Raw genomic sequence first — 141,358 nt, forward strand, 5'->3', positions numbered from 1 at the left:
GCAAGCATTACAGAACTTACAAAACAGTGCTGTGTGGAGATCGGCTGTGGTGTGAATTGGGAGACATGGTTTGCTCCTTGGTAAATGATACACAGGAGTCCCAGGGAGATTTTATCATTAGTTTGCTGAGAACAAGATGTGAACCCTTTAAGGAGACCTTTTCTGTAGAGACAATCTTAAAGAACCAGCCCAGTGTATGAAATTACTAAAGTGTATATATCTGACAGCTTAGGAACTTGGGTTTATGCAAACACTCCCCGCACCCCCATTCCCATCAAAGGCAGTTATTTAGCTGAGTGATTCAAGCTGTGGCAATAACTTATAAAGGGTGGGGGATAGGTGTGGTTTGGGGGACTTAAACCACATCTGTCTTCCACCCTTCATGAAATTAAGCAGGTAATTGATTCAATTCATCCGCTTCACTTTCTCTGAAGAACTGATTGCCCCTACTAAGTATAAAGAACAACCTTTGTTGTTCCCCCTGTTCATTAGCTAGCCAAATACTTTGCTCTTTTTCACTTCGCTCCCCAGACTACTTTCTAATATGGTTATATTTATGAACACCTCACTACATGGTTTCTAGCTGAGAGATTATGCATTGCATTTGATAATTTCAGAGAATATTTCTTAGCAGCTTCAATTAGTAACTACACTCCAACTGCTAGCTTCCTGCTCCCAAACAGTGCCCCCACCACAAACACATACATATAAAGCACATGGTTATGTTTTCTGTAAAAAGTAGCTTCTCTGGCTGGTACTGAGGTGATTGCCTTAAATGTGTACTTCTTTCAGTTGATGTAAACATCATCTACATGCCCATCATCCCTGGAGTCACCTATGGCATTTCTTCATCTGCAAATGATGATTTTCATTCTTAAAAGTTCTTTTGTGTCAGGAGCTTGAGCAGTGATGTTCTGTATTGTTTTGTTTTGGAATAAGGCAGGTTAGGTTCCCTTTAACCATTTCTAGAGAGAAAAATCCTAAACAGCCCCTTAAAAGAAAACATGGCATTAAAACAGACAGTCAAACAGTAAAAGTGGTTTTATTAGGACATTTAGAGACAAAGCAACTGGTGCTGTGCCTGGATTTTTCATCTCTTAAAGGTTGTTTTGGCCGGATGTGGCGGCTCATGCCTATAATCCCAGCACTTTGGGAGGCCGAGGCAGGCGGATTGCCTGAGGTCAAGAGTTCAAGACCAGCCTGGCCAACATGGTGAAACCCTGTCTCTACTAAAAATACAAAAATTAGCCGGGCATGGTGGCGGGTGCCTGTAATCCCAGCTACTCGGGAGGCTGAGGCAGGAGAATTGCTTGAACCCAGGAGGCGGAGGTTGCAGTGAGCCGAGATCGAGCCACTGCACTGCAGCCTGGGTGACAGAGTGAGACTCCGTCTCCAAAAAAAAAAAAAATGTAAAAACGTTGTTTAGATATTGTACAGCACAGCCTGGATAACTGCAAAGTTGGGGTTTACCATGTGACAGAGCTAGATATTAAGCCCAAGTGACCTGAATTATCACTCCTTGGAGGTGACATCAACCCTGTCGAAGTGTAAATGATTTGTTGCTTCACCATCTCTCTGATATCAAATTTTGAGGAGTGGGTTTAAGGTTGTGTTTCAGGTGACACCTACACTTACTTATCATGTAAAACAAAATGCACTAGACTACCATGTGATTGCAGGGGGATAAATGGTTTTTTTCTAAAAAAAAAAAATTGACAAAAGCTATATAGACCATCCTGGGTAGATATGAAAACAGGGTGATTCTAATAATCAATAAGACAATTTAATAGGGTCTAGTTGCTCCCAAGATTCCCCAACAGGGAAGAATAAGCAACTGCAGAGCATTTCCCCAGCCCCCCCCCTCTCCTTATGACAGGACACGCCAATAAAACTCCACCTCCTACTCTTCAGTGCCAGATGGGTAAGCATTTAGCCAAGCATGCTGGGAGACACACAGAACTGAAGCAAAGGAGTATCCGGATGTCTTGGATTTTCTTCCCATTCTGTTCTGTTCTGTTCTCATAATACCATCTCGTTACTAGACGTAGGCATTGGACGTGACAATCAACTGCATTTGAACTGAGAAGAAGAAATATTAAAGACACAGTCTTCAGAAGAAATGGCTCAAAGGCAGCCTCACTCACCTAATCAGACTTTAATTTCAATCACAAATGACACAGAATCATCAAGCTCTGTGGTTTCTAACGATAACACAAATAAAGGATGGAGCGGGGACAACTCTCCAGGAATAGAAGCATTGTGTGCCATCTATATTACTTATGCTGTGATCATTTCAGTGGGCATCCTTGGAAATGCTATTCTCATCAAAGTCTTTTTCAAGACCAAATCCATGCAAACAGTTCCAAATATTTTCATCACCAGCCTGGCTTTTGGAGATCTTTTACTTCTGCTAACTTGTGTGCCAGTGGATGCAACCCACTACCTTGCAGAAGGATGGCTGTTCGGAAGAATTGGTTGTAAGGTGCTCTCTTTCATCCGGCTCACTTCTGTTGGTGTGTCAGTGTTCACGTTAACAATTCTCAGCGCTGACAGGTGAGTTTCTTTTCTCTGTTATATTTGCCAGGATGTGAAATTGGGCAAAAAGAAAGGAAAGCTTGTACTTAGCATTTACTGGCCACTATTCTGCTTTTCTCACACTCTGTAATGTGGATGTGAGATTGGAAAATCCGGTGGCATTTAAAATAAAAGTTAGTGTAAGAATGATAAAATTTCTGTTGGCATGGAGGAGAAGGTGAAATTGCATACTTTATGGATAATTTATTCTTATTGTTTGCTCGAAAGTATACTGAATGGGGTTTTTATTTTTCCCCAGTTTATTAAGTAAAGCAAATTGTTCCAGGTGTAAAAGAAAAAAATTCATGCTTTATACATTAGTGCAGCCTAGTGGTGCAATATAGTCAACATGAAAACCAGGATAGGTGTGAAATTGACCACATATGGATTACTGTATATCGGAAGAGTGGTGAAAAGACAGAAGCATCTAATTTACCTGAAATTCATCAAATTAGCTAATGGCAGAAAAACGGTGAGGTTTTCAACTCCCTGGTAACTTAGTGTAATGTCATCACGTAATTCTATTTGTTTTCTCTATAGGCATTCAGTGACATTATCATTTCCAGAGAAATAAATTAATCTTGGTTGACTTTTAGAGCTCTGTGGAGAGAGAGTGTGAGATCCTCTTGCAGTCAGGGTGTTCAGATTCTGTGTTAGGATATTTTCAGTCCAAGTACTCTGTTTTTCTGTGTTCCTACTGTAGAATAACTGTAAAAACACGAAAAAATTTGAGGCTCCAAGTGTTAAAAGTGATGCTTTAAAAAGCCTGCAAGAATCCTGTAAGTAGTCAATGTTTGGCAGTACCAGAAGGAATAGCTTCTTCAGATTCTAGAATCTGAGAGGAGGAAAACCTTTCCCTGTGTCTTTTTACGATTTTTGCTTTGACGGGTCTTATATTCTATTTGAGGGCAGACTGGCTTAATGACTGTAGATTTTAAGGTGGATTTGTTTGAATGAGGAGGTATCTCTGTACCGGCACAGGACTTCTGATTGCAACTTTGCCTCGCCCTAAATCTGTCCACTGATCAGCTTGGGCAACAAATTAACACTTACAAATGGGGAAGAAATTAATCCTCTCTTCTTTACCACATAAACCCTTGGAATTCTTTTCTAGGAAGGTTGATAACTGTTCACTCATGAAGAAAGGAAAATTAATTCAGTTTAACATCAGTCACTTATACAAAAGAAGTCTTTTAGGTACCTTAAGTGTATTACACTTAAGGTAATACACAGGTGGTGAATTACTCTCAATCACACATGAAGTCATGCTGATAAATGTTTATTTGTCCTAAATAGAGAGTCTATACATAAAATTATAAAATTGCAAATCTGGAATATCTCATAGGAGTGAATAATGGAAAAGGTGATTAGCATAAATAAAAATATTGGGATGTATTATGTGCATTTAAAACCATAGCCAATTCTAATTGGTTAACGTTGACTTGGTTATACACATATGCACGGAGGGTAGAACTGGATGACCACTAAGGTCACTTCTCACCCTAAAATTTGGTAACTTTGACATTTATTTGGACCTTTGCCTCTGATTATGTGTTTCTAGATACAAGGCAGTTGTGAAGCCACTTGAGCGACAGCCCTCCAATGCCATCCTGAAGACTTGTGTAAAAGCTGGCTGCATCTGGATCGTGTCTATGATATTTGCTCTACCTGAGGCTATATTTTCAAATGTATATACTTTTCGAGATCCCAACAAAAATATGACATTTGAATCATGTACCTCTTATCCTGTCTCTAAGAAGCTCTTGCAAGAAATACATTCTCTGCTATGCTTCTTAGTGTTCTACATTATTCCACTCTCTATTATCTCCGTCTACTATTCCTTGATTGCTAGGACCCTTTACAAAAGCACCCTGAACATACCTACTGAGGAACAAAGCCATGCCCGTAAGCAGGTATGTATTAATCAGTACTCATGCAAATCTAGTTTGAATTTAGAAGTGAAGTTCCTACTTTTGCACAGTGAGTAACTGTGTATCTTCCTGTGTATAAATGCAATAGCAGTGTAGTATTTTTGTTATGAGCATAGGCTCCGGTTTGAATCCCAGTTCTATCACGTAACTAGCTGAGTAATCTTGAGCAAGTTACCTAACCTTTCTGAGCCTCGGTTTCCTCATCTGTAAAATGAAGATGATTACTAGATGATATAGATGAAATGCTTAGGTGCAGAGTATTTCAATAAATGGTAAGACTACTACTATTAGAGAGGGGACAATTGACGTTTGAGAGCAGTCAAAATTTTTTACCCCATGGAATAGTGGGGAACACTGCATAAGATGATACTATGAAGAAAAGCATCTCTTGTTTTAGAAAGTGTAACAGAATAAAAATACATAGCGTATAGAACTGGCAAGAATCCATAACACTATTCAATGCAAACCACTTACAGATGAGCAAACTGAGGTGGGGAGGAGTGAGGGGAAAGAGTGGAATGCAAGTAGCACGAGAACACAGTGACTCACAGAAGCTTGATTACGACCACTGCAGGAGCCACGTGTGCCCCCCCTCTCATAAATATGGACAGAATAAAAGGAATGTTGCCAAAACATAGTTCCATTTGATTAAAAATATTTTTCTAACCTCTGGGGAAGGGGAAGAGAGGATTCCATTTACCCCTTGATCGGTACACAGAGAACTGTGCCTTTTATAGAGCTAGTCCATTCAGTTAGTTTAACAATGGTGCTCATGAGACTGAAGTTGCATATTTAATGCCCATGTGAACCAGTTACCTTTGCTCTATTTGTGACCACGGGCTATATATTCACCTAACTTGGCTCATTTCTCTTATTAATAGATGTAGGTAGGATTATCTTCGCATAAAAAGGACAGCATATTTTGGGTTTACTTCTTTGACTATATGGTTAGAATTCCTATAGAGTAAAAACAATTTTAGATACCAGCTTGGAAACTTTCATAGACCTCAAAAGAACATTCTGACCTAGTCAGCTTCTGCTGATGCAGTGAAAGCAATTTTGTATAGCATCTCTCTGTTTTTAATTACATTAAATTTTGGAGAATTCCATGGCATTCTTTGAGTTAACTGCAGACATCCTAGAATATCTCGAAATTAGGGGGGAAGGTGTCTCTGAATTAGAGTTAATGAGTCCAAGATCAGAGGTTACCATGCCAATTGACTTGCTGTGTTATATAGTCACAGGCTGACTTCCTGCACATCCCAGCCAGTTAGCATACAAATGCATGTTCAAAGGGAAATCAGCTGTAATTAACTGTAAATTTCTGTGTAAATTTATAGGATAACTTTTTAAAATCTCTCACAGCTAAATGATGTTTTTTTTTGTTTTTTGTTTTTTTTTTTGCTATGTTTCTTCCCCCTATAGATTGAATCCCGAAAGAGAATTGCCAGAACGGTATTGGTGTTGGTGGCTCTGTTTGCCCTCTGCTGGTTGCCAAATCACCTCCTGTACCTCTACCATTCATTCACTTCTCAAACCTATGTAGACCCCTCTGCCATGCATTTCATTTTCACCATTTTCTCTCGGGTTTTGGCTTTCAGCAATTCTTGCGTAAACCCCTTTGCTCTCTACTGGCTGAGCAAAAGCTTCCAGAAGCATTTTAAAGCTCAGTTGTTCTGTTGCAAGGCGGAGCGGCCTGAGCCTCCTGTTGCTGACACCTCTCTTACCACCCTGGCTGTGATGGGTAGGGTCCCGGGCACTGGGAGCATACAGATGTCTGAAATTAGTGTGACCTCGTTCACTGGGTGTGCTGTGAAGCAGGCAGAGGACAGATTCTAGCTTTTCAAGGAAAAATGCTGCTTCTCCTCCCAGCGTGTGTATCCGACTCTAAGCTGTGTGTAGGTGTATGGTGTCCAGATTTTTGTTGTTTGAAAAGTGTGTTGAAATCTTAGGAGTGAAGGATCCCTATAAGTAAGTAAAATACAAACCATTACTTTCTTCAAAGTACAAATAGTAATGTCATCGGGCTTTCTAAATAAAATGAAGCCCCACTAAGTGCAGAAAGACAAGTTTATATATGCCAGTGAATCGTAAGGGAAGTCGAATGGGAAGGAAGGTGTAATAAACAAAATGAAACTTAAAAATCTCATTTGTTGTTTAATCATATCTGCGATGCTTCTAATTCCTCATATACTGTGATTTGCACAAAATTGTGTTTGTGTTTACTGTGTGGTGTAAATCTAGAGATACTTTGTATGTGAAAAGGGGATCACAAAAGAGAGAAAGCATCTCTTAGGCTATTTTCTTAAAAATAAACCTTCACAGAATGGCTGCCCTTTTCCATTAATCTGTATTCCACTGTAGCTGAATCTGTGCAGTTGAAATGAAAATGTTTTGGAGCCAGCGAATATAAAGCACTGAGTAAGGATCTGGGGCACAGTGCTTGCCTTACTGGGTCAACACTTACAACTGCCATAGATTAATAACTGGGCTAAGTTGTCATTCAGAAATATTGTTAGAAACTTGCCTTATTCATAGGCAGAATAAGTGGCCATGTTTATGGTGTCATTTGAGGACCCCTGTTGAAAAATCTGCAAACCTGCCACGGTGACTGGAATTCTTCCTTTACAGAAGTTCGTTTCTTTCTGGTAAGCAGTGCCCTCTTTCTAAAAACATGCAGAAGTACCATATGAAATCCCTAACCCCTGGGTGTGCAATTGTGATCAGATCATCTTCCTACTTGACTTTATTAAACCCGATGGGAGGCTAAGTCCTGTAAGTGTATGGCCTAATTAATCTCTGCCCATGGAAATCAGATGGAAAGTTCTGATTTTCTATCCTGTGCTCCTACCTGCTAACATCATTCACTTGTTAATAATTATTGTTTTTTAAAAAAAAAACTCTTGTCAATAGATGTGTCAGATTTAGATCTGTGGTTTCAGAAAAATTTTTGGAGCAAATTTAAACATGTTTGGCACTATAGGTAAATTTGTATTTAAAAAAAAACTTAATGTTTGAGTGTGCTTTTGGTAATGCTGAGCTTTCTTTAAATGGCGTGTGGAGTCATGAACATTTGCTAATGATGTGGCTCCAAAAGGTAATACATATTAACATTAGACTTTAACTTTCTGTAAAATTGGTTTACTTAAAGTGTGTGGGGGGGTGATACTGTATTAGTATTGTTTTAAAGTGGACACTGTAATAAGTGTGGAAAAACAAATAAATATGAAATAAAGTTTTAAATGACTCTGTGTAACTTTATATTCTAAAAACAGTATTTCTGACAGAATATAATGGAACCCATTTTAATTCCAAAATGTTACTTTCAACTCACAGAGCCCTAAAACAATCTATTTTCCTCACTCTGAGTAAAAATTACATCTTTACTGTCCTAAACTCTAATAACTTTTCAGATATAACTTGATAAAAGTACCAGAATACAAAAGTGAAGACAGCTTTTTGGCAGTTCATAAAACTAGAACTCAAAGAACTTTTTTTCCATTCTCAGCAATCCTTAGGTGAGTTAGGGATATAAAATAATTCCCTAAATGGCTGTGTAGGGCATCAGCCTCCTTCCATCCGTAGTTGTAGTTGGCTTAAAATTCACAGCTTTGCTTTGATTTTTGAGAGGCTGGTCTCTTTTTCAACAGATTATCCTTGTCATGGCTAACCTTACAAGTAGGCCCTAATAGCCACAATGTTTTTCACACTGCCTATTGTGGTTCCAGAAATGTTTCTATGGAAAATTTCATTTCTTTGGAGAGAATTCTAAATGGCAGGGATAGGTGGGATATATACAAAATAAATTCTGTATACATCTCAATTTTGCTCGGGATCTTCCCTGACCCAAGACTTAAAATATGGAACATAATACAGTAATACTCCACAAAGCATGAAAACACAGTCACGAAGTTAGGCATTACCAAAACGTCCAGCAGGTAAGTCTTCATCATTGAAGGTGAAAGCACTACAAAACACTTACCACTCGCATTTCTGCTGAATAGCAAATTTGGGTTTGCAGAATTTCTGCAGTTTGAGTCGTCTTAGGTCAGGAATTCATCGATCTTTTTGTCAGAAAGACAGAAGTCTTTTTATTTCCACTAAGTCTTGAGATTACAGGATGTGGGGATAGGAAAATTCCTGGACAGAGTGGGCTTGAAGGGACCATTTTAAAAAAATCTGATTTGGTATAGTTCAGTAATTTTTCAGAAACAGTTCTTAGGCCAGATAGGTGAGTCCAATCTGGAGTGCAGTCTCTGCTTTTGTAGGTTAATGTATATTTATCCACCAAGAAGGCTGTGGCCTATTAGGGCAGAAGTACAACACAGATCACCCCATATAAAGGTCAGAGGGAAGAATGAAGCACATATTCAGAGAGAAGCCAGCTGTGTAGATTCTTCCTAGGTCTAGCATCCCTTTATGTGGCCCATCTACACTGCAGTCCTGGAGTTTCAGTAGCCACCCCTATCTCTATAACCCACCCCTCCTTTTTTTTGTTACCTCGAGTGTTTCTATAACTTGCAAGAAAAAAAAACAACTTGAAAAAGACAGGTTACAAAGACACAGATGCTTTCAGATTACCTCAGTCATTAGGGAGTTATTCTATGAATATGCAAGGAAATGAGAAAAAGTAGGAACCAGGCCTCATAGAGACCACAGCATTGTGCAATTGTAACTGTCAGATCTCACGACCAAAGAGAATGCCATTCCAGGTACAATGTGTTTACCTCTCAACTCCACTGCCTCACTAGTATGGTGACTCAGTGACCCCCCTTCGCTGCTTCAGCTGCTCCTCTCACCCGTGGGGAACTTCTCCATAGCAGGCCTCTGTTCTGCCTTTTACCTTTCCCTGGGAGTATCTCCTTGCTTCTTTGCCAGTCTGACCACATCCCTGCATGTTCCATATTCAAACTTCCCGGGAGAGGTTCTTACTGGCTCAGTCAAATCCAGTCGAGAACGCAGAGCTATCTGCCAGGTCACCACACAGGCCCTGGGCAGCCTTTGGGCCAGGATGGCTGGGTGACATGGGACATAAGCATAAGGAACCCTTTCAGTCACCTGCTCAAAAGACGGCTGTGGTAGAGCCGGCACTCAATGATATGTGCAGTAGGGTGGTGTCGCATATTATTACCTATGCTGTGAACTCGGGAATGAACTGGGAGCCCAATAACACATTGCCGAAAACAGCTGTATGCTATTTTTGGATCCAGGAAAAAATATTTAGCAAAGTTTAAGCCTAATAAAACTCACATTACCTATATCATAAAAATGCACACAAATTCAGTTCTCCAAGAGTTCCTGCCAGAACGAGAACTTCATGAAAAAGAAATGTAATTAAAAAAAAAAACTAACCCAAACTATTAAAAACTGTTGTTATCGTTGAAACCATAGATTCACACAACTGGTGTGTGGGGAGCCAGGATTTTCTAGAAGTAGTACTCAACTGCTATGTTTAGAAGTGAAGGTCACTGGAATAGTGAAATAATTTCTTCTGGGAAAGTTTTCCCGACCCTCAAGCCTAGGTTATGATATTTATGTTTACACTAATGGGTTATTATTTTAAATGAATTAATATTTTTTAACAGCCGCTTTAATTTTTGTGCAGAAATATTGGTAAGTATAAACCACAAACAAACGTTTTTTGGGGTCTTCAATGTTTTAGTGTAAAGAAGACCTAGAACCAAAAAGTTTGAGACCTGCTGTCCACCAGCATCTCATATCTGTCATTTGCCAACCATCCTAATTCTGTCTCCCCTGAGCTGTGCCTGTCTTGTCGACTCCTGGGTCGCCAGAGCCTCATGCAGTGCCCTGCACTTAGTAGGGGCTCAATAAATACCTGCCCAACTTAAAAATATGGACCTTTTCCTTTTCAGCAATGAGTGTAATTCCTGAAAACAAAAGTTCTGTTGAGAACAAAAGTATGCTGTGTCTTTCTAAAAGAATGACAAAGAAGCGGAGTTTGCCGGCCAATAAAGCTGGTGTTTACACTGGGATGTTTACATTTATGCTTAAGTTTCAAATACTAAGCTCGAGCGCCACTGAATCCTGCAGAGGCAGGCAACTGCTGCCCCTCCCATCCTTCCCATGGAGTCGAACTCCAGCCAGAGGAAGGTATGAGACCGATAAAGGAGAAGGCTGACACCAGAAAAAGAAAGTTGGCCCTCCTACCCCCTCATTCGTTCATTCACTCGCTCATTCCGCATTAGACACCAGAGCCGGTGCCAGGAGTTTAGGCTACCAAGATGAACAAGATCCGGTGTCTATCCCAGCGAGTCGTAAAGAAACAAGTAAAAGACGCGGTTCCTGAGCGGGGGAGGGGCCTTTGGGCGAAGGAGGCGCGTCGTTTTCTCGAAGCCAGAGAAATTTGTCCTGTCCGCCCCACCCACTCCCCTAAGATGGCGCCCTCGCGAAACCCGCCCGGCCACCTCCGCGAGGGAATATTCCCACGCCTTCCTTCCGTCTCCCTCCCGGGCCGGCCGATCCGCCGGGGACCCCGCAGAGGTCAAGGCCCTTGAGGCTCCGCGGGATCCCAGTGGCCCTCGCCCCGCCCCAAGGCTGACCCCGGTGGGCGTCGACGCGCGGCACCCAACCCCGGTGCCCCGCCTCCCCGGGCCTCGCGCCGCGTGCCGGCGTCGGCGCCTTTTGACGCCATAGTGGGCGTGTCGGCGCGACCCGCGACGTCGCGACGCGCCGACAATGGCGGCTGCGTCGGCCTGAGCAGGGCTTAGTTTACAAGTAATTTCCTGACGTTGCCGAGGGAGCCGCAGTCGCCTCAGGTCCGGTCGGCGGCGGCGGCAGCGGCAGCGCGCCCGCGCGCTCCCGCAGCGCCCTGGACCTAGCGGCGGTGCCGAGGCCCGGCGGAGCAAGCCAGGTGGGCGGTGGCGCGGCCGAGCTCACAGCATCAGCGCGCGCGCGCGGTGGGCGGGCAGAGAGGGGGGCGGTGCGGCAGCCGAGCGGCCCCGATTTCCCGGGGACTGCTGGGGCGCAGCGGGGAGGCGGGCCGGGGGGCGGCGGGGCGCGAGCAGAGCGCGGTCGACCTCCCTTTCTCTGTTCAGTTCCAGCGTCATTTCGGCCTCTTAGTTCTTCTGAACCCTGCTCCTGAGCTAGGTAGGAAACATGAGCGGCACCAACTTGGATGGGAACGATGAGTTTGATGAGCAGTTGCGAATGCAAGAATTGTACGGAGACGGCAAGGATGGTGACACCCAGACCGATGCCGGCGGAGAACCCGATTCTCTCGGGCAGCAGCCGACGGACACCCCCTACGAGTGGGACCTGGACAAAAAGGCTTGGTTCCCCAAGGTAGGAGAGTGCCACGGGCGCCGCTGAAGAGCGGGCCGCCTGGCCAGCCTCGCGGGGCACTCCTTTTACGTTTGCTTTGCTGAGATCCTTGGTCCTTGGTCCTAGCCCCCTTGGATAGCGACGCTTCTTTTTGTTGTGTTTGTTGGGGCACCGATGTGTAAAGGAACGTAAATCTTTAGGGTGGTGTCTTAAATGTAATTTTTAAGTCTTTTCTATGCTTTATTAATCTTGTCTGTGAAGGTCACAGTTGATTATTACATGACTGCTTTTTATTGCAAAGAGGAAAAATACCAAGAGCAAATTTAGTAGCTGTCCATTTCTGGTAGCCAACCCCACTTGTCCTAGGAACTCAGATGTTTAGCTTATGTACTGTGTGCAAAATGCAGTTTCTTGATTTCTTTTTTAAAGTAGCTGTTTATATATCTTTACTAATTGAACTTTCTTTGCACCTTGCTTTACTTTCCTAGTAAATTTTGTCCCTAGGCATATATGTTTGAACCATATAACCACAGGAATAAGACTGGAGATGCACCGAATACAGATGGAAAATCTGTGTGTGTTTGTTTGGAATACTTGGAAATTGCTAAGTATTTTTATTTCAGCTTCGAAGTAAAATAACTAATGTTAAACTTGATTCTGTAAACTTTGTGGTAAAAGTGCCCTTTTAATCTGGCTCTCATAAGCAGGAAAGGGCACACTAATAGCACACAAATTGACTTGCAAGCCAATGATACAAAACCCGTCTCCACTGCGCGACTGGACTGCTGTTTTAAAAATTCTTTTGCAACTTTTATTTCCCATTCTGTATTTGTATATATATTCCAATCCCTCCAGATTGTTAAAATTTACGATTTCACTTCTGTATTGGTAGTGCTAGTTTGAGTGCAGATTTGGTTTCTTCAACATTCTGAATACTTTTAACAAAGGTGTGATAATGGATTAATGTGTGACTTTATCCTTTTATGTTATTGAAGCCCATACCTCTTCAAACTTTGAGTTTTACATTTTCCCCATTCCATGCGTGCCTAATATTGATTGGTATGATGATATAACTATATTTCTTTCGTTTTGCAATAACGCTTTTCCCCCAAAGGGGAGGAAGATAGATGAGTTGGATTTGCCTTTAATTTGTTCTGATACTAAAATATAACGTCATTTAATTTGTGATAAAGTTAAAATAAACATTTAGTTTTACAATTATTAACCCCATTCTTTATATACCAAATCAGAGTTCTGTTCTGTGTGCTCTCTGCATACAGATATTTAAGTACTTATTGTACATGTATATTTGTGCATCTGTACAGTAAGAGAAAATTGGATTCTGTGGTTAGATTATTCATTGACTGTTGTTTTTTATTGTTTTATTATCTGGTTCTTCCTTTGTTGTATGTATTTGTAGCCTTAGTCAAGTAGACTGTAGAGAGGTAGTAATTAATAAATGAAACAACTAGAAAAGATGCCAGCATTACTTAAAATGCTTTAAATCGTATCTCAGACTTTTGCATTGATCGTCTAAGTACTTGTGTCTTATTTTTTATCACCGTGTGCACAATTTTCTATAGAAGGTGACTATTCTTGCATTTATACTTTAATAACTACAACTATTATCCATAGCGACACTTCTGTGTTAAGTTGTATAACTATGCTGTAAAAACACAATTTAAACTTCTTATGGGTGGAAATAATTTTGAATTTCACTGTCCGGGTCTGTTGAATTGCTTGTTTAGATTACTGAAGATTTCATTGCTACATATCAGGCCAATTATGGCTTCTCTAACGATGGCGCATCTAGTTCTACCACAAATGTTGAAGATGTCCATGCTAGGACTGAAGCGGAACCTCCACAAGAAAAAGCCCCGGAACCCACTGATCCCAGAAAGAAGGGAGAAAAAAGAAAGGCTGAGTCAGGTAAGTGGTTCTAGCTTACAAATTTTAAGTGTAAAAATTAAAAATATGGGTGTGCATATGTACAGTTGCTTTTTCGAGAATTATAATAGCTTTGAAGGAATAAGGTGAGTTTTTTCTTTAAGGTAGTGTCAGTTATAAAGAATCAAGATAAACTGGCCATCTTTTTTCCAGATAGGGCTCTAAAACTAATTATTTGTCAAAAGATTTAAATCCTTTGAAAGCTGGGTAGTGATTTGAGTTAGTTTATCTTGGTCTTTTAAGAGTAAGAGAAAGGTCGTCCTGGAAGTTTCAAGAAACTACTGCTTTGTCAAGATTCCATAATATGACTCTTATCTTTTTTTGCAAGTGTTTTATTTATTTAATTAATTTTGATTTCTAGGATGGTTTCATGTTGAAGAAGACAGAAATACAAATGTATACGTGTCTGGTATGTATAACTTTTTAAACAGGTTTAAGGTAGGAAATACTTAATTTTGAGATTTTTCACGAAGTGATTTTTAGCTTTCAGTTTCTCCAGAGTCCATTTTTTATCATTGTGTCATTTTTTGTTCAGCCATTTATATTAGTAAGGAATATGTGTGTTCATTACAGAACCAAGAAATTTAGTGTGTAACTTTGCATACCAACCTTTGGGCCTGGTTAATGTAACTTACAGCAGTGTGTCCCTTCCCATTCAGTGAGGCCCTCAAGAAAGCATAATTTTAATGTATATTTGAACACACAAAAATGTGAAATTTCTTCAGTTCTGTAAATGTAAAACTTTTACATACATTTACAAAATCAACATTGCATTCACCTAAGTTATAGATGTCTAATTGGTAGAATACTCAGTAATTCACCTTCATTATCAATTATAAATGTTTTTTAATTTTTCTTAAATGACAGGTTTGCCTCCAGATATTACAGTGGATGAATTTATACAACTTATGTCCAAGTTTGGCATTATTATGAGAGATCCTCAGACAGAGGAATTTAAGGTCAAACTTTACAAAGATAATCAAGGAAATCTTAAAGGAGACGGTCTTTGCTGTTATTTGAAGGTAAGTTGTATGATCAAATAAGTTTCTTGTATCTTCGTTTTTAACTCAGGAACCAGGGCTATAATTTCTATAGATGATAACCAACACCAAGAACTGTTCAAAACAGGATATGAAGAAAACTGAAATTTCAGTTAGTATCTGTGTGTATCACATTGGTAAGATTATTCACTTGTTTTAAGAAAATATGTTATCAGGTTAAAGTATTATATAAGTATGTGACTGGAGTGCTTCTTTTGTTTTGAAAAATTCTCACTGGAAAGATTTCTTTATTGATATGTACAGTCAATTCAGACTACATTTTAAAAATTCAAGAAGAAAAAAGCCAGTAACATTTTAGTTGTCCATTGGAATGAATTACACCAGGGTTCAGCAAACTCGGGCTCCGTTTTGGTAAATACAGCTTTATGGAACACAGCCACACTAATTCATTTATGCATTTGTCTATGGTTGCCTTTGTGTTTCATTGATAGGGTTGAGTGGTTGCAGCACAGACCTTGCGGCCTACAAAGCCTAAAATATTTACGAACTGGCCCTTTAACAAAAGGACTTTTCTGACCCTTGAATTAGACCATGAAGGAGACGATAGCTTATTCTTACTGCTTTAAAATATTTTTTTGAATGTGAGAAAAGAGAGAGTGGTACTAAGAGAAATTTGCAGAACTGCATGTAGTCATAGTACCATAAATTACACAAAGAAACCTCAATGCCAAAGGCAGCCATCATTTCTGGAACTCCTGCCACCTTAGGAGCATGTGTTATACATTATCACAGGGTACAGAACAAATGATGACATGTACATAAGTCAAACCTGAAAATAATTATAGAGTAAAATCAAAATGGTAAAGCAAAAGTACAAACACCACAGGTGTGTTGTGAGTATACAGTATTCCAGTGAGATCAGAAGAGAGTAGGATTAAGCTGACAGCTTTTTGGGAAATAGGTTTTTGACCTGAATCTTAAACGTGATGGTTATGGGACATGAGCATGACCATTTTAGGATGGTAGTTTTGTAATGTTCAAATGTAAGGAGATTTGAGAGTTTTATAAGTTTTTTAAGGATTATTAAAAAATCTGTGAACAGATTCTTCGGGAGTTCTGTTAGATTTTTTAAAATTTTAAAGGAAAAAAATTGAGTTTTGAGACCCATAGAAGTACAAGATTGTCAAAACAGTAAATTGAGTTCCAGGAAAATATAGTGAATTATTCCAGGACCCGTATTTATGTGAGCAGCTGAGTTCAGTTATCCATTTTTGTTTTCTACAGGTCCTCTGATCTTTGACTCTGTTTGTATAGGGCTGATAACTGTACTTTCTGTAAGACCTGGAATCCATACATGTATTTAATATAAAGTAGAAGTCATCAAATAATTGTCTTCTACTTCTCAGTGTGTTACAGACTTACAATTTAATGGATGAACCAAAAAATTAAAGGCTGGCTATGGTGTTCCCAGTTCCTTGAGTCATCTAGTCTTTTAAGTAAGAGTATTATAGGATTTTAAAAGAAATACACCTTAGAAATCATGCAGATTTGCTCCCTTCATTCTGCAGAGGAGAAATTGTGGCCTCAAGAGACAAAATTACCCAATAATAATATAATTTATTGAACACCTACCATATGCTAGTCCTTATCCTTTCCATGCATTATTTCATTTAATTTTGTCAAGAACCTTGTGATGAAGATATTAACTATTTCCATTTTACATATGACGATACTGGGGCTCAGGAAGCTTGAATAATTTACCCAAGTTCACACAGCCATTTAGGGACAGCCGTGTCTCAAATGCGGGTTTCCTGGTTCAGATTCTAGAGTTCTTTATCTCAAAGAGAGAGATCTCATATATTCATAATATATAAATATAAGAATTTAAATTATTTTATGTATAATCATCGTTCATCTAAAAAACTCCTGAAGTTTTATTTCATTGTATAACTGACTATGTTTTATCTTACATTTATAAAGAGAGAATCTGTGGAACTTGCATTAAAACTTTTGGATGAAGATGAAATTAGAGGCTACAAATTACATGTTGAGGTGGCAAAGTTTCAACTGAAGGGAGAATATGATGCCTCAAAGAAGAAGAAGAAGTGCAAAGACTATAAGAAGAAGCTGTCTATGCAACAAAAGTTTGTAATTTTTTTCCCTTTTGAAAGGTTCCATATATTCTAGAGTATATTTTTGGTAATAGCCATCTAGTTTTATTCTGTCAAGTGTGCCTACACATTATTTTAAAATAATTTCATTAGCTCATCAGGTACCTTTAGCAATCTACACAATAGGATGATTTAGTGGTGGGGATTTTAATTTTCCAGGGTGTTTGTATGTAATATAATAAGAGCTTAAATGAGCTAAGAGAAGCCATCTGTTTGGAAAACATTGAACATCAAATTAAATAAGATGGTTTAGGCTTATGTACCAGAACCGTTTACTTTCTGTGTGGATTGAAATCAGTTGTACCAGGAGCTAAATTTTTAGATACAGGTTTGTTATAGGAATTAGAAATGACAGGATTTTATAATTGTATTTACTGTAGTTGTATGTAGTATATACATAATGTCATCAAGTTTCTATTATTATTCTGTTTGTTTAATATACTTTGAAATATACTAGTTTTAAGAAATTAGTCAAAATGATAAATACTTTTATCAGAGTAAATTCTAGTGACACTTCTAACACCATGCTTAAACTAATTAAATATCATAAAAGCATTTAGTTGTGATGTCTCATCGTTTTTACAAGAGCAGGTAAAATTGATAACCACATATTTTTTAAACAATATCAGTAAAATTTATGATTGTAACAGAGTGAGTAGTTTTATGTATTTGAGTGTAGTTTGTTTTTTATAATGATAAAGTACCTAAAAACCAATACGATTTAAAAATATTTTTTAGCCTCAAGGTATATTTTTCTGAACTCATAAATACTAAGAATTAGAGATTTTTCAAGGGTCTCATTGGAATGTTTGTATAATCAGACAACAGTTGCCCTGAAAAACATTTAATCTGGGAATTTCAGATACTGGGGCCATTTTGCCTCTGCCTTTTATTTTATTTTATTTTATTTTATTTATTCGAGGCAAGAGTCTCACTCTGTCACACAGGCTGGAGTGCAGGGGTGCAATGTTGGCTCACTGCAACCTATACCTCCAGGCTTCAAGCTATACTCATGCCTCAGCCTCCCTAGTAGCTGGGATTACAGACATGCACCACCACACCTTGCTCATTTTTGTATTTTTAGTAGAGACGGGGTTTTACCATGTTGGCCAGGCTGGTCTTCAACTCCTGACCTCAAGTGACCTGCCCACCTCGGCCTTCCAAAGTGCTGGGATTATAGGTGTGAGCCACTGCACACGGCCCCCTGCCCATTATTTTTATTTCAGAAAGTTTTCTGACTGGAACTATCTGAAATACAGTTTGTTGTTGTAAAATCCAGTAATTATCTTTATTAAATACTCAATAAAGTATTGTATGAACAACTCATTCTTTTCTCTCTCCAACAAGTCTGAAGCAAAATTTACAGTTTGTTGTTACTGCTTCATTGCCTCAGGCAGTTGGATTGGAGACCTGAGAGGCGAGCCGGACCATCCCGGATGCGCCATGAACGAGTTGTCATCATCAAGAATATGTTTCATCCTATGGATTTTGAGGTAGGAAGTGGTGTGCTTACTGATAGAAATGCTGATAGGCTTTCTTTCTCTCAAGGGAGCCTGGAGCTTGCCTTGCCTCATCTTTGTCATGTCACCTCCTATGTGTTTGTGCAGTGAGTAGTAAAGGAAGATGGAGCCAAGAAGCTACTTAAGTCTTTTGATTTCCCTTCCCTTCGTTTAGCCCAGTATTGTTTTAAAGTGTATCCCAGATAAGACTGTTTAATAACCATACTGTGTCCCTAACAGCAGCTACTTGATATGGGAAACCATTGAAAAATATCATCATTAAAAGATTTATGGGAACTGCTTGTGGATTTTCAGTGCAGGCCAACAAATATGGGCTGATTTTGGTGGGGAGTACCAGCTTCACAGCTGTAAATGCAAACTTCAGTTTGGTACTAAAAGTTATAATGCTTAATGTCCGTGGAAAATTCTAAGAGCAGCAAGTAAAAGTGAATAAGTACATGTGTTATGTATCAACTTTTTTAAGTGATTTTTTAAAAAGTGAATGGAACTGTCCTTCCTCCCCTCAAAAAAGTGAATAAAGGAGGAGCAAAGAACAAGGAGTTCTGAGGAATACTGTCATCAAAGTACCTTGTGTTACATTCTGCCTCTATTCTTATCTCTGTCTACTGGTGTAGACTGACTTTATTGTTAGTGGAGAAACAACTCTTTATTCTCTCCCTGGTTCTGAAGTTAGTGATAGCAAGTTATACAGAAAGCAGGTTATACTGATAGCAAGTTACACAGAGAAAAATGTTTGTAATGTAAAATTCCGTTTTTACCAATGATCTAGTTGTAATCAGTGCCCATTCCTGACCGTTTTGTGCATTTAAACAATCAAAATAGTAATATAATTGTAGCTCCCTTAGAGAGGGCCCCAAAATGGACAGTTCAGCTCTATCTCAATGAATAGTGTTGCGATAAGGTTTACTGTGTACCTATGGAGTTTGGGCATCTTTTGAGGTCATTGGAAATATACGTGTGGTTTATTTATGAGATTGATTGATTGATATCTCTTCTGACCAGAAATCTGGAAGAATTTTGAAATATAGCAGTTTACAGTTTTACAGTTGCAGTGATAATGAAATATGGTTTATAAACACGTGCACACCAGTTACATTTTGAAATACTGTTTTTGCCAGCAATAACTTTAAAATAAATGCATAGAATTACAAAAATATTAGCTGGGCATGGTGGCGCATGCCTGTAATCCCAGCTACTCAGGAGGCTGATTCAGGAGAATCACTTGAACCCAGTAGGCAGAGGTTACAGTAAGATCACGCCACTGCACTCCAGCCTGGGCAACAGAGCGAGACTACATCTCAAAACAAAACAAAACACCAGATCATAGTCATTAAAGCAGCATATAAAATAAATGCATAGATTGATCACAATATTTAGTCTGCTAAATACAACTCCAGGATTTCCTATTATTTATTACATTTTATCCCCCTGCTAAATAAGTGATTTGTTTATTAGGTGACATATTTATTTCTGTGACTTGAGGTCTTTGATTCACACATTTCATACTCCTGCCACTCGAGCGTGAATGTAAATGCAAACCTAATTCAAAGTATCTGGAACCTCTGCAAGTAGAAGTCTGTTGTGTAATTTTGTCTATTCTTGTTTCTACCTCCTGCCTTGCTCATTGAAATACCTTATTTGAGTCTAAGGATCACCCCAGGCAGACTTAGCTTTTCCTAGCTTAACAAATATTCTTTCCCCAAAACCACATTTATTCTACCTTGACCCCTATACATTCCCTCCAGTGAATATTTTTAAAGATAGAAGTTTCATGCTTGCAAATTCCTGATTTTTTTTTAAATCTTCTTGGTTTAGTGTAAACATTACTTTGGAGTTACGGAGCCTTTGTACTACCCTATTTTGTTTCCTTCATAGCATTTATTATTATCTGAAGTAATTTTGACTCGTCTACTAGAATGTGAGCTCCATGACACCCAGTATTTTGTCTACCTTGTTTGCTGCTGTATTCTCAGTACATAGAATTGTGCCTGGCACACAGTTGGCCCTTAATATTTATGTGATGAAGAATTGAACGAATTGCTAAATGAAACCCTTGTTATTTACAAGCCAGAGTCTTTTCATTCACCCAGTGGATAAAACATTTTCTCTTCAGCATCTTTGCAAATGAAAGCAAATTTTCTTTTTAGATGCCTGTGCCACAAAGGATGGTAGGACATTGTCTTGGCAGTGGTGGAATTAGTTCACAAAGAAATGCTTGGTGATGCTATCCTTGTTTGCCCACCTTCCTGGCCTCACATGGTCCAACTAGCTTGCTGAGAGCATGTCAACAAGAAGAGTGACAAATAATCTTGCTTTTGTTCACTGTCTCTGAGCACCTGAACCTCAGTGTAGACGTGTGCTGTCAGATATGGTAGACTATAGCCATGTGTGGTTAAATGTAAGTTAATTAAAATGAAATAAAATTCAGTTCATCACTTGTACTAGGCACATGTAGCTAGTAGCTACCATATTGGATAATGCAGATATACAACATTTTCATCATCACAGAACCTTCTATTGGACAACACTGGTATAGACATTATATAACTTTTGATAGAAGTGTCCAACAGGAAAACCTGCTTTTATTGCATGTTTTGGGGGAGTGTTTGATTTGACTGAAGACTCCGTATGAACCTAAAGAACACACAGCAGCATTGAGCTTTTTAGTGGAAAACAAAAACTGAATTGTCAGGTTATCCTGAGATATCTGAAAGGAGTCAGATTTTGGGTGGAGGGGTGTATTTTGATTCTAAACAGTTAGAAGTAACATACCTAAGAATACTGTCTGATATCAGGGTAAATATTGAAGGCTAACATTTTTAATGTGACTTCAGAGGGTCTTCAGTATTTAATTCAAATCCTTATTTTAAAATGCATTGCCTGGCAAATTTGAATACCAAGACATGAAGAGTCAAAACTCAGATGCATTAGCCGGGCATGGTAGCACGCACCTGTAATCCCAGCAACTTGGAAGGCTGAGGCACGAGGATCACTTGAATCCAGGAGGCAGAGGCTGCAGTGAGCCAAGATCGCACCACTGCACTCCAGCCTGGGCAACAAAGTAAGACTCTGTCTTCAAAAAAAAAAAAAAAAAAAAGAGAGAGAGAGAAAGCAAAGCACTGAGACATTGGTGTAGAAATAAAGGTGATGCCTACCCCCACCATGGAATCACACTTCAATTTAAAAGTTGTTAAACATGTTAACACAGTTTTTTTTTTTTTTATATAATCCTGATTTTCCTTGGTGAATAAAAGAGAGGTATTAGAAACAGTTTATCAGATTCTTAAAAAGATTTTCTTGAATATTGGCTTTGTACAAAAGTCTGTGCTATTTTCTGTGAGGTATCTGAAACTCAATAAAACAAAGTTGCTGCCTTCTGAAAGCACTCACTCTAATAGGAGCTAACCACACACACACACACACACACACACACACACACATATCAAAAGCCGTAACTTTTATTCTCTACTCCTTATTCTTCTCGGGTCTGATCATTTTGTATAAAGCAAATTGGCTGCTTCTCCAAAATTGAGTTTTATAAGTGGGGAAATCCAGAGTTCTGCCAACTGTAGTTTTAGAAGCCTCAGATTTATGCAGATGAGTACGATTTTATATTTTTTATTTTAAATCAGATTTCAGTAACTCCCTGCCAGCTTATTTTTGCTTTTTGAAGAACCTTACGGGAGGAAAGCCACAATTCTCTATAGTTCCTCTTTAGCTGATGAGAAAAATGAAAGCGTGTAAGAAAGATAGATGCACTTAAATGTTTCCTAGAAAGTGTAAGTCACCTTCAATAGAAATTTATAGATAGGATATCTTCATTTATATTTGTATGTAGTTGAAATTCAAGCTGATAATGTAACTTTTCCTGAGCCCTTTTTATGCATTGGTACTTGGAGAGAGATTTGTTAATTCCCAGAGGGAATCTTAAATCTTTTTTTTGTTGTTATAGGGAGATTTCCACCCAAACTCTAGGCTACTAGAAACAGCAGTACTTGAATGTTCTTAATAGGCTCATAGTTGCAAGAAAGCAACAGCTAAGAATGTATTTTATTGCATGCTTAATAACAGCTCCTTATTTGTATGGTTCTGTTACAGTGTGGTAGGAGACAAGACGAACAGTAATCCTTATAATGTTTATTCTGTGAGTTAAAATAGCATCTTGAAAGCACAAAAATCAATCTTAGGACACTTAGTCAATAAAAGGGATATATTGCTCTCTCTCTCTCTCTCCATTACAGCATTTCTGTAAATAGGAATGTATCCAAAACACAAAGCAAAGGACTCTTATCAGTGTGATGTTGATGCCCGTGCAGAACATAGGAATTAGCAGTCTGACTGAATATGCGCCACAGGACTTCCACCTTCTTCTCCTGCTCTGCCACTGTAGGCCCCTTCTGCTGCCTGCCATACTTGTCCATTTCCTTTGTTCCTTTAGCAGGGCAAACCTATAGGAGTAGCAGTGGATGTAGTAGTCTAATTTTATTTGATTTTGAGTTTTTAAAAAATTTTATAGACTGAAAAACACAACTAACCTTAGGCAAAACCTTTTTCTGTTTGTTGATTTATCAGAACAAGAAATTGGATTCTCAGGATTTATAGTTAAAGAAGGGAGCAAACCCGTTTTAATCATGCATATTTTTCAGGATGATCCATTGGTGCTGAATGAGATCAGAGAAGACCTTCGAGTAGAGTGTTCGAAGTTTGGACAAATTAGGAAACTCCTTCTCTTTGATGTAAGTTCATGACTTGGACATATGGATCCTAAAGCAATCATTCCTCCACCTTATAAGTTCTTCCCATATGTTAATATACCCCTGAATTTTAGATTAATGTTTTTATATAGTAGTCTACTATCTTATGATAATCATCTATTAGCAATAATGAGATGAACATGGATTACAAGCCAAGGATTTGATAGATTTAGTATGCCTTGCTTATTTTCCGTCTTCATTACCCTAGAGTACATGATCAGGTGGAAGAAGGTACAAGAAAAATGTATGAGATCTCTGGTTCCCTATTAGTCACATTTTCTCCTCTTTGTGAATTATTCTCATCCTCCATATTTGGAACAATCAGGGACAATATTCTCCTGTATATTTCCTCTTCTCACCCTCTTTTTACTTCCAAAATTGACACCCAATAATTAAGAGTCACCATTTATTGCTTGTGTATTACAAGCTACTTTACATGTTATCTCACTTCTCAAAACCCTTTGAGGCAGGTTAGCACTATTATACCTATTTTATAGATGGAGAAGCTAACACTTTAGAAATTGAACACCTGGCTCAAGGTTGTTCATCTGGTAACTGACAGAGCCAGGATTTAATCCCAGGGCAATATGACTTCAGAGTTTACACTCTTAACAATTATACTGTCCTGCTTCTCATTAGACAGGGATGTCAGCAGAAACATTTCCAAGAACATTGTGCTTGGTTCTTGCTAGGTAAGATTGAGGTAAAGAAGCAGCTGACTGCACGTGACTGGCTGGGATAAAAGGGAAGAAAGACTTCATACATAAAGTCTTTTACTTCAGAGTATCAGACAGAACACTACTACTTACCTACTTTGTGAAATGTATGTGTTTTATTTTTAATCTTATCGTTCATTCCTTTTTTTTTCTTTCTTGTCTTTCTAGAGGCACCCAGATGGTGTGGCCTCTGTGTCCTTTCGGGATCCAGAGGAAGCTGATTATTGTATTCAAACTCTTGATGGAAGATGGTTTGGTGGCCGTCAGATCACTGCCCAGGCATGGGATGGGACTACAGATTATCAGGTAAATTCTGCTGCTTGTCAAGGGCACACACAGTGTATCATTACCAACAAATACTGATCCTTCAGATCTAAATTTTGGGTTCGGTTTAACCTATTTAATGTAACAATGCTTCTTTTATTTTTATTTACTTATATATTTTAATTTTTTACTCTTTATTATTTACAATGCTTCTTTTAAATAATATTTTGCATTCAGAAGATAGAGAAATGTTTGAGTCCTTCAGTTTCTAAGTCTGAAAGTTTGAGGCTTGTTCAGAGTAGTGATAAGAAAAGAACACATTCAACCAAATGTTACTCTTCCTTTGTATGCTGTGAAGTATGGACAGAGCTCAAATATTAACTTTTTAAGAGATGAGACATTTCTGCAGTACTGTGCTATTTGGTCTTTATTTAAGTGATCTTATTTAAGGTCAACTCTAGTAAATCAAGATGTAAAGTTTTGAAAACTGAAGACAGGGAATTGCTTTCATTTCCTAATAAGAGATGCTTTATAAAATTAAGGTTGTTTCATCAATATTAGGTATGTTCAGAGAAGTAACCTTTTGCCTAAAACTTATTTTAATGGCAGTCTCCATTTATCCACAGGTGGAGGAAACCTCAAGAGAAAGGGAGGAAAGGCTGAGAGGATGGGAGGCTTTCCTCAATGCTCCTGAGGCCAACAGAGGCCTTAGGCGTTCAGATTCTGTCTCTGCTTCTGAAAGGGCAGGGCCTTCTAGAGCAAGGCATTTTTCAGAGCACCCCAGCACATCTAAAATGAATGTTCAAGAAACTGCAACTGGAATGGCGTTTGAAGAACCTATAGATGAGAAAAAGTTTGAAAAGACAGAAGATGGGGGAGAATTTGAAGAAGGTGCTTCTGAAAACAATGCTAAAGAAAGTAGCCCCGAAAAAGAGGCTGAAGAAGGCTGCCCTGAAAAAGAATCTGAAGAGGGCTGCCCCAAAAGAGGGTTTGAAGGCGGCTGCCCCCAAAAAGAGTCTGAAGAAGGCAATCCTGTAAGAGGATCTGAAGAGGGTAGTCCTAAAAAAGAGTCTAAAAAGAAGACACTCAAAAATGATTGTGAAGAGAATGGCCTTGCAAAGGAATCTGAAGATGACCCCAACAAGGAGTCTGAAGAGGAGGTTGGCCCCACAAAAGAGTCTGAAGAAGATGACTCAGAGAAAGAGTCTGACGAAGACTGCTCTGAAAAACAGTCTGAAGATGGCTCCGAGAGAGAATTTGAAGAAAATGGTCTCGAGAAAGATTTGGATGAGGAAGGCTCTGAAAAGGAGCTTCATGAAAATGTTCTTGACAAAGAGTTAGAAGAAAATGACTCTGAAAACTCCGAATTTGAAGATGACGGCTCTGAAAAAGTGTTAGATGAGGAAGGCTCTGAGAGAGAGTTTGACGAAGATTCAGATGAAAAGGAAGAAGAGGAGGATACATATGAAAAAGTATTTGATGATGAGTCTGATGAGAAAGAGGATGAAGAATCTGCAGATGAAAAGGGGCTTGAAGCTGCTGATAAAAAAGAGGAAGAAGGTGATGCAGATGAAAAGCTGTTTGAAGAGTCAGACAACAAGGAAGATGAAGATGCAGATGGAAAGGAAGATGCTGACGAAAAGTTGTTCGAAGATGATGATTCCAATGAGAAGTTGTTTGATGAGGAGGAAGATTCCAATGAGAAGTTGTTTGACGACTCTGATGAGAGGGGGACTTTGGGTGGTTTTGGGAGTGTTGAAGAAGGGCCCCTATCCACTGGCAGCAGCTTTATTCTCAGTAGTGATGATGATGATGATGATATTTAATCCCTTAAACTTGCTTTTTAGGGAGAGTCCTCCATCTACATTTGCCTGTGCTTCAGGGTAATTACTAGTAGTGTTACATGAACATGTGCATAGTGGTAGGATGCCATCAGATTAAAGCATTGAAGTTTTTCATTGTTACCTGTACCTAATGGTTTTAAATATATGTTAATTGATTGTTTAGTTAAAATGTCATAGTTACAATGCAAGTAAACTGGATACTTGTTCTTTTGTCAGATTTGTTAAATGCATGCAGAATAATATTTTTAAAAGTATTGATTGAAGTTTGTGATATTCATCAATAAAAATAAGTTGATAATATGCAGAAACTGAAAATTGGACTTGAGTTAAATTGCATTTTAAATTCTTGATATTGCTTTATTTATACTGAAGGTTGGCTTTTCTGAGGACTTGAAGAATCCCTTTGGAGTCTGCTTGCTTCCCGCTGGTATTAGCACATATGTCTCCATTTCCTCTCTATAAACCAGAACATGTTCCTAAACTCAGAAAACAACTCTCTGGATTTTTTTTTCTGCCCAGTCCTTGCAAATTAACTCGTTTGTTTTCTACCCTCTTTCCGTTAAAATTGGCTCTCAGATGTCCAAAAGTGAACTTCCTGCGGTCTACAGCTCCCATTATTATTAAAAATCTAGAGAAACAGATTAGAATTCTACCTTGTACTATTAGCGTCTCTGGGCCCCTTTAGAAGTTAATTCAAATTAGAGGATCTCTACCCAGAAAAAAATGTACACACTACACTACACAACTTGTGTACAGTTTGGGGAGGTTCATGGATTCCCTGAAGTTGAAGAACTTCATGCCTGCTTCAGTTGTTCGTTTTTTTAGAATCATAGTGCCTAGCACTGTGCAAAGTTGTGTAGTCCCAATAAAGTTGTGGGTCTTTCTTGATTATGCTTTCCAAATTCAGTAGTGATGAATTTACTTCTGATACAGCATTAAGAAGCTATTCTCAGAAATTAGGAGCATTAAAATAAACTGCATTGGTGCTCTTTCATTACAGTATATGTAAGTGTAACCCTCTAGATAGAGAAGAGTTCCTATACTTCAAGTCTGTTTTTATTTTGAGAATTTTTTACTTGATGTCTGGGATTTCATAAAATCTTCAGGATTAGGATTTTCACCAGGGATAAGTCAGTAAACGAGGTGAAGAAAGTTAAGTATAGAAAAATTGCAAACCAAAATAGTGTTTCCTTTAAAGATAAGCCAGAAGCATTTAAACTTGAATTTATTGGAAAATTAGTTTTCTAAATGAAAGGAAAAGAATGCTTTACCTTCCATACACAGCGGTTAGGATGCATAACTCTACAACGTAAATTAGCTGTGAGACCATTAGGAGAATTTGTTTCATTCTTTACATTACAATTTATAATTTTGGAAATCCAGAATCTCTCAATATACTATGCATCTAGTCTGTTTTAGATACCAACCGTTGCTTAGTAAAGACTCCTTGCCACAATTTTGGGACAGGAAATACATTAAAAATAGAGTAAATCTCTTACCCTATATGTGTAGTATTTGAGTTGAGAATAAATGTTCCATTTTTGTTTTCTAAAAAAAAAAACAAAAACAAAAAAAATAGAGTAAACTTTCACTATTTGGTGGGTTTTGTCTAAAGTCATTGCCACCCCTGGCGGGTTAACCATCTTCTGTGTGAACTCAAGTGTGTATGTTTGTATGTGTGTGTGTTCGCAAGTGTGTGTTAGTGGATTTCAGTTATGCGATACTGTCCCGAATATTTTGACTTCAATTTGGTTGATATCACATACTCAGGTTCTTTTCATATAAACACACTGGAAGTGAAAATCACAAACAGCTGTAAAATGGAAATAATTTATGAGGTGATATAAACAACAGAAATTAGAGTCATAAAGCACACATAGCTACCTGTTTACTGAGTAATCAGATTTTTATTAGTCCTGAAAACTGAATTTAATGTGAGGCAAGAATACATCCTATTATCAAAAGAAAATGGGGGCAGGGTGGATTTTAAGCCTAGCAATGTTCCACTATCACCTAACAACTACTGAGTTTAATGCTCCTTACAGCTATAATTTACACAAAATATTAGTGCATTCAGTCCTAAATGTATAAACCAGAAGTGGCTTCAGGCATAACCTTGAATGGCTTGAATGCCCTGCTGTCTGAGTCCACAAGTACCTTGTACAAGAACAGACATGAAACTTCATGTTAGGAAAAACTATTTCTGGTCTTTGCAATATTAATGAAATACTGAAATTATTACTGCTTTCTACAAAAGAAATAAGGGCAAAATTGGAGTAACTCAAGTATCTGTTTCCCTTCCTTCTCAAGTAGTAATAGCTCTGGGCTCTTTGTGAAGTCCTGAGGAGCTAAATCCAGTTCATTTGGAAGCCACTACCTCTTCCTTTTCAGAGTATAATCTATTTTCCTGATGTAAATTATTTGGTCATTTCTGAGGCTTGGCAGGAAGGTAGGGATTAGCTAATATTCTAATTATGCCTTTCTCAATCATGTGAGTGATTTTTTGAAAAGTAAACCAAATATTTCTACATAATGCAGAGAAGTGCTCTTAATTAGTTTGAACAAAGCCAGGGCCTGGAGAACAGTAGAAGGCTTACAAATTTGCCCTTTGTGAATATGTGTCAGTTTTCTTATAGATTTTTCCTTATTGAGTCTCTTTCAGATACAAGCTGTATGCCTTTCTTTGGATGGTAACTTCATTTAAAACGAGTTTACTCAAATGGTTTTTACCTCTTATCACACCTCATTTACATGATGGGCTTTGTGTATGTCTTCCTAGTACTTCCCTGATGGAAGAAAACAATGTTAAAATTATTCCCTTCTAAAATCACAAATTGATACTGCAGATAGCCTAAATTCTTGGATGCCAGTTATTACAGGGGACGATTGCTTGAGAAAAAGACTTCATAGTATAAAGTTGACTTTTAGCTATTCAGAGCCCCACAGGTCTGTTTTACTTTCCATTCAAAACCAAGAAGATACTGCGCTTATGGTATGCCAGATGCGTTACACTCAAATATCACAAACAGGTTGGCTTATAAACATAAATTTGAGTTATCTGTGAAACTTCAAGGCTGTGCTATTAAGATGCGCTGGTTGTCCCAGGCTAAAGAAAGCTAGGCCAGCAGTGGAGCACAAAGGTGGCTTTTTTGCTTCCAGTGTTCTACATTTTGCACCACTTCTTAATGTTAAATAGCAGTGACAATATTAGAAGAGTCAAGCTCTAAGAATAAAAGACCTTTTGATTTGCCTTTTTCCAGGTTTATAATAGAAATTAGGCTTAAATAATGTAAACCTGCAACATATTCATGTAAACATTTCTAGACTCAACTATGGTCTGACTTTAAAGTTTGAAAATGTGATTATCTTGACCCCTTCTTTATTTTTTCTTATTTTTATAATACCTTCTAAATAAACAGCATAAAGTTTGTTTTTTTAGGTGATTCTTAAGAAATTAGAGAATAAGTTAATAAAAATGTGTACAGCACTTGGATGCTTTTAATGTCACGTTTCACTGGGAATATATTATCATATTGAAATACTAGTAGTGTTAGGCTATTGATTTAGCATATTTACACTTACTATAGTATCTATTTAATGTGGTTCAATTAGCAAATTATATATTTGGCTAGTATGTACCCAATAATATGCTAGATGAAATGGGACAGTGAAGAAGACGTGGGCCCTCCTCAGATGGCAGTTGTAATGTCTAGACTGAGACAAGACAGCCCCCCCCCAAAAAAAACCCCAAAAAACAAAAGCCATCAATCCAGCAATAGTGCTTCTATAGCCTAGCACAGTGCCTGGCACATAGTAGGGGCTCAATAAATATTTGTTAAATGCATTAATTTATCCCATGGATAGACTTACACACTCATTCATTTGAGGAGGTTCATTTGTCACTACCACCTTGTCATTATTCTTGTTGATTTCAATATCAAGGTAATTGATTCTATTCTTCCACTAGTCTTTCCACCTCAGCAGCCCAACTCTTCAAACCAGAAATCTAGGAATCATCTTAGATTTTTTTCTCTCTTTCACCTCCCCCACCCCACATTCATTTCCTGTTGGCTCAAACTCCAAATATATCCCACATCTGAATACTTCCCATCTCTACTCCCACCACATTAGGACGAACCACCATCATCTCTCACCTGCTTGCCTAAAAAAGCCTCCAAGATGGACTCCCCATTTGTTCTCTTGTCCTCTCCCGAATAATTTATACAACAGCCAGGGAGATTTTAAAAAATCACTGCCCCAAATGCCCTGATGTTTTTCTATTACAATGCTTTAATAGTACTTGAAATCCAAACTCCCTCCTATGGCCAGGCAACAAGGCCTTGAATGATTTTGGCCCTGCTAGCCTCTCCAGACTCATCTCAAAACTTTGCCTAGTCCACCACTCTTCAGTCACACAGGCATTATTTCAGTCTCTCATGCCTACCTCAGGACCTTTGCACATACCTCCACCTGGGATGCTCTTTACCCAGCCAAGCTGGGCCTTTCTCATCTTTCAGACTGCTGAATTATTACTTACTTAGAAATCCTCACTATGGTAACCCATCACTCCTCCCCACCCAAATCTCCCTTGATGCTATTACTGATGAACATTCTCGGAGTAATTATTACACTCTCAGATTATCTTGTTTGTTTACTTGTCTTCCTCTTGCTCTTCCTTCCACCACCCTAGCGGCATGCCAGTTCAAACAGCAGGGCTTTGTCCCAGTCTCTGCTGTAACTCCGGTGCCTGGAATAGTGACTGGCACATAATCGACAACCATTTTTTTTAAAAGGTTGAGAATAATCATCATGAATGTGTTGTATTCTTTTAGGAGCTCCACGTTTTTAGAAGAATGTGAAGGACTTTGAGTAGGTCAAGGAAAAGGGAACAATAATAGTTATTTCTAACATAAAACCAATGAGATAAGATTTTGAAAACACAAGGCTCACAAGTAGAGTTAGTCACTGAGGACAAAAAAACTATATTATTACAGTTTTATTCTTCATAGGGAACTGGATTTGAATAATAGCAAAATTTCTTGGCAAGATGTATTAAGCTTTTGCATAGCTAATTACTAGGGCTTCTCAGTGGGGAGCTTATGGAATTCCTTATTTCTCTTACTAGATGTAAAAATGTCTTTCTTAAATGAACTACGTGAAATTTCTTTTGGAAAACCCCTTGGTTTGATTTCCAAAGTGATTTGATTCTCTGATTTCCCCACACTCTTCTTCCCTGCCGTTTTATTCTCTCTGTCTGCTCTGTAGACGACAAGAAATTTTACCAAAATCATGTTATTTACAAACGTGTTTAGATCCCTTTCACCCTGGCAACATTTATTATCTCTAATTATTAGAAAAGTGTCTACACGTTTGATTAAAATGAAGGAATAGGAGCTCAATTCAAATGCAAATGTTTTATTACTGCAGGAGAGTAGGGAGTTGGGCCAATTGGCAATAAGACTATATTTCACTTATTTATTTACCAGTATTTCTGCTACAAACTTGGTGTTCTCAGACCAAGGTATTGAGCTTCATTCTCCATTCCACTTGATATTGAAATCACCAAGAATGATGACAAGAACAATGGTGAAGTCAACAAGCCACTTCCAACGAATGACTGGGAGTGCGCATGAACATCCGTGGAGTACAAGAACAGACCTGCGGAATCTTAGAACTGTAGCCTGTTTATATCTGAGTTTTTGGGAGTTTGCTTATGAAACTTTCAGAAGTGCTAGTTAGACTGTTCGTTGATACAATGAATACAGGCTGTGAGCCAGGCATTGTTCTAGGTCTGGGCATACAAGAATCAATAAGGGGGAATTGAGAAAAGATAGACAATATGCATATATTTTTAAAAAGATAAATTCAGATGGTAAATGCTGGGAACAAATTCAATCAGAATGATGCACTAGAGACAACTTGTGGGGAGAAAATTCTTAAGCTGGGGAGATAGAGTGAAGGTTGCTGAGGAGGTGACATTTAAGCCAATACCCAAATGATGAGAAAGAACTTACCTGGTGAAGAGCTGGGGGGAAATGATTCTAGGCAGAGAAAGCAAATGAAAAGACACTGAGGCAGGAAGAAGCTTGGTGTATCCAAGATCCAAAACAGGCCAGTGTGGCTAGAGCAGAGTGAGTGATGGATAGAGCAGTGGAAGATGAGGTTTAAGAGGTAATGCAGGCCAGACTGGGAAGAAGAGGGACTTGAAAGTCATAGAAAGAGGATGGTTTTTATTCGGAGTGTAATGGAAAGCCAACAGAGGGTCTATTTTTAAACAAAGCAGTGATGCAATCGGATTTATGTTTTAAAGGGATCTTTTTAACTGCTGTGTGGAGAATGAACTAGAAGAAGGAGATTAGAAAGGAGGCTATTTCAGAAGTCCAGGCAAGCAAAGATGGTGGTTTCAATGAAGGTGGTAGCTATGGAAGTAGAGAGAAGGGATTGGATTCAGGACATATTTTGGAAGTAGATATAACATGAAGGGATGAGGATGTTAAGAAGTTTGGATTTTACAATAAGTACAGACGTTTCCATTATAATGATACCTCTGAAAAACTTTATAGTATGCAAAAGTGTGTGCTAAAAATAATAGGGCTTAGGGGAAATGTAGGGTTAGGGCAAACCCTCAAAACCCATGGAAATTTGTAATAGAGCATTAAGAAGAGCAATAACAATTGCAATAATTGTAAAAATGAAGTTTTCTGTCTGATGACGTTTGCACCCCACATCTCAGCCAGTTAACGCATCATAGACTTAAACTCTGGGTCAGCTTCCTCCTCCAAGATGTGAGTCCTAGAGGACATTCACTTCTAATAGAGACCATTTTCATCAAAGTTAAGAAAGTGATCTAGGACATCGCCTTTTTCATTGTTCATGGTTTAACAAGGAGTTTTAAATGTTAACATCATTTAACATTTATGGCTTTGCAGCATCTTCATCTATACTCGCAGCCTTGTCAGATAGCTTAACATAGAAAAAACTATAGCCAATACTTAAACCATGGAATTAGCCACACTAGTACTAAAGAAAGGTCTCTTTGTAAATTTCCTGCTTTCTGCTCAAGGTCTCCATATATTACTAAGACCTTCTTTTTAATGGTGTGAAAGTTTGCCACAGATCATCTCAAAATGTTAACGTGCTAGAAAAATGATGTGTAAACCAACGCTTTCTATGTTATACCAATATTATTTCCCTAATGCTTATTAAGTAAAAAGAAAGCCTTTGGACCTGTTAAGCAGAGTGATATGATCTAATTCGTGCTTCAGAAAGATCATTCTGACCGCTGAGAGGAGGACAAACAGTGAATGGCTAGTGGGAAAAGGTGGCCGCAAGGGGTTGCTGCAGTAGTCCAGTTGAGAGGTGATGGTTAATAGATGGTTAGGCAAAGCTAATAGTGGAGATGGTGAGAAATGTCTGTATTCATTCTGGATATATTTTGGAGGTAGCGGTGATAGTATGTGCTAATGGAGTTAAAGTAGAAATTAAGGGAGACAGATTAAGGGAAAAGATTAAGGGTAAGAGATCAAGAATGACTTTCCAGGATTTTATCCCAGGTAACTGAGTGACTGACGGGTGGTTTTAGTAACTGTGGTAGGGAAGACTGGGGAAGGAATAGGTTTGAGGAGTGGAGCAGCTGAAGGCTTCTGTCTTGGCTATGTGAAGTTTGGGATATCTATATGACATCTAAGGGAGATGCCAAATAGGCAATCAGACATACAAGTCTAAAGCTCAAGGATGAAGTCAGAGCTGGAGATATAAACTTGGTGACATTAGCATGTTGCTCATATTTAAAGCAAGGGACTGAGGAGCTGTCCTCAGGAGAGAATATAGAGAGAGAAGAGGAGAGGACCAGACCACCCCTCCCACACTTGAGCATTTGGAGGTGAGACACAGGAGAAGGGGCCAGAAAAAGAGATCGAGAAGGAGTGCTCAGTGATGCCGGAGAAAAAGATGAGAGGGTGAGTTTCTGGAAGGCTAGAGAAGAAAATATTTCAAGAAGGAATGGTCAAAAAAAAAAAAAAAAAGGAAGGGTCAGCTGTGCCAAATGCTGCTAGAAGGTGAGACTGAGGACAGAAAGCTGGCCATTGCCTTTGTCAAGTGGGAGGTTGTTGGTGATCTTTGTTAAAAGTCATTTCAGATCAAGCGTGGTGGCTCATGCTTGTAATCCTAGCACTTTGGAGGGCAAGGCGAGCGGATCACTTGAGGTCAGGAGTTCAAGACCAGCCTGGTTAACATGGTGAAACCCAGTCTCCACTAAAAATACAAAAAACTAGCCGAGTGTGGTGGCGTGTGCCTGTAATCCCAGCTACTCGGGAGGCTGAGGCAGGAGAATCACTTGAACCTGGGAGGCAAAGGTTGCAGTGAGCCAAGATTGCACCACTGCACTCCATCCTAGGTGTCGGAATGATTCTGTCTCAAAAAAAAAAGTCATTTCAGCAGAGTGCTGGGGATTCAACCCAAATGGAGGGAGTGGAGAAGAGAATGGGAGGCAAGGATGTAGAGGCAGCAACCATGGGCACCTATTTTGAGGAGTTTTGTTGTGAAAGAGAATAGAGAATAGGGCAGATTCTGGAAGAGAATGTAAGGTTATGGAAAGGGTTTTTTTTAAAATGGGTATTTATTATTGAATCCAGTTGCATAATGATGGGATACTGCAGAATAGAGAAAGGGCTGTGCAAGAGAAGAGAGGACGATCACAGGGTTGGAGCCCTGGAGTAGACTGTTTCCACTGGAGAGATGCAACCAAGTTGCTTTTGGTTGGGCAATTCAACTGATCAATGCAACTAATAGGGTGGCTAACGTCATGTTTAGCCTTGCATTGTGTCCAGCAGTTTCTGCATCTCACTCCATCAAGCCATCACACATTTTGTACTTCTGTTCAGTTGCAGAACTGGACTAAGTTTTAAGGGGACTCGTGCAGAACTATCTGCTTAAGTCACCTGTTGAACAGCAGTGGAGACTAGGCACAGCAGAGGTGAGCAGCAACCCTCATCAATTCAGGAGCATGTGTGAACACACCCTAGGGACTTGTAAAAATACTTTTCAGGAAGAAAATAGACCTTGAAAGGATTTGGAAGTCTTACAAATGTAGGTGATTAAGGGATCTAGTGGAATTTGCACACTGATATAGAGGTGACCTCACTTGTACCCAGAGATTCAGAGGCTCTGGTAAAGTGAAGTACCCTTAGGTCAGTGCTTCCTAAACTTTAGCATGCAAAATCCAAGTGGCTGTTAAAACACTGGGCTCACCCCCAGAAGTTCTGACTTAGTAGGTTTGAGGTGGGGCCCGAGAATCTGTATTTCTCACAGGCTTCCAGGTGGTGCTGCTGCTGCAGGGCCAGAGACCACACTTTAAGAGCCACTGGCACAAAGAAGGGACTGATCCCTTCTTGATGGGGGAAGTGAGGAAAAGCTTCATAAGAAAGGCAAGTGAGCTGCAAAGATGCATATATGTTGGACAAGCCAAGAACAGGAGGAGAGAAGGCTCTTATTTGTTCACTTTGGTGGCAGCTTAAGCTAAGTTGATCATGTGGCGATCAACGTTGATTGTTAGCAAAACTAACGAACACATCTGCTGTGCTACCAACCATCACCTCCCAAAATTTCCTCTTGTCTCTTTTATTATTATTATTTGTTGTAGGAACACTTAACATCTACTCTCTTAGTGGATAGAACATGAGCTAAATTTTCTCAGCACACACTCACAGGTAACTGTGTGGATGTTAATAGATATGTTAATTAGTTTGATTGTGATCATGTCTACCTATATCAAAACACCAAGTTGTTGGCCGGGCGTGGTGGCTCACGCTTGTAATCCCAGCACTTTCTGAGGCTGAGGCAGGCGGATCACTTGAGGTCAGGAGTTCGAGACCAGCCTGGCCCACATGGTGAAATCCCGTCTCTACTTAAAATACAAAAAATTAGCTGGGCGTGGTGGTACGCACCTGTAATCCCAGCTACTCAGGAGGCTGAGGCAGGAGAATTGCTTGAACCTGGGAGGCAGAGATTGCAGTGAGCTGAGATCACGCCATTGCACTCCAGACTGGGGGACAAGAGCGAGACTTCATCTCAAAAAAAAAGCAAAAAAACAAAACAAAACAAAACAAACAACAACAACAACAAAACACCAAGTTGTACACCTTTTAAAAAAAATCTTATTTTAACAGAGATAGCCTATGACTTTCAAGACATCACAAAGAGCCACACCAACCTCTCAATACCAAAAACTAAAGGGAGATGTCCTCCCTAAACAAGGAACTAATAGATTTGATGTTCTAAATTAGAAAATGAAAATGAAACAAAACTTCAGAGGACTCCGTCTTCTTCTCCTAGCCATTACCAACTCAGGATTATAAATATCCTCTTTAAATAAAACTCAAAACTGCAACTTTAAAAAAAGATCTACCCTTTTAGCAGATTTTAAGTATACAATACAGTATCATTAGCTATGGGCACTATGCTGTATAATAGATCTCCAGAACTTATTTATCTTACATAACTGAAATTGTCTACTCTTTAATCATCAATGCTCAGGTGTTCTTAACCTAAGATCTGCCTTAATCTCTCTTGAGTGTGCAGCTTGGTATTTGCCCATTATTGTGAGGAGTGAAGATTATGAAATACTGATTTTAAGTAATGCAGTCTTAATGGAGATGTTAGTTTTACCAATTAACTATGATGTAAAAAGATTTGGATGATGCTCGGCTATTTCTGTGCTGCAAATTTAGATTCTGTGAATCTCAATTGATTTATAAAGGAGGAAAGAAGGGGGGACAGCCGGGCACGGTGGCTCATGCCTGCAATCCCAGCACTTTGGGAGGCCGAGGCAGGTGGATCAGGAGGTCAGGAGATCCAGACCATCCTTGCTAACACAGTGAAACCCCGTCTCTATTAAAAATACAAAAAAATTAGCTGGGCGTGGTGGTGGGCGCCTGTAGTCCCGATGCTACTTGGGAGGCTGAGGCAGGAGAATGGCATGAACCCGGGAGGCTGAGCTTGCAGTGAGCAGAGATCGCGCCACTGCACTTGAGCCTGGGCAACAGGGCGAGACTCCGTCTCAAAAAAAAAAGAAAGAAAGAAAGAAAGAAAGAGGGACACATGTGTTTCATTTCCTACCATAAAATATAATAGATGATTAATAAACATTTCAGAAAAATAACCACTGTTCCCTTCCTCTTATTCCAGAAAACCTTTGCTTATTTAATAGCTTAAGAGTCTACCCATCCTATGAAGACACAGTTTTACTGTCCCTTGCTATAGACTGATATTCTTTTGTTTGGTTTAGTTTAGTTTTTAAATTAAGCAAAGACCAATAACATTATTAGTGTCTTTGGAGGTTTGCACAGATGAACACTGTTCATGCTGAAACATCCTAGTTGACTTGCAGTTATCTTATTACAAATCAGAATTTTCTTATTAAATGCAAGTTTCTCTTAAAATATCTTTTAATATATTTAAAGAAATGGTATCTCTTTAAAATAGATTTCATAAAGTGGGTTTGCCACATCATAAATCAAAATTTATGTATTTATGTAAAATTTATGTAAACAAACTTTAAATTATTTTAAATTTTGATAGATTTTGCCAAATTGCCCTCCAGAAATGTTGAATTAATTTACACTCACAAGTGTATGAGAGCGTTCTATTCCCGTATTTTTGTTAATACTAGGTATTACTGACCTTCCAAGCTTTTGCCAATCTAATAGTTGAAAATGGCATCTTATTTTAATTTATACTTTCCTGATAAGTAGTTAAGTATTGTTTTAAATGTTTGTTGACTCTCTATTTCTTCCTTTTTGATTTGGTTGTTCATATCTTTTGCTCAGTTTCCTGTTGGCTTATTTGCCTTTTTTAATGATTCATAGAAGTTTTTTATATTATGGATAGAAACCATATGGATAGATACTGCAAGTAGATTCTCTCAGTCTGCTCTTTGTCTTGTAACTTTATATTGGTTTTAGGTACACAGAAGCTCACCTTGTGTCAACTGGTAAATCTCTTTATGACTCCTGAGCTTCATGTCAGAGTTGGAAAGACCTTCCCCACTTCAATATTTACATTTATTGTAATATATTTCCCATATATACGTTTCTATATATTATTTTAGCAGTTTAATAGTTTAATTTTTTATGTTTACATCTTTAACCTTGTGGTATTTCCTTTCATGTGAAGTATGAGAAACAAATTTGGGTGTGGAGAATTAAGAGCTCAGTTTTAGATATATTAAATTTGAGATGCCTGGGCTGGGTGCAGTGGCTCACGCCTGTAATCCCAGCACTTTGGGAGGCCAAGGCGGGCGGATCACCTAAGGTCGGGAGTTCGAGACCAGCCTGACCAACATGGAGAAACCCCGTCTCTACTAAAAATACAAAATTAGCCGTGCATGGTGGCACATGCCTGTAATCCCAGCTACTCGGGAGGCTGATGCAGGAGAATTTCTTGAACCTGGGAGGCAGAGGTTGCAATGACCTGAGATCGCGCCATTGCACTCCAGCCTGGGCAAAAAGAGCGAAACTCCGTCTAAAAAAAAAAAAAAATTTGAGATGCCTATTAGAGGCGTCTGGGCTGGAGATGTAAATTTGTGAGCCATAGTTACATAGAACATACTTAAAACTTTGGGCTGGGATTGTCAAAAGAGAGATTACAGAATCAGAGGAGAGATCCCAGAACCAATCAATCCCTGAGGTAATCTGAGATTTAGGGTTTGAACCAAGGAGACTGAGAAGAAAGAGCTAGTGAGGTCAGAGAAAAACAGTATAAGGTGGTGCCATAAAGTGAATAAGAGAATGTTTGAAGAAGAAAGGAAGTGATCAACTCTTGAATGCCTCTAAGAGACTGAGTAGGATAAAGACAAAGAAGTAGGAATGGATTTAGTAACAGTGAGATGATTGGTGACTTTGACAAAAGTAGATACATTGTAAAATGGAAGTTTAATGGAGTGGGTTTAGGAGCGAATGGAAGTGAGAAGTAGAGATAGTGACCAACCATGGACAAGTTCAAGAAGTTTTGCTACAAAGGGGATCAGAAAAATGAAAATAGAGATGTGGGAGGGGTATAAGAAGTGGAAGATACATGGGCATATTTGAATGAAGATGGGAATGATCCAACAGAGATGGAAAAATTGAGGGAAGAGAGAAAGGGGATAATCGAGTTTTAAGATAGGCCTTAAACTTGATGCTTTTCCCCAATGAATAGCCAGTTGTCTCGATATTATGTTGATTAATCCGTCTGTTTATTGGTAATTTGAAACCTCTAAAAATATGAAATTCCCATATATATTTGTACTCTATAGTCTGTTCCACTGATCTTCCATGACTTGGTCTTCCAAACTGCTGACAGTTTTCAAGTTGTTTCCATTGCTATTTATCTATTTTATTGAGTTATTTTATTTCAGCAATTATGTTTTCAATTTGTAAGAACTCTGTCTTATTCTCTGATTACTTCTTTTTCGTAGCACACCAATTTTGCCCTATGAATGCAATATTATCTTTGACATCTCTCAAGATGCTAGTTAGGATTTTTCAAGCATATTTGCTTCTGTGTTCCACATTCACTTTTCCCTCAGAAGTCCACTGTTTTGCCTTGTCATCTTAGTGTTTCTGTATCATGCTGTCGGTTTTTCTTAAATGTCTGGTGACTGGCCATTGATACAGAGGTCTAGATTGCTATATTTTGGTAACTGGTTTGGGGTCCTCAGCAGTTATGGAGGTTACCATTCACCTGACAGGCCTCCTCTCTGAATGTGACAGAGTTGTGCAGGTGAATGGTTGGGGGTGAGCCAACAGGAGGGCTCCTATTTATGAAATGTGGATAGGCATATTTGGGTTGCAGTTTGGGTAGCTAGTAGCTTAGAGATTGGGAAAGCATCTTATTGGATATATACTGCTTTAGAGGACTTAACTGCTAGACCTAGATGGCTTTTGTCTCCATATCCTTATGATGGCCTCTAAATTACCTGGGCAGTTCCACTTCACTCTCCAACCACAAAGTCCATGCTAGGCTCCCTCTCTATGCAAAAGAAGAGCTTTATTTAGAAAGCTATTCTCACTGGCTATAGCCAGGGGTGAATACTACAGCAAGACACTGTGCACAGAGTTGGAACATGGCCCAGGAGCTTTGGCAGACCTTCGACTCACTTCTCTGCTTTCTGCTCCATGACTCACTCTAGCTTCTAGCCCCTGCTAACTCTGAGCTTTTTCTGGTGCTTCATTTGGAAGATACATGATCATTTCTCCAATATGCTTCTCCTATTTCTATGTTAGCAGGGCATGGGTTCCACATTATAATTTTCAGACATTTCCTACTATTTCAGTGAGGTCACATAACATAGCGCAGACCCTAGAGGCCAGACTGCCTGGCTTGGACAAGCTATGTAACTTCTCCGTGGCTCTGTTTACTCAATTTTTAAAAATGAGATAATAATAGTACCTGCCTTATAGAACTATTTAAATGCTTTAATACATGTCAATTGCTTAGTGTAGTACCTAGCCCACTGTATTTTTCTGGTCTGCTGGTGATACCTTTTCTGGCTTTCCAGCACTGCTCTAGATTATTTTCTTTTTATTTTTATATTTATTTTGGCATTTTAGTGAGATTTTGGAACGAACATGAGATTAAATACAATGGCTTCATTTATCTCCTTAAACTGGAAGCAAGCACTTGTATTTGAAAACACAATGAAATGAACATTCTAAGTTAGTTTTCTAACATTTTGGACTTTACCCTCTCTTGATTTACTTACAGTAGCTGTAAGAAACCTTAGAGATCATCTAACAGAGCACCCTCACTTAAAAAAAATGGGCAAAGGAATGAGAAATAACTTCCCCAAGGTTGAAAATCTATTTAGGAAAAGATCCCAGACTAGAGTCAAGATCACTTGCCTCTTGGTGCAATTTCCCTACCACTAAAAATAAGTAAATAATAATGGCTAACACTCGTACCAAGATTAGAAACTCCATTATATCTGTGTGTGTCCTATGTCTTTCCTCCTCTTAGAACAGTGCCTCCTTCTATTGAAAGCCAATCCTTCCACCTGAACTATGATCCCATCCTCTCCACCTGCTTTTTCCAGAATTTTATATTATTAATAACACCTTATTTCTGTGGTATATTCAACCTCTTGCTCTCAGCTGGATCCTTTCCATTGGCCTTTAATGATGTCAATACCTATCCCTTTAAGAAAAAGAAACAAAAAACTCATTTAGCACCCCCTAATCCCATCCCCAGATTCTCTTCTGTCTCTCCACTCTTCCACCTCCAAACTCCTGCAAAGTACTCTCCATATTGTCAGTACCAGCTCTTCCTCTCCACTTCTCTCATCCCACTTGAATCTGCCTTTGGCCTCAACACTCCAGCAAAGACTTCTCACTAAGGTCACTTATGACCTCCATGCTGCTAAATCCAACAGACATTTTTATTAGACTGTTCTACTTCTCAGGAGCATTTGGCACAGGTGATCAGTTCCTCCATCTTCAAATACATTCTTCTTTAGGCTTTAGGATTCTAGCCTCCCTCTGGTTTTCTTCCTACCTCCTTGCCCATTCTTTATCAGTAATGTTTGCTGGCTCATCACTTCCATGTGGCCAGTAAATGTTAGAGTTACACAAAGCTTGGTCTTATCCCTGTTTATGTTTCACTGTCTGCTCTCTCTGGGTAAGTTATAGCCCAAGGCTTTAACAGCCATCTATATACGGCTGGCCCCAAAATGTATATCTCTAACTCAGATCCCTCTCCTGAATAACTGACTTCTGTTATCACTCAAAATCACCATGCTCAAAATGGAAGTCTTTATTCCCTCTCCTAAACATGACACTCTTCCAGTGTTTCATATCTCCGTGAAAAGCACACTCATCAGTCAACTTATGTAAGCCCCAAACCTAGGGATTATCCTGATACCCCTCCTTCCTTATGTCAAATTCAGTACCAAATGTGTCCATTTTCTCTTTTCTTTTATTCTTTTCTTTTCTTTTTCCTTCCTTCCTTTCTTCCTTCCTTCCTTCCTCCCTCCCTCCCTCCCTCCCTCTCTCCCTCTCTCTTTTCTTTCTTTCTTTTCTTTTCTTTTTTTGAGATAGGGTATGACTTTGTCACCCAGGCTAGAGTGCAGTGGCGTGATCATGGCTCACTACAGCCTCAAACTCCTGGGCTCAAGCAATCCTCCCACCTCAGTCTCCCGAGTAGCTGAGATTACAGGCATGAGCCACCACGCTCAGCTAATTTTTTAATTTTATATTTTGTAGAGATTGAGATCTCACTATGCTGCCCAGGCTGGTCTCAAACTCCTTATCTGAAGCCATTCTCCTGCCTTGGCCTCCCAAAGTGCTGGGATTACAGGTGTGAGCCACTGCATCCAGCCAATTTTATTTTCTAAATGTCTCTTGAATCCATCCACTTCTCCCTACTTCCAACTCCTTTTCCCCAACCTCCAGATGCAGCTACCGTCATCTCTTCCCTAAACAATGAGAACAGTTTTCTAACTGGCCTACTCACATTCACTGACTCCTTCAATCTGTTCTCCCCACTGCAGCCAGACTGGTGTTTTTCAAAATGCACATCTGATTATTTCATTCCCACTCCCACCGCTTCCCCACACTCCTCAGCACATATCTCTTTAAATCCCTTTAAAGGCTTCATATTATTATTAGGAATAAGACAAAATTCTTCAACACGGCCTGCAAAGCCCTGCTTGCTCTGGCTCCTGCCTGCCTTCCCAGCTCTTCTCCCACTGGTTCCCTCTCATTGCCTCCACTCCAATCACATAGCTTCCTCTGCTCCTGTCACTCGGGTTTGCCACGCCCCTCCCATTACACTCCTCCCTCCCCTCTTTGCTTGGCTAACTCCTCATCTTATCAGATCTGAGCTCAAGCATTACTTCCACAGAGAGGGTACCCTGTCTTCCCTGATGAAGTCAGGGATCCTTATCACAGGCTCTTCTTTTACCAGGCATTGAGTCCTCACCGTTGCAGTTGTACATTTACTTATGTGAATACTGGAATAAGTTTTCTCCCACTGCCACTTCTCATGTGTCCATTCAACAAATATTTACTGAGTCCTCACTACTTACCAGGCATTATTTTGGAAAGGGTGACAAACTGTAAACAAATAAATGTGTAATATGATACCAAGAGGTGAAAAGTGCTATGAAGAAACACGAAGTGGAGCAACAGGCCAGAGACTTTGAAAGTCTGCTACTTTGGATAGGATAGTTAGAGAAGGAGAGCTAAACACTGAGTACACATGGACACAAAGAAGGGGACAACAGGCCGGGCGTGGTGGCTCACACCTGTAATCTCAGCACTTTGGGAGGCCGAGGCAGGCAGATCACGAGGTCAGGAGTTCGAGACCAGCCTAGCCAATATGGTGGAATCTTGTCTCTACTAAAAATACAAAAATTAGCTGGGCGTGGTGGCACACACCTGTAGTCCCAGCTACTCAGGAGGCTGAGGCAGAGGAATCGCTTGAACCTGGGAGGCGGAGGTTGCAGTGTGCCGAGATCCTGCCACTGCACTCCAGCCTGGGTGACAGAGCAAGATTCTGTCTCAAAAAAAAAAAAAAAAAAAAAGAAGAAGGGGACAACAGACACCAGGACCTACTTGAGGGTGGAAGGAGGGAGAGGATAGAAAAACTACCTATCAGGTACTCTGCTGATTACCTGGGTGGTGAAATAATCTGTACACCAAACCCCCATGACACACAGTTTACCTATACAACAAACCTGCACATGTACCTAAAGTAAAAGTTTTAAAAGAAAGGATAATTAAAGAAGGAAGACGTGACTGAGCACAGATTTGAATGGAGTGAGAGAACTCATCACAGGGATGCCTGGGGGGTGGGCATTCTGGGAAGAGCAAATTGTGAGGGTAAAGACTAGAGGGTGTTTAGCCTGTTCAAGGAGGAGCCAGGAAGTCAGCGAAGGGGAGTGGAGTGAAGGGGAGAGTGGTAAGAGATAAGAACAGAGATGGAGGCAGGGACCGGGTCAGGGAGGGCCTTGTAGGCCATGCTGTGGGAAGAGAAGCAACTAGAAGCTTTTTCTAATTGATACATAATATTTGTATGTATTTATGGCGTATATGTGATATTTTGCTACATGTATAGACTATATAATGATCAAGTCAGGATATTTGGGATGTCAATCACCATGAGTATTTTTGTTTGTTTGCTTTGTTTTGTTTTGTGTGTGTGTGTGTGTGTGTGTGTGTGTTTGAGACAGGATCTTGCTCTGTCACCCAGGCTGGAGTGCAGTGGCATGATCTAGGCTCACTGCAGCCTTGACCACCTGAACTCAAGCGATCCTCACCCTCCCCAATAGCTGGGACCACAGGCGTGTGCCACCATACCCAGCTAATTTTTTTTATCATTTGTAGAAACGAGGTTTTGCCATGTTGCCCAGGCTTGTCTCAAACTCCTGGGCTCATGCGATCCTCCCACCTCAGCCTCCCAAAGTGCTGAAATTATAGACGGGAGCCACTGCACCCAGCCTCCACCTTGAGTATTTAGGTGTTGGGAACATTTCAAGTCTTCTAGCTATTTTGAAGTACATAATACATTGTTGCTAACTATAGACACTCTATTCTGCTATCAAACAGTAGAAGGTTTGTTTGAATATAGAAGAATACCTTCTATTTAACTGTAGTTTAGAGCTTCTGTTCTTCCCCCTGCTCCCACCCACACACCCTTCCCAGCGTTTGGTATCTATTCTCTACCCCCATGAGATAAACTTTTTTCATTATAATATTTTAAACAAGGAGTGACTGCATTCCATGTTCTAAAATGATCACTATGGCTGTCTTGGGATGAATGGTTTAGAAAGGGGTAAAGGTGGAAGTCAGGAGTCCAGTTAGGAGGCTGTGGTGGTGGTGGTCCTGGGAAAAAATGATGAGGGCTTGGACTACAGTGAATGTTGGAGAGGTAGTGAGAAAGCACAGATTGGAAAGCATCTGGAAGGTAGAACTTTCAGGATATGTGGATATGTTCCTCCAACCCCTCTGGTGGGTTTCCTTCTCACTTACAGGAAAAGCCAAAAGCTGTAGTGTGGCCAATGAGGTCCCATGTGACCTGGTCCTCATCTTTTCCCCTCACTCCCTCTCCTCTGGCCACACTGGCCTGCCTTTCTGTGAACAGATTAAGCACTATCTCACCTTTTGAATTTGATGTTCCCTCAGGTATCAGGAAAGCAGGTATCCATGTGGTTTTTCCCCCTCGGGGTTCTGCTGAGGTGTCACCTTATCAGAAAATCCTTTTTTGGCCACCCTGTATAAATTAGCACCTAGCCTACCACTCCTTGTTCTTCTACCCTGCTTAATATCTCTTTATAGTACTTATCACCATCTGGCATTGTAGATATAATGTACATATGTGTATATATACACAAACATATAACATGTGTATGTATTTCTTCCATGAGGACAGGGATTTGGTATGTTTTGTTCACTATAGCACACAACCCCCAGAACAGTGCCTGGCACACAGTTGGCATTCAATAAATATTTGTTGAATTAATATTGATGAAGTAGACAAAGAGAGGAGCAAACAATGGTTCCAGTATTTGGGGCCTGAATAATGGTGCCACTTACTGAGGTAATATTGAGTGGTTTTTTAAATGAGGATTGGGATCCCCTCCTCCAAACCTCCTGCCCTGAATTGCTTTGCGTATTGCAGATTGAGAGAAGTCCTTTCTCCCTCTTTGGCCAATGGAAGCCTGTGACAAGTCCAGACTCCTAGGGGTCTGAGCTCTCCTTTTCTTCCCATGGAGAGAGAGGGAAAAACTAGAGATAAACCAAACTGACTCTCAGTTCCTGAGACTGATGTGACATCAGCTTGATCTAAACCCCAAAACTGATGCTTTATTTCTGTGTATGGTTTTGGACAAACAATTGGCCTCCCAGTTTAAGAGACAATCTCACAAAATGCTTTTTTTAACGCAAAAAGAAAGAAATGGAAAAAAAAAAAAGAGCTACCATTTTCCTCATTCCTGCAGGTGCCCAACCAGGTTGACTTGTTGGAGTACATTTTCTGCATTCTTAATAGATAGCTAGCAGGAAACGCCTTGTACAGTCCCAGCTAGAGGGGCGGAAAGTAACAAGGAGGTGGGGGTACAAATCCTCAGCTCCTGCTTCCGCAAGCACTAAGCTGCTCTGAAGTGAGCCAGGCAGCTCTGGCCATCTTTTCCCAGCCATAGAATCAGGTGATGGTCCAGAATTAAGAGGTAAGAGAATCTGGGGATTTTTTCTGGGGAGAAGGAAAGAAACTTAACTGGGAAGAAATGGGGGTAGTCATCAAATACTTTGCTCAATGAGATACAATCTGGTCCCCTTGGGGATTTCGTTCCAAGTGATTGGTTTGACAAACTAACCCCTCTGACTTCCCTCCCTACCCCAGACTGCTAGGTACCATTTTGGAGAAGTGCGGTAAGTGCGTCCATTCAGGCAGATTGTGGTAGAGTTCTGGCCAAAATATGCTGGTTTGGGATTCTGTGCTCAAATATTTTCTCTTTCTTTCTTTCTTTCTTTCTTTCTTTCTTTCTTTCTTTCTTTCTTTCTTTCTTTCTTTCTTTCTTCTTTCTTTCTTTTCTTTCTTTCTTTCTTTCTTTTTTTCTTCTTCTTTCTTTCTTTCTTTCTTTCATTTTTCGTTCTTTCGTTCTTTCGTTTTCTTTTTTTTTTTAAGAAGTGTGGGCAATATTTGAGGGAGCACTTTCCGTCTTTGTATCTTGTGAGATGGGGAAGTTGCAAACTGCCTGTTGTTTAGTAATTATGCTGTTCTGGCGGTACCACTGGTAAAACTTGGCCTTGGGGTTTTGTCTACTACGAGAGGCTTTTGCTATAAGCCAGGCACTGATATGGAACCATCTTCTCTGGGAGACAGCCACCCTTTCTTTAGCCTCACTGACATCCCCTTCTATCCAGCTTTGCAGCATCTCTTTTTCCTAGGCAAGACACACCCCAGCAATTAATTCATGAATGAAGAGATCTCTTAAGGAGGGCTCATTTGAGGATGAAGCTCCTCATGTTTCTCCAGAGGTAGAGTGAGATGCAGTTCTTCATAGGACTAAGCCAATGACACTTCTCAGAATTTTAATATTCCTCAAATACAGTTTCTCTCCACTGTGGTCCAAGTGCAGCCCAGGGAGTTGCTTATGAGCCGATCCAGAGAAGTAGCCTATGGCTTTCGTTTTGATTGTGTGCGGTGTGGTTGGGGAGGAAAAGAAGGGCATAGGTAGTACTTATTCAGTGAATACTGAATTTATTATTCAGGATGCCCAATTGCCCACGGACTGAGCTCTCCAAGGTGAAGGGGATGAAACACTACCTCTGACTTTCTCCATCTCTAATATTTCCTGACTGTAGCCAGTTGGCCTGGGGCATCTCTGGATTCTACCCAAGGAGACTAGGCACATGCTTCAGGGCCCTAATGTCCTTAGGGTCCTACCAGCTCCTTCTCTTGTGGCTTCAAGGGGAGTTAGCAAAGAGAGATTGCAAGCTATGTCAAGCCTGAACCTTGAGCAGTGGCCACTGGAAATTCTGAGAATGAGAGGGTGAGTCCTCCAAAGTTGCTCACTGGCCCCTCCAGCAGCAGGCAGAGGCTTCAAGGAGAAGCCCTGAGGGAGCAGACAGAGTTGGGAGTTGCTGTCTGCGTTATCTGAAGGAAACCAGATGGCTGGTTTAGGGTTCTGGCTTGAGGCCCCCTAGGAATTAGGAGATAGATGGAGAGACTGAGGCCCATAGAGGAGAAGGGACTATTAGACCCAATGGGTAGTCAATAAGGGATGGTGAAGGTAGGACAGACGTTAATGCCAGAAAGACCTAGGTTGAAATCCCAGCTCTGCCACTCCCTAGTTGTGTAGCCTAGGCAGTCTATTTCACCTTCTTTAAGACCCAAATTGCTCATCTGTAAAATGGGGATAACAATACCTAATTTGAAGATTATGAAGATTGGAGAAGATAGGTGTGTAGTTTCTGGCACAGAGTAGGTGTTCCGTGAACTGCAGCTTTAAAAAAGTACTGCCTCCATGCTTCTCATTGCTTTATGATTCATAACACCTTGGTTTTTATTTCTATCCCTTCAAGTATCAGAATAGACCATGAGCTTTTTCTCTAAATAAAGGAATAATTTCCCTACAGTGAAATGCATAGGTCTTATGTGTAAAATTTGATAAGTTTTAACAAATTTATCCATTCATGTAGTAACCATCTCCCTCATCAAGATGTAGAACCTTTCCAACACCCCTGAGGGCTCCCTCATGCCCTTTCCTAGTCAATCTCTCAATCTCTACCCTACGGGCAACCAGAGTTCTGAATTTCATCACCGCAGATTATTTGTGCTTGTTTCATGTATGTGAAATTGTACAATATGTGGCCTTTAGTGTCTGGATTCTTTCACTAAACATGTTTTTGAGATTCATACATGCTGTTGTGTAGATTGGTTGTTTGTTCTTTTGCTGAGTAACATTCCATTGTGTAAATATGTCACAGCTAGTTTATTTATTCTCCTGGTGATAAACATGTGGGTACTTTCCATTTTTGGTTACTATGAAGAAAGCTGCTGTGAACATTTGTGTACATGTCTTTGTGTGGACATAGTTTTTATTTCTCTTGGCTATGTGTACCTAGAAGTGAGATTGCTGGGTCACAAGATAAGAATATGTTTAACTTTATAAGAAACTACCAGTTTTTCAAAGCGTTTGTTCACGTTTTTGGAAAGTAAGGGTGCAATGGATTCGTTTTTGAGCTAGTACTTGGTTATGCTTATCATGACTGTCAACCAGGGGAAACATTGCTTACTTAACATCTACATTATGCTAGGTGCTAGGAATAAAGAAATGAATATGAAATGCTGTTCTCAAGGATCTCATAAACTAGAGAGAGAGACAGTCTATTAAACTCTAGTCATTTTCCTTAAATTGACAAGAATGAATAGATCAAATCCATCTTTAGCCAGAGCACATGGCAAGTCAGATTCGGTGATCAAAGGTAAAGAAGCATCCTAACAGGCTATTTCCCTAGTAAAGGAAGGCCACAGCATGTCTTGAGGGCCCACTGTGTGCCAGGACCTGGTCTGGATGCAATAGCCAGCCTCTGCCCACAAGGAACTCTCAAGGTAGGATATGATGATACCAATGATGGGACCCAAGTTTAGGGCAGTTCAATACACAGCTATTGAGCATCTACTCTATTCCAGGCACTGTTGTAGATACAAAAGATGTGCTGGGGAACAGAGCTGACAATCTTACAACCTTTCAGGAGGTTTCCACCAATGGTGACAACATTGGTGTAAAAATGTTTTTTTGTACATCTGCATTTTGTTCAGAATATATCTGTTGGAGTCCTTAGAGATGGTGTTGTTTGTAATTGCTAGTTTCTAAGATGGGATGCAGGTAGGCGCAGGACACAGTCTTACATAGATTAAGGCATCAGGGGAGTAGGAGAATTTGATGTGTTTACTCCTCTGTGTGCGAGTGGTCAAGATGGAAAGCAATGCCTACTATTGAAATTGTCAAGCACCCACTGGATTGCCTGGTCAAGCTCTCCATGGGAGCCCATGCCTACAGATAGTTCTGGGCCAACCTTGGCTCATTTGTTTAGGAGAAAGGCACTTCCCTGGGAGGCAAGTTACTCTGCTATTTGGCCTCAATGTCCTCCCACCTCCCCATTTCCTGATGCTCTCTCTAGTCAGGTTGCCTGATCATTCTCATTTGTAAGAGAAGGCCCCTTCTCAGCACTTCATGGAGATTTGTCCTGTTGTCCCTTGAAGACTGATTAGACAAGGCTTCTCAACAGCATCATCATTGACCTTTAGGAGCTATGTGGCTCCCTGGGGCCCCAGTGAGCATGTGTACCTGGTGGGAGCAAATTGCTTGCCCCCAAGGACACTGCTCACGCAAACCACAGCCAAGCCACTTGGTAAAATAGTGCCAGTGACATTTTGCCTTTGGTCCACAGCTATCACCTGTGTCATTCACTCACAATGGAAGAAATGAAGAAGACTGCCATCCGGCTGCCCAAAGGCAAGCAGAAGCCTATAAAGACGGAATGGAATTCCCGGTGTGTCCTTTTCACCTACTTCCAAGGGGACATCAGCAGTGTAGTGGATGAGCACTTCTCCAGAGCTCTGAGCAATATCAAGAGCCCCCAGGAATTGACCCCCTCGAGTCAGAGTGAAGGTGTGATGCTGAAAAATGGTGAGCATGTGGGGAGGGAGGAAGTTGGGATTCCCTATCAAGGCTGCCACGGACACACCAGTTCTTTGATGTACTTGACACACTTGCACGCACACGTATATGTTTGCTAAAGGCAAGTTGCTCTGACTAGTGAGAAGCCACACCCCTTCCTAGAAGTTTGATGTCAAAATGGGGCTGCCATCTACTGCTCCAACCTCACCTCCCCAGCACTGTCCTCCAGAAACTGGCTTCCTTCTATCCTTCATGTTCACTTTGATTTCTTCCTGGCCTTTGCACAAACTGTTCTGTGTCTGCAAAGCTCTTCCCTCCCTTCTCCTAATTAACCCACATTCATCCCAAGATCACTTCTTTAGGGCAGCTTTCCCTGACCACCCACACCCCCAAGCATTCAAATATCCTATTACAGATTCTCCTACCATTCTTTAACTTTCCTTCACAGCCCTTGTCACAGTTGCAGTTTTTACACTTGTATAATTGACTATTGCATACTCCTCCATTAAATGAAAGTTCTGTGAGGGCAAGGACCACTGATGATTTTGCTTAATATTGTGTTTCCAGCATAACAGTGACTGTGACATAGGGGACAACCAACAAGGATTTGTTGAATGAGTAAATGAACATACAAATATGTAAATTTGTGAGCACTATATCTAGGTACAAAGAACCTTGAAATTTCCATAAAAGACTAAAACGTAGATTAGAATCTTGCTGAATAAGCCATTAGAGCAGAAGTATGTTATGATAGTTTTTAAATGTTGATAATATTTGCATTTTATATAATTTATTTCCATAAATGGAGTGTTCCCAGTTGTAGAGAGGTGGTTTTGAAAAGTTTTAAAATCAAAGCTGGCTGGGTGTGATGGTTCACACCTGTAATTCCAGCACTTTGGGAGGCCAAGGCAGGAGGATCACTTGAGGTCAGTAGTTTGAGACCAACCTGGCCAACATAATGAGACCCTGTCTCTACAAAAAAATTTAAAGAAATTATTCAGGTGTGGTGGCTCATACCTGTATCTCCAGCTACTAAGGTGGGTGATGCAGAAGGATCACTTGAGCCTGGGAGGTTGAGGCTGCAGTGGGCCATGATTGCACCACTGTACTCCAGCCTGAGTGATAAAGCAAGACCCTGTCTCAAAAGAAAAAAAAAATTAAAGCTACTGGAAAAAAAAAAAGAAGTTTAATGTAAAAATGGGTGCTGTTTAATCAAATCAGTTCACCTATTTTATTATTTCCTCAATCATGTTAATTGCTGGGTTTACTGCTCAGCACACAATGAAGCTCCACAACTATTTACTGTTATCATTATCAGTATTTTTCTTCTTCTTCTGTTTTTTAGAGACAGAGTCTCACTCTGTTGCCCAAGCTGGAATGTGGTGGCGCGATCATAACTCACTGCAGCCATGAATTCCTGGGCTCATGAAATTTTCCCGCCTTAGCCTCGCAAGTAGCTAGAATTACAGGTATGCGCCACCACACCCAGCTAATTAAAAAATTTTTTTTTCATAGAGACAGGATCTCGCTATGTTGCCCAGGCAGGTCTTAGATTCCTGGCCTCGAGCGATCCTCCCACTTCAGCCTTCCAAAGTGCTAGTATTACAGGTGTGAACCAGCACACCCGGCTAGTATTATTATCACTACTATTATTACTATTGGCCTGATGGGGCAGGAACACCAAAGCATCTATGAAAAGAAAACGCATGTCCCATGTAGGTGCTCCCAGCCTATAGTGGATGGTTTGGTGAGCAAGGGCAGGGGCCAGAGGGAAGTAGATGAATAGTCTTGCCACATCCCTTTCCCACCCTTCACAGGGCCAGGTGTGTCTATTTGGTAATTGTTAAGAAATAAACAGTCGTACATCTCAAAACAGTTACTTCAAGAGAGCTAAGTCAAAATGTGCACATCAAAATATCCAGGTTTGAAGGAAGTCTTAAACATCACACTAGCAGGGGCTGTAGTATGACTTTCATGGACCCTGGACATTTTTTTCTTCATGGACCTCCTTCCTCCGCAAAAATATTAAAAGTTACATTTTATGACTGCATTGGTATAAAGATGAATATAATCCAAGCTGGGTTCATGTTTTAAATATATTCAGTATCATTGTCATATTCATTTTTTAAAACATTTTTGTGGGCCCCTAAAACCATTAATGGGCCCTAGGCACTGTGCCTCCTGTGCCTAATGGAGAAGTCATCCTTGCCAGCCGGATGTCACTCAATATGGCTCCCTTTACCTTTTTGGAAAGTGAGCAAATATATCAGGGTCTGGTGGATTTCAAGAGCTCTTTATTGGTGTTGGTGAGTGCACATGTGGAACGACTTGCTCCCACTGGAAGACATACGTACCTCCAAGTGGGGGCTTTTGTGTAAAGTGGACAAGAGGGGCCTCTGCCTCCAGGCAAAGAGCTCCCCTGTTTCCAGGTGCCATCATTCTGGCTTTGCTTTTTGGGACTGGAGAGAGGGTTGATGTGTATCTGATGTATTCACCTTTGCAGAATTTACTTCTCTCTTAGAATTTATTTTGCAGTCAATCAATGTTGGTTTCTCAGAGAATCTTGTGGGTTAAATAAATATGTGGAAGGGCATGGGGTAGCAGCAGATACTAAAGGAAATGATGTGGAGCTTGTTGTTAAAATGGGCAGGAGGGGGTGGGTGGGGAACGGGGAGGTGATGTCTAAGAGTGTGCTGAATAATCACAGCAGAAGCAGGAATGACCATGCTCTTGAATCATTTGGGGGATTGACATGTGGTAAGAGCTGAGAAATGTGGTGTGTGGGATTCAGAAGATCTAACTGGCTCTTTGGAAGTGTCAAAATCTCGGGCAGTTAATACACAGACAATATACTGACTTTGGCTATTTGACTCTGATTTATTTCTGAACACATTGGCTTGGATTCATTATAATCATTCCCTTGTAAGCACCATCAAGCCACGGTCTCACTTTCTCTATTCTACTTGCCTGGTAAAACCCAAGCTGGGATAAAACCAACTCTTGGCCTATTGCCCCATTTCTCTGCTTCATTTTGCAGCAAAACTCAAAAGTGGTATTTATGTGTACTCTGTCCTTTCCTCTCATGCTCTCTAAACTCCATTCCACTCATGCTTTCAACCTCATCACTCCTTGAAATCGCTCTTATCAAGGTTACCCAGTGACCTCCACTTTCCAAATCCAATGGTCCCTATCTGTCCTCATCTGATTTGACCTATCACAACATTTGCTGCAGAAGATTGCTCCCTCCTCCTGGAAATACCTACTTTGCTTGCAGTCAGCCCCTAACATTGCGCTTTCTTGGTTTTCCTCCTGCCTCCCTGGTTCCTATTTCTTCTCAGTCTCCTTTGCTATATGTCCTTCTCTCTGCAACTTCTAAACATTTCAGGGCCCCAGTACTCAGGTCCCAGACAACTCCTTTCTCTATCTACACTTACTCTCTTGGTCTTAAATGCCATCTATATGTTGAGCAATTCCAAATGCATATCTGCAACCCAGAATGGATTTCAGACCTGCCTGTCTAACTGCCTACTTGATCTTCACTTAACATGCCTAATAGGAAACTCAAACAAAATAGCTCCCAAACTGAATAAACTCTTAATTTCCCCCTCAACCTGCTCTGCCCACAGTCTTTCCCATCTCAATAAATGGGAGCCGCATCCTTCCAATTCCTTGAAGTCATGCTTAACACCTCTCTGTCTCACACCCCACATCCAATCCTTTTGGAAATTGTGTGGGTTCTATCTTCAAAATATCCAAGATCTGACCGCATCTCCTCACCTCTGTTATCACCTGGGTCCTAGAAGCTATCATCGCCCCCCGCTGAATTGCTGCAGTCACCTCCTAATTGGTCTCATTGCTTCTTCCCTTCCTCTCCTTCAGTCTATTCTTAGGAGGGCAGTCAGAATGGTAGCATTAAAATGAAAGTCGCACCCTAGCATTCTTCTGTTCAAAACCCTCTGACAGCTTCCCATGTCACTTGGATTCATATCCAAAGTCTATAATGGGGCCCTACCTCATCTGGGCCCCCGTTGTTTTTCTGATCTCATATCTTACCACTTTCTGCCTCACCCGCTCCAGTCTAGGCTCCTTGGTATTCATAAACTATGCCAAGGACAATCCTGCCTCAGGCCTGCCCTTTACACATGGTCTCTCCTATCCCTGGAATGCTCTTTCCCCAGATACCTGCATGGCTTCACCTTTCTCCATTCAAGTCTCCACCTGGATGTCACCACTTCAAACAGTCCTTGTCTGAGCAATCTATTTAAAAAATGAAAGCCCCCACCCTCTCACGTCTGTCTTCTTACCTGCTTCATTTTTCTTCTTAGCATTTGTCACCACAGGGCACATTATATGTTGTATTTCTTTCTCGATTCCTTTCTCCCCTTACCCTCTGAGCTCCGTGGCAGTGGGGACTCAATCTGTTAACTGCTGCTTTCTAAGTACCTACCACAATGCCTGACACATGGAGGCAATCAATACATACGGCTTGAACGAATGAAATTATGATTTTGATCACAAGGTGTTGACAGTACAGATGGGGGTCACCGTAGAGAGGGGGTACGGTGTGGTGTACAGCTTTAGAACCACTCAGCATGGGGCCGAGCCAGCTCCATCACTTACTAGCAGTGTGATCTCCAGACATATCACTTCACCTCTCTGCGCCTCAGTTTCCTCATCTCTAAAATGGAATAATATTGAATTATAGGACAGTGCTTGAGAGGAGTCAATGAGATAATGCATGTCAAGTGGCACATAGTAAGCGCAATGTAGTCCAAAGCTTGAGTTGAGTTTTTGAACAGCTAAGATAGATGTGAGGACCTGTGTTCAAAACACCAGGTTCACAGAGCAGCAGGCATCTCCCATAAGCCTCCAGGTTTTTGGGGGGTTCTGTTGCGTGGCTGCCATAGAGTTTCCTATGCCTTCTGACTTCACCTTGACCTTCTGTGAAGCCCCTGCCTGCTGAGGGAAGTTGGGCATGGCCCTGTTTCTTGCCCAAACCAGCCTTCACAGGCCAGATAGAGAGGTGGCTTGGTTCTCCATCTTCCTTCTTGGTTGTTGCATTTTCCCTATAAGAACCCCACAAATCCCTTGACTGTGAAGATGTTGTCTCCCTCACAGAGTGTGGTGCGGGCTAGGCAAATATTTGTCCGCTGATTGAGCAAATGAAGGAAAAACTGCCTCCCTCAAAGCCTCTCTTATCACCACTAGGAGTCAAGTTTCTCATAAGCTCTGCTGCCTCAGGGGAGGGCCCCCATGAAAGGCTTCCAGTCCCACAGAGGTTCTCACTGGAGGTGTTATATGGCATACATATGGCTTTGAAAATGGTGGGAAATCTTTCAAGTGGCCTTACATTACTGACTGTTAGTATCCTCTCAACCCCTACAGGCCAGCACCAGGCCGTCCAGCCCAGCTAGGCCATTCCAAGGAGAACAGGCTCCCATTCATGGGCTCCCATGGCCGACTCGCCCACATTCTAAGGGCTCTCTGTTGAGCCAAATATGCAAAGCCCAAACACAGAGACCCGTGTGGCTAGGAAATGCCGTCAAATTTCCTGGCTTCTCTTCCCCAGTCAATGTTATGTTTTTATTTACTTATGTATAATTTATACTGGCTGTACTTCAGAAAAGAAAATACAAGTTGAAGGTATCTTTGAATTATCTCCCTTTTAAAAGGACACTGGGAAATTTAGAATCAGTAACTAGAGAAGCTTCAGTAACTATAGTTTGTAGGGGGCATGGTCCTGGTACTTATGCCACCCTGTGTTCTTCCTGTCCTGTCCCCAGCCCCAGTCCTGAGGCTGGCCTCAGGCCTGGTGACATTGCTCCAGGGCTGCTGAGAGAAGGTGAGAGGGTATATACGTGGGCCTTCAGAGGTCTCAAAGGATCCAGCCTCCTTCTCTCTCCCCTCCCATCTGCCATAATCAGTAAGGGTAGGGAAGAAATGCTGGCTTTAAAAAAAAAAAAAGTGTAAATATCTATGTGAGATGTAGTCATGCTAGTTGTTTATGGCCCTTGTAAATACTGACAGTTTCCTGTCTTCCTTCCCCGTAAGGAAAAGGAATCTATCTGCACAAACATATATGGAGCTTCCAGCAAATACCAGACACCACACTACAATTAGTGCATTTTACTTCAGTCCACAAAATCAACTGTGATTTATAAAGTTCAAAGACAGGTAAATCGAACCTATGATGTCAAAAGACAGGATATGGTTACCTTTTGGGGGAGTTGTGACTGAGAGGGAGTATGGTGTGCTTCTGGGGTGGTGGTCAGGTTCTGTTACTCGAGCTGGGTGCTCATTACCCAGTTTATGAAAATTCCCCCAGCTGCACACTTCCATTCGTGCATTTTTCTGCATGTTGGTTGTGCTTCCCAAAAGCATTTTGCAATGGATGTTATCCTTATTTTACAGAGCAGGAAACTGCAGCCCAGAGAAGGTAAGTGCCTAGAGATGGGTCACACAGCCAGTGAGTTATAAAGATTGAAACCCAAGTCCATCGATCTCCAGAGCCAGTCTCTTGACTACCCCATTGTCTTGCCTTTGTACACCCTGACAATGCCCCAGCAAGAGGATTTAATACCTATAAGGACTATCGCTAATAATGTGTATAATGGCTAACACTTTTTGAACACTTTCTGTGTGCCAGGCCCTTTGCTAGGGTCTGTCACGTGGATTATCTCACTAAATCTTCACACCAACTCTACTGGTTAACTCTATGTCCATTTTCCTGATGAGGAAACTGAGGCTTAGACAGTCAAGTGACTTGCCCAAGATCTCACAGCTAATATGGGGAGTTTATAGTATTTGCCGGCAGATGGAATTGATTTCAGATCTTAGCCACTCAACATTTCAAATACTAGCTCATATTCTGCATTTGATCTCTATTTTCAGTTGGGAAAAAGAACCTGGATATTCATCCAAAGACTAGGTACCCCAGGGAGGCAGCTGTGAAAGAGGGGAAGGAACTGAGAGGCCCCCCTGGTGCCCTGGAACAGCACAATCTTCTCTAAGCTGTCCCTCCACCCCCAGTGTTATTTTGACCTCAGCTAATGCAAACGATATGCTTTTTGTACTTGGGGGTGAATGAATGAAGTGCAAGTGCCACCAGCAAAGAGGGCAGAGAGGGAAAGTCAATGTGCGCAGATCACGCAGGCCAAAGGTTGGACTTTCATAGTGCAAAGTGTGCATGTGTTCAAAGGGTTCTTGGTTTCAACTTCATCATAAAATGAGATTTGTAGCCCAGGCGTGGTGGCTCACTCCTGTAATCCCAGCACTTTGGGAGGGCCAGGCATTCAAAACCAGACTGGGCAACATAGAGAGACCCTGTCTCTACAAAAATATTTAAAAATTGTCCAGGTGTGGTGGCTCACACCTGTATTTCCAGCTACTCAGGAGGCTGAGGCTGAGGCAGGAGGATTGCTTGAGCCTGGGGAAACTGAGGCTGCAGTGAGCTATGATCTTGTCAGTACACTCCAGCCTGGGAGACAGTGAGACCCTGTCAAAAAAAAAACCCCACAGAATTCGCATTAAAAGATGCAGAAAGAGGGAGAAGAGAAGGAAGGAAAGAAGAAAGGATAGATGGAAGGAAATCAGGCAATCATGGATTAGTCATTCACAGCTGTGACTCGTTTTTTGGGCGCTTCACGGGTCAAGTGGTTTCTTAAGTTTTTGCTTAAAACATAATTTTTACTATTTACAAACATAAAATATACTCATTTTTGGAAATTTAGAAAACACAGATAAGCATTCAGGAAACAAAAACCACATGTGCATCCATGGACATGTACTAATTTTTACAATGTGACATCATTTTGCACAGAATGGATTGTAACCTGCTTTTAAAAAAATTCAACAATGTCATATCCACTTCTCAATGCCATTAAATGTTCTACTACAACATCATTTTAATGGCTTAAGAGTATCATTTTATAGATGTACCAAATTTATTTAAATTTTTGGATATTTAGGTTGTTGCTAATCTTTCACTATATTATACAAATCACTTTGATTGAACATCCTTGTCGGTACATTTTTACATGCATCGTTCACTACATCCTTAAAATAAATTGCTACAAGTGGAATGCTTGGGTCAAAGAGTACACACAAATTTTAGGGTTTTGATACATACCGACAAATTTCTTCCTAGAAATGTTAAGCCAATCTGCCAGCCCTCCAACCCAAAGAGCATGTAAAAGTGCCCAGCTCACTGCATTCTTTGCAATATTGGGGAGGCATAGTTGGTAGGAGCATAAGGTTTGGAATCAGGCACCTCTACCACTTGCTAGCTGTGTGGCCTTAGACAAGTCACTTTAATCATTCTGGGTCTCGATTTTCTCATCCGGGTTGCTGTGAGGATCACATGAGATCATGTATGTGGAGTGCTAAGTAAAGCGCCTGGTCCATAGTGAGTACACAGTAAACAAACACTATTACATATTTACAAATTGTTCCCGCCCACCTCTGATGTGTTATTCCCTGGGAATGGCCACAGACTGAGCAAACACCTCTGAAATCCCTTTTATAACCAGTATCTACTCCAGCCTCCAAACCAGCCCTGAAGTGCTGCTGCTGCCTCTGCTGCTGTTGTGGGCCCCTTGGCTCAGTCCTTTCTGCCCCTCCCTTCTCCAGCACTAGGTGACTGTTGGCAGGGAGGATTCTCAGGCATCATACATTAATGACCATCTTGCTTTTTCTCACGTTGATTGTACTGAGTGTTGCAAACCAGTAAAGAAACCCAGAGTGGCTTTCTAAACTGAAAGGATGAATAATAACAACAGCAACAGCTACCACTTATTGAGTGCCAATTGTGTACCAGGCACCATGCTAAACCTTTTACATGGATTGTCTCATTCAATCTCATAACAGTCTCAGAGGTGGGAGGGGACTTGCTCAGTGTCACACAGCTAGGAAGTGGCAGATCTGGGATTGGATTCCAAGCCTCTCTGACTTGAAAGTCTGTGCTTTTAACCACTTTCATCCTGCTCTCTTCAATTTAGAAAGGTTCAGTGGGGAAGGTTGTGTGTGTATGTATGTGTGTGTGTGCATGTTTGTGTTTATGAGTGCGTACATGTTTGCAACTGTGCATACGTATGTGTGTTTGTGTGTAAAAATGTGTGTGCACTCGTTAGAATAATAGTTTTCAGGGCCACTATGTGCTAGGCACTGTGCAAGTTCTTGGGGATATAATGGTGAACAAAAGAGAAATTATCTCAGCTCTCGCCAAGCTTACTGAATGATAAAGAAGACCAATAGTGAATGAATGAATGTAAGAATTAATAAATAAATAAATTACAGTATTACTGCCATGAAGGAAATAAACAGGGTGCAGTCACAGAAAGTAACAGGGTCACAAACTTTAGATTGGAAGTTGAGGGAAGGCCTTTCTGAAAGGGTGACATTTAAGTTTGTATGTCGAAAAACTAATCTGGAATGGGAAGTCAGGGCCTCGATGCAAGGATAAAGTGGAGGGAAGGTACTCTGGAATGGAGGCAAACTCATAAGTGCCTGAAGATGTTTTCTAGAGTGTTCTGGGGCTCCCAAAAGTGTATATGGGTGGAAATGTGTGGTGCCTCTGGGTATGCGTGGAAGGCAGGGGGAGTGGCCTGCCAGTTTCACCGAAAAAGGGCAGTGTAGGAAATGGAGACCAGCTCTCTCTGGACAGGTTTTGTCTCAGGACCAACAGCATCAGGAATTCTAGAGGGATGAGTGGGACTAAGAGGTAGGGTCTAGATGCCCAGGGTTGAAGAAAGTGGAGTGGAAGCCATTTGTACTCCTGCTGAAAGAAAAATCCTAGCCTGCCCCATGTATGCCTGCATCAGGGTGTTGCTCACCTGCTCTCCACTCATTCATGTGGTCGGGGGTTTGAGAAGCCAGCAAATTCTGCCCTGGGACACCCTCTCTCACTTCTACAGGTAACTAATAGGGGGCACTTGGATTAAAAATATGTCACCAGGGTCACTTTTAGTAGCAGCAGCAGCTTTGAGCCAGTGCAGGTTTGTAGTTTAAGAGGCCTTTACCCATCCACAGGGTAGGTGGGAGTGGCTGCTGGAGCAGTTGGCCCAAGAGGCCTGAAAAAGAGAGGCCCACTCAAATCCAGGGTCTCCACTCCACGGGCCACTGACTTCCAAGCCTAATCTGGAATGATGTGTTTCCCCAGGCCACCCAAGGCCCGCTGTTGGATCACTGTGAATTTGGGGTTAGGACACCCTGTGCGTGCCCACAAGCTCCCATCCAAACTGTGCTCTGGGGCACCCGGTGACCATATAGGACTTCGGACTGTGGCACACCAACCCACTTCCCTTAACATTTCAGAGAATTCTAGAAAGGAAGCAGTTAAGAGAAATAGTCAAAACATTCTGGGGCTCTGCTTTCCACATTTCAAGCATTCAGTCCCTAAGTCATATGTATGAGATCTGTAAGGCCTGTTCAGATGGAAACTGCCTAGTTGTCAGGGGCTACGCTTTGTTTCTGATTTGTGCTTAGAACATGCAGTACCCTCATTCAATATGAAACACAGACTGTGATTACACCAAATTAGCTTAATCACTCTCTTTGTGCACTGAATTGCTTCTGGCCTGGAGATATCAATTTTCAGAAGTAGCATTCACCCTCAGCAAAACAAATCTTAATATATTGTCTTGCCTTTGGTTTCATAAGAAGGGCCAACCATCCCCCATCACTCACTGTGAATGGTGTGAGATGTTGGGGAGAATGTGCCGTGAGGGCTTGGACTTCTGTTCCTATCCTTTGTGTCACACTGAGTGACGGCACTCCAGTAACACTGTGCAGGCCTCTCAGAATTTTTTATCTTGTACACAATCCAGTCAAACCGAACATTCAAGAGCGCTGGGAGAGGTTTGTATGGGAAAGAGGACCAGTGTCCCAGACATCCTCTCCAGCCGGCCAATCTTCCTTTGTCTCCACACCCACCCTCTCTCCATTATCTTGGATAGATGATAGGCTCCAGGCTTTAAGAACTATCTGGAAGAGCTCTTTCCCTCCTCCCTTCTGGCCTGAGTGGGTGTTGAGAATGGGGAAAACATTCATCCTTGTCCTAAGCTATCCTGGACATTTGAGATCTCAGATTCGGCGGCTATCATAGGCACAATAAGAATAGTGTCTATGGGACCAAAGGACACTCCATGCCTCTTAACTAATCCACATGAACTTCACAAGAAGAAACTAAGTCACCTCTTGACCCTCAGAATTCTGCTTTTGCAAAATGGGGTCCAAGCAACTACTTCCCTCCCCATTACTTATCGTTCCAGCTCACTTCCCTTCTTGGCTAATCAGTTTTTGCTACCTTGGTTCAGTCTCTTAACATCCCTGTGCCTCATATTACTCTGGAAAATGTGGTTTTAGCTCCTAGAGTTGTGTGAGTGACCAGCACAGGTAAGTGTTAAGCCCTTTATAAAGTTCTGTGGAGTCCCCCTATTTGGTGTATTTAAAACATCAGCTGTAAAATAAAGCTAGATGATAGCAGCAACCAAACACAAATCAAGCACGTTTACTTCTAGAAAAGTATCCTTAAGGAGCTAGTTGGAGCCGGGAGCAAAGGTTCCTATACAAAGATGCTCGTTATAATGCTGTTAACATAATAGAAAAAAAAGGAAATAACCAAGTAGTGCACAAATATGACATTTGTTAGTTATATTACTGCCTTGCCATGGACTACTTACTGTACAGCACTTTAAAAAGCTGGTGTTTGGCTCACCCCCTTCCCTTCCCTTCCTTTCCCTTCCCTTCCCTTCCCTTCCCTTCCCTTCCCTTCCCTTCCCTTCCCTTCCCTTCCCTTCCCTTTTCTTTTTCTTTTTTTCTTTCTTACCGAGTCTCACTCTGTTGCCCAGGCTGGAGTGCAGTGGTGCAATCTCGGCTCACTGCAACATCCACCTCCTGGGCACAAGCGACTCTCCTGCCTTAGCCTCCCGAGTAGCTGGGACTACAGGTGTGCACCACCACACCCAGCTAATTTTTGTATGTTTAGTAGAGATGTGGTTTCACCATGTTGGCCAAGCTGGTCTCAAACTCCTGGCTTCAAGTGATCTGCCCACCTCGGCCTCCCAAAGAGCCGGGATTACAGGCATAAGCCACTGTGCCTGGCCTATTCATTTCTATAGGAGGCTTTTCATGAGATTTTAATGAAGCAAAAATGGCTTGAATAACAATATATGTTGTGAAAACAATGCATACATGAATAGAAACCAATCCTAGAAACAGTACACCTACGGAGGACAATGGCTGTTTCTGGATATTATCATTAGGATGATTTTATTTTAGCTTTTCTGTATTTCCTTCAAGTTAAAAAAATAGAGTATGTATTAAAAAAAAAACTACATCCACTTTGAAAACAATAAACACCTAACATGTCTCCTAAATCTTTCCTTCTCAGATGATAGCATGTCTCCAAATCAGTGGCGTTACTCTTCTCCATGGACAAAGCCACAGCCAGAAGTACCTGTCACAAACCGTGCCGCCAACTGCAACTTGCATGTGCCTGGTCCCATGGCTGTGAATCAGTTCTCACCGTCCCTGGCTAGGAGGGCCCCTGTTCGGCCTGGGGAGCTGTGGCATTTCTCCTCCCTGGCCGGCACCAGCTCCTTAGAGCCTGGCTACTCTCATGCCTTCCCCGCTCGGCACCTGGTTCCAGAGCCCCAGCCTGATGGGAAACGTGAGCCTCTCCTAAGTCTCCTCCAGCAAGACAGATGTCTAGCCCGTCCTCAGGAATCTGCCGCCAGGGAGAATGGCAACCCTGGCCAGATAGCTGGAAGCACAGGGTTGCTCTTCAACCTGCCTCCCGGCTCAGTTCACTGTAAGGAAATGCCTACAGATACTTGGAGGGGTGCCTCTGATTGGTTGTGGTTGAGAGTGAGTTGGCATGAGATGAGGTGCCAAGACTAATTGCTGCCACTCTGGACATAGGGCTGCTGAGGGACGGGATGTTCTGCTTAAATGTTCCATATATCTTCACTAGGCTTCATTGACATTCAGTTTGATAGCTAAAGGGTTACATAGATAGCCAGCCAGATGGACTTGGCCCAAAGTACTTACCCTAGCCTGTCAACTTGGCCTTACCTTAGAAAAATGATGGGCTGCTGCCTAATATCGTAGGGTTCTGTGTTTACCTCATTGGGAGCAATTAAATAAGCCATTTGCAGAACAGAGCTCTGTGACGTACCTACAGGCTCAAACTGTAGCCTCCAAACAGGTTGGCAACTTGCAGTGATGTCAGGCTCCAGGCAAACAACAAGGGCAATCTATACCAACCATCTGCTCCACACATTAAAATTCAAAGCGACTGTAGAGGCAGCCCCATTGCTGCTTGGAGACCTAACAGTGCCTGGCTGTCCTTGGCTTGCTCCTGTACTCTGGGATCCTCCTGCTTGGTTTCCCTTGGGTTCCTGCTCCCTGACCACCACCCCTCCCCTGAACTAAAAACACCCTTAAGGCTCACTCACTTCTTCATTCACTCATTCACCCAGCAAATATTTAATTAGCGCCTACCAGATGCAAAATATCCATCAGAAAACAAGGCTCCCTTCTTTGTAAAAGGACGGGGAAGAATTGGCATTAATTATATTTCCACCAAAAAAGCAACCTACTCTGTTGCAAGATTTGCCTTTCATATGAAACACTTATAAATATATATATTTTATAGTTTCATGGAACCAAGTCTGCATCCTCTGTCATTCTGGACGAATTTTCTTTTGCAGCTTCCTTGTCCATACATAGTGTAGTTCTAGTGTTCCATGCCTGAAAGAAATTACTAGAAGCTGTCTTTACACTGAACTAAGCATATAGTAAACAAAGGGCCTGTTCAGCATAGCCTACCTAAGTCAGGCACTGTGTTCTATTCTAATGTGGAAAACAAATTTCCCATTAAAATACCACTCTGTCATTTCCAGAATTTGATTAGGAATATACTTAAGGAGTAAATCATAGAAGTGTCATGTTTGGGAAACCTGTGAAATTTCCTACCCCTCTACTCTTTTTCAAAAGTCCTTTCCTACTGGATTCACAGGGAAAATTAGGCCAACTGTGCTTGTATATATGCCTGTGAATACACACAGCAGAGCCCTGTTTCGACAGTTGGTTAGAACACAGATGGCTGAAATCATCACCTTCCAAACATAGCAACTCTTTACAGTTCAAGTCTGATTCAGCAAATATTTAGTGAGCATCTACTGTAAGCCAGGCACATCATGGTGAAACTATAATGCAGGCATTGTCCTATTCCTGAAATCTCAAGACAAATTCACAAACAAATGGTTATCACCGAAGTCTTCATGCTTTACTCATGTTGACATGAGTTGTATTAATTGGTGACTGGCAGTCCAGGATCTGTTGAGGAAGTCAGTGACCCTTAATCAGGAACACTGCCTTGGAAGATGGTGGACCTTAAAAACAGAAGCTTCTCAGTTTTTGTAGCATCTGATAAGAGATAATATGCCAGATATTCATAAACTTAGGGCCAGGCAATGTGGGGCCCCTGGAATGCTACTGGGCACTCTCTAACCTAGTCCTAGAAATTTCAGTTCCAATAATGTTTTCTTCTTCTTTTCTAGATAAGAAACTATATGTATCTCGTGGATCTGCCAGTACCAGCCTTCCAAATGAAAGTAGGTATCTGGTCCAGCCTTTGATGGTGTGTGTCTGTATCCTGAGAATGAACTTGAGAAATAAGGCTTCTGTCTACTACTGGAGACACTGGTAGTGTAAAACCCAGAGTCTCCAGTAATGGACGGGAGCCTTATTTCTATCACTCAGTGTTTTCATAGATAGAATTTGTTTCATTTTAGCCTCAAAAAGAGTATATGCACTTCCTATCTTGTAAAATTTTATTTTGCTATAGAAGCAACTCTCCTTACTTTCTTTTTTCTTTTCTTTCTTTCTTTTTTTTTTTTTTAACCTGAGTTTGACTTAACTGAAGTAGCCAAGGTGACTCAGAAAAATTAAGAAATTCATGAGGATGAGGATTAGCTTGCTGTGTCCCAGATGTTCAGTTTTCAGCCTAGTACATAGGGCCACCCCAGGACTCTGCAGTCAGGGAAAATGTCAACTGAGGCGTGAGGCCAGGACTCTGAGCTCCACACTCGATTTGAAAGTGGTGTCAGTGGGAACTTACAAAAGAGGACAATGTAGGTGGAATGACAGGAGGATCTTCATGACCTGGGTTCAGGGTTCAAATGCCAGCTTTATTATTTACTTGCTTCAGGAACCTGGTCACATTTCTTAACCACTTCATGCCTCAGTTGCTTCATTTTGTCAAATAAGCATAAAATAGTGCCCACCTCATTGGGTGAGGTGTGAGGAGTAAATGAAATAATGTATATCAATGCTAAGAATAATGGCTGGCACATTATTCTAAGCATTGGCATACATTAAACCATCAAGAAGTCTTTTTGGAGGGCATCCTGTGTGCCCCAAGCTGTGCTCTGTGTGCTGTGTTTAAGAGAGGACTCAAGCCGGGTGTGGTGCCTCACACATGTAATCCCAGCACTTTGTGAGGGCAATGCAGGAGGAACACTTGAGCCCAGGAGTTAGAGACTAGCCTGGGCAACATAGCAAGACCCCCAATTCCATAAAAAATAAAAATAGAGAGGATCCAAAAGAAGAGCCACTACCACAGCCCGTGATCTCAGGCATTTGCCAGTCTGGTGTGAAGTAAGGGTGAGGGCAATCTATAGACCCCACTAGAATGTCAACCCCATGAGAACTGAGACTTTGAGAGGTATACCACTGTATCCCTAGCACCTTGCAGAGTGGTATACAAATTTGTTGAATAAATGAATGAGTAAATGCTGGAAACAATAAAAGAGCATTTAACAAGGAAATGGTAAGAAAATGCAGTAATGTAGTAAAAATTATTCCAATGTAGCAAAAATTATTCTGTTTGATGCCCTTGTGTGAGAGACAAACAAAACAAAAACCAACCCCAGTGATTAATTGGCCATGCCTCCATGAGGAGATTCATTTAGAGCTGGTTCAAAAGCCTTAGCATGGCCAAGGCAGGCATCACGTAAGTCCCTGCCCAAGGAAATGAGTTCTGCTGGCCTTCTAACTTATGAAAGGCAAGGATTATGGTGTTTCCTGAGTACTTGTTAATAGTTTCTACATTTGTTTATTGTGAGTCTCAGAATTACTGATAACTTGATGCTTAAAATTGTTCATAAACTAAAACTAACAGCAACAACAACATGTATTGGGTGTTGACTATGAGCCACGTACCACATACTCCATCTTGCTCAGTCCCCACCATGACCTTGTGAGGTGTATGTGAATATGTCCTAGGTGCTTTACTCAACCAATATTCAGTAAATAGTGATTGAATGAATGAATGTCCCCATTTTATAGATGAAGAAACTGGATCTCAAAAAGGTGAAAGGACTTGCCTTAAGTCACACAGCAGCAAGTGGCAGATGCAGTATTATCTCTTTGCTCTCACAGTGTCATAAAATTATCAGAAACAATTCCAAGTTAAATCAAGTATACAACAGTGAATATTAGTCACTGGTGAGATTATTTTACTACACATGAGTTCACTGTCTATCTGGGACCAGGGCACTATCCTAAAATAAAGGAAGGGGGATGCAGAAGGCTCAGAAAGCAAGCAAAAGAGCAAAGAAAAATATACCTTTGGGAAAGGGGGTAGGGGATGATCTTTCCTTGCAGAGAGTAGTTGAGGAAAGGTGACTATGCCAACAGGCCCAAGTCCACCCTTCTAACACTGTGGCCCTGGGCAGAGGGAGGTAACATGGAGCTGAGAGGAAGAGAAGGGACTTCCTAGGGCTCCAAGTAAAAGGACAATGGAACCCAGCAAAGCCCATGCTCTTAAGCATGACACCAGTCTCCCAATCTTGCCTGATGGTACGAACCACCTGGGGAGCTTGTTCACTGCCCAGATCCTGCTCCCCCACTTCCTGGGGGAGTAGATGTGGCATGAGACTCAGTTGCCTCTTCATGTTTTATTCTTTTTTTTTTTTTGAGATGATGGAGTTTTGCTCTTGTTGCCCAGGCTGGAGTGCAATGGCTCAATCTCGGCTCACTGCAACCTCCACCTCCCGGGTTCAAGTGATTCTCCTGCCTTAACCTCCCAAGTAGCTGGGATTACAGGCACCCGCCACAATGCCTGGCTAACTTTTTGTATTTTTAGTAGAGACGGGGTTTCACCATGTTGGTCAGGCTGGTCTTGAACTCCTGACCTCAGGTGATCCACCCGCCTTGGCCTCCCAAAGTGCTGGGATTACAGGCGTGAGCCACCGCGCCGAGCCTCATGTTTTATTCTTTATATAATTTATATTAACCTCATTTCAAAGTGAACTACATGGACCTTTCAGTGGAAATTTAGGTTGTTCTGAAAGATTTCCTATGTGAGGCTCCAGAAAAATATTTGTCAAGAAGGGAGGCAGAGTCCCCTCATGTGGGCTGTCATGCATCTATGAAGCAGGGGCATGTGGAGCAGAATAGTCATCAGAGCCAAAACGGTAGTCAGCGAGACCTTGGAGAAAGACATTCTGGAGGTTAGTCTCACAAATGTTGGTCAAAAGTTTTAGTGAATTTGATTTTATCTTTTGGTCTGTAGAAATAGATATACTGGTTATGTATTGCTTCAATGGCTACAAATAATAATAACAGTTGATATTGCTAATTGCCAGACACAGGACTATAATATACATTGGAGATATAACAGTGAATAAGATTGTCTTGGTCCCTGCCCTCATAGAGTTAATAGTTTCGTGGGGAAGGCATGCCCACTCCCAAAGGGAAAATACAAAATATTTGCAAGTTATGATAAGTGGAGTGAGGAAAACACATAAGATGTTGAAATAGGGAAAAATGGGGGCCAACTTTAGATAAAGTGTTCATGGGAGGCCTTTCTGAGGAAGTGACATGTGATCAGGGACCTGAATGAAGTGAGAGAGCCAGCTCTGGGAAGAATTAGGGCGGAGATGGAGGGAGGTGGAGGAAATTGTCCCTGCAAAAGCCCGAGATGTGTGTGAAGAATGGAAAAAAAAAAAAAAAAGACCAGGGTGAAAGGAGTGGAGTGAGAAACGAGAGAGTGTGGTACAAGACAAGGCTGGAGAGGTAGGCAGGGGCCAGGTGGTGCAGGGGCCTTATGGGTCACATCGGGAGTTGAGATTTCATATTCTAAGTGACATTGTGAGCCATGGAAGGATTTTACGTGTGATCCAATTTGCATCTGATAAGATCACAAAAGCTGTTCTGTAGAGGACACAATGGAGAAAGGGAAGAATGAAAACAAAGACACAAGAAGCATGAGAGGATGATAGCCTGGATTAGGTGGCAACAGCAGAGATAGGGGCATTTGAGATCTACTTGGGAGGGTTAGCTCTTAGGACTTGGTAACGGATTAAATAGGAATGGCAAAGAAACGGGAAGAATCCAGGTTATCTCCTAGGTTTCCTGTTTCCGCAAATGGATAGGAGAACACAACTGTTTTGGCCATGTCAATTCTGAGGTGCCTATAAGACATCCAAGTGGATATACCTTTTAAACAGTTGTATATGTAAGTGAAGAAAGTCTGGGTAAACATTTGGGATGTATATTAGTCCTGTACATAAGTGGTATTTAAGGCCAGTGGATGTGATCACCTAGGCAGAGGATGTAGACATAGAAGAGAGGAGAGCCGCAGAAAGAGGCCTGGAGGGTGCCAATATTTAGAGACTGGGTACATGAGGAACCAACGGAGGAGACTGAAAAGGTGTAGTCAGTGTGATAAGAGAAGAACCAGGGCAGTGTAGTATATAACAGAAGCTAAAAGAGGTGAATGTTTCAAAACAGAAGGAGTGATCAACTGTATTAAAGGCTGTGGAGAGATCAAATAAGAGGAGGTCAAATAAAGAGAAATTCCTATTTGATGTGGCATCAGAGATTTTTGTAGCCTTGTTAAGAGCAGTTTTCATTATGTGATGTGGACAGAAGCCAGATCGAAGTGGGTTGAAGAGTGAACCAGAGATGAGAAAGTGGAGATAGTAAATTCAAGGACCTTCTTAGAGAAATTTAACATTGAAATGATAAAGAGAAAAAAGGTGTTAGCTAGAGAGGCTAATGGGCTTTGAGAAGGTCTTTTTTTAAGAAGGCAAATATTAGAGCCTCTTTGCATGATAATGGGAATGATCCAATATAGGAGGATGAAGATAACTTGAGGGGTGAAGTCATTGAGAAGACAGAAGGGACATGTAGAAGCATTGACCTTTCATAAGAACGGGGCTATTCTGCCATTGAAAGTATACAAAAGAAAGCTAATAAGGACACAGACGCAAATTGATTTTCAGGCTTGCTTGTGAGGAGACTAAAAAGTACTAATCTAATGATTTCTACTTTCTCAATCAACTGTGGAGCAAGACAGCAAGAGTGTGGGATATTTAAAGAGAGTGAGAAAGTATGAAGAAGTCTTGGGCATTGGGAAAGCAAGCCAGATAGTAGACAAACATAAGTAGGATTTCTGGGTGGTGATCCGAAGTCTGAGCCCATGAATTTCAAGTGTGAACTCTCAGTTGGGTTGTGCAATTTTCATCAGTGATGTTAGCTTAGTGTAATGTGCAGAGAAGGCAAATGGGGACGCTCATCTAGGGGTGAGGTTGTGGCAAGTGAGTATGAAGGATAGAGAATAAGGAAAAGGAGTTGAGGGTGGGTAAGACCCATTGAGAATAGGTTGAGGCTGTGGGTTTCCTACATTTTCAAAGTTTGAAAAGAAGCTGAAAAGTCTCAGTCTGGTCCTGATGAATGACATACTTTCACTTGAAAACTTTGGTTTCTCAATCCTAACAAAGTGACCCCCAAATGCAATTGTTGAGAAATCTGATAACTTATTAGAAATTGAGTAAACTGCCCATCACAAGTTGAATAAATTCTGTTGTGGCTGCAACAGAATTTATTCTGTATCCAGAGCATTTCTTGGATGCAGTTCCATGAGTTTCTGTCTTCCCTTCCTCTGAGGTTGAGGACTCTGGTATCTGACATCCCACAGGTGTTCATCTGGACCCTGGAGGAGACTTACAGCCTTCCGTAGGGGCCTAACTGGCTTTCATTAACCATGTAACTTCTTCTTTAGCTCTTTCAGAGTTAGAGACACCTGGGAAGTACTCACTTACACCACCAAACCACTGGGGCCACCCACATCGATACCTGCAGCATCTTTAGTCAAGTTGGAGGAGAAAGACAACACTTGGTCTAAGACACAGCTGCAAGACATCCCTGCAGATTGTTCCAGATAAAAATGAAAGCTGCTCAAACCCACTTGCCTCCCCAATCTGTTAAACAGCTTCGTGTCTAGTATGAGCTCAGTACTTGCCCTGTGAAAATCCCAGAAGCCCCCGCTGTCAGTGTTCCCCATCCACACCTGCTTGCTCCTGTGTAACAGCTCAGATGATGAATAATAATAAAACTGTACTTTTTCGGATGGTGCTATTCTGGGTTCTAATTTCTTTCACATCCATCATTTCATTTAAATTTTCCAGCAACCCTAATATTGGCATTATTATCTTCATTTAATATGTGTGGACACTGAGGCTTAGAGAAGCTGCCTAAGATCACATGGCCAGTATCAGGGCCAACACTGAAATCCAGGTCTCTGAACTCAGTGGTCTTTTCTTATCACTGGAATACTTAATATCAGGATATTAAATTAATGTCAAGATGGCTCTTAGATATTTTCCCCTCCCATCTGCTATGTAAATAAAGAGCACAACTCTTCTATGAGTGGATTGGTGATCTTGGCATTAATACAGCAAGTCTCCTGTCTCAAGAACAGTTTTTCCAGTGTATTACATATGTTTCCTAGATTCAGTAAGAGGAAAAAAGGCTTAAGGAGTACATTTTCTTTCAAAGTTATTTACTTTCAAAATCCATGTTCTTCTTTAGGTGATGGCTGGAAAAATTCAGGGTGGAGGCTGATTCTAGAGCACTTGTAGCACATAATTATAGAAGTGTGTGTTTATCTTGGCTGACTCTAGAAAGATTCATCTGTGTTAGAAGATAATATATACCATCAGAAGTGAACTCTTAACATGCAGTTTAGGGAAAAGAAGAAATGATTCCAATAGAGTTGGCATATTATGTAGGTTGGATGATCTAATAACATTTCCTTGCAAACCCCTGGAAGCTCTCTCTTGAATAAAACTGAAGGCAGTAATAATTTTTCTACTTTAATAAAGAGGAAAGAAAAGACTCCCTGTTCCTAAGAGACAAACGCTCGCTCCTCTGAAATAAGCAGGTAAATTCCTGCTCACATCAACTGATACTAATCTCAGACTCAGATTTCTGGCTTTTCATATCTGTCTTGTTTTTCCTTTCCCACCTTACTTCCAAAGAGCTAAGGGGAAAATTATTTCTTTGTATCACTTTGGCATTTTACTTTTGCAATTAAAAAAATACTCCCTCCGCTTGCGTACAAGGTGTATACCACCCTTTACACACAAAGGTGGGGTAATTGACCTCTGTGTGTTGTCCGTGTGACTTCATCTACATGCTAGTTAATAATCTTGTGAGATGCTAACTTGGGCAGAGAGTAGGGGAGGTGGGATTTTTTTTCCACCAGGTCAATCAAGGTCTTGAAACTGTGGGAAGTCAGGGCCCCATAGGGCTAGAGCCTATAAACCTCATTCACCTCTTTCTCTGTAGTTTTGAGAAATTTACAAGTGGTCTGATTGGCTTTGACTTAGCAGCTGCCTCTGCCCTCCACACCGCACCCCCATCACACCCCCAACACGCACCCATTCCTGACTTTACAATCTGGAAGAATTGAAATTGCTTCAAATGGACTGGACACTCAGATACTCAAATGATGCCTGTCTCTGAAAAAGCAAAAAGGTGGCAATTCCCTTTTTCTGTTAGCAAAGATTATCCTTTAAAAATCTCAGCTAAGACTGTTGTTTGCAGATCCAAATGAGACTTGTGTTTAAGAACATTTCCATTCTAAAAATCAGTGATCATGTTCAACACTGAAAATAAAATCACTCCTCCACAAATAAATGCTAAATAGAATATGTTATTTTTTCCTATGTAAACAATGAACACTGACCTTTCCCTAATTATTTCCCTAGCTTAACATAATTAATTGAAAATAATTTTGTAACCCATTTGTGTATACAATGGTTTCTTTCAATTCATTTAATGTGTAAGATTTTAAAATAGCATGTTACTATGAATGTTCATAGATTAGTGATTGTAGAAGTGAACTAGGCTATAGCATTCTCATAAGGATTACAGTTTTATCAGTATTTTTATTTTTATTTTTTGTGGGTATGCAGTGGGTGTATATATTTATGAGTTACATGAGATTTTGATACAGGCATGCCATGTATAATAATAACATTAGGGTAAATGGGGTATCCATCACCTCAAGCATTTATCCTTTGAGTTACAAACAATCCTCTTACACTCTTTTAGTTATTTTAAATTATTTTTGACTGTAGTCACCTTGTTGTGCTAGCAAATACTAGGTCTTTCTCATTCTTTCTAACTATTTTTTTGTACCCATTAACCATCCCCATTCCCTCGCACCCACCACCAACTCTCCACTATCCTTCCCAGGCTCTGGTAACCATCCTTCTATTCTCTGTCTCCATGAGTTCAATTGTTTTGATTTTTAAATTCCACAAATAAGTGAGAATATAAGATGTATGTCTTTCTGTGCCTGGCTTATTTCTCTTAACATAATAATCTCCAGTTCCACCCATATTGCTGTAAATGACAAGATCTCATTCTTTTTATGGCCGAATGGTACTCTATTGTGTATATATACACATTTTCTTTATCCATTCATCTGTTGATGGACACTTTGGTTGCTTCCAAATCTTGACTATTGTGACTAGTGCTGCAATAAACATGGGAGTGCAGATATCTCATCGATAGACTGATTCCTTTTCTTTGGGGTATATACCCAGAAGTGGGAATGCTGGATTTTATGGTAGCTCCATTTTTAGTTTATTGAGGAACCACCAAACTGTTATCCATAGCGATTGTGCTTATTTACATTCCTGCCAGCAGTGTACGAAGGTTCCCTTTTCTCCACATCCTCACCAGCATTTGTTACTACCTGACTTTTGGATAAAAGTCATTTTAACTGGAGTGAGATGATATCTCATTGTAGTTTTGATTTGCATTTCTTTGATGATCAATGTTGAGCACCTTTTCATATACCTGTTTGCCATTTGTATTTCTTCTTTTGAGAAATGTCTATTCAGGTCTTTTGCCTGTTTTTAATCAGCTTATTAGATTTTTTCCTATACAGTTGTTTGAACTCCTTATATATTCTTGTTATTAATCCCTTGTCAGATGGGTGGTTTGGAAACATTTTCTCCCATTCTGTGTGTTGCCGCTTCACTTTGTTGATTGTTTCCTTTGTTGTGCAGATGCTTTTTAATTTAATATGATCATATTTGTCCATTTTTGCTTTGGTTGGCTGTGCTTATGGGATATTACTTAAGAAATCTTTGCACAATCCAATGTCCCAAAGAGTTTCCCCAACATTTTCTTTAGTAGTTCCATAGTTTGAGGTCTTAGATTTAAGTCTTTAATCTATTTTGATTTGATTTTAGTATATGGTTTTGCAGGGTCTAGTTTCATTCTTTTGCATATGGATATCCAGTTTTCCCAGCACCATTTATTGAAGAGACTGTCCTTTCCTCAGTGTAAGTTCTTGGCACCTTTGTAAAAAATGAGTTCACTGTAGATGTAGGGATTATCTCTGGGTTCTCTATTCTGTACCCTTGGTCTATGTGTCTGTTTTTATCTTAGTATCATGCCATTTTTTTGTTACTATAGCTCTGTAGTATAATTTAAAGTCAGGTAATGTAATTTTTCCAGTTTTGTCCTTTTTGGTTAGGATAGCTTTGGCTATTCTGGATCTTTTGTGGTTCCATATAAATTTTAGGATTGTCTTTTCTAGTTCTGTGAAGAATGTCCTTAGTATTTTGATAGGGATTGCATTGAATCTGTAGATTGCTTTGGGTAATATGGACATTTTAACAATATTGATTCTTCCAATCCATAAACATGGAATATCTTTCCATTTTTGTGTGTGTCTTCTTCAACTTCTTTCATCAGTATTTTATAGCTTTCATTGGAGAGATCTTTCAATTCTTTGGTGAATTCCTAGGTATTTTATTTTATTTGTACCTATTGTAAACGGGATTACTTTCTTGATTTCTTTTTCAAATTGTTTGCTGTTGGCCTATAGAAATGCTACTGGCCGGGCGCGGTGGCTCACGCCTGTAATCCCAGCACTTTGGGAGCCCGAGGCGGGTGGATCACGAGGTCAGGAGATCGAGACCACGGTGAAACCCCGTGTCTACTAAAAATACAAAAAAAAAATTAGCCGGGCGCGGTGGCGGGCGCCTGTAGTCCCAGCTACTCGGGAGGTTGAGGCAGGAGAACGGCGTGAACCCGGGAGGCGGAGCTTGCAGTGAGCCGAGATCGCGCCACTGCACTCCAGCCTGGGCGACAGAGCTAGACTCCGTCTCAAAAAAAAAAAAAGAAAGAAAGAAAGGCTACTGATTTTTGTATGCTGATTTTATATCCTAAAACTTTACTGAATTTGCTTATCAGTTTTAATAGTTTTTTGGTGAAGTCTTTAGGTTTTTCCAAATATAAGATCGTACCATCTGCAAACAAAGATAGTTTGACTTCTTTCTTTCCAGTTTGGATGTTCTTTACTTCTTTCTCTTATTTGATTGCTCTAGCTAGGACTTCCAGTACCATGTTGAATAACACTGGTGAAAGTGGACATTCTTGTCATGTTCCTTCCTAGAGGAAAGGCTTTCAGTTTTTCCCCATTCGGTATTATACTATCTACGGATCTGTCATATATAATGTTATTATGTCAAGGTATGTTCCTTCTATACCCAACTTTTTAGGGGTTTTACCATGAAGAGATGTTAAATTTCATCAAATGCTTTCTCAGCATTTGAAATGATTATATGGTTTTTGTCCTTCATTCTGTTGATACGAGATATTGCATTAATTGATTTGCATGTATTGAACCATTCTTGCATCCCTGGGACAAATCCCACTTGCTCATGATGAATGATTTTCTAATGTGTTGCTGAATTTGGTTTGATAGTATTTTGTTTAGGATTTTTGCATCAATATTCATCAGTGATATTGGCCTGTAGTTTTCTTTTTTGTTGTGTCTTTGTCTGGTTTTGGTATCAGGGTAATACTGATCTCATAGAATAAGTTTGAAAGTATTCCGTCCTCCTCTATTGGAATAGTTTGAGTAGAATTGGTATTAGTTCTTCTTTAAATATTTGGTCAAATTTAGCAGTGAAGCCATCAGGTTCCAGGCTTTTCTTTGCTGGGAGACTTTTTATTATGGCTTCAATCCCAGTACTTACTATTGGTCTGCTCAGGTTTTGGATTTCTTCCTGGTTCAATCTTAGTAGGTTGTATGTGTCTAGGAATTTATACATTTCTTCTAGATTTTCCTATTTAGTGATAGTTGTTTATAGTAGCCACTAATGATCCTTTGAATTTCTGCAGTATCATTTGTAATGTCTCCTTGTTCATGTCTGATTTTATTTATTTAGGTCTTATTTCTTTTTTTCTTAGTCTGGCTAAGGGTTTATCATTTTGTTTATCTTTTCAAAAAGTTGACTTTTTGTTTCTTTGGTCTTTTGTTTTATTTTCTCAATTTCAAATTCCTTTATTTCTGCTCTGATCTTTATTGTTTATTTTCTTCTACTAATTTTGGGTTTGGTTTGCTCTTGCTTTTCCAGTTCTTTAAGATGCATCTTTAGGTTATTTGAAGTTTTTCTTCTTTTTTGATGTAGGCACTTACAGCTATAAGCTTTCCCCTTAGTACTGCTTTTACTGGATCTCATTGGTTTTGTCATTTTGTGTTTCCATATCATTTGTTTCAAGAATTTTAACATTTCCTTCTTAAGTTCTTCATTTGCCATTTTGTTATTTGTTTCCTGGCTGTTTTGTGGCTTTCTCTCCCTTCTTTCCTTCCTTCCTGTCTTCTTTTCCATGAAAGGTGATTTTCTCTGGTGGTATGATTTAGTTTCTTGCTTTGATTTTTTGTGTATCTAGTGTATGTTTTTTGATTTGAGGTTGCCACGAGGCTTGCAAATGGTATCTTATGACCCATTATTTTAAGCTAATAACAACACTGTTTGCATAAACACACAAACAAGCAAAACAAAAACTAATAAAAACTCGACAACTTAACTTTGTCCCCCCTGCCCCCCGACCTTTAAACTTTTTGTTGTTTCTATTTATATCTTACTGTATGGTCTATGTTTTGAAAAATTGTTTTAGTTATTATTTTTGTTTGGTTCATTTTTTAGTCTTTCTACTTAAGCTAAAAGTAGTTTGCACACCAAAATTACAGTGTTATCATATTCTGTGTTTTTCTGTGTACTTACTATTACCAGTGAGTTTTGTACCTTCAGACTTCTTATTGCTCATTAATGTCTTTTACTTTCTGGTTGAAGTACTCCCTTTAGCATTTCTTGCAGGACAGGTCTGGTGCTGATGAAATTCCTCAGCTTTTGTTTGTCTGGGAAATTATTTCTCTTTCATGTTTGAAGGATATTTTCACCGATATATCCTATTCTAGGGTAAAGGCTTTTTCCTTCAGCACTTTAAATATGTCATACTACTCTCTCCTGGCCTGTGAAGTTTCCACTGAAAAGTCTGCTGCCACACATATTGGAGCTCCACTGCATGCTATTTTCTTCTTTTCTCTTGCTGCTTTTAGGATCCTCTCTTTATCCTTTACCTTTGGGAGTTTGATTACTAAATGCCTTGAGGTAGTCTTCTTTGTGTTAAATCTGCTTGGTGTTCTACAATCTTCTTGTATTTGAATATCATTATCTTTCTTGAGGTTTGGGAAGTTCTCTGTTATTATCCCTTTAAGTAAACTTTCTACCCCATCTCCCTTTCCACCTCCTCTTTAAGGCCAATAACTCTTAGATTAGCCCTTTTGGGGCTATTTTCTAGAACTTGTACATATGCTTTATTGTTTTTTATTCTTTTTTCTTTTCTGATTGTGTATTTTCAAAAAGCCTGTCTTCAAGTGCATTAATTCTTTCTTCTGATTGATCAATTCTGTTATTAAAAGATTCTGATGCATTCTTCAGTATGCCAATTGCAGTTTTCCACTCCAGAATTTCTGCTTGATTCTTTTTAATTATTTTAGTCTCTTTGTTAATTTATCTGATAGAATTCTGAATTCCTTCTCTGTGTTATCTTGAATTTCTTTGAGCTTCCTCAAAACAGCTATTTTGAATCCTCTGTCTGAAAGGTCACATATCTCTCTGTTTCTGTAGGATTGATCCCTGGCACCTTATTTAGTTTATTTGGTGAGGTCATATTTTCCTGGAGGGTCCTGGTACTTGTAGATATTCATCTGTGTCTGGGCATTGAAGAGTTAGGCACTTATTGTAGTCTTCACAGTATGGACTTGTTTATATCCATCCGTCTTGAGAAGGTTTTCCAGGTATTATACCACAATTGGTATTGTGTTACGATCTTGGTGTTGTGATCTAGGCCACATCTGCATTAGGGGCAACTCAACACCAGTAACACTGTGGTTCTTGCAGACTCATAGAGGTATCACCTTGATGATCTTGGATAAAATCCAGAAGAATTGTCTGGATTATCAGGCAGAGACTCTTGTTCTCTTTCCTTACTTTCTCTCAAACAAATGGAGTCTCTCTGGTTCTGAGCTGGCTGAGGCTGGAGGTGGAATGACACAAGAACCCCTGTGGCCACCACCATTGGGACTGCACTGGTTCAGACCTGTAGCCAGTACTGCACTGGGTCTTGCCCAAGGCCTGCTGCAACTACTACCTGGCTACTTCCTATGTTCACTCAAAGCCCTGGGGCTCTACAGTCAGCAGGTAGAGAAGTTAGCCAGGCTTGTATCCTTCCCTTCAAGGTGGTGAGTTTCCCTAGGCCCTTGGCAGGTCCAGAGGTGCCATCTGGGAATCAGGGACTTGAATCACAAACCTTAAAAGTCTCCCTAGTGTTCTATTGTACTGTGGCTAAGCTGGTACTCACACTATGAGATGTAGTCCTTCCCACTCTTCCCTCCCCTTTCTACATGCAAAGGAGCCACACCCCACGGCAGCCACCAGCACAGGCCCATGGGGAGTACTGCCAGGTTACCACCGATGTCCTCTTAAGGCCCAAGGGCTCTTCAGTCATCTTGTGGTAAACGCTTCCTGGCCTGGGACTCACTATTCAGGACAATGGGCTCTCCTCTGGCCCAGGGCAGGCCCAGCAATGCCACCCAAGAGCTAAGGCATAGAATTAGGGACCCCAAGAGCCCACTTGGTGCTCTATGCCCTTGTGGCTGAGCTGTTACCGAAGGTTCAGGACAGAGTCTCCTATACTTTTCCCTCTGCTTTTCTGAAGCAGAAGGAGTCTTACCACATAGCCACCACAGCTTGGAATGTGCTGAGTCTCACTTGAGGCCAGCTAGTTTCAGAGTGTCACCCAAGGCCATGGCATCCTACCTGGGTATTGCTGCCGGTTTTCAGGGCCCAAGGGCTTTTTAGTCAGCAGGTGATTGGTCCTGCCAGGACTGGGTCCTTCCCTTCAAGGCAGTGAGTTCTCTTCTGGCCCAGGGTGTGTCTAGAAATGCTGTCTGGGAGCTAGGGCCTGAAAAGAGGGCCTCACGATGCTGAGTAGTGCTCTATCCTGCTGTGGCTGAGTTGGTATCCAAAATGCAAGACAAAGCCCTCTTTACTCTTCCCTCTCCTCTCAAGTGGAAGGAACGTGTCTCTTATGGAGCCATGGGCTATGCAGCCTGGGGTTAAGAGAGGAGTAATGCCAGCACTACCTTAGCCACCCCAGGTGGTGTTTCAGTAGATCATGCGTCCTTCACATCCACTGGCTTTGAGCCCAGTTCAGCACTAGGAGTTGCAGTCCTTTTGGCCTAGGCTACCTTTCAAGATTATTTAGGGTTCCAGAACCCTTGAGCCTATGGTTGCCAGGCTTGCCAGAACTCAAGTTCCAATTGCTGGGATAGGTGATTGCCCTCCAGCTAGGGCTGGTTAAATATACCCTCCATGGGCAGTTGTCAGTTGACTTCAGTCTGGTTTTGCTTTCTGCTGTGACAGGGCAGCACGGAGTTCAATCCAATATCTCAAAATCCCTGTGCTCTTCCTCTCCCAAGTGCACAGATTCTCTCTCCACACCACAGAGCTGCTCCATGGGGATGGGGAAGGGGTAGCATCAGCGATTCAGGACTGTCTTCCCTACCCTCTTCCAGTGCCTCTTTCAGCGATATGAAGTTAAAACCAGGTACGGTGAGTGCTCGTTTGATTTTTGTTTTTTACGAAGATTTGTATGTGTGTGTATATAGATAGTTGTTAAGTTGGTGTCCTTGCAGGGGGTGGGAATGATTGGTGGAGCCTTCTATTCAGCCATCTTTCTCCACCCTCTATCACTATTTTTTTTCTGTTTTTATTTAGATTCAATGGGTACATGTCCAGGTTTGTTAAATGGGTATATTGCATGATTTTGAGGCTTGGGCCTCTAATGATTCCATTGCTCAAGTAGTGAACATAGCACCTGATAGGTAGTTTTTCAACCCTTGTCACTCTCCCTCCTTTCCCTTCTTTGGAATACTCAGTTTTTATTGTTCTTACCTTTGTGTCTGTGTGTAGCCAATATTTAGTTCCCAGTTATAAGTAAGAACATGCCATATTTGGTTTTCTGTTCTTGAGTTAATTTGCTTGGGATAATGGTTTCCAGCTGAATTCATGTTGCTGCATAGGACATGATTTCATTACTTTTTATGGCTGTGCAGTATTCCATGGTTTATATGTACCACATTTTCTTTATCCAATCCACTGTTGATGGGTACCTGGATTGATTTCATGTCTTTGGTATTGTGAATAGTGTTTGGATGAACATATGGGTGCATGTGTCTTTTTGGTAGAATGATTTATTTTCCTTTGGGTATATATCCAGTAATGGGATTGCTAGGTCGAATGGTAGTTCAACCCTTAGTTCTTTGAGAAATCTCCAAACTGCTCTCCACAGTGGCTGACCTAATTTACATTCCCACAAACAGTGAAGACATACACAAACAGTGTATGTCTTTATATATTTATAAATTAAGTCTCAAAGTTCTACTCAAATATGTTTAGTTATATTATTGATCATTTTAATGATTCTGTATGCTTAGGAGTAAGTCAATGAGCCTATTTATTATATTTACAGCAGTTACACTTACCTTTTAGTTGAAAGCTGTGACCTTCCACTAATTTTTAAAGCCTTTTCCTAATGCTACTGCAAACCTGGACTGAGAGTTAGGACAGCTGGGTTCTGGCCCTGGCTCTTCCACTAGCTAGCTGTGTCATCTTGAATCAGTCACAGCCCCTCTTCCCTGCTTCTCCAAGTCTCAGTTTCTATATGTATAAAATAAGTTGATCCCTAAGGTCATTTTCAACTATGTGAGCCTGTATTTTGAAATAAATGTTGTAGCTATGACAAAACCTATCAACAGTTGCCATATTGTGTCTCGAAGAAGAAGACAGGGTCTGGATAACTGAGGAGCAGAAGAGAGAACTGTGGCAGCCATGGAGGGCGCTGCCAGGAACTCCCTTCAAGAAAGAATTTGCCATTCAGTTGCAAGAAGTGTCGTTAGTTGAGTACTTCCACCTATTAGCACCTTAGGATCTGTTTCAGCTATGCTGTTTGTGGGCTTTCCCAACCAATGGTTGAGCATTACATGGGTACTAAGGCCTGGCCATTTCTGCCCCTATGTGGAACTCCTCTAAGGGGCAATATTTGTTCCAGAGCCCCTACTAATTTGGCTGAACTTTTGTCAGATCTGCATCTTGGTCTGAGTCTCTCCCTGCTCAATTTTTCTTCTTTCTTTTCTCTTTTGCAGATGTTACTTACCAGGCCCCATAAACCCCTCATACCTTTAACTCCTCAGCTCCTGCTTTCTGGAGGACCCGCTGATACAAGGATATAGCAGCATTTTAAGAGAAAACATAAAGGGAGAAATCCCAAGACTTATTGAATAGGTGGTGATTAGACTAGTCTGGCTTAAGCAGAGTATTTGGGTTGATGAACAGTTGAAAATTAAGCTGGCAAAATAGACTAAGGTCAAATTGATGGGTTGAATGACAGTGTCACTTAGGAGGCAGAGTTAAGGTTGGTGCCAGATTGGAGTCCTGGGCCAGCCCCAGACACGTCTTTAATCACCTACCAAGATCATCTTCCAGGCCAGCAAGTGACTGTCTCCATATCAAGAGATGGTTACTTTTGCAGACCTATGTGGTCTATATCAGTGGTTAGCCCAAATCCCCACTAGACACATCAGTATCACCTGGGGAGCTTGTTGAAAATAAATGCCCCCTGGCTCTTCCCTAGACTACTGAATCAGCATCTCTGTGACCACCCCCTACGCCTGCCATTAGTCACATGTGCAACCAGTTGTATCAGTTTTCTAACCTGCTGTAACAAATTACCACAACCTTGGTGGCTTAAAGCAACACATATTTATTATCTTACAATTCTGGATATCAGAAATCCTCCTACATGAATCTCACTGAGCTAAAATCAAGGTGACCTCAAGGCTGCATTTCTTCTGGATCCTCTAGGGAGGATTTGTTTCATTACCCTTTCCAGCTTCTAGAGGCTGCCCACATTCCTCGTCTCATGGCCTCTGGCCTCCATCTTCAAAGCCAGAAACGTGCATCTCATTCTTCCATAATCACACCTCCCTAGGACTCACTTATTTTGTCTTCCTCATCCATTTTTTAAAAACCCTTGTAATTACCTTGGGCCTCAGATGATCCTTCTGTTTTAAAGTCAGCAACCTTAATTCCATTTGCACTCTTGGTTCCTCTTGCTATGTAACATAATATATTCACAGGTTTTGGGGGGATTAGGATATAGAAATCATTTCGGCTATTCTGCCTACCATATCAGGTTTGGAAACCAGCAATCTATGTGGTATAAATGTTTCTCCCCAAGGCTATCATATCTGAAGACATTTGTTTGGCCAATCTGCATAAATGTATTGACAACCTTTTCCTTTAAATAAAGTGACTACTCTTAAAAGTACGCATGCCCTTTGAGCTGACAACTTCACCTCTACGGATGTATCTAAAGAAAATGAATTTGACAAATGCACAAAGATTTAAATACACAGATGTTCAACACTGCAGTGTTTATAATAGTGAAAAATCAAGAACAACGTGAATGTCTAACAGCAGGGCATTCATTAAACAAACTACGTTTCATCCCTCTGATATAATATACAGCCATTAAAAATGATGCTATAGATTTGTATTTATTCATTAAATGCATATTAAGTATAAAACGTTATATACACATATACTGCACATACACATGCACTTTAAGCTCATTGTAAAAATATACATATATAATTTGAATAGGTATAATTATTTATTACAGCATTGTTAGTAGTAGCAAAAAACACTGTAAATGACCCCAGTTTTTATCAAAAATAAATTGTCTAAATAAATTATGATACATCTATACAACTGAACACTATGGAGAAGGTAAAAAATCAGGTAGATTTGTATACACTGATATGGAAAAACATCTAAGATATATCATTAATTGAGAAAAGCAAGTTATGAAAGTCTATTTAGTATTACTGCATTTGTTTTTTTTTTTTAAAGGGAGATGTTAATGTGTGTGTGTTTGTGTGTGTGTGGAGTTGTTGTTTTGTGCAATGCTGCACAATTCCAAGGGAGACTATTCACATTCTATCACATGATAGTCTGTGTGGCAAAGACTTTATGAAACACACGGTGTATGTATGTATATGCATGCATGTATGTATGTTTATATGTGTATACATACACACCATATGTGTATACAGTATATGTGTATACGAAACTCATAGCTAATTCCAAAAAATCTGTTCACAGTGGTTTCCTTTGGGGAATGTGATTGGGGAGACTGTGTGTGTGTATGTATGTGTGTGTTTGTGTGGTGGTATTGGTCAGGGAAATTTTACTTTCACATTATATCCTTCTGTGCTGTTTAAAATTTTTTACAAGCCTGTGTCACTTTCATGAGAATATATATACATATAGATATAGATATATAGATAGATATATATAAATTTTATTTTGAGACAGAGTCTTGCTCTGTCGCCCAGGCTCGAGTGAAGTGGCACGATCTCGGCTTACTGCAACCTCCGTCTCCTGGGTTCAAGTGATTCTCGTCTCAGCCTCTGCAGTAGTTGGGATTACAGGCACCCGCCACCACACCTGGCTAATTTTGTGTAGTTTTAGTAGAGACGGGGTTTCGTCATGTTGCCCAGGCTGGTCTCGAACTCCTAAGCTCAGGCAATCCACCCACCTCAGCCTCCCAAAGTGTTAGGATTAACAGGTGGGAGCCACTGCGCCCAGACGAGAAAATCATTTAAATATGTATCTTATTCAGAAAATTTTTAGAAAAATGAGCAGTGGCTATCTCTAAGTAGTTGCAATAATTGTGAGGCAGTAAAATATGCTCTGTTCTCTCCAAGTTTCTCTGTTAACCCAGACCACTTCATCTTTCCCGTCCTGTTCGTTTTGTAAGACTGGAAGAGAATCATACACTCCTGGGGGCAGCTACAGCCTCAAGAGATTATCTAGGCCAGTCTGCTGCCTTCGTACAGATAAATTATTTAAATGATCCAGGAAAGATCATTGCCTATCAGGAAAATGTCAATAACTTTCTTTGGGAAATACTAATCAAATACTAATTACCTGTATTCAGTGATTATTTTCTTTCTTGATTAGTTATAACTTTTGTAGAAATAAACTTGAATTAAAAAAATTGATTGAGTGTCCATTATGAAGTCATTTTCACATACATTGTCACAATTTAAACCTCACAGTGACCCTGTGCAATTGGCTGATGAGGAAACTGAGGCCCAGGCCTCAAGGAGATGTGTATATACTGCTAAACTGGGGAGAGAAGATGGAACCAACATTTATTTAGCACCTACTATATACTAGTTACAGTATAAAACTTACTTCATTTTCTCTTAACAGCATATAGAAGTTATTGTTCCCATCTTGCTGGTGAGGAAACCGAGGCTGTGAGAGGCTCAGTAACTTCCCCCAACGTCACACAGCTTGAAACTTGGCGGAGCCGGAATTCCAAGCCAGCTCTTTCCTCCATCCCCTACCCCCATTTTTTTTTTTCATTTTGTTTTTTTAGACAGGTTCTTGCTCTGTCACCTCAGGTTGGAGTGCAGTGGTGCAATCACGGCTCACTGCAGCCTCAATCTCCTGGGCTCAAGCGATCCTCCTGCCTCAGCCTCCCAAGTAGCTGGTACTACAGGTGCATGCTACTATGGCTGGCGATTTTTTAAAAAATTTTTTGTAGAGACAAGGTCTCACTATATTGCACAGGCTCGTCTAGAACTCCCGGACTCAAGCAATCCTCCTGCCTCTGCCTCCCAAAATGTTGGGATTACAGACATGAGCCACTGTGCCTGGCCCAGCTCTTCCTCTTCTGAGAAAAGTGTTCTCCCCATTAGCTTGATGGGATATCTCTGCAATTTTCCCCTGGGGGGCCTTGAATCCCCTTGATATAATCCTGCAATCTTAAAAAAATCAATTTTTAAATTTCACAGATTACAGAATCCTGCATTTGAGGATCACAAAACTTCTGCTCCTAAGCCTTGTAAGCAACGATGGTTACAAAAATAAACTCAGCTCTGAGATTTAGTTAACAAAAGATAAAAGCATTACTATTTCAAAATCATTTTTTTGTCCCTGAGGTGGTGGGCAGGGAAAAAGAGTGAGCTGTTTATTTTTGCGGTAATTACTGCTTTGGGTAAAAATACTGACCCGTATAGGAATGTCTGTGAGTGATCCCTTGATATAACCATCAGAGTAGGGAAAGGAAAATGAGGAACTGCTGTTTAATAAATATAGAGTTTCGGTTTTGCAAGATGAAAACGTTCTGGAGATCTGTTGCATAATAATGTGAATATCCTTAATACTACTTAACTTGACACTTAAAAATAAGATTGTAAAATGTATTTTTTTTTTTTTTTTTTTAGAAACAGGGTCTTCTCTGTCACCCAGGCTAGAGTGCTGTGATGTGATCATGGCTTACTACAGCCTTGAACTCCTGGGCTCAAACCATCCTCCAGCTTCAGCCTCCTGAGTTGCTGAGACTACAGGCATGTGTTACCACATCTGGCTAATTTTTTATTTTTCTGTAGAGATGGGGTCTCACTATGTTGCCCAGACTGGTCTCAAATTCCTGGACTGAAGTGAACCTCCACCTCGGCTTCCCATAGTGATGGAATTACAGGCATGATTTTTTTTTTTTTAAGACTAGTCAAGTGCAGTAGTGAGAAGGGATGGGAGGAAATAGAACAAGGAGTTCGATCTGTAACTGTGAACAATCAATTGAGATAACCCACTACCTTCGGACGAGCCAAGATGGTAAATTTTATGTTATGTGTTTGTTACCTCAACTTAAAATTAAAAACAAAATATATTAGAGATTTCTGGAAACTTTTAAACAATGTCCAAGAAAGAGAAAAATGAGAAAGAGAGGTGATAAGCATGTTATTTTCTTCACTTTAACAGTCTAAGTTTATTGCTTGCCCTTACCCTTGTAATAAATGAAGATCTAGAATCTTCAAATTTCAGACCTGAATCTATGTCAAGGTGAGAAATCAAGACACAGAGCTCATGGTTATAGCGAAGAGTAAGGGAGCTGACCATTTCTTTGCACCTATAATCTATATGTGAAACAATCCACAATGACCTGAGCCCTCAAGGATTCTCTTAAGGAATTATTAACATAAAAAATATTTACATGTCAGCTATATTTTGCCGTACCACTAGATGGTACAAAAACCTAGTTTTCTGGTAATGATTCGCTCATGTTGTGAAGGCAATGGCAGAGTATTTAATGTGAAATACTCCGAATATGTTCTTTGTGATGTTGAAAAGTAAAACACGTTGGAGTAACACCTGGAAAAAATAGCATTACACTCTCATTTTCTGTTAGTTTGCTTCCAGCTTGCTAATGACAGAAAAGGCACATTCGGGAAGATAGTTTATACATGTCTTTTAAATTTCCCAACCCTTTGACTGAGATTTTGCATCTCAGATCTAGTTTTGATGGTGATATGTCTACTCTGTCTGGCTTAATCTCAGTAACTTCTAGAATCGTTAAAATTATGGTAGAAATATCTCCAATTTTAGGTCAGAAGTGCTTGATACTTTGAGAATATATTGGCTTTTCTGAAAAGAGAAATGCTTTGAAGTTCCAAAAGAGATGTAGCAGTATTTTGTTTAGATAAAGATCAAAAACAGGTTAAACAAATCTGTGTGTTAAACATCAAGGTTCTAAATGAAATAAAACTAGAATTTTAAAATAAAAACTAAAAAGGCCCTTCAATCTGGAAGTTTCAAAAACTCTTGAGTGAAAGGGGGGAAAATCAGAAATTATAGATTTTCTGAAAAATAATGGTAATGAAAACACTACACATCAGAATTTATGGGATTTAAAGCAGTGGCCAGAGGAAAATTCATAGCCCTGGACATCTACAACAATGAAAGGAATAAAAACAAATGAATTAAATTCTCAACTCAAAAAAAAAAAACTGGAAAAAGAACAAGGCAAACCAAAAGAGAGTACAGCAAAGGACATAACCAAGATAAAAATAAAAGTGGAGGTTTCCTTTGGAGGGAGTAGGCAGTGGCTTGAAAGGAGGTCTTGGGGAGGAGTGCCTCGGCAGTGCTGGTAATGCTCTATATCCTGAGCTGGCTGTTGATTACACAATTGTTTTCACTTTCTGACAATCCACTGAGCTGGAATTCACTCTTTCTAGAGAAAGTAAGTTTAAAAGGGCACAAATATTAAGTGGCCATCTCGGTGAATATATATATGTATAATATATATAATATATATTATATATTAATAATATATGTTATATATTAATAATATATAATATTATAAATATATAATATATATTATATAATATATATATTATATATTATATAAATTATATAATATATAATATATAGTATATATTATATAATATAATATATAGTATATATTATATAATATAATATATAGTATATATTATATATAATATTATATATTATATTATATATTATATACTATATATTATATATAATATTATATATTATATATCTTATATATTTTTTAATTTTTTAACAGAAAAGACCTTGTTTTTAAAAAAATTTTTAAAATTATATGTTATATATTATAAATATTATATAATATAATGTATTATAAATATATATATAATATATTACAAATATTTATAATATATATTATAAATATGTATATATTATATATATTATATATATTATAAATATTTATAATATAAATATATATTATAAATATTTATAATATAAATATATATTATAAATATTTAATTATATATACTACATATATTGCATTATATATTATATATAATTTTATATTATATATTTATATATTATATATTATTTATATATTATACATTTTATATATATTATATATAGTCTCCATATATATTCTCTATATATAGAGAGAGAGGGAGGGAGGGAGGGAGACATTTACATTTTTATGGGTACATAGTAGGTGTATATATTTATGGGGTATGTAAGATGGGGTACATAAGATATTTTGATATAGGCATGCAATGTGAAATAAGCACATCATGGAGAATGGCATGGTACTGGCATAAAAACAGACACATAGACCAATGGAACAGAATAGAGAACCCAGGAACAAATCCACACACCTACAGTGAACTCATTTTCAACAAAGATGCCAAGAACATACGCTGTGACCTTTTAAACTTCATTGAAGAGTTTCCCCAAAAAGAGAAACTGTAATTTTATTATTCTGTTTCCCCCAGTACATTGTTCTCCCTCTGATGCTTAGCATAGTATCTTTCACAGAGCAGGCACTCAATAAATGTGGAATTGCCTTTAATGGCTTTGTATGTTTCACCATTGAACTTGCCATTATTGGAATGTGAGGCCATAGTTAATGACAGTAATAGTAATGGTTTAAACACATATAGCACTTTATAATTCAAAGCTCTGAATCCCTGACTTTCATGTAAGTGGAACAGGTTGCCTGGATCCGTTAATTATGTGGATCAGATGTACATGTGGAGGTCTCCTGACCTGGAAATGGTGGCTATTCTAGTGGTAACGACAAAGTAGGGTAACAACGTACTTATACTCATCTAGGTTGACCACCCATCCTGGTTTGCATGGGATTACCCTGTTTTTAGCATTAAAAGTCCCATGTCCCAGGAAATTCCTCATTCCCAGGCAAACCAGGACAGTTGGTCACATTATATCACTTTACGTGCATGATCTCGTTAGCCTTCACAATAGCCTTATCAGGGAGAGACTATTATTATTTTTATTTTACTGATAAGAGACTGGAGGCTCAGAGGGGTGAAGTCACCTGTGTAAGGTCATGAAGCTAGAAAGTAGTGGGGTCTCGACTTTAGCCCTCGTTGGACTGAATCCAAAGTCGACATTCTTTCCACTCTCCTGCAGCTGCAGAGAGCCAAAACAGATAGGCGACCGCAGTCAGTGGGGACTGAATTACTGAAGTCCTCCTATTGGAAAGGACATTCTTCAACTTGTCCAGAGAATGACACAGAGATTCAAGACCAGTTGGGAGAAGTGCAAATTGGGATAGCTCCCTTGGCCCAGAGCCAAAAGCTGTGGTTTAGTGCAGTCATTCTGGACAAGGGGTTGATTAAAACCTTCAAATATGAACAAACGTTGCAGAGTTCTCCCTAGGTAGAGAAGCAAATCCCAATGACCTGTTAAATTCATTAGCAAAGAGCTAAATTCCCTGAGGACTTGGAGCAGCTCCTCTGAGTACAGTTTCTAGACAACTTACCAAGCAGGGTGGCCAACTCCACCCAGAGTGGAAATTCAGAATCACAGTCACGGTTTGAGCTAATTGATGTCAGTTTTTTCCAAATGACCCACAAAGACTGTTTTCTGATCTTTCAAGTTCATTAAGTCCAGGTTCCTATTATAGACCCAAAGATTCAGGAGGAAATGCGGGGTTGGAAGCTCCAGGATGGAACTTTCAGGAAGCACCTGGACAGAAATAGCGAAAGATGAACATGATAACAAGTAAACAAAGGGCACAGAAGCAGCAATGCCTTCCTAAACCAGCGAAAGAGCATAGAAAATTATATTCAAGAGGTGCCCTGGTGGGATATTCTGAGGTGTGCAATAAGCACATCATTTGAACCTCATTAGTTTCCCAGAAGCACAGTTGGGAATATCTCAACTCTCCATTAATGCAATTTAGCATGTCCTACCTAAGTGCTCTGCCCCCTGGCAGGTAGAGCAAATCTCAGTATTAACATGTCTGTTCATATCACTGACATTAAGTTTCATTTCATTCTCAAAAGCCAAAGGACAATCAGTCTTCAATATTCTGTTAGCTAATCCCATAGCATATAATCATGCAGAAGGTTTCAGAAATTCAGGTGTGCTTTCCTGCTTATAAGCCAACACACTTTGTGACACAAATAATAACAAATAATCAACAGATATTTTAACCAGGCAGAAATCCATCCAATGGATTATTCAGCCTTGGTTATCATTCTTTGTTACCTGAAGCTGATGGAGTTGGTAATTCTGAATAAACTGAAGAGCATCATTGTCACCCACTTCCTAAACGAAAGTACCAGCTTTCAGAAGGACAATGCCCATGTCTGAGCCATCTCTGCATTTTATAATGCCTAGCACAGCAACCTAGTTCAGTAAATTTTTTCCCCAGAAAATAAATGAATGAAAATAGCATTGTGTCACTGACCAATTGATATTACTCTTGGCCAACAAATAAAACAAATGAACTTTACAGACTGTTGTTGGACCTTCTCAAGACTGGAATAGCTAACCTCCTCTGATATCCATGGTTCCCTGGGCTTCCCCTATCTCCTTAACACCAAGTCACAGCACGGGTCACATTGTGTTTATCCCAGGTGACTATTTCTTTGTCTGTCTTCCCCACTAGACTGTGAGCTAGGTCTGCCGTGACCATCACTGCATCCCCAATGCTATGTTTGTGAATGACTGGTTGCGTGAAATATTAATTCTACTCTATGTTCCAGAAACACTAGTTTGAGGCTGAGGAATAATCAATTTACCACTCTTCCCCCAGGTGCCCTTGCTCATCCAACTGTGTGACCTTGGGTAAACAGCTCAGTTTCCTGGGAGCCAGCCTCAGTTAGAGTAGTGGGCTTGGGGATGGACCTGCAAGGGGGTGCAGGGCATTCCCTGATACTAGGGCTCTGAGGGGGGACCTAAGGCTGGAGGCAAGAGTAGATTGCTCCTCCCGAACAAAATTGAAAGAGGGAGGCTTGGTTTTCTGGTGACAAGGTATAGAGCCTTTGGCTTCAGATAGATGAAGGCTTAAGGTATGTCTCCAGCACTTATGACTAACTTTGGACAATTAACCCCATCCCTCTGAGCTTTATTTCTTTATCATGGCTCATTTTGGCATCTTACCCTAACCATTGTGTATCCTCAAGGTGAATTCATAATTTTTTGTACGTGCATATTTGGAATTTTAAAATAATATTTGAACAATAAAGGCTACCATTTACTGAGCACTCAACATATGGTGGGCTCTGAGCTAAGTGCTTTAGATGCATCATCTCATTATATCAGCAAAATAACCCTTGGAGGCAAGAATTAGAGTGCTATTTGACAGATAAAGAAATTAATTCTTGGAGTGGTTTAGTAAGTGGCCCAGCCCATGCAGCTGGGTAAGTCGAAGAGCAGGGATGCAAGCCTGGTTTTGTCTGACTCCAAAAGCTCATCCTCTTAACTGGTACACTAACTGCTGTAATTAAAAGATATTAAAACAGAAACATGTAAAAGCCAAAGTACAAAGTAAATAAATAGAAGAGGTTTTGCTTTCTGTTGAAAGGCCATTAGTTCCAGGCCCATTCTGATGTCAAATGGAAAAAATAATAAGGTTGGTCCATCAGTTAGCAGAAGCAAACAGACCACTTTTCCAGTATGCTGGTCCTTTCTCCCCATTACTAGCTAAAATGATTACCATCCACTCAACCTCTTTAATGACTCCTGACTCAGAGCTTTCATTTGGCTCTCTTTTTACCCATAAGATATCAAAATATTATGTAGCTAAAAAGTTCTCTCTGAAAGAACTTTGCAAACATTCTTTTTTTTTTTTTTTTAAAGCAGAAGTCATCAGTTATCATCAGTCTTCTAAAGCCAGGAATTCTTTCAAAATTCTATAAGATCTTTTGTCAAATGCATTTAGCTCTGAATGAAGGAAATACTAAGTGCCCTTTACACTGTCCTTCCCCAGAGAGTTTCAGACCTCATGGACGCTGTGTAACATTGGGAATGACTTTGGTGACTAAAACTGGTCCTGTTGCCCTAGTTTCAGGATAAAATCTACAAACTGCTTAGGTGTCAGGGGAAGCACATTTTAGTCAAACCAAGCACAATTTCCATCCTGTTAGAGACAAGCCAATTACTGTGCCAGGTTAGAGAAGAGAGACGGGCCACAGGCACAGGGGCTTGCATTGTCTATGCACAGGTCTATGCTTTGGGGGCTCTGCTGCTCTCTGCTGGCCACAGGCTGTTGCTGTAGTCGCCGAGAAAGTGATTCATTCAAAGTGCTGCTTCTGGGGTTTCTCCTACTATTGCCACTACCACTAAATAGTACCTTTTATTGAGTGCCCTTTCGGTGCCAGGTTCTGAGCTAGGTGCCACAGAGTCAGAGATGACAAGTCTTGGTCCTCATCCTTGGCAAGCTCAGTCTAGTGGGGAAGATAGATTCTCAGAGAATTATAATAAAGTGCAGCAAATGTCGAAAGAGAGTGCGAGAAAAGATCCTTGCGTTCCCTCAGTCAGCAGTACTGAGTTCCTACTCTGTGTCAACTGCCTAGTGAGGTTCTGGGAAAATAAGCACAGAGCTTTATAGTTGTAGCTGTCCACTCAGTACATGTCTCATCTCATTTCATCATCACAACAAATCCGTGAGGTTTACAGGGCAGATAGTAGTAGCCCTATTATATAGGTTAGGAAGCTGAGACTCAGAGAGGTTGCATGAGTTGCCAAATGTAACACAGCTAGCTGCTAGGTTATAGAGGCTTGGACTCGATGGACTTCAAATTCACTCTCTTTACTGCTGCACCACACTGCTTAGTGCTGCTTACTGAGAGGTTGGTAGGGTAATGGTTAAGACTAAGTGCTCCTAGAGTCAGGCTGCCTGGGTCCACTCTGACTCTAACACTCTCTTGCATCAGGCAAATTACTTAGCTTCTCTGTGCCTCGTTTTCTCCATCTTTTAAATGAGAAGAATAACAGTACTTAACTTACGAGATTATTTTGAGGACCAAATAAGTAAATGCTTATGTCAGTCATATGATAAACAATAAATAGCTCTTTTTATTATTATTATTATTATTATTATTATTATTATTATTATTATAAAGATGGGGGTCTCACTATGTTGCACAGGCTGGCCTTGAACTACTGGGCTCAAACTACCCTCCCACCTCAGCCTCCCAAAGTGCTGGGATTACAGGCATTAGCCACTGCACCCAGCGGTCAGCTCTTAATATTACTGCCAACACGTGAGGCAGAACAACTTGGGGCAAGTGGGAAGAAGAGATGTAGGTCAAAGAAGGCACTAAGTGCTGCTAAAGTAACATCTGATTGGTTATTCTTGCTTAATTAACAGGAAAAACCCTTCCAGCTCTCTATACAGAGTCCACTCTGATAGCTCATGTTTTCAGACCTCCAGGGACAGCCCCTCTTCTCCTTGTCTCCAAGAGTACCCACACAAGTAATGGGGCTACAGAAAGTGGAAGAACTAATTCTGCCCTGGATAGGTGACCTCTGCCTTTGTAGAGCTGGGGGCAGAATAAAACTGTCAGAAGGACCAGGATTTGTAAAAGCGTCTATTGTAGAGGATTTATAATTGAATGAGTCATCTTATCCATATCTTTAAAACAGGGCCAGTATGGGTTAGTACTAGAAATACGAGCAGAGACTTAATTATACAATGATATTTAAATTGGATCTTCCTTCCATCTCAATACTCTGGGATGCCATGACAATCCCCTTCTCCCACTTGGCTGCTTTTCCTCAATTCGCTCTGACAGCTCCTCTTTTGGCTCCTCCATGAGCCCTTCTACCACCCCTTAAATGCTGGTGTTCCCCAGGGATCTTTGCTTGGCCTCCAGTCCTCACACACTACACTCTTTTTCTAAGTAATTGCATCATTTCCCACCACATCAATAACCATCTATTTCCAAGTTGATAACTCCAAAATCTCTGTCTCCTGCCAAGACATCTGCCCAAGCTCCAACCTCATCATCTACCTGTCTGCTAGATATCAGCACCTAGAGGCCCCAAAGGCAGCAGTCCCTGCCAAATGTGTTTCCTCACTTGTGTTCTCTACATTATTTTCTGACATCAGCATTAACCTAGCCAGTCAACGTAGGCACTTGGAAGTCATTCTTTTTTATTGAGATATCACATACCATAATATTTGCCTTTTTAAACTGTACGATTCAGTGCTTTTTAGTAAATTCACAAAGTTTCTCAACCAGTCCCACAATCTTGTTTTAGGACATTTCATCACACCTGAAAAAGTTCTGCTTGTCCATTAACAGTCACTCCCCATCCTCCCCTCTCCCAGTCTCTGGAAACAATGACTCTGTGTTCTGTCTCCTTGGATTTGCCTATTCTGTATATTTCATATAAATGCAATTGTATTTATATATATGGTATTTTGTGATGGCTTCTTTCACTTAGCATAATGTTTTCGTGGTTCATCTATGTTGTAGCATGTATCAGTCTTTCATTCCTTTGTGTGGCTGAAAAATATTCCATTGCATAGATTTATCACATTTTCTTTATTTATCAAGCAACTGACATTTGAGCTGTTTCCACTTTTGGACTACTATGAATAATGCTGCTATGAACATCCACATACAAGTTTTTGTGTGGACATATGTTTTACTTAGTTTTAGAGTTGCTGAGTATATACCCAAGATTAGAATTGCTGGGTCATTTGGTAACTGTATTTTAAGCTTTTGAGGAACTGCCAAACTATTTTTCAAAGTGAGCACACCATTTTACAACCCTACCAGCAATGTATGATGGTTCAAATTTCTGTAGGAGTCATTCTTGATTCCTCCCTCTCTCTCAGTCCACACAGATAGTCAATCATCCAAGTCTTGCAAATTTAACAACCTAAACCTCTCTCAGTACTGCAACCGTTGCTCTTGGTCAGTTCTACATCATCTTTCACCTGGACTATTGTAATAGCCTTCAAGCTGGTTCTTGCCTCTGGCTACTCGTCCACCTGTACCAGCATGAGCTTTCTAAAAACAAGCCCCAAAGAATGTCAATTCCCTGTTTGAAACCCTTTGATGCAGTGACTCTCAACCCTGCCTGCACAGTAGAATCACCTGGACAGATTTCAGATATCCTGATGCCAGGGCTGCACCCCAAGCTGATTAAATCAGAATATCCAGGTTTGGCATCCAGGCATCAGTATTGCTAAAGCTCCCAAAGAGATTCCAATATGTAGCCAAAAACAGAAACATTGCTTTAGTGACTCCCTACTGCCCGTAAGATGAAGTTCAAGCTCCCTAGCATGACCCACGGGTCCTTCATCATCGTCAGATGATGCCCATCTATTTATCTGCATCTTGTACCCCTCCCTGCATCACACGTAATACCCCAGCTGTACTGATCTGCATGTGGCCTCCAGCAGAAACATATTTTTCTTCCCTGTCTTCTCTGCCTGGAATGTCCTTCTCAGCTCTCTTTGCCTCGGGAGCTCCCTCCTACTCATTCCTTAGGATTCAACATCTCTAGAAACTCTTCCTTTATCACGTCCTTTTTGTCCTGTGTACTCCTTCAGCACTATTGGAATTGTTTGTCTTCCCCAGAAGACTGGGACCCACCCCTTCCCCCACCCACAGTTTAGCACCTGAAATTTATCATGCTCTCTAAGTAAGAGCTTTTGGGTAAGTGAATGAATTAATTAATGTCCTCGAAAGAGTTGCAACACAACATTTTGTTGCGTACCATCTTAATAATCAGAACCTGAAGGCATCTGGGCCAGAGTAGACAAGGACCTCAACCATGAATAAATGGTCTGGTGTACCCAACCCCACCATACCAGCACACAGCTTCCCTAGCCAGGGGAATCTCAGGTGCCACAGAAATTTGACCTCAACCAGAGAGGTTGGCTCTTGACTAGAAAACACTGAAGACGAAATAAATCAGGACCTAACATGAAGTGGATAGCTTAGCAGACCCTTCCTGTAAAATTCGAAAACTCCTGCCCAAGGGAAGAGGGACCAATGCTTGCACTTGAATAAACGACTCTAGTATAGGCAAATCGAAGCACCTTCCTTCCCTGAGCCCATTCCAATGCTCATCTGATCTCTGGGGCTTTCATGTTGTACACCGCTCCACCCTATCTTAACCTTGAATCCCAGGTACACTCTGACTGCTCTGACAACAATCTACCTACCTGCCTGCCTACCTGACTCATACCTTAGCTCCACTTTGATCACCTGGTAGCAATGGATTGTCCAACTACACCAAGTGTCAAGCCTACAGGCTCTCAGGAACCCATCTCTGAGAAAGGCATCAGCTTTGCCAGCCAACTGCCTGCCCAATGTCCAGCCCCAGACTTGGCCCCTTGATTAGGTATTCTCCTTACATATATCTCAATACTAAAATGACTTACCAACACTGCTATAGACTAAATGTTTGTGTCCCTCCAAATTCACATGTTAAAACGTAATCCCCAATGTGATGGTATTTAGGATGTGGGGCATTTGGCAGGTGAATAGGTCATAAAGGTGAAGGCCTCATAAATGGAATTAGTGCTCTTATAAAAGAGGCCCCAGAGAGCTCATTTGACTCTTCTGTCATGTGAGAACACAGAGAGAACACCACCATATATGAACTAGAAAGTGGGCCCTCACTAGACACTAAATCTGTCGGCATATTGATCTTGAACTTCCTAGGCTTCAAAACCGGAAGAAATAAATTTCTGTTGTTTATAAGCCACCCAGTCTATAGAATTCTGTTATAGCAGTCCAAATGGACTAAGATGAACACTAACACTAATTGCCCATATTCGTGCCAGCTATAAGAGAAAGCACCATTTGAGGAAACATAAAACTAAACACACATTAGAGTCCTTTTTACAACTCTGCTTTGTTGCTGTTTAATTCATGGTTCTCAACCTTGACTCCACACTGATATCACCTATGGAGTTTCGAAAATACTGACAGCTATAAGGAAGTAAATCAATCAATCGAATTACCTAATTTTGAAAATAAATAAATAAAAATACCAATTCCTGGGTCTCACACCCAAATATTCTGATTTAATTAGTTCAGAAGGCAGCCCAGACAGCAAGTTTTATAAGCTCTCCAGGTGATTCTAATATGCAGGCAGGATTGAGACCCACTTGCCCAAAAGCTACAGTCATGTGCCCCATAACGATGTTTTGCTCAATCACAGGACCACATGTACAATGGTGGTCCTATAAAATTACAATGGAATTAAAAATGTCCTATTGCCTAGTGGCATTGTAGTCATAGTAACGTTGCAGCCCTAACACCGTAATGCAATGCAATGCATTACTCGTGTTTGCGATACTAGTGTTAACAAGCTATTGCTCTGCCAGTTGTATAAAAGACTAGCAATATGACTGTGTATAGAACATATACTTGATAATGACAATAAACAACTATATTACTGGTTTAGGTATTTACTATACCACACCTTTTATCATTATTTTCAAGCGGACTCCTTCTACTTATTAAAAAATACAGTTAAGTGTAAAACAAGCTCAGGCAGGTCCTTCAGGAAGTATTCCAGAAGAAAAAATTGTTAGCATAGGAGATGACAGCTTCGTGAATGTTACTGCCCCTGAAGACCTTCCAGAGGGGGACAAGATGTGGAGATGGAAGACCATGATACTGATGATGCTGACCCTGTGTAGGCCTAGGCTAATGTGTGTGTTTGGTCTTAGAGTTTAACAAAAAAGTTTCAAAACTGCGCTTGCTTTGGCAGCCCACGTACTAAAATTGGAATGATACAGAGAATAGTAACATGGCTCCTGTGCAAGAATGACACACAAATTGTGATGCGTTCCATTAAAAAAACTAAAAATAAGTAAAAATAATAAAAAGTAAAAGTTTTAAAGTAGATAAGCTTAGAGAATAAGGATATACATGATGAAAATATTTTTGTACAGCTGTACAATGTGTGTTTAAGTGTTATTACAAAAGAATAAAACAGGTAAAAAAATTAAAAGTTTATAAAGTGAAAAAGTTATAGTAAGCTAAGGTTAATTAGTTATTGAAGAAAAAAAAATGTATTTTTTGAGACAGAGTCTTGCTCTGTCACCCAAGCTGGAGCGCAGTGATGCAATCATGGCTCACTGCAGCCTTGAACTCCTGGTCTCAAGTGGTCCTCCCACCTCAGCCTCTCAAGTAGCTGGGACTACAGGTGTGTGCCTCCACACACAGCTAATTTTTAAATTTTTTGTAGAGATGATGTATTGCCATGTTGTCCAGGCTGGTCTGAAACTCCTGAACTTAAGCGATCCATCCACCTCAGCCTCCCAAAGTGTTGGGATTGCAGGCGTGAGCCACCATGTCCAGCCAAGAAAAAATACTTTTTATAAATGTAGTATAGCCTAAGTGTACAGTGTTTGTAAAGTCTACAGTAGCATGGAGTGATGTCCTAGACCTTCACATTTACTCACCACCCACTGACTGACTCAACCAGAGCAACTTCTAGTCTTGCAAGCTCCATTCATGGTAAGCGCCTTATACAGGTGTATAATTTTTTAAATCTTTTATACTGTATTTTTACTGTGCCTTTTCTATATTTAGATATGTTCAATACATAAATACTTACCATTGTGTTCCCATTGCCTACAGTATTCAATATAGCAACATGCTGTTCAGGTTCGTAGCCTAGGAGCAATAGGCCACACCATATAGCCTGGGTGTGTAGTAGGCTATACCATCTATGTTTGTGTAAGTGCACTCTGTGCTGTTCACACAACAAAATCACCTAACGACACATTTTTCAGAATGTACCCTCATCATTATGCAACACATGACTGTGCTTCTTAGACTCCAAACATACTTCCCCTGACTTGGTTCTAGGGAGTCAACATTGTCAATGTTACAGCTTCGTCTTAGAATGGTTTAGTGCTCCGCCCACCTTCTTCTTATACCCAGGATCATAAAGGCTTCTTCAAGGGCACTTTTTTGGGCACGGAGCTGACCACCTCCATGTGTTTCCTTCCCTTCAGGCCTTACAGAGCTTATTCTCATTATTCCACCTCTATTTGCAACGGAGCCTGAAACCTATCCTTATTTGCAGTTTGCCCTTTAAAAATCATCCCTTCTGGCTTTCTTTTTGCCCTGTTCTTTCTGTGTCCAAACTGAAAGTTCAAAGTGAGAGAAACTCATGCTACAGAGTGACTCGCTGGGGTTTGGTGTCAAATCTTAAAACGCCCACTTTCCAATCAAGGGTGACTAAATTATGAAGTAGCACCACCCCCACCCCCTCCTTTTTAGCTCTTCACAATGCTTGCTATCACCTATTTTATAATTAGCGGTAGATTAGCATGAAAAAGATCTTCCTTCCTGAATTAGGCACTGCAAATATATTTTCTAACTTTTGACCTAAATTGCAGTCTGGTTTAAAGTTTTGTTTGTTTACCGGTTTTCTAGAGAAATAAGAAAAAAAATAAAGTTTGGTTTGTTTGCTTGCTTGCTTGCTTGCTTTTTTTATTCACTCAACAAATCCTTAGCACATTTTGAACAAAGCAGCTTGAAAGCAGAGTTAGGCTATTTCTGTACACAAATAAAAGAGCAACTAAGCTTGTGTTTTCACCAGTGGTCTTTTGCAGAAGATAAGGGTCAATAGCTATGAGGGACCAAGGCTCAAGTTTCACTTAAAGGAAACTGGATTCACTTCTCCAAGTGATACTGAAAGCTTGTATTCCAGGGTTAAGATGTACCAAATCAGGGACTCTCTTGTTTTCAGGGATAGTGCGGATTCTACATATCGGGTTTTTAGGGTGCACATGATGAATAGTTTGGAAACGTTTCTGCACCAGTTTATCACTGGCAAGACAGAGGTACCACTTGCAGTCCTCTTCCTGAGAAGGTTCCTCCCACAAAGCATCCCACTTCCTTTTCAAATTTTACTTATTTTACTCATCAGCAATAAAATGAAAATGTGTCTTTCGCTCTCTATAATCATCTCCCCAACTCAGCAACTTAAGGTGCCTCTGTCACTTTGATTTATTCAAATGATTTGAAATGTCAACTTATTGAAGATCTGTAGAGGACCATGGGTAATGTCACCCACTGCCCTGAAAAGCCAACGAATTTTAACTCTCTGAACGGATGTCAGAGAAGGGCAAAGCTGAGCCCATGGAATCACTTTTTGCCATGCTTTTCAATGGAGCGATTCCAGGTGACTTCGTCATGCTCATTGAGGAAGCCACATCTCCTGCCAGTTTGTATGGCATCATATTGGCAAAAAGGAAAAATGGTCACTGTGAGGAGACTTTTCCCCACAAGTATGATTTCTTAGAGAGCCATGGCATTATTTTGGTGCTTAATGAAGTGAAACCTTTTTATCCCAGCTACAGTCTGGCCTTACTGGATTGGCAACAGCCCCAGCAAACTGACAATTTAAATGAGGGTGCCACTGCTTGAGGACTTTATGTGAGGCCTCATTAATTAGTCTATGAGGATGGTCTAACACGGTGCTTGGCACAGAGGTAGATAGCACTCGTGGCATGTTAACCATTGCTATGATTATGAAAAGTTCATTTCTAGAGAGTCCCACCAGTAGTTAAGAGGTAGGCTTAGGGATTTGACCTCTAACACACTGTGACTATTCCTGTCATTCTATCCTGCTGGTGGCTGGCCTGGTGCTCTAGGGTAGTCAAAACCATTATAAGAAACCGCAGAGAAATGTTCAATTCTCCTGTTGTGCTGGAATTCAGTCAACGCCAATGGATCTTAAAATAATTGGGTCAGTGTCTGAGGCTTAGAAAGGCAAGAGTTCTCTTTTGCCACATGGGATTTGGTGTGAATTTGGCATTAATATCAGACCTGTGCTATCTTGGCTTGCTTCTTTAGGAAGAAAGCTGGTGCTAACCCCTCAAGGAAAGGATAAAACACTTAGCAGAGCCTTGTTTGTTTCTCAGTAGGGAGTGGCACACTAGCTTAACATGTAGGAAGTTGGCAATAAAGTACTATATATGATGGAGATCTGACCTTGTTCTTAGCTGAGGTTGGTATGGCTTCCTCTAGAGCATTTGCCAAGTGGCCTTTGTGGTTAAACAGCACACTGAACTTTCTCTTAACTCCTTTTAAAGTGAAGACAAAAGGATGGATATGCCTGGCTGCCTCCAATGAACATTACACAGTGCCTCCTCTGTGTTAGGTGTTGGAGGTGCCATGAGCAGCACAGTCCCAGTCCCAGTTCTCAAGTTCACAGTCTAGTCAGAGAGACAAACAGTGATGCGCTAGAGCCCATTGCTACTGACTCATGAGAGTTGATAGACGTTTAGACATTTTTGCCAGTCAGTCGTTAAACACACACTTATTAAAAATAAAATTCTATAAGCCTGCAATTAAAATATATTTCAAAACAAAGGTAAGAAACACTCAAAATGTATCACTTCCTAATTATTTTACTGCCATTGCTTATTATATATGCTCTTGAGGTGATCTATAGCTATTGTAGCAGTCTGATGGAAATGCTGTATAATGGTGTACTACTGGGCATTTCTACCCAAATCAATATGTGACCTCACGTCGGTAGCTTGAAATTGGTCATGGTGGAAATATTTACACAGTGGAAATTGGCAATCACTATAAACTTGGAATGTTTTCTTTTTTCCTTTCATAAAATCAGTTATTAGACATTTATTAACACACCTGGAGACATTTTAGCAAATAGATTATAGTAAATCCAGTGGGCCCCATGGCTGTGGGATTATAGCCCATGGTAGGAGAACATGGGAAAGCGTTGTGAAAGGCTTCACACAGGAGGCAGGTGCTTGAAGCAAAGCTCTGAAGGATAATTAGGAGTGAAGGCCCAGAGGCAAGATATGGCAGAATTGATTGAATGAAAAAGATGTGGGTTTTGCTCTCAGGGGCTCTCAGTTAAAAGGAAACAGGAGAAATGGAGTGAAGGGTCAAGTGCTCTGTGGGGTCTACTGGGGCTGCTGTAGGGGCACAGAGGAGGGCACAGGGCTGGTGGGGGTAGAGTAAGGCTTCCTGGAGGAGGTGATGTGGCATCTTACCACGGAGATCAAAAGAGAACTAGGAGTAGCCACCATTCCTGGAATGGAGGTATAGAAAAGTAATGTCTTCTTATATATTAAAATATGTTGCCATTATAATCAGCATAGAAGAGTAATCAATGTTTTAAAAAAGTATTCTCAGGAAATGCTTCACTGTTGAGATTGTGCAATCCTTGAAATATTGCCTTGGGAGTGGGGGTCTTAGTTTCTAGTGCAGCCTCCCACCTATCACGGGTCTTTGCTTTATAATAGCCCTGGCTGAGGGCTTTGAAGTTCTGCCTGAATACTACAGGTGTTGGGGGAGAAGGGAGTTGAGTGCATTTGTTAAATTCTGAACCAAATGGGAACAAAGACCTCATTTGGGGAGATAATTATTAAATCCTATATTCAGAAGTCTGGTGTTTGCCAAGCCCTTCAGTTTCATGGACAAAGCATAAACAATATTCCCTTTTCAACACCACAAATTAACTTTTCCAAGAAAAATTGGCCGTGAGATAAGGATAGATTATATTCTGGTATGTGTGTGAGGAATGGGGACTTTGAACTGCTCTCAGGTCCCTAACTACAGAAAATCTAAGAAATGATGTTGTCTCACTTTGGTAAAATAACATCTGGGGAAAATACCTACTTTCTCTTTGCATTTAGTGCCTCATTTAAAAAAAAAAAAAAAAAAAAACTAAAGGTCAGATTAGCAACCTAAAAATGAAACTAGAATGGAGGTGAGGAAAGAAGGAGTAGTGTAACATTTTACCCTGCGGGCTGAGAAGAGGGAGCGGATCTAGTCGTGCAAGCACTCAGAGTCTGAAACGTAGGCCCTTAGTGTTACAAACAGGATGAATGCCTTGGCAAATAAACTCTTGAAAAGAAACCTGTGCTAAGCTTTCCCAGAGACTTTGAGTTTTCTTTAATCCTTTACATCCTTCTTTTTGTTACAAAAATAAATTTATTTATTTATTTATTTATTTATTTATTTGGACAGGGCCTTGCTCTGTCGCCCAGGTTGGAGTGCAGTGGCGAATCACAGCACACTGCAGCCTTGACCTCCGGGGCTTAAGCAATCCTCCCACCTCGGCCTCCTGAGTAGCTGAGACCACGGGCACACACCACAATGCCTGGCTAATTTTGTCATTTTTTGTAGAGACAGGGTTCTCTCCATGTTGCCCAAGCTGGTCTCAAACTCCTAGGCTCAAGAAATCCTCCCACCTCAGGTTCCCAAAACGCTGGGATGACAGGCATGAGCTACTGCATCTGGCAAATTCTTCTTAACTTTCTTGTTTGCAAGAAATAGAAACCCATTCAGCTAGTTCAGATAAAGGATGGGTGGGAAAATGAAATTAATTCAGAAATATTAACTGACACTCACTATGTGCCAGGTTCTGAGCTAGGAGTCCCTGGTAAGCAGTGACTAAGATGGACACAGTCCCTGTCCTCAGAGAGTGTACCATCTAGGAGGAAAAAAAGCACTAAACTAACAATTACACAATTTGGGTGTTGTTGTTGTTGTTTGGGTGTTGTTGTTGTCGTTGTTTGGGTGTTGTTGTTGTTGTTGTTGTTGTTTCTGAGACAGGGTCTTGCTCTGCTACCCGGTCTGGAGTGCGGTAGCGCAATCTTGGGTCATTGCAACCTCTGCCACTGGGGTTCAAGCGATCCTCTTGCCTCAGCCTCCTGAGTAGCTGGAATTACAGGCATGTGCCACCACACCAGACTAATTTTTGTTTTTGTTTTGTTTTGTTTTGTTTTTTAGTAGAGATGGGGTTTCACCATGTTGGCCAGGCTGGTCTCAAACTCCTGACTTCAAATGATCCGCCCACCTCAGTCTCCCAAAATGCTGGGATTACAAGCATGAGCCACTACGCCCAGCCTATGTGTTATTTAATTATAAGCACGATGTGCACTCTGAGGGAAAGGAGTGAGGGGTCGTGAGATCCCATGGAGCTCCAACCTAATAGGGCTGGATGAAAGGCCAGAGGAGGCTTCACTGGAGAAGTGATATTTGAGAAAACTCAGGAGCATAACTTTTGCTGGGATGAAGGAAGCATTATCCGGTACCCTTGCTTTTCTTTCTAATTCCCTTATCAGGCAATACGTTACAAAATCAGCATGAAATTTGATAAATTAAAACTCAGAAACAATGTAGAAAAAAAGCCTCCAAATCTATTTTATACTCGCAGGCTCCTTCAACCAATATGCTCAATTATTTTCCCTGAACAGATGTTCCCAGACCTTCCACTCACCCAGGAGTTTATTTCTTGGCTATTCCTGACAAAATTGCTGTTTAGCATAAGATTTAAAATGTGTGCATTAGAAAACCCCATTGTCTCAGCCCAAAATCTCCTTAAGCTGATTAGCAACTTCAGCAAAGTCTCAGGATACAAAATTAATGTACAAAAATCACAAGCATTCTTGTACACCAATTACAGACAAACAGAGAGCCAAATCATGAGTGAACTCCCATTCACAATTGCTTCAAAGAGAATAAAATACCTAGGAATCCAACTTACAAGGGATGTGAAGGACCTCTTCAAGGAGAACTACAAACCACTGCTCAATGAAATAAAAGAGGATACAAACAAATGGAAGAACATTCCATGCTCATGGGTTGGAAGAATCAATGTCGTGAAAATGGCCATACTGCCCAAGGTAATTTATAGATTCAATGCCATCCCCATCAAGCTACCAATGACTTTCTTCACAGAATTGGAAAAAACTACTTTAAAGTTCATATGGAACCAAGAAAGAGCCCGCATCGCCAAGTCAATCCTAAGCCAAAAGAACAAAGCTGGAGGCATCATGCTACCTGACTTTAAACTATACTACAAGGCTACAGTAACCAAAACAGCATGGTACTGGTACCACAACAGAGACATAGATCAATGGAACAGAACAGAGCCCTCAGAAATGATGCCGCATAGCTACAACTATCTGATCTTTGACAAACCTGACAAAAACAAGAAATGGGGAAAGGATTCCCTATTTAATAAATGGTGCTAGGAAAACTGGCTAGCCATATGTAGAAAGCTGCAACTGGATCCCTTCCTTACACCTTATGCAAAAATTAATTCAAGATGGATTAAAGACTTATATGTTAGACCTAAAACCATTAAAATCCTACAAGAAAACCTAGGCAATACCATTCAGGTCATAGGCGTGGGCAAGGACTTCATGTCTAAAACACCAAAAGCAATGGCAACAAAAGCCAAAATCGACAAATGGGATCTCATTAAACTAAAGAGCTTCTGCACAGCAAAAGAAACTATCATCAGAGTGAACAGCCAACCTACACAATGGGAGAAAATTTTTGCAACCTACTCATCTGACAAAGGGCTAATATCCAGAATCTACAATGAACTCAAACAAATTTACAAGAAAAAAACAAACAACCCCATCAAAAAGTGGGCAGAGGACATGAACAGACACTTCTCAAAAGAAGACATTTATGCAGCCAAAAAACACATGAAGAAATGCTCCTCATCACTGGCCATCAGAGAAATGCAAATCAAAACCACAGTGAGATACCATCTCACACCAGTTAGAATGGCCATCATTAAAAAATCAGGAAACAACAGGTGCTGGAGAGGATGTGGAGAAATAGGAACACTTTTACACTGTTGGTGGGACTGTAAACTAGTTCAACCATTGTGGAAGTCAGTGTGGCGATTCCTCAGGGATCTCGAACTAGAAATACCATTTGACCCAGCCATCCCATTACTGGGTATATACCCAAAGGACTATAAATCATGCTGCTATAAAGACACATGCACACGTATGTTTATTGCGGCACTATTCACAATAGCAAAGAGTTGGAACCAACCCAAATGTCCAACAACGATAGACTGGATTAAGAAAATGTGGCACATATACACCATGGAATACTATGCAGCCATAAAAAATGATGAGTTCGTGTCCTTTGTAGGGACATGGATGAAACTGGAAAACATCATTCTCAGTAAACTATCGCAAGGACAAAAAACCAAACACCGCATGTTCTCACTCATAGGTGGGAATTGAACAAGGAGAACTCATGGACACAGGAAGGGGAACATCACGCTCCGGGGACTGTTGTGGGGTGGGGGGAGGGGGGAGGGACAGCATTAGGAGATACACCTAATGCTAAATGACGAGTTAATGGGTGCAGGAAATCAACATGGCACATGGATACATATGTAACAAACCTGCACATTGTGCACATGTACCCTAAAACCCTACAGTATAATAAAATAAATAAATAAATAAATAAAATTAAAAAAATAAAAAATAAAAATAAAATGTGTGCATTTACAGCACTACATCCAGAATGCACCCCAGAAAGGAATTTTCACCATTAAATGTACAACTTAGTCAGGGCTATGATGACTAAAATGTTGTGGGAATGCTGATTATTTAAACATGACATTTTTAAGTTTTGATTCTTCATCTTTGCAAACAATTCTTTATTTTTATACTGCTGCAGAATTAATACCACTGTTGACTTGTGTTTCAGACTTTACATATCGCATTCCCTGTGCTTTTCACAGGTCTGCTGTGTTTCCACAGTTACTTTCCATCTGAGAAGCTGGAGAAGAGGCATTTTCCTTGACCCTCCACCCACCTACAGTCAGGCAAACATGCCTCTGACTAACAGAAACTGCCTGAAGGTGATGACTTGGTACATCCAGCAGACACTGAACTGCTGGACAGAATCGTATTTATAGCTTTCTTACAACTATCTTTTGCTTCTCACACAGGGTAGCTACTGGATACAGGAAGGTGCCTCTTCTTTTCTCACACCCATTTCTCTCCTTTGGGCTTACGGCTCCACCATTGTAGACATACTTGTCTGGCCTAAGAAAGCAAACTGACCAAAGAGTTGTGCAAAACTCAGCAGTTTCCATTTTGTAAACCTTCTCCAGTTGGAATTGCATAAAAGAGCCCTTCTCCTTTAAATTTCACTTTGAACTCTACCTTGGCTGAACCAAAATATCAGAGGGAAACTCAGTCAAAACCACAGTGTAGACCCCAAATAAGTAAAGATTTACTTGAAACCTGAAGATTTTCTCAAAAGCTTTTGAGAAGTTGCAGATAGAAAGGCCAACCTCACTTGGATTGATGATAAGGAGTGAAATCTGAAACCATGGGTTCTAGGCACTGGCTACCACTAGAGGTAGGTGGTAAAATAGCAATAATAATAATAATAATAATAATTATTATAATTACTGCTGCTAATACTACCTCTTGTCTTAAGCTTTTGCTATATGTCAGTAGATATTGTGCTAAGCATTGTTTATCTCGATGGCTTATCTCAGCAACCCTCTGGGGTGGGTGTGATATGACATCTCTTTACAGATGAGAAAATAAGGCTTGTTTGAATTCTGCCAATTATACTTGCAAGCACGTGTGTGTAGCTCTATGCAATTTTATCACATGTGAAGATTTGTGTAATCACAACCACAATCAAGATACTCAACTGCAGCCTGGGCAAAATAGTGAGACCTCATCTCTAAAAAAAAAACACACACACACACACACACAAAAATACAAAAAAGAGGCCTGGCGCGGTGGCTCATGCTTGGAATCCCAGCACTTTGGGAGGCCAAGGCGGGTTGATCACCTGAGGTCAGGAGTTCAAGACCAGCCTGGCCAACATGGTGAAACCCCATCTCTACTAAAAAATACAAAAATTAGCCAGGTGTGATGGTGCACGCCTGTAATCCCAGCTACTTGGGAGGCTGAGGCAGGAGAATCGCTTGCATCTGGGAGGTGGAGCTTGCAGTGAGCCAAGGTTGTGCCACCGCACTCCAGCTTGGGTGACAGAGCGAGACTCTGTCTCCAAAGAAAAAAAATAAAGAAAGAAAAAGAGAGAGAGAGAAAGAGAGAGAGAGAGAAAGAGAGAGAGAAAGAGAGAGAGAGAGAGAAAGAAAGAAAGAAAGAGAAAGAGAGAAGAAAGAAAGAAAGAAAGAAAGAAAGAAAGAAAGAAAGAAAGAAAGAAAGAAAGAAAGAAAGAGAAAGAAAGAAAAGGCCGGGCGTGGTGGCTCACGCCTGTAATCCCAGCACTTTGGGAGGCTGAGGCAGGTGGATCACCTGAGGTCGGGAGTTTGAGACCAGCATGGCCAACATGGTGAAACCCCATCTCTGCTAAACATACAAAAAAAAAAATTATCTGGGCATGGTGGTACACACTCGTAGTCCCAGCTACTCGAGAGGCTGAGGCAGGAGAGTTGCTTGAACCCAGGAGGTGGAGGTTGCAGCGAGCCAAGATCGCACCATTGCACTCCAGCCGGGGTGACAAGAGCAAAACTCCATCTCAAGGAAAAAAAAAAAAGCAAAACAAAACAAAACAAAAGAGCCAAGCTCACACCTGTAATCCCAGCACCTTGGAAGGCTGAAGCAGGAAGATTATAATTACAGGCGGGGTGGCTTGCGCCTGTACTCACAGAACCTTGGAAAACTGAGGCAGCAGGATGGCTTGAGCCCAGGAGTTTGAGGCTGCAGTGAGCTATGATAGCACCATTGCACTCCAGCCTGTGAGACACAGCGAGACCCTGTCTCTAAAAAAACTAAAATAAAAATAAAATAAAATAAAATAAAATAAAAGATACTCAACTGTACCATCACCACAAAACTCTGTTATTATCCTTTTACAGCCACATTCGGCCTCTCTCCCTTATCCCTGGTAGCCATTAATTTGTCCTCTATCATAATAGTTTTGCCATTCTGAGAATACTATATAAATGAACTCACAGACTACATAAACTTTTGAGATTGCCTTTTTTTCCGTCAGCATAATTCCCTCGAGGTTCATCCAAGTTGTTGCATATTGTATTGTTTGTATTATTGAGTGGCATTTCACGGTATGGATATAGCACAATTTCTTTATTGAAGTTTATTCCTATAGAAGGACATTTGGGTATTTTTCCAGTTTTTGGCTATTACAAATAAAGACGAGTTTCTACATGCAAATTTATGACCATAAAGTTGTTTGTAGTATTTCTTATTATCCTTTTAATGGCTGCAGAGGTTGCTGTGATATCTTTGTTTTATTCGTCATATTGGTGATTTTTGTGGGTTTTTTTTGTATTTTTTTAAGGACAGGATCTCACTATGTTGCCCAGGCTAGAGTGCGAGTGGCTATTCACAGGCACAATCATAGTGTACTACAGCCTCAAACTCCTGGGCTGAAGCAATCCTCCTGCCTCACCCTCCTGAGTACCTGGGACTACAGTGTATGCCACTGCGCCTGGTCTGATACTGGTGATTTTTATCTTCTTTCTTTTTACCTTTGTCAAATTTGCTAGAGGTTTATCAACTTTATCAAGTTATTTCAGAGAACCAGCTTTTTTTTTGTTTGTTTGTTTTTTGTTTTTTGTTTTTTTTTGAGACAGAGTTTCCCTCTTCTTGCCCAGGCTGGAGTGCAGTGGCGCAATCTCGGCTCACCACAACCTCCACCTCCTGGGTTCAAGCGATTCTCCTGCCTCAGCCTCCCGAATAGCTGGGATTACAGGCATGCACCACCACACCCAGCTAATTTTGTGTTTTTAGTAGAGGCGGAGTTTCTCCATGTTGGTCAGGCTGGTCGCAAACTCCCAACCTCAGTTGATCTGCCCGCCTCGGCCTCCCGAAGTGCTGGGATTACAGGCATGAACCACTGTGCCCGACCTGAACCAGCTTTTTGTTTCATCAGTTTTTCTAATGATTCTCTGTTTTCTATGCCACTGAAAACAATGGTATTGACTTGCTCTTCTTTTTCTAGGCTCTTAAGATGTGAGCTTAAATTATTGATTTGAGACTTTTGCCCTTTCCAATGTAAGCATTCAGTGTTATAAATTTCTTTCTTGGCACTGTTTTAGCTGATTTCCACATATTTTGATATGTCGTGTTTTCATTTTATTCAGTCCTATTTATTTTTAAATTTCCTTTGAGACTGTCTTTTTGACTCATGTATTATTAGGCATGCTGTTTAGTTTCCAAGTGTTTAGATATTTCCCTTTTATTTTTCTGTTATTGATTTCTAGTTTGATTCCATCTTGGCCAAATAACACATTGTATATAATTTCCATTATTTTAATTTGTTAAATTTTTTTTGTAACCCAGGATGTAGTTATCTTGGTGAATGTTCCATAGGAACTTGAAAAAAAATGTGTATTCTGCTGTGTTTGGGTGGAATGTTCTATATATGTCAGTTAGATCCTACTGGTTAATTGTGTTAAGCTATATCCTTGATGATTTTTTTGTCTAGCAATTTTATCAATTGCTAAGAATGGATTGTTGAAGTCCCCGAGTATTATTGTAGATTTGTCTATTTCGCCATTCAGCTCTATAGGTTTTGCTCAGGTATTTTGCAGCTCCGTTCTTTGGTGGTCTTCTCAGTGGTTTGACCCTTTATCATTATGTAATATCTCTCTTTGTCTCTGATAATTTTCTTTGCTCTGAAGTCTACTTTATCTGATATTAATATTGCCACTTCTTTCTTTTGATTAATGCTTGTAGAGCATCTTTTTCTATCCCTTTACTTTCAAACTATCCTGTTATATTTGAAGTGCATTGCTTATGAACAGCATATAATTGAGTCACATATTTAAAATCTATTCTGCCAATCTCTTTTAATTTGTGAATTTAGACCATTTACATTGAAAGTAATTATGGAATTTCTAGAGCTTAAGTCTGTCATTTTAATATTTATTTTATGTTCATTTTCTGTTTCTTGCTCCTCTGATATTTTTTCTTGCCTTCCTGTAGGCTACCTGAACAACTTTTAGAGTTCCATTGTATTTATTTATAATGCTTTTGATTATATTACTTCATATGGTTTTCTTAATGGCTGCTCTAAGTCTTACTACACACATAGATAAATTATCACAGCCTGATGGTATTGACATTTTACCAATTGAGTGAAGTGTGGAAACATTAATTCCATTTAGGTCCCTTTAATCTCCCCACTTTTCAAATACAACTGTCTTAGGTATTTTCTCCAAAATCATTGAGCTCCACGTCAGATCGTGTAACAACACTTCCTTCAACTATAAAATATGATTAAAGAAACTCATGAAGTAAAGAATAGTCCATTACATTTACTTCTATTTTTACCAATTCCATTATTCTTCCTTCCTTTCTGAAGGTCCATATCTCCTTTTGTTAACATTTTCTTGTTCTTTAGAGAACTTCCTTTAGCCATTATTTCAGCGTAGGTTTGATATTGACAGATTCTCTTAGTTTTCCTTCACTTGAAAATATCTTGACTTCCCCCTTCATTCTTAAAGAATGGTTTCACTGGATACAGAAATTGTAATTGACATGTCTTTTCTTTCATTACTTAAAAAATGTGCCACTTCTTTCTGGCCTCCATGATGTCATTTGAGAAACCCTCTGTGATTCAAACTGGTCTCCTATAGGTAAGGCATGGTTCTCTCTGGCTGCTTTCAAGATTTTTTTTTCTTCAGTTTTCAGATGTTTAATTATGCTGTATTTGACTCTCTACCTCCTACTCCATCCTTGCAAATTTATGTGGTGTGGATTCATATTGGTGTGAATCTCCTTGGGTTTATCCTAACAGAGATTTTCTCAGCTTCTTGAATCTTTAGGTTTATGTCTTTTGACAACTTTGGGGAATTTTCATCCGTTATTACTTCAAATACTTTTTCAGTCCCACTCTGTCTCTCATGCACCTCTCATAATATTAATATTTTTATTTGTTTCAAGAGAACTTGTAAATTCAACAGAATTTATAATAGATCATTGAAGCATTTTTATGACATCTGCTTTAAAATCCTTGTCAGATAATTCCAATGCGTGGTTCATCTCAGTATTGGTGTCACTCGGTTGTGTTTTTTTCTGGTATTTGTTATGACAGGTAATGCTTTGTTTTGTTTCACTTTATACAATACTTTTATCTCCTTTTGTTTTTAGTTGACATATAATAATTGTACAAATTTATGAGATACAGAGTGATATTTTAATACATGTATACAATGTGTAATGGTCAGATTACATAGTGTACATTTTGCTTTTTTATGTTAGAAGACTTGATTTTATTTAAGTCTTCTATTTTAGCAGTTAGCTTCTCTTAGGTTTAGTATGCAAGTTCTGACCTACATATGTGGGCTTTAGTTCCAATGAAAGTTTAGTTTGCTGAGCCTTTGGAAGCCATCATCCTATGGGCATCTGCTCTGGGTTTAGGTCATCTCTCAAGATTACAGAAACCCCTGGAAAAAAACTGATTGTAGTTCAAGCTGCTGCTATGAAGTCCCAAGTGTTTCTATTAGACCAGCATTTTCTAAGACCATAGAGATGAAGTTCAAAACCACTCTTCTGCTACTACAGCTGCTAGCATTTTGGTAAATTATGTTGACTAAAGAGGATGTCTTCACAATGTTTGATGCTGATGTTTTCATCTCTTCTACTTAAAATTGATCTGTGTTGCAAATTATACCTTCCTAAAGAGTATGCATACAACTTTTTTTACTAACATTTTCTTACAGAGTTTGCTCTGAAGCAGTGTTTTCTCTATCCACTTCATGCTATGATTCTAGTTCTTCTGGAATATTTATTTTAAACAGATACATTTCATTCCAACCAAGAATTTTGGAGGATATTCCGACTGACTTAAACTAAGAATTTTAAAGGTTAGTCTTTCTGATAGACTAAAGGGAGTAATACTATATAACTTTTCCATACCATTCTCATTTTTTTTAAATTACTTTGCTTTCCATCACAAACAAAATGGTGGGTGCAGTTTTAGATAGGATAGTCAGGGAAGACCATTTCAAAAGAAGGTAACATTTGAGCTGAGATGATACAATAAGAATCTAGCTATATAAATATCTGGGGGAATAGCCTTAAAGGCAAAGGAAATAGAAATGCAAAGGCTCTAGCAGGAACATGTTAGGTGTGCTTGAGGAACAACAAGGAAATCAGTGTGGCTGTAGCAGCATGAGTAAGGGGGCAACTAGTAGAAAATGAGATGAGAGAATGGCAGGAGCCAGTCCTATAGGGCTTTATAGGCCATAATCAGGATTTTAGATTTTATTCGAAGGTATTCCACTTAGATAGACAGCAAGACATTGGAGGATTTTGAAAAAAAATTGAAAGACATGATCTGATTCACATTTTAGAAAGATCACTCTGGCTGTGATATAGAGAATAGATTGGAATGGGGCCAAAAGAAACATTAAAATAGTGAGGACACTATTTAAGTGGTCCAAGCAAGCAATGACTAGTCTCTTTGGACCAGGCTTAAACTAGGAGGAGAATGGTAGAGGTAGTGAGAGGTGGTTAAATTTTGATATATTTTTTAGATATAGCCCATTGGAATTTTTCAGGGTTTATATGGAAGGGATGAAGAAAAAGTGAGCAATCAAGAATGTCCTAGGTTTTTGGTTGAGCAACTATTGGAGTGTGATTCCATTTTCTGAGATGGGGAAGCCTGCGGAGGGGAACAGTTTTGCAGGGGTATGGTAGGAGGTAGGGAGTCAAATGTTTTGCTTTGGCTATATTAATTTGAGATGTCTATTAGACATCTAAAGGAAATGATTAAGGAGGAGGTTGCATATATGAACATGGAACTCAAATAAGAGGTCTAGATTGAAGGTAAAATCTTTAGAGCCATCAGCATACATAGATAATAGGTAAAGCCATAGGATTTTATGAAATAATTTAGAGACTATAGGCAAATGAGAGGGCCTAAGGTTAAACTCTAGATAGGGTTTTGCCATGTTGTCCAGGCTGGTCTCAAACTCCTGGGCTCAAGTAATCCACCCAAATCAGCCTCCTAAAGTGCTGGGACTACAGGCATGAGCCACCAAGCCCGGCCATGATCTCTCTTCCTCACTGGAGTATAAGCTTCACAAGAACAGAATGCAGATTTTCTTTGTTCACTGCTTATATTAGTTTGCTAGGGCTGTCATAACACAATACCACAGCCTGGGTGGCCTAAACAACAGAAATGTATTGTCTCACAGTTCTGGAGTCTAGAAGTCTGAGATCGAGGTGTCAGCAGGGTTGGTTCCTTCTTGAGACTCTGAGGAAGAATCTATTCCATGCCTCTCTCCTAGCTTCTGGTGGTTTGTTGGTGATCCTCAGCATTTCTCAGCTTGTATATGCATCACCTTGATCTCTGCCTTTATCTTTACATGGTGTTCTGTGTGTATGTATCTCTGCATCTAAGTTTTTTCTTTTTATAAGAACATCTGTCATATTGGGTGAGGGCTCACCCTAATGACCTAATTTTAACTTGATTATATCTTTAAGGATCCTATTTCCAAATAAGTTCACATTCTGAAATACTGTGATCTAGGACATCAACATATCTTTTTGGGGGACACAATTCAACACACAACACTGCTCTGTCTCCAGCATCTAACACAGAGCCTGCCTCCGGGCCCCTAATTCCCCTAGTGACTCCTTGATGAATGAATATATGAATGGACTTTAGAGCTTCTGTGAAATGGTAAGCAATGTTGTGAAGGATGTGTGTGTGTATGTGTGTGTGCGTGTATGTGTGTGCATGTATTTCTCTGGAGAGAGAGAGAGCCCCTCTAGCCTTTCATCAGATTCTCAGTGATCCGTGATCCTAGAAGTGCCAAGACCCACTAGCTTATAATGTAAACACCACATCTTTGCTATGATATAGGGGCCCTTCATTATATAGCCCTGGTTTACTCTGCAGCCTGGTCTTTTAAACTTCACACACCTGTCTCCAGTCACACTGAATCACCTGTGGTTCCCTTCATGGGCCATTCTCTTGTTCATCTCTGAGCCTTTTCATATTTTGGTATCACCTCTGCCTAGTCTAGGATTCATTTTCGATCATCTGGCAGATTCTCAATCATCTTTCAAAAATAAGCTCCAGGGTTAGCCCCTCAAGGAGAATTTTTCTGACTTCTCTGGAGGGTGATAAGCATTTTCACTTCTGGGAACAATGTTCACACATCCACTAAAGCAACTGCCATAGACAGATGGGTCTGTTTCTACCACTGGACACTGAGATCCTGGAAGATAGAGATCAACTCTTACTCACCTCTGCATCCCTAGGCTAGAAGGGTGTCAGTCACAAAACAAGCCTTTAAGGGTGAATGGAAAAAAAAAGAGTGGCTGCCCTGGGGAAGACAGATTCTAACTTGAAGAATAGCCTAGTTCCAACAACAAAATCTGTTTCACAGTGAGCTAAATAGTGTGCAGCTTCTGGACACCACATGACTACTCATGATGGGGGATAATCTAGAAAGAGCATATGCACTGGATGGAAGGTCGAGCTGCATCTGGCCCCCACAACCTCTTCCACATCTGAGTATTTCTGATTCCACAACAGCCTGACCTTCCTTTTTTTTTTTCTTGTGACTGGAACCTGGCTTCTGAACTGGAGGGTATGTCACCCTCGAACTCCCGCTGACTAGGCCAAGGTTAGAAAAGGTACTTTCCAGAAGTTCACCATCCCAGGCAGACTCAAGGTGCCTGGCTTTGCCTTCTCAGCATCTCTGACTTCCCATCTGAAAACTGACTAATACTTGCTAATTGTATGTTCTAAGATCCTTTGATGAAAATGCCAGAGTATGTAAGTATCAAGTATTGTTATGAATAAGAAAAAAGGAATGAAGTTTCTGTTGCTTACTCCTTGAACGACATTATAGAAAATGGATGTCTTTTGCCAAACCACAGGGCATAGCTGCATTGTAGAAAGGAAACTGGTAAAAATGTATTCAACCCCTCCATCCTTTGGATTCAACATTAAAATATCTGCTTTTCTAGGACGCTCCTGATTACAAAAATGCCAAGGAGTCTTTTGGTGTCATTGTGGATTGTGCTCAGCAGTCTTCCATGAAGCCCTGCAATGAAACCTCACTGCAGTGGTGATCTAGTCTGGTGTTCTGTCTACCTAGAGCAGCACTCCCCTTCTGGGAAATGCTTTTTTATCCACTCCAACCGTGCATTTGAAGGATGCCTGCTATGTTCTTCTGGAACTCTGTTGCCTGCACACAGTGACTGGTAGAGACATGGGCACCTGATCCAAGCTGGGTCAATTAAAATCCTTCCAGGGACTTTGAATACATGGGCATAGAAAGAGTGAATAGAAAGTCCTCTCTGGAAGCAACTCTGGGGCAGGGGGGGTATGAGTACAGAACTGGCCAGCTACTATGCATCAGCGGTGTGGGAGAAGACTGAGAGAATGAAACTGACACTCAGAGAGGCAGAGGTCGGAGACAGAAAAAGGAGGGAGGAAGGGTGGGGAAGGAGAGAGAGAATGAAAGAGAAACAGACAGAGAGAGAGAAATCCTGTTAGTTACTCAAGTCCTTTGTTCTAGTTGTTCCTGCCTTCCCATGGCTCGGTTACATGATCACCAATAAGCCTCTTTTTTTTTTTTTGCCTAAGCAAAATTCCACCTGGCTTTCAGTCACTGCAAACCACAACAATCCTGACAAATATACACATGGAACATGCTATTAGCTCCAGAAACAAATGAAGAGCCTTACAGTCTCCAAGTACTTTCAGCTCAAGACAGTTTTTCTATCAAAATGACTTTTCTCAAGAATGTCCACTCTTCCTCCCATGGCAATGACCTAGGAAGAAAAGGAAAGAGAATGGGTTGACATTCCTAAGTACTTGTGCATGAAAGGGGCTTTACAGATCATCTGGTCAAACCTCCATTATACAGATGGGGAAATGGAGCTCCAGAGATGGGAAGGGATGATGTGCTCCCAAAGTTGCACATCATCCCTTCCCCTCCCTGAACTAGAATAGAGTTCTGGCTCTATTACTAACTTTCTACTAATAATGTTTGTACTAATACAAAAATTTGTTACTAAGAACAAATATTATTAGTAATATTACTAATAATCATTACTTATTACTAACAAGTTAGTAATAGAGCCAGAACTTGATTCTAGTTCTTCCAATTTATTCTGACTCACTAGTTTCCCACAGGTCTCCAATCTGAAATTCTGTAAATGAAATTGCAATGCAATTTTTTAAAACACCAAACTTTATTTTCTTCCTGGAATACACATCACTCCTCACCCCCACTCATTCTATTTCTTCAAGTTCATGAATATGTAAAATGTTAAGAATTTTAAGTTATATATCTGCTGGAGGGTTACTATGGCTGTGACACTTAAAATTTTAGTTCTGCAAACTATTTTGATTCATATCCAGTGCTTGACTCTGACATGAAGGTCTAATGAAAAATCAGGCCTCCGGCCTTTTTGTTTTCATCTTGTAGAACTACTGCTACATTTAGCCTTTTAAAAATGATATGACCAGCTTTCATTTTGACAATTGTATCCTCAAGACTTCCAGAAACTGATGAAATTGTCATTGCTGTGAAATTATCCTGCAATCATTGTGAATATATATATATAGTGAATATATATATATACAATCTTTGTGAATATATATATATATATATATATATATATATATGGTAAGTTATAATGTGACTCATGTCCACTCATGTCATCGTCAGGCCCTTTAATATTTCTTCAGAAGGAAATGTGTGCAAGTAAGATATTATCGCATATTATCAATCAGTCCATTGAGTAATCAACCAATCAATCATTGAGTACCAAGTAGGTGCCTAGCACAATTTTAGTTGTTTCAGGAACAAAAGAAATGTAAGGCCCTGAGATACTTAAAAGTATATGAATGCAGATATATTTCCCATCTTAAACATGCAGCAGCTTCCCCATGGTGGCTTACTTTTGTTACAATAGGAAGTTACATGGTAGAGTGGAAAGAACATGGACTTTGGAGTCAGGCTGTCCTGGGTTTGAATGTGTATTACTAAAATTGTGCAAACCTGGAGAAGTCACAGCCCACCACTGCGCCTCACTCTCCTCATTTGTTAAGTTGTAATAATAATAATAATAGCAAAAGTATCTACCTTTATCTACCTTTCAGGGTTGTTCTGATAATTAAATGTTATCATTTACCTGGCATAGGTAGGTGCCCAATAAATGCTAACTAGTATTGTAATTAATATGATATATGTTTAGGTCCAGTTGTTCAAGAGAGTATGGTAACTCAGGAAGGTTTAGCAAGCTTAGTAGGCAGCAGTATGGTGTAGGAATTCAGAGCAAGGGCTCCAAAATCCAACAGAATTTGAGTCGAATCCCAGCTGTACCACTTTAACTCATTGGGTGACCTTGGACAGATTGTTAAACTTCTCAAGTCTCAAGTCTTTTCATCTCTCAAGTGGGGATAACGGAATCTATCACAGAGAGCTGTTGGCAAAACTTAATGAGATGATGGCTGGAAAGAACTAGTGCATCACCTGGCACAAAACACTATTTGGTCACGTGTGAAGCTGTTAACATCTGTGCTATAAAACGCCATGGTCACTTTATAAATTACTGTTATTGACACATCCTTTTGCTTTCCAGTATTCATAGGCAAGAAAAACTGAGCCATTCTTTATTTCCATCTGTTTTTGTCATTTGAAAGTAGCATTCATAGTAGAGACCTAAGGATTACTTTAAAGAAGCACTTAAAGATTTTCAAGATAGTGCCTCAAATTGCAGGAAGTCTATATTATTTTTCAGAATAGACTTGTAGATCTTCAGCAGTTACTCCTCCAGATACTAATGTACTAAGTAATCTACTGTTTGAGGGGCTTTCAGAGAAAAGGTGCTTTGTAAATATATAAAATTGCTTATACTGAAATAAAATAAATCCTTTAGGTACTCTAAGATTATGTACTACTAATATTTTATATATACATCCAACTGCTAATATGATTCTAAAGGAAAGAAAAGACAAGATCAAGAGTGCACTTTTCAAATGAATTTTGTAGAGAAAAAGACTAAAAATGTTTACTGTATTAAAGCACTGCATTAAGAATTCTCAAGTTAAGTTTCTGAAAATAAACACTTTTTTTGAAATGGAATAAAAAGATTGCACTGGAAGCAGAGTCATGGAGGAAACAGAAGAAAGCTAACATTCATTCACCATCAGCCATGTTACTTCATCTCATTTAACGCATGCAACAATCCCATGAGGTGGGTGGTATTATCCCCATTTAACAGAAGAGAAAACTGAGGCCCGGAGAGGTGAAGTAACTTGTCTGAGAGCACACAGCAAGTCTGTTATCAAACAGAGGCCTATTTAACTCCAAGCTCCATGTTCATTCCAGATCTATCCCTTGTGCTGACACCAAAAATCTGAGTACTCCTGAATGTGTCATTTACCTTATTCATGTCGTGTGTCTGTTCAGTTGCATTTGGCTGCAAGTAATAGAGTAACTCACTAACACCAGTTTACACAATAAATACATCTAATTTTCTCACATAATAAAAAGTTTAGAAGGATGTAGTTACAGGGAAGGGACCACAGCTCAGGCCTCCAGTTCTATCTTTCCACTATGCTGCCTTCCATGAGCAGGCGATGTCTCTCTTAGTCTAAAATGTTCTTAGCAGCTCCAAGCATCACACCATCACCTGACAACTTCCAAAAATAGGAAGTGAATGTAGGGAAAATACTTTCTGTATATATGCCTCTCTCTTTGATCAGAGAGGGAAATCTTTCCCAGAAGTCTCCCAGTGAACTTCCCCTTGTTTCATTGACCCAAGCTAGGCCACACAGACACCTATAAATATGGCAAGAGGAATGAGATGACCATGCTTGGCTTGGACCAGTAATGATAATGACTAGGGACACCTTCCTTGAGATCAAGAGCTCTTGCCTAGAAAGCCTGACACAAGCAGGGTTCTGCTATCAAGTAAGACATAAAGACAGGAAGGCCAATGAGCAGGCACCGAACAGTGTTTGCCCCAGCCATCCATTTCCCTATCAACAAGTAAACACGTTGCTCTGGGCCACCTCTTAGTGAGATTGAGGAGAAGACTGTAGCTGCAGTTAAAAAACAAAGCAAAGCAAAAGCCTGAGGCATATAAATACACATAATCAACACATGCACTGTTAGCTCAAACTCCCAAATAGTGCTCCTTCCCCATCTCTCAAACTACACTTGTCTTTTTGTAAATTCTTTTCTCCATCAAAACTGTCCTTGACATTCCTTTTAAACTAATGTTTATAGATGGTGGTTCTAGGCATGGGAGGAGATAGATAGGTCCTTGTCCCTCTCTGGTCTCCCTCCTCTGTCCACCTTACCATTGTAACATCTGATCTCAATCACTCACTCTGGATTGATGAAGTTATTTTGTCCCATGCTATTCATAGAAAGAAATAAGATACAGGGGAAATGATAGTCTGCTGCAGTAAGATAACAGATTCAGAATATTTTTTCCATCTCATTTCTAAGATAATTATATTTAACCTCCAATCTATCACAATCAGAAATTTTTCGACCACATTTTGTATTGTGCTAAAAAAAATCAACGGTAGTCATATTTTTCAAAGCAGCTGTCAGATTTAATCTTGTAACAGTTTATTGACTTGAAACTCCTTAAATAATGGTTTGGGGATCTGTACTGTAGCAAGAATTTTCATTTCTTATTTTGGATTCAATATTGTAACATCAGCCTTCTACCTTAAGGAAATGTAGAAACCGAATGCTTTTCAAAATGTTTCATAACCTTTCTAAAATTGCAGCACTTTATTAAAATGGCATTTAAACTGTTTTTAAAATGTACCTTGGATTCTTGATAACACTATTATCTTGATAACACATAGATTTATTTTCCTATCTGTATAGGAAACGCTGTGGGTTTTTTTCCACAAATTTTTCCAAAAGACTTATGGCAGGCCATCTTTATCTCTCCAGTGCAGTGACTCAATCATCATTTCAAGTTTTTCATCTTTTCTTTTAAAATACGGAAAAAATTGAGCACCTGACTCTTCTGTACAAGTAGCAACTCCATTTGTCTCCTCAAAAAAAAAAAAAAAAATGAAGTGGAGAAAAAGTAGTTATCTTTGGAAGACAATCAGTACTCACTGTTGACCACCAATCTAGAATATCTCACCTCAACTTGGTCTCAGCAGCCTTGGGGGAGGAAAGGCAAAAAGGCACTCAAATTATCAGAACTAATTGCCTCCTATTTGGCCTTGATTTTGCCTTCATTTATCCATGTAGTCATCTGCTCACTCACTAAATGTGCCCCTCTTATGTGCCAGGCACTGACTGTTCTAGGCATTAAGGAGACAACAATGCACTAGACAAAGATCTCTGCCCTCAAAGAGCTTATGCACACTGTGTATTGGGGAAAACTGACATCATTCAGTGAAAACACAGAGAGTAAAAGCATTAAAAAACTTTAAAGTGATTCCAGAGTGGTTCAACATCCTCAATGGGTTGATGAAATCTCTGGGACCTAGAGGACCTAAAGTCACACAGCTGGTCCATGGGGCCGGATACAGAACCTATATCTCCCGAATAATCATTGCTAATGTTTACTAAGTGCACTGTGCTTTACATGTATAGGTTGAACCATACAAAATTGCTGATATTTGATTGGTTTTCACCTACAGAAATGAGAAATTCAGAAAGTTCCGCCTATTTTTATCACATTAAACGCTCACAATTCTTTAAAGTCAATAATACATTATCTCCAATTGACACGTGGAGAAAATTAGGCAGAGAGAGGTTAAGTGACATATCCATTTGATATGACTGAGTTTTGAACTTGGATCTGTTTGATGCTAGGGCCAGAGCTTTTGGCTCTATACTATGCTGCTTCCTGAGTTAGTGGCTGTTACTTTCCACTGTGCTGTCTCTCACTCCAGGAATCATACAATCAGTGAAACATTTAAAAGCAGAAATCCGAAGAAGAGCAAATGAATGTCCGTATAATGGATTTCATTAGAACAGAGCAAAGCCATTGATTTCATCTTCCAAATGGAAATCTCCAAAAAGAGACTGGTGTTTCTAGTAAGAAGTACATCAAAGGCCTTTGTCTTAGGTGAAGGAGGGGTAATGAGAAATCAAAATCATCATGATGGAAATTTGAACTCTTCGATGGTCTGGAGCACCACCTTCTTTCTGTTCAGGAATATTTGTTTAGTTTGCTTCATGACAATAGAAAAGCCTCTCCCCTTATGAATCCCAAAGAGAACACTGAATGACATGAGGGCAACCGTCAAAATCCTTAGGTTTGCTTGGGTTATGGTGTAGAGGCAAAATTCAGTTGCTTACCAGTAATTTTTTTTTTAGAACTAAACATGTCTAACTGGTTCTTTTCAAATTTACCAATCAGATAAATCACTTTACTTCCCCTGGGGCCAAAGAAGAGAAGAACTTACTGTTAATTCCCGGGCAAAAAGAAAAAAAAAATGCACTGACAAATATTTCAAATCTATATCATGCCTGTTAACAGACAAGTTATTGGGGTAGGAGTCGTGAAGAAATTAGCCAAAGACAAGAAGGCCTTCAGAAGATGTGTTTGTTGTTGATGATTTGTAATTGTTTATTTCATTGAACGAAAAGATTTTTCTTTCTTCGACACAAATCTTTATAGCCTGTCCCCGCTCTGCACACCCTACCCAGCCTGCCCTGTTAAGCAACTAGCAAAACTCAAAAACGAGCCCCAGGCCTCACTCAGATTGACCTGCAGTGTCCCCTGAAGTGCAGGCATTATAATGAACATAATGATGGCAGTTAAGGGAAGAGTGTGGCTTGTTCCATTCCTTTTGATTAGACATAAAACAGAAACATATGTTTTTACCACCCTTCTCATCTTTGGCAGTATTTTTCTGTCATGTTGTATAGGGACAATGTAGCTTCATGAACAACTTTTTCTTACAAAATGTGAGCTTGCAAAACAATGCAAATATCTATCGATAGAGAAATGGATAAGTAAGTTACAGTGCATCCTTCAATAGATGCCTATACATCCCGTGAAAAGCAGGAAGTAGATCTGTATATATCCACATGGAAAGATCTTTGAAATATGATATTAAGTGAAAAAATGGGACACAGAACAATATGTATATTACAATCCCATTTGCGTAAAAAAAAAAGGAAAGAAAACCAAAGATACATATATATGAGCAAATAAAGTCTATAAGAAAACACAAGAAGCTATTGATAGGCCAGGTGTGGTGGCTCATGCCAGTAATCCCAACACTTTGGGAGGCCCAGGCGGGCAGATCCCTCGAGCTTAGGAGTTCGAGACCAGTCTGAGCAACATGGCAAAAACCTATCTCTACAAAATACAAAAAAAAAAAAGAAGAAGAAGAAGGTATTGACAGCGGGTGTGACCTCGGGGTGGCGAAGGGGACAGAGGTGTTTTCATTTGGTCCTGTACTGTTTGAGGAGGTGTGTTTGAGGAGGTGTTTTGTTTGTTTGTTGTTTGTTCAGGATTTTGTTTGGTTTTGTTTTGTTTTATTTTGCAATGACTATGTGACTTTTGTAAATTTAAAAGACATTTTAAAGAGTTAATAATAAAATCTGTATTTGTAATAATATGCAAGTGGAAAAAAGAGAGAGAGAGCTGAAGTGAGCCAGAAATTTGTCTTTTTAAGAAGTATCCCAGGCAATTCTGATGCAGGTGCTCCAAGAATTATACATGTATTTTAAATTTATATTTCACTTAAAATTTTTAACATTTTGACACGTTTCCTCTGTCTCTCTGGATACATGTGGTGTGTGTGTGTGTAAATTCTGGAACACTGAAAAGTTGCAGACATTTGTCATTTGTTGACAGAAAGAGTCAAACCCTGTAAAATATTTGGAGACTTATTCTGAGCCAAATATGAGTGACCGTGGCCTGTGACACATCCTTCAGGAGGTCCTCAGAACATCTGCCCAGGGTGGTTGGGGAACAGCTTAGTTTTATACATTTTAGAGAGGCATGAGATATCAATCAAATGTATTTAAGAAATATATTGGTTTGGTCCAGGAAGGTGGGACAACTCAAAGCAGGGCAAGGGATGGAGGGGGGCGTTCTAGGCTATAGGTGAATGTAAACATTTTCTGGTTGACAATTAATTGGTTGAGCTTGTCTAAAGACCTGGGATTCATAGAAAGGGAATGTTCAGGTTAAGGTAAAGATTGTGGAGCCCAAAGTTCTTTTCAAGTCTTATAGTGACTGCCCTTAGAGACAATAGATGACAAATGTTTCCTGTTCAGATCTTAATCTCTTTGGGATTGGGAGGATCTGGAAGAAAAATATCTAGCTATGTTAATAGAGATTTTTTTTTTTTTTTTTTTTTTTTTGAGACGGAGTCTCGCTCTGTCACCCAGGCTGGAGTGCAGTGGCGCAATCTCGGCTCACTGCAAGCTCCGCCTCCCGGGTTCACGCCATTCTCCTGCCTCAGCCTCTCCGAGTAGCTGGGACTACAGGCGCCCGCCACCACGCCCGGCTAATTTTTTTTTGTATTTTTAGTAGAGACGGGGTTTCACCATGGTCTCGATCTCCTGACCTCGTGATCAGCTCGCCTCGGCCTCCCAAAGTGCTGGGATTACAAGCGTGAGCCACTGCGCCCGGCCTAGAGATTTTTTATAGATGTAAATTTTCCCCCACAAAGAACGGCTTTGCAGGGCCATTTCAAAATATGGCAAAGAAACATGTTTCGGGGTAAAATATTTTTATTTTCTTCCTTGTCTCGTAATGTTATGCCAGAGTCAGGTTGGAAAGTCACAATATATAGGGTTAAATAAAACCCATCTGATGAGAATTTATGATTTGTAGGCCATGACTCCCCAGGCCCCTTAGATAGGAATTTGGGTAAGATAAAAAAAATCAGAGTTTAGTCCTCCTATTTTAACAGCACTTCAACCCTAAATGCTTCAGCATGTATCTTCTAAAAACCATAAGCACAATGTCACTATCATACCCAAGACATTTAACATCAAATCAGTAATGTTAAAAACAGCCAAAATTCATATTTCTCAAACTGTCTCACAATACCTTCAATAAATTGTTTACTGTGATTTTTTTTTTTTTTTTGAAACAGGGTCTCACTCTGTCACCCAGACTGGAGTGCACTGGCACAATCTTGGCTCACTGCAACTTCCACCTCCTGAGTTCAAGAGATTCTCCTGCCTCAGCTTCCTGAGTAGCTGGGATTACAGGCACGAGCCACCATATCAGGCCAATTTTTTGTATTTTTGGTAGAGACTGGTTTTCACCATGTTGGCCGGGCTGTTCTCAAACTCCTGACCTCAAGTGATCTGCTCGCCTCGGCCTCCCAAAGTGCCGGAATTACAGGCGTGAGCCACCACACCCAGCAGCTTACTGTGATATCTAATTAAGAATCCTGCATTGCATTTAGTTATCATATCTCTTTTGTCTCCTATGAAACAGCAGCTCTCCACCCCACCCCATCTCCTACCGTTATGAGGACCATATTTTGGGAAGAATTGCTCTATGGCTGGAGTTCTTGTTGCACTTTCCCCCCTCATTCTATTCTCTTTCTCTTCCTGGTGTTTGTAGCATTTCCTGTTTTCTGCCACCATTCTCTTTTGGACCCACTACATAAGGATGTTGCGCTTCTCTGACTCCATATTCATATCAAGATCACCAATGGCTGCCATGTTCCCCCAGTGACCTCTACATTTCTAAATCCAATGGCCAATTTTGAGACCTTAACTTACTTGACCCATCAGCAGCATTTGACGCAGTGCAGTGGGTCACTCCCTCTTCTTTGCTACACTTTCCTTAGCTTTTAAACCACCATCGCCCACCTTGGTCTCTTCCACAGCCTCCTTGGCTATTTAGTCCTCACTTTTCTGATCTTTAAACATTGGAGTAGACCAGGGCTTGGATATCTGCTTTCCACCTCTCCTCACTTCCCTGCTCATATTCTACCTTCTTACAGTCTGTTATCAACACAACAGTCAGAGTGACCCTTTTAAACTTTAAGTTAGATCATGTTCCTCCTCTCCCCCTCTCAAAACACTCCAGTGGCTGCTGTCACAGGGTTCTTCCTCCATAATTCCAACTCTCACTGGGCTCAGGTAATGCTGCTTCTTCTCCGAGCCCCTCCAGGCCTAGGGTTTCCCTGGACCCACCCTATCCCTGCTATCTCTGTGACCTTATGTCCTATTGCTCTTCCCCTCTGATCACTCTACTCCAGCCACACAATACTCCTGATGTTTCTCAAGTATGTTTCTCCCTCAGGCCTCTGTTTTTGCACCAGATAGCCACATTAGTTACTCCTCACTTCCTTAAGGGGCCTGCCCAAAGGTTACGTTCTCTGAGAGTCTTCCTTCTCTACTCTCTGTAAAATAGCCACCCCCTTTCCACCCTGCGGGCCACCCCCCAGCTCTCTTACTCTGTCTTATTTTCTCCCCATCATCATCTGGCATATTATGGATTCATTATTAAGTTGTTTATGGGCCTATCTCTCTGCACTGAAATGTAAGCTCCAACAGGGAAGAAGTCATATTTTGTTGACAGTTGTAGCCCCAGTGTCTGGCCTGGCACATAGATGGCCTTGAAGAAATATTTTGAATGAGTGATTGACTGTATCATATATAGTTATATAAACACATAGAAGATCTGTAACCACACTGAACTGGTCATAGTGGGTACCTGTGGGGAGTGGGATTACAGAAGGAGAACTTTCACTTTTTACTTCATAGGCTTCTCTACTATCTGAAAGTTTATAGCAAACATATCTCATCTTTGTAATTAGAAAAATACCAAAATAGGGATTATTAAAAGTAAAAGAGCTTGAAAGAGCCAAGAAACTGCTTAGCAGAACATATCAGGCAGCAGGTGGCAGGATTGCCTCAACTTCTGCTTCCCTCTGCCGGGATAGTGTGCACCAGAGCCCAAGTACATGCCGGCCAGGCACTGGCAGAATGCCAGGAAGAGTGGTGTGAATATGGGGCAAAGGGCTGCAATTAACATACAGCATCGTGTGGCCCCTGGCCATCAGTGGCTGCGGACTTACTTCACATTTGTAAAATCTTCTTCGTGGCTTCCTGCATGCTTTGATTCATGGGATTCTACGGCATTGCCCCGCCTTTGAGAACCCCAAGGAAATTCCTGCAGCTAACTTCCGGACAGTCAACCAGGCATTCAAATTTACCAGTGTCAGTGGGCTCTAGAATGACCTCTGCTTCAGGTTGCTAAGAATTTCCCAGGTACTAGCTGAGGAGTTTGGGATTATTGTTTTGAAGCCTTCGTAGGTTCATGACTGTAGTCTGTGTACATCTATATGAATGCATATTTGAAGAAGAAAAATCTAGAAAAATGTGTTCATTAGACACTTTTCCCTCACCCATTTCATCAAGGTTCTTCTCCATTTTATAAGAGCTGCCCTCACCAAAGGCATTTCTAAGCAGGATGGTTTTGTCCTTGCCAACATAAGCCAATGGTTAAATGAACGATACCTTGATATGCAGACGAGGCAGAAGGCAGAAGGGCGAGGCAGTGCTCTTGCTGCCAGCCAAATCTGACTATCTTTTGTGCCACTCTGCTTCCAGGATCTGCTGCAAAGCCCACCTTGGGTTAAGATTTTGCTCTAAGATCCCCTTCCCTGCCAAAACCTGCCACACTGAGACATGCACACGTGTGCACACACATGTTGATGCACACGTGTGCACACACATGTTGATGCACACACACACACCTAGCTCTGGCCAGGAAGCTCATAAGAAGCCTTTGCCCCTCTTTATTTTACCCTGTTACCGGGCACCTCTTCCTTCACTCACTCCATGCTGCCCGCTGGCCCCAGTGCTGCTAAGCCAATGTCCATCATCCTGCTGAACTTCCACTGTTGCCATTTGCCTCCCTCTGCACTCCAAACTCCTGACTCTATACCCATTCTGCATAGGCTTCAGTCAGGGCTCCTTTGGACTCAAGGAACAGAGACCCATTCGAGCTGGTTCAACAACAAGCTGTGGGTGTTGGTGGGGCAGGAAGGTGGGGCACAGGTCAGGTAAAGAGACCAAGATCTCATGGCACTCCCAAGACAGCCACCATAGTGGGACCTGGAACAGGTAGCAAGGCAGCTACAATTTCTGGTTCTCTCTCCAGAGGCCCATGATATTTCTCTTGGTGTCTCTGCTCCTCACTGTATACCTGCTCCATTCTCCTCTTTCTACTGACTGATCTCCTCAGAACTTTTGCCCATACATGGCCCCTCACGTTTGACCGAGCTCCATGTCTGTATTATAGCCTTTCAGTTTCAGTATATTAGTCTTTCAGACTCCCAGACTCTTCGCCTTCCAATACCATACCCTCAAGAGAGAAATCCGATTTCCCAAGCTCCAGACCACAGAAGTTCTACATAGAGCATGAACCTACCTAAAAGGGGGCCACCGTCAGATCAGATGATCACCAATCCTGCTGCAATCAGACAAGACTGGGAGCGGGGGCAGTTTCTATAGACATTTAGCGTCCCAGGAGTGATGAGCAGATCCCCTATGGGTGGGCAGGGAAATTATAATCATCTCTAGTACAGTAGGCCTGGAAACTGGTCTGGTGAAAATCTAGACCCAAGGGCTCTGTCTACCTACCAGTTTTTTAAAATCTTGCGTGATATTCATGTGTCCCACTTAGTCTTAGAAACTCCCAGAATTTTCAGATCCTAAGCCCCATCAGGATGATGCCTGTCCTAGCCCCTGTTCACTGGTCCCCATTGTTTCCATTTAAGTTTCTTTGTTGAAACAATATGCAGTCTATTCATACAATGGAATATTATTCAGTCATAAAAAGGAATGAAGTACTGATACATGCTACAGCATGGATGAACCTTGAAAATATTATGCTATGCAAAAGCAGCAAGATGCAAAATACCACATACTATATTATTTCTTTTATTTATTTGTTTATTTATTTATTTATTTATTGAGATGAAATCTCACTCTGTTACTCAAGCTGGGGTGCAGTGGCACAATCTCAGCTCACTGCAACCTCCACCTTTTAGGTTCAAGCGAGTCTCATGCCTCAGCCTCCCAAGTAGCTGGGACTACAAGTGCATGACACTACGCCTGGCTGGCTGGCTAATTTTTATATTTTGTATATATATATATATTAGTAAAGACGGGGTTTCACTATGTTGGCCAGGTTGGTCTTGAACTTCTGACCTCAAGTGATCCGCCCACCTCAGCCTCCCAAAGTGCTGAGATTAGAGGCATGAGCCGCCACCCCTAGACATATGATTTCATTTATATGAAAGTCTAGAATAGAGAAACATAAAGAGACAGGAAGAAGATTAGCAGTTGCTTAAGGCTGGGAGGCTTGGCGATAGAATGAGATAGCCAGAGGATACACAGTTTCTTTTTGAGGTCATGGAAATTTTCTAAAGTTGGCTGTGGTGATGATTGCACAGATCTGTGCGTATATAAAAATTCACATCTCTCAAAATTTCAGAGGCAGAACTGCAAAAAGACTTTTCTAGGACTGCTGAGAAATATTTAAGTAAAAGAAAAATATTAGACACTCTCTAGCTTCCAATAAGCTTTGCCTGGGCATAAGATAACTCATGAAATAGACAGAGGTACAAATCCCAGCAAAACATAGTCAAGCATCGTAGTGAAATTCCATGCCAGAGCTCACGATTCTCCCACACTAGTAGGAAGAATGACAGTGTAAGGGGATATATGCATGGATGATGGCATCAGATTTTGCCAAGGAGTTGGTGGAGCTTAACAGAGCAATTGCTTTTGCCTCTGAGAAGTATCATATTTAGGTCAAAACAGCCAATGTTAGGCAGGGGGTGGCAGGAAGGGCATAACTCTTTATTTTGGAAGGCAGAGCATGGCTCAACTTGTTTTACTGACCGAGTGATTTTCCATGTACAGTGGTCATCCCTTATCTGCAGTTTTGCTTTCCGCGGTTTCCGTTACCTGAGGTACAGTACAATAAGATATTCTAAGACAGCCAGATACGTTGGCTCTTCCCTGTCATCCCAGCACTTTGGGAGGCCGAGGTGGGTGGATCACCTGAGGTCAGGAGTTTGAGACTAGCCTGGCCAACATGGTGAAACCCCGTCTCTACTAAAAATACAAAAATTAGCCAGACGTGGTGGCACATGCCTGTAATCCCAGCTATTCGGGAGGCTGAGGCAGGAGAATAGCTTGAACCCGGGAGTCGGAGGTTATAGTGAGCCAAGATCATGCCACTGCACTCCAGCCTGGGTGACAAAGCGAGACACCGTCAAAAAAAAAAAAAAAAGATATTCTGAGAGAGAGAGAAAGATCACATTCATATAACTTTTATTGTAGTATATTGTTATAATTTTTCTATTCTCTTGTTAGTTATTGTTGTTAGTCTCTTACTATGCCTAATTTATAAATTAAACTTTATCATAGGTATGTATATATAGAAAACAACATAGTGTATGTGGTACTGTCTGCGGATTCAGGCATCCACCAGGAGTCTTGGAACGTATCCCCCGTGGATAAGGCGGAGGGACACTACCGCAACAGCAGCATCTGTAGAACTTCATTCAGGATAGCTATTATCCCATAGTATTTATAAAGGTAAGCAGAGCAGTGTCGTGTTTCTACAACTAACAGCATAAAAGAAAAACAGGGAAAAGATCTGTACAGAGGGGGTGTGTCATGCAAGAAAAAAAAAAAACTAGAGGGCAAACTTTTTTAAGAGTGACTCCCAGAAAGCCTTATTTATTTATTTATTTATTTATTTATTTATTTATGAGACTCGCTCTGTCGCCCAGGCTGGAGTGCAGTGACACAATCTCGACTCACTGCAACTTCCGCCTACCAGGTTCAAGCAATTCTCCTGCCTCAGCCTCCCAAGTAGCTGAGATTACAGGCGCCCAACACCGTGCCGGGGTAATTTTTGTATTTTTTGTAGCGACGGGGGTTTCACCATGTTGGTCAGGCTGGTCTCAAACTCCTGACCACAGGTGATCTGCCTGCCTCGGCCTCCCAAAGTGCTAGGATTACAGGCATGAGCCCCAGCGCCCGGCAAGCCTAACTTATATTACTCAGCTCTCAGTTTAAAAGTTCAGCATGTCTGTTAGGAGTTTTCAAATTTATTCAGCCATTAAACACTTTAAAATTATAATCTATTGCGAACACACCAACAGGTGTCCATGGATAGCACATGCAGATAGCAGAAAGCAAAACATAGTTTTCACAATTAGTTGTTGCTTACAAATATGACCAGGATGTGATTCATATGCTGATTTAGTCTTTATTACAAAATTGTGTGTGTGTGTGTGGGTGGGGGGCAGGGTCTCACTCTGTCACCCAGGCTGGAGTGCAGTGGCACAATCTCCGCTACTGCAACCTCTGCCTCCTGGGTTCAAGCAATTCTCCTGCCTCAGCCTCCAAAGTAGCTGGGATTACAGGTGTGTGCCACCATGCCCGGCTAATTTTTGTGTTTTTGGTAGAGACAGGGTTTCACCATGTTGGCCAGGCTGGTGTCGAACTCCTGGCCTCAAGGAATCTGCCTGCTTTGGCCTCCCAAAGTGCTGGGATTACAAGCATGAGCCACCGCATCTGGCCAAGAATTTTTAAATAGAGAAATTAAATCAAGTTAAGTGTATCAAAACATGATGTTGAGTACCTTAAACATATACAATAAAAATTAATAATAAATCTTGCCTACTTCCATTGGGCAACTTCTTGTTGCATCTAAAAATAAGAAATTAAATCACTTTAATACTAAAAACTGCAAAATATAACAAGATAGAGCAATATATATTTACATTTTTGTATGAAATATGACACAGAACACAAAACATTTACACACGAGAACAGGGAACGGTTCCTTCTCAAAAGATATCCCATAACACCCATTTAATATTAAGAATGAAGTTCCATTATCCTTATGTCAGGTACAGTATTACATTTATTCCTCAGTTTGCTTTTTCTTGTTTTACAAAGGTCTGTGTAGCAAAAGGAAGAACACAAAATGCTTATTTTGCAGCATTTCCAACTCTTAGATTAGACTGCTCCCAGACTCATGAATTATTTCATAAGCTGTTGAAATAGCTACTTCTCTCCAATTTTTAGAAAGTGGGGCTGGGATGGACCATCCCTACTTAGAAGTATTCTGGTTTTTTGTTTGTGTGATACAGACACAGTCTGAGAGACATAAATCTCTGCTTCTGGTGTTAAAATTCCTTCTTTCCATCACAGGCTCATGGAGAATGAACAGATGAAAAACACACATTTAATAGACAAGACACAATGCATTATATGACAAATATATGTAACTGGAATGATAGCCACTGCCTGTCCCCTCATCTCTCTATGTCAGAGTTGCTAGGACAGAAAAATCCTCATTCAGCCTCCATTCCCAGAGATTGCAGGAGAGAGCTGGTCCCTGGAATTTGACCTGGCCTCCAAAATAAAGAAAATGTTTTCCATGTCTTCTGCTAGTTTTGGGGGTTGGTGACTCTGGGATAGGCCTACTTTTTATGCCTCTGGAATGCCCTTCTCCCTTGCCCCTTTGGGCACAGTCTGAAAGGGGAAGCAGAGCTCGGCAGGGCCAGCTGGGCAGGTTTTGTGAAGCTTTGGAAAAAATTTCTCTCCTTTCCAGTATGAATCAGACTGGACCATTCCTGATAACTAATGGGGACCCATGAGAGGTATTAATCCAGGAGAAGCAGATCATCTCCTAAGGGTATGAGCTCTCGAGTCAGGCTGCCTAGGTTCAAATCTACCATTTACTAACTGTGTGACCTTGAACAACCTTGAGGTTACTAGCTGTGTAAACTCCCTGAGCCTCAAGTCCATCATCTGTAAAATGTTAATAAAAATAGTCCTTACATGATGGAGTCATTGTGACAATTAAATTGCTACATCTCATTAATTCTAAGGCATCATTGATTATAAGATAAACCATTATTTTATGTACCACTAAGAAAGAAAATAACAAGTTGCCCCTTAAACTCTATATGCCAGTGATTTTGAGACACATCCTGGTTTCAGAAATGTTAAAATGTGGGCCAGGAGCGGTGGCTCACACCTGTAATACCAGCACTTTGGGAGGATGAGGCAGGCCGATCACTTGAGGTTAGGAGTTCGAGACCAGACTAGCCAACATGGTGAAACTCTGTCTCTACTAATAATACAAAAATTATTTTGTGGTGTGGTGTGGTCGGTGTGGTGGGTGTGGTGGTGCGTGCCTGTAATCCCAGCTACCAGGGAGGCTGAGCCACAAGAATCACTTGAACTTGGAAGGTGGAGGTTGCCGTGAGCCGAGATCATGCCACTGCACTCCAGCCTGGGCGACAGAGTGAGACTTTGTCTCAAAACAAAACAAAACAAAACAAAACAAAACAAAAGTTAAAATGTGAAATAGATGCATTTATTTCAGAATCAATGAGATACAGTAGTTAATACTGATCAAGTACTTAGAGCAGTGCCTGGCATATAGCAAGTGCTCAAAGGTTGCTGTGATGCGGTGTGATTTCCCTAAAGCAAGCTTGTCCAACCCGTGGCCTACAGGCCACATGTGGCCCAGGACAGCTTTAAATGTGGCCCAACACAAATTCGTAAACTTTCTGAAAACATTATGAGATTTTGTTTTGCAATTTTTTTTTAAGTTTATCAGCTATCGTTAGTGTTAGTGTATTTTATGTATGGCCCAAGACAATTTTTCTTCTTCCAATGTGAAAGATGGGACACTCCTGCCCTAAAGGAAGGTAGCAATTCCCACCTTGAAAATGGAGGCCTTATTGAGAAGGGCGGCCCCACAGCCTTCAACAGGGGAGAGCAAGGCTAGGAACTGGGCATGCTCACAAAGGACCTTTGTGTAGGGATAAATTATTTCATGTTTTTCTGTTGCACAACACAAAGGCAAAAGCCATTTTGAGTGTACAGTTTTGCATCCTTCCCTCCCTCATTGTAATCCTCTTAGTTACCCTTACTCCCAACCCTTCGGTACAGTCCAGTGCTCCTACAGAACTCTGTGGCGAGCTTGTGGGGATTACTAGAGTGAGCAGTTAAGGGGAGAAGGTCCTGCACCACATTTGATGTGGGGCTGAGGTCTAGGCAGAGGAGTGGCGGCGCATCAGGAAAGGCCACCGTTCAGGAGATCCATGTGGTGACAAGCGCAGCTCAGAGGTGATCAGTGGCCTGCAAGGAAAAATCACTGTGAGTGGCCTGGAGGGATCTAAACTCAGAGAAGTGGCTGCCCAGTGACCATCTGACTGAGGAGTAAGTGTGAGAGGACAAAACCTCTTTCCCCAAGATTTTAGGGAAAAAGTGACCATTGGGGTGGCAGAAGTGACAAGTCCTTAGGTCACATAGATAATAACATTATAAGACAATATGCACAATCTAGACCAGCAGTCATTAAATCAGGTCACTATCTTTATTTTCTCACTTATAAAAAGCATGTTTCAGCCAGGCGTGGAGGCATGATCACGCCTGTAATCCCAGCACTTTGGGAGGCCAAGGCGGGTGGATCACTTGAGGTCAGGAGTTCGAGACCAGCCTGGCCAACATGGTGAAACCCTGTCTCTACTAAAAATACAAAAAAAAAAAAATGCTTGGTGGGGTGGCATGTGCCTGTAGTCCCAACTACTCAGGAGGCTGATGCATGAGAATTTCTTGAACTCAAGAGGTAGAGGTTGCAGTGAGCCGAGGTCATGCCACTGCACTCCAGCCTGGGCAACAGAAAAAGACTCTGTTACAAATAAATAAATAAACACATTTTTTTCACATCTTATCATTACTGAAATCAGACTGTATAATTATGATGATGGTGGTGGTGATGATGATGATAATAATAGTTAACACTTAGGTACAACTTAATATATGCCAGGCACTATTCCAAGTGCGTTATCTGTATTAGCTCATTTACAACCCTATAAGCATAGTTATTATACTATTTTTGACAGTTGGGGAAACTGAGGCACAGAAATCTTAAGTTCTCTGAGGTGTCACACCCCCACACCCTCACATACCCACACACACCCTTATTAGGTGGCAGAGGTAGGCAGAGTCAATGACCCTAACCATGACATCCAGCTAATTTTTGTATTTTTAGTAGAGACAGGATTTTGCCATGTTGGCCAGGCTGGTCTCAAACTCCTGGCCTGAAGTGATCCACCCATCTCGGCCTCCCAAAGTGCTGGGATTACAGGTGTGAGCCACCGTGCCTGGCTCCAAAAGCTGTTTTGAAACCAATTATGCCTCTTAAGATACCCGGTGGTATCTTATAATTGAGGAAATCCAAATAGTGGTTAAGTGGTACCTATGGTCCAATTCCAGGCCCACCTTCAAGCATTGTGGAACTCTGAGGTACAGTATTGTGTGGTGGCAAATAACACAGGTGGTGGCCTCTCTCTAGTCTGTGTTCAAGTTCTAGCTATGCCACTTACAAGCTGATTAAGCTTGGGTGAGTTTTTAAATCCCACTGATCCTCAGTTTCCTGTAAAATAAACATGATCCTAACATTTTCTATTTCACAGAGCTACTGTGCAGATAAAAAGAGACAATTCTGGTGAAATTCCTTGAACACAGCAAGTGCTTTATAAAGAGAAACCATTTTTACCCTTCATTTGACTTCCTGGTGTGCTCAGATGAGGGGCCTTCCCCTCAGTGTTCAGTAAAAGGGGCGGTTCTGATGTGTTGAAGACTGGTGTCTTTTAAATAGGGGAGCTCATTGGTCACCTCAGGCTTTTTATACTCTTCTCAATGCTTGACAGTGCACAACCAAGTATAAAGTGATCGCTAAAAAGGCCCGCACGCACCTGGAGAACCACTGCTACCACAAACCGGGCACAAACTTGTCCCAGATGGGAATGGGTAACATTTGCTCCCTCAAACACAAAAACAGCTCCTCTAGGTTTTTGCTTCACATCGTCCAAATTTTTGAATGTTTGAAACCTGACTTAGATTTGTGAGAAGCCCCAAAGGACTTTGTTAAGAAAAGCGAACACTCAAGCAAACAAAAAACAGGCACTACCATCTTATTTATTTTTATTTCTTTTTATTTTTTATTTTTTGAGACAGGGTCTGGCTCTGTCGCCCAGGCTGGAGTGCAGTGGTATAATCTTGGCTCACTACAACCTCTGCCTCCTGGGCTTGAGTGATCCTCCCGAGTAGCTGAGACCATAGTCAAACGATGCCACACCCTGGCTAATTTTTGTATTTTTATTAGAGACTGGGTCTCCCAGTGTTGCCCAGGCTGGTCTCCAACTCCTGGGCTCAAGCCTGCCTTGGCCTTGCAAAGTGCTAAGATTACAGGCGTGAGCTACCGCGCCCGGCCTGGCACTACCATCTTGAAGCAACAGATGGCCACATGCCGAGTAATAAACTGGAAATTAATGACTCAAGTACTGAAGTGACCCCTAATTAAAGAGTAAAGAGGATGTCGGGAGTGGTCATCAGGCAAATTCCCCTTGTCTTAAATGTAAACTTATATCCTCTTGTTTTTCTCTTTGTGGAAAAGAAGACAAGATTTTAATCTTCCCCTGGGCAAAAACCCCCTTTATAGAGTCAGAATTTTAAAAAAGGGGTTTGGAAAGTATGGTCAGGAAGGGAGAGAAAACTGAACCAGATCACCTAAGTGATAGGTCTCTGAGAGGAAGGGAATGTAGAATTTGAGGTTGCACTCTTACTGAGTTTTCTTCTTTAAGGACATGTTGAAATTTACTTGTGGATTACAGTAAACAAGTACAAGTTTGGCACCCAGCTCCCTGGGACTCTTTGATCCCGTCATACTACAAATGCCAGTTAAGTTGTGCCTCTTCAGTTCCTGTTTTCCCTTTGACCTGTTCCTCCAGGAATGTGGACAGATCTTTGGTTTGAAGCTTCAGATTCTTCCCTTTAGCTTATATCCCTAGGGGCAAAACCCAAACTGCACCCAACCATCATACCCTTGCACCTAACAGAAAACTCATGACCCTATTATTATAAGCACACCGCTTCAATCAGCTAACGTAGCACAGCTAAGCCAACCCATTGAACTACAGAACTGTTTTCCCTAAGAGCCTGGGCAGGATTTCTCACTATATGTAATAACCAAACTCTGGGCTCTCATCCCAGTATTCAGCAAGATTTTGATTTGGCTCAGAGTTTCTGAAAATGAAATCAATAATCTCTAAAAAGTAGACTTTCTGCCAGGGCCATCTCTGGGCATGGTGCCCACTCAACTCATGGTTTTCAGATAACACTATGGTGCTCATTTGGGCTTCAGAAGTTCACAGTCCTGATTCTCTAAGGAAGGATCGGGTACGAAAAAACACTTGGGGGAAGTGTGTGGGTGGGTAACAAATAACTATAAGCCAGGGTAGACATTCCTCTAGGTAGGTTGAATCCTCAGAGGCTAAGTCACTGCCTCCAATATTTTCTGGAAATAGTTGTGGAGGAGGCAAATAATACATGAAATGAGTGGCAGAGGCAGAGTTGAAGCAAATACACAAAAGGAGCCAGAAACACTGAGATGTGGGTAACACCCGTCACAGACAGTGGGAGAAGCAGATTTAGATCCTGTCATACCATTCTGTAGCTGGACAAGTTAATTAACCTCCTTGGGCCTCAGTTTCCTAAACTGTAACATGGGTATAATAATCAGATAGCTACCTTACAGAGCTACTGCAAGATTAAATGTGTTTGTTACTATATAGAAAGTGATTCAAACACAGCCAAGCACATATTTAGTGATGTATATAATGTATATTGTTGCTGAATTCTAGATGTTTCTAGAATGTTCAATTGACTTTGGCTGCTATACCAAGTTGGCGAGTAGCCATTATTGACAAAACAATTCAAAGGCAGGTAAGAAGAGAGCCGCAGTGAGTAAAATTTCCCAATTCAGGTCATTGATTACTGCCTGCAAAATCTATTGTTGACATTGTTTTTGTGTTCTTGTTCTTCTACACACCCACATTTGAGGGGCAGGGGAAAGTGGGGAGTGTTTCCACATGGAAATTAAAGATTGAGATTGCTTATTTCGGGAAAAGCAAAAATAAACAATATGGAGGTCCAATTGGGGCTGTCCCCACCTACTTCCTAGGCAGCTTCATAGGAAGCTGGCACTGGCCCTTTGAGCAATGCGGGGTCATCTGAGTCTGGTTCTGTCACACACCTACTCTTTTCTATTCCACCATGTAACAAAGAACCAAGTCACCGTTCTTTGGTTACTGATCACTTTGATGAATGTCACTCTTTATTTCCTAGTAACCGTTTCCTTCCTCATTACTAAGCCCTACCAACCGAAGGCCTCCAAGCTCTTCCACTCTGACTCAGAACAAGAGGCCCGCATGGCAAGCCCATTGCCCTGAATCAGAGCTTTTCCAGTGTTTGTTGATAGGAAGGGAAGAACGCAGGTATGGCAACAGTGATCATAAGATCTGCAGCTTTGGAAACCTCTCAAACCAATTTCTAGTCACTCGTCATCTAAAGATTGTTCCTGAGGGGTAAAGCACTTTGATATGAAGGCGGAAATGATGACACAGTGGCTGCAAAGGGTTCCTTCTCTACCCCACCTCATCATCCACCCCACTCGGTTCCTCAGCCCACGTTTTGGTTCATCCCTCTGGATGGAGTGAAAAGGATTTGAGTAGTGTGGGTGCAACCCCTTTAGGTAGTACTTAAAATTTGAAGAGAATCCCAGATAGGGTGAGAAATCTCTAAAATGGACACCCAAGCCCTGTGACCTCTCATCTCCAAGCCTCAGGATGAAATGAGCTAGTTTAAGTGAAACCTTTCTTAATTATTCCAATGAAACCATCTTCCCCATCCTGGTCATCTAACCAATTATCCCATTTCATTTTCTTCATAATCTTTATTACTACCTGAAAGCATCTTGTTAATTTATCTATTTGATTATTGTTTGTCTACTCTCTCAATAATGTTTATGAGGACAGGGACTTTGTCCGTTTGTTCACTCCTGTATCTTTCAGTGCCTAGAACAGTGTCTGGAACACAATAGGTGCTTGATGAATATTTGTGGTGTGAATGAAATAATAATGAACTGAAATGATTTTTAAGCAAGGTCTCCTGAAAATAAATCATTCATCCTTCCCCATAGCCTTTGACAATTCAGACCCCAAACATTTTTTTATGGGGCAAACAGACTACCCTTTGTTCTCCTTTAACATTAACTAGCATGGGGATGTGGCAGTGATAGGAAGTGTGGGTCAGTTAGTCACCATCATGCAATGAACTTTATGTATGTATTTAAAAAATTTTTAATTTATGTGGGTACATAGTAGGTATATATATTTATGAGATACTTTAGGTATTTTGATACAGGCATGCAATGTGTAATAAGCACATCATGGAGAATGGGGTATCCATCCCCTCAAACATTAATCTTTTGTGTTACAAACAATCCAATTACACTCTTCTAGTTATTTTTAAATGTATGATTAAGTTATTATTGATTATAGCCACCCCGTTGTGCTATCAAACCCTAGGTCTTACTCATTCTTTAACTATTTTTGTATCCACTAACCATCCCCACCTCCCCCTCTACCCACCACCCTTCCCAGCCTCTGGTGACCATCCTTCTACTCTCTACCTCTGTGAGTTCAATTGCTTTGATTTTTAGATTTCACAGATAAGCAAGAATATGTGATGTTTGTCTTTCTGTGCCTGGCTTATTTCACTTCAATGGACTTTTGGTGAGAGGTAAGCTGAAGTACAGGCTGCCTAGAGGCCAAGACACTCTCCTGGATATGTATGAACTGGCTCAAGGCCGGAAGGGAACACTTTGCACTTCTAACATAATTGAAATGCTGAAGAGGAGTTTGAAAGATGAAGATAACAGGTCTCCGCATGACAACCCCACAGCTCTGAAAGTTCAAAGGTTTCCACTTTGTTAGATGTACACCTTTTAATGATCCCCCGCACTCTATGGCCTTTGCCCACGATAACCCTCACAACAGCAATAAGGTGTGTAGGTGGCAAGTATTATTAGGCTCACATACAGGCGGAGAAAGTGAGGCACAACCAAGGCGGAGTAAGGGTGAGGCAAGCCAGGTGAATCAACCACTTCTCTTACTGTTTACTCCATTCGAGTTGCCACTCATTGAGTGCCTACTTTGTACAAGGCATAATGCTTGAGCAATGTCAACCACTAGCCCACGTTATTTCTCCCACTCAGACAGGCCTAGGTTTGCTTGGCTCAGGACGAGGAAAGGCTTCTGCAATAGCTTAGAAGCTGCACGTGAGCATGCAGCCGCAAAAGAACAGAGCTGGGAAGACCAAAGCCCCTGAGGTGATACCCAGTGCTTAAGAAGGGTGGGTTTCCTATGTAGAATGAGAGGAATCTTCTGCTTGGTTTGTGATCACAGGGTTCACTAGGGGCCAGGCACTGTGCTTCCCCTGCATTATCACATTTGGGTCTTCACAACTGTTGAGGCAAGACATAATTATCTTCCTTTGACAGATGAGGAAACTAAAGCTCATTGACTTACCTAAAGTCACAAAGCTGGTAAGTGGTAGTCACTTGAACATGAATCACCTAGGGTCTATCTAATTGTAGAGCCAATCCAGCTGAAGACATGTCAACCAGCATGCTGCAGCATTCAGGTAGAACACTGGGGCTCTGTTGTCCTGTAGTGGCCAAAAAGCTCATTCAGCTAAAGGTAAGTGCAGTCACCATTGGCATCTACAATAACATCACAGGCACTTAATAAATGTGGAGTGAATGCATGAATAATGTTCATAATGAAACATTTAATCTTCAAGAAGACATGACCACATGTTTAGAGTCTTCTGTTGGGAGATAACATTTTAGAAAGTTTTTTTCCAACAACAGCTATACTTTGGAAGTTTCCACCTGTAAAAGACTGGCCGTCAACTAGCATCATGCGTTGCTTGATGACAGGGTTACATTCTGAGAAGTATATTGATAGGCAACTTCATCACTGTATGAACATCATAAAGTGCACTTACACAAACCTAGATGGCAACACCTACTACACACCTAGGCTATATGGTATGGCCTATTGCTCCTAGGCTACAAACCTGTACAGCATGTTATTATACTGAATGCTGTAGGCAATTGTAACACAGTGCTAAGTATCTGTGTATCTAAACATATCTAAACATAGAAAAGGTACAGTAAACAAATACAGTATTGTAATCTTATGGAACCACCTTTGTATATGCAGTTCCATGTTAACCAAAATGTCATTATGCAGCCCTTGATTGTATTTGAAAAATGAGCTTCTCTAGAAGAGTGTTTCCCCTGATGGTTCTGGATAGTGCACTTGTTTGCCTCCACTGATCTTCCTTCATATGCAGTGACTAGGCAGCATGCAGTTGCAGTGATGGTGAGCATAGACTCTGAAGTCAGACTGCTAACGTTCTAATCTTGGCTCTGCCAACTTGCTAGCACAATAACCTTAGGCAAGTTACTTCATCTTTGTGTACCTCCATTTCCTCATCTGTTGTGGGGATTAAGTGAGTTATTATTTGTAAAGTACTTAGCACCTGGCACATAGTAAACACTACATAAGTTATTATGCTGCTTCAAGTAATAAATGAACCTGTGATTAAAAACTGGCCCATGGATAGGCCACTAAATAGACAAAACAGAAGCATTAAGTTGAAGGTTAAACCTTCAAGTTATAACTTCCATGCACCAAGCATTTCTCTTTCCTCTTTTCACTGTTGTTGAGATCTGGAGTAGTTAGACTGTGGCCCACCAGAAGCCACACTCTGTGACCACCAAACCCCAGAATTGCCCACCTCTGTCTTCTAGAAACTCTGGGTAGGTGACTCAGCACTCACTTGCTAGTTCTTCTGTAGCACCCTAATCTGGAGGCTAGCCTGAACCACAACAGTGGGTGATCTTGGCTGTGTCTGTTGGGTGACCCCTCTCTCTCCTATTAAAAGTAGCTTCCTAATCTTTGTTAGTGAACTGTAGGACTGATTCAAGACAATTTTGTCATCACCAAGTTGGCATTTTCCATCCCGCTCTTGATTACATGTCCTCCCTCCTCTTGCCAGGCTACCCATGAGCTATATCCTCTATTTTTCAAAGTCAGCCGTAGCAAACCACACCTTTGGAGCATCTGAATAGGAGGTCTATAACATCTCTATTTACGTTCTCAGTAGTAAAATGCCTCTATATCTTTTTTTAA

General features: G+C 40.6%; 3 protein-coding genes and 1 non-coding gene across 6 annotated transcripts; all 4 read left to right on the forward strand.

Annotated features, from left to right (window-relative positions):
• The first annotated feature begins 1,951 nt into the window (after positions 1–1,951).
• Positions 1,952–7,748, forward strand: BRS3 (bombesin receptor subtype 3). Its single transcript, XM_055269386.1, has 3 exons — positions 1,952–2,553; positions 4,136–4,487; positions 5,931–7,748. Exons 1-3 carry the CDS (start codon positions 2,120–2,122, stop codon positions 6,342–6,344), a joined length of 1,200 nt encoding a protein of 399 aa, XP_055125361.1. The 5' UTR covers positions 1,952–2,119; the 3' UTR covers positions 6,345–7,748.
• Positions 7,749–10,890: 3,142 nt separating this feature from the next.
• On the forward strand, positions 10,891–26,318 carry HTATSF1 (HIV-1 Tat specific factor 1). 3 transcript variants are annotated; one of them, XM_055268009.2, is made up of 10 exons: positions 10,891–11,376; positions 11,561–11,807; positions 13,535–13,715; positions 14,095–14,142; positions 14,601–14,755; positions 16,715–16,878; positions 18,299–18,398; positions 23,072–23,161; positions 24,064–24,201; positions 24,786–26,318. In XM_055268009.2, exons 2-10 carry the CDS (start codon positions 11,622–11,624, stop codon positions 25,983–25,985), a joined length of 2,262 nt encoding a protein of 753 aa, XP_055123984.1. In that variant the 5' UTR covers positions 10,891–11,376; positions 11,561–11,621; the 3' UTR covers positions 25,986–26,318. The 3 variants fall into 3 exon arrangements, with proteins under 3 accessions (XP_055123984.1, XP_055123985.1, XP_063490987.1); XM_055268010.2 differs by having other exon boundaries at positions 11,143–11,376; positions 11,613–11,807; XM_063634917.1 differs by lacking the exon at positions 10,891–11,376 and having other exon boundaries at positions 11,434–11,807.
• Positions 26,319–46,121: 19,803 nt separating this feature from the next.
• VGLL1 (vestigial like family member 1) lies at positions 46,122–70,582 on the forward strand. Its single transcript, XM_055269424.1, has 5 exons — positions 46,122–46,203; positions 49,934–50,172; positions 62,552–62,971; positions 64,725–64,778; positions 70,235–70,582. The coding sequence occupies exons 2-5, from the start codon at positions 49,959–49,961 to the stop codon at positions 70,321–70,323; spliced, it is 777 nt and encodes a 258-aa protein (XP_055125399.1). The 5' UTR covers positions 46,122–46,203; positions 49,934–49,958; the 3' UTR covers positions 70,324–70,582.
• Positions 70,583–97,228: 26,646 nt separating this feature from the next.
• LOC129476547 (U6 spliceosomal RNA) lies at positions 97,229–97,334 on the forward strand. Its single transcript, XR_008654984.1, has one exon. It is a non-coding gene; the product is annotated as a U6 spliceosomal RNA (small nuclear RNA).
• Positions 97,335–141,358: the final 44,024 nt, after the last annotated feature.

Source organism: Symphalangus syndactylus, chromosome X (assembly GCF_028878055.3).
Source record: "Symphalangus syndactylus isolate Jambi chromosome X, NHGRI_mSymSyn1-v2.1_pri, whole genome shotgun sequence".
In the NCBI taxonomy this organism is placed as follows: Eukaryota; Metazoa; Chordata; class Mammalia; order Primates; family Hylobatidae; genus Symphalangus; species Symphalangus syndactylus.

Bases quoted from the DNA above. Each gene is read 5' to 3' on its own strand.
- VGLL1 (XM_055269424.1), top strand. From the start codon at position 49,959: ATGGAAGAAATGAAGAAGACTGCCATCCGGCTGCCCAAAGGCAAGCAG. The intron at 50,173-62,551 runs GTGAGCATGTGG...TTTCCTTCTCAG, and splicing joins AGGTGTGATGCTGAAAAATG to ATGATAGCATGTCTCCAAAT. The intron at 64,779-70,234 runs GTAGGTATCTGG...CTTCTTCTTTAG, and splicing joins TACCAGCCTTCCAAATGAAA to CTCTTTCAGAGTTAGAGACA.
- BRS3 (XM_055269386.1), top strand. From the start codon at position 2,120: ATGGCTCAAAGGCAGCCTCACTCACCTAATCAGACTTTAATTTCAATC. The intron at 2,554-4,135 runs GTGAGTTTCTTT...ATGTGTTTCTAG, and splicing joins ACAATTCTCAGCGCTGACAG to ATACAAGGCAGTTGTGAAGC. The intron at 4,488-5,930 runs GTATGTATTAAT...TTCCCCCTATAG, and splicing joins AAAGCCATGCCCGTAAGCAG to ATTGAATCCCGAAAGAGAAT.
- HTATSF1 (XM_055268009.2), top strand. From the start codon at position 11,622: ATGAGCGGCACCAACTTGGATGGGAACGATGAGTTTGATGAGCAGTTG. The intron at 16,879-18,298 runs GTTTGTAATTTT...TCATTGCCTCAG, and splicing joins AAGCTGTCTATGCAACAAAA to GCAGTTGGATTGGAGACCTG. The intron at 23,162-24,063 runs GTAAGTTCATGA...TTGTCTTTCTAG, and splicing joins GGAAACTCCTTCTCTTTGAT to AGGCACCCAGATGGTGTGGC.